The sequence below is a fragment of the Sinohyriopsis cumingii genome, chromosome 17 (genome assembly GCF_028554795.1).
Source record: "Sinohyriopsis cumingii isolate HCF-2022 chromosome 17, ASM2855479v2, whole genome shotgun sequence".
NCBI lineage: Eukaryota > Metazoa > Mollusca > Bivalvia > Unionida > Unionidae > Sinohyriopsis > Sinohyriopsis cumingii.
Window position 1 is genome coordinate 121,898,732 of NC_142977.1, and position 126,188 is coordinate 122,024,919.

Here is a 126,188-nt window from a genome sequence, read left to right on the forward strand (position 1 = left end):
TCAAGAAGTGCGCGGACCTCTGTTGTTTCGAGGCCAAGACTTTAAGGACGGAAAATACATTCATGTCTATTATCACGATGAACATTTCGATACCATTACCGCCATCCCCGGATTCCTGGGATACAGATATTACTGTGAGAAATGTGACCGTGGTTATAATAATCGAGAGCAACACAAACATTGTGGATCGAAATGCCCAGGATGTTTGGCCTCTCCACCCTGTCTGAGCGAAGGGCAAAAACCATTGCATTGTCCTGCTTGTCTGCGCACGTTTGTCAGCCCTGCCTGTTACCAACAACATCTGAAGACGCAAGGTTCACAGCAGAAATGTGCTTGTCAACACCTGAGATTGTGCCCTACGTGTAGACAAGGCATACGTACCAATAGTACCAAGGCACACGTATGTTCAGGGAAAAAAATGTCACATTTGTCATCACATCGTGGACTTGAAACACCAATGCTACATGCAAAAATACCAACCCCAACCAGAGAAAGAGGATGGACACAAGAAGAAAAGCAATTTCATCTTTTTCGATTTCGAATGCATGCAAGAGACTGGCATTCACATTCCTAATTTCTGCGTGGCTCATCGAGCGTGCGAGAAGTGCATTCAAGAACCTATCTTCAGTCATTGCCCTCACTGCAGCAAGATTCCTGGAGGACGTGAAAAAATCTTTCGGGGACCGAACACGCTAGCCGATTTCGCTCGATGGGTCTTAGACCCCATCGACAAGACGTGGAGCCAAGAGGACATCGAACGTTACGGAGATTGTCATCGTCATGCCACGGTGATGGCTCACAATTTCTCCGGATACGATGGACAGTTTCTTCTCAGATACTGTACGGAACATGGCACCGAACGTCCTAAAGTGACTTTGAACGGAGCCAAAATCATTTTCATGCAAGTGGGACAAGTACAGTTTAAAGATTCGATGTGCTATTTGGCCATGCCTTTGAGTCGAATGCCTAAAACGTTTGGAATGACAGAAATGGCTAAAGGGTACTTTCCACACTTTTTCAATACGGAAGCCAATCAACACGCCGTTCTACCCCATTTACCTGAGGCTCACTATTACGACCCCGACAACATGCGTACCGAACAACGAGAAGCTTTCTACGCTTGGTACCAGACTCACGCCTCGGACCCTTTCGACTTTCAGGAAGAAATGCTAAAGTATTGTCGTTCCGACGTGGACATTTTACGGCGTTGCTGTGGAAAATTTCGAGAACTGTTCATGGAACACGGAGGGGTCGATCCTTTGAAAGAAGCTTGCACCATTGCCAAAGCGTGTTCCTTAGTGTATCGACAACGATTCATGCCTGAAAACACCGTGGCTGTCATCAGCCCTCAAACGACCAACTTTGTCAAACGTCAATACTCGGTAAAAGCCCTACGTTGGTTACATTACTTGTGCGACAAGGAAAACAAATGGATTCAGCATGCCCGCAACGGAGGGGGTGAAAAGACCATCGGAACGTATTCGGTAGATGGCTGGGACTTAGAAAACCCAAAGATCGTGTACGAGTTTAACGGTTGCTTATTTCACGGATGTCCCGTCTGTTACCCTGATCGTAGCACTAAAAATCAGTTTTTACAACGAACCATGGAAGACTTTTACCAGGACACTTGTCAGCGGCGCCTAAAGTTGGAACAGGAAGGATACCAAGTGGTGGAAATGTGGGAACACGAGTACGATCACCGTATGAAAAACCGATCCCGAGTTTAAACGCCTCGTGGAAAGTTACCAGTTCATGGACCCGCTGAACCCGAGGGATAGTTTGTACGGAGGAAGGACCAACGCCACCTGTTTGCTGTACCAAGCCGACGAAGAGAAAGGAGAAGAAATCAAATACTTGGACGTGTTTTCGCTGTATCCCTACGTGTGCAAATATTGTCGCTTTCCTGTAGGGCACCCGCAATTGTTAACGGAACACATCGACCTGAAAAACATTCGACAATACGAAGGCTTGATCAAGTGTAAAGTTTTGCCTCCCACGAACCTATACCATCCCGTCTTACCTCACCATTGTCAAGGCAAACTGATGTTTCCATTGTGCCGTACTTGTGCCGAAACGTGCAACCAAGACCAACCTTGTCAGCACACCCAGGAAGAACGGGTCTTGACGGGAACCTGGGTCAGCGTAGAATTGTTCAAAGCTCTGGACATGGGATACCAACTGTTAGAAGTGTACGAAATTTGCCACTTTCCCAAGACACAACAATACCACAACGGTGATCCCAGTCAGAAAGGCATTTTCGCTGACTACGTGGATGCCTTTTTGAAACTGAAACAAGAAGCCAGCGGCTATCCTTCCTGGTGTCACACTCCCGAAGACCAAATACAATTCAAAGAAAAATACTATGAACAAGAAGGCATCTCTTTAGACCACATCGAGAAAAACGAAGGCAGGCGATCGTTTGCCAAAGTGATGTTAAATTGCTTGTGGGGTAAAATGGCACAACGACCGTGTTTACCCAAGACGGAATATTTGACAGAACCTTCCCGCTACTTCCAGATGATTCACGACAAAACCAAATACATGAAACACGTGGACGTCGTTCGAGAGAATTTGATCTTGATCAATTACGAAGAAGATCTGGACTTTGTACAAGACGACCCTTTTGGAAATGTCATCATTGCGGCTTACGTGACAGCTCATGCTCGCTTAAAATTGTACGAAGCTTTAGAACTGTTAGGGGAACGCGTCCTGTACTTTGAGACGGACAGTTGCATCTACATCGATCGACCGGGTCAGCAACACCCTAACATCGAAGAAAACCGTTTAGGAGCCTGGACAGACGAACACCCCGACGACAAGATTCTAAGTTTCGCGAGTGGCGGTCCTAAAAATTACGGCTACCAATACCGGGACAAACAAGGAGAAGTGCACACGGAGTGCAAAGTGAAAGGACTGACTCTGAATTATCGTACCAGTCGAGTGGTCAACTTTGGGGTATTGAAAGAAGCCTTGCAATCGGGAGAGGATGGAAACTTTAAAGTGACCACTCACCAACCGAACAAGATTGTACGTTTGCCCACTCACCACATCGTCAGTCGACCCCTGGAAAAAATCTATCAAATCGTGTACCAGAAGCGAGTGAGACTTCCCAATCACTTTACGTTGCCGTACGGTCACATCAATATTGGCCAGCATATAAAAAGGGACAACGTCCAAGACCAATAGTTCATTGTCACTACCAAGACCAATCGACAAAAATGAATCCTTTCAAACAGCAAGTATAGAGCGTAAGACTCAAGTCCAACGAAAAACTCGGGTGTGATTCTATGCCTCGCGATCACATCACCAATGCAATACCACATCTTAGTTGTTATGTACTAATGCCATGACAAACTACGTGCAACCAGTGAAACTTCCAGACCACAAAAGTTTACCTTATGGACATGCTGATATCACCCAGTATAAAAAGGGACGACTTCCAAGAACGACACTTCATTGCAAGGACAAGCGACGAGAAAGATGAATAACTCTACGCAGAAGAAAAAAGAGAAGGAACAAACATCACTGACCTCTTTCACCACCATACCGTCACAGCAAAGTGCGTTCAAGAAGGGAAAGGATTCAATAGACCTAAAGGAGTATTTTAGCATCCAAATGACCCAGACAGCGACCTCGAGAAAATTTAGAACGACAACTTACACCTACACGGTGAAATTTAAAGACTTCGCGTCTGACGTTCCAGCCGAGGAAGTATCAGGTTTCATTACGGATCTACTTGACTCACTGTTAGAGGAACTCAAATGTCATTGCCAAGTCAAAGATGAAGGTCGTTTGAGCCTATCTATGTATCACGACAGTTTGAACTCGCCTGTATGTCTCGGATTTAGCACACCTGCAGAAATAACTTCTTCCAAACTTTTGAGGGCTATTGAAGACGTGCGGTCGGTGAGAGAAAAATTTGACATCACCGATGGAAAAGTGACTATTCATATGGCATATGTTGTACCTCCATGGGAAGAAGACGATCACTGCTCTTGATCTGCTTGCCGATAAGTGTACCTAGCACGATGGACGTAACAGCAGATTTACGACTGACAGGGAATACGAGATCGGAAACATCTATGCTGGGACACAAGTGGTAGCTGACCAGATTTTAAACAACGTGTGTAACGGATAGAGAGACAAACACGAACTTTCTCTTATTTGATTGTTTGTTACTTGTTTTGTTTTAACTTTTTCTTATAAACAAACATTTAATGTAAATTCGTTGCATATGAAGTGATTTTAGAAAGGAGTGAACGTTAATTTTAAACATTAGTTTACTAGAGTCAATAACTAAACAACTCGTAAATATGTTTCTTTTATGTTCAAATGTTTATGTATCTAATGGATAGTGCTTAGACCAAAGCACAGGCCAGAGAGCCCATGTATATATGTACTTGAATAAATGTTTTGAACCCATACAACAGACTTTTCTTTATCGAGTCTCTATTCTATCTGTGAGCCTTTCTTTAGAATATTTCTGTCCTCTTTTCTGTGTGTTTGAATGTGTATTTGTTTGTTTCTGTATGTCTATGTTTGTCCCTATCAACCCTTTGTCCCTACAAATACATTTCACCCTATAAAAGGTTTTGACTCTATAAACCTATGACGTTACCAATGTTTAATTCCCACTGATCCCCAGGTGACATTCCCATGTTCAATTTCCATGTTCAATTCCCCTTGTCGCTAGAGTGACCCAGGGTTTTTCTCCATGTTAAATTTCCCTTGTCGCTAGAGTGGCCCAAGGGGTTCTGTAATGCTAATTCCCATTGTCGCTAGGGTGGCCCCATATACTACTGACAGATGCCGTCTATGTTAATATTAATATTAACATAAAACCAAAGGCCCTTTTCAGGGCCACCCACATTTCTCGAAAAGAGATAGCCTTTCGATTTCCTACCCCTTTTTTAATTTTTTATTTTTTAAAAAAAATCCCATGTTCAATTTCCCTTGTCCCTAAAGTAGTTTTTTTTTCTAACATGTTCAATTCCCCTTTGTCCCTAGACAAACTCAAACTCTATTCCCATGTTCAATTCCCCTTGTCCCTAGACAGACCCAAACTCTATTCCCCATGTTCAATTGCCTTTGTCCCTAGAATCGATTAATTTTTTCCATTGTTCGAATGCCTTTGTCGCTAAAATGGATATTTCCTTTTTTTTTCCTTTCTCCAATGTTAAATTCCATTGACGCTAATCTTACCCAGGGTTTTTTGCCCATGTTAAGCTTCCATTGTCGCTAATCTTACCCAGGGTGGTTAATGTTAAATTTCCATTGTCGCTAATCTTACCCAGGGGGTGTTTTTAATGCTAATTCCCATTGTCGCTAATCTCACCCCATTCACTACTTATATATAATTTAAAAGTCTAATTCTTATAAAGAACTTTCTAAGATATTTATGACACATGTATTTATCTAATAATTAATTAGTATCATTCAGTATAAATAGTTTAAAATTGCAACGAAAATAACATATAGTTCGCTATAAAAAAAATGATTATGAATGAGAGTTAAACATGTTCTCAGCAAATTAAATTTGAATCTATCGGGACCCAAATTAAACATTTTTCTTCTCGAATAAACTGGTAATTGTTTATTAATTAAATTATTATGAATTGAATTATTTTCAATGGGAAGGAAAGTTTTTTTGGGCATAGGAAATTGCCTTTAGGGCAGGAATACAATTTTTCAGACGCTAATCTAACTACCTTTGAGTTAATTTATCTAGTTTTAAGCGCGAAATAAATGATTTTCTCTGCAGAGAATTCTCATATTTCTTTGCAACTACATTTAATGGCACATAAAATAATCTCCATCTAGAATGAAGTCATTTTATTGGAACTTGCTTCATTGTTTTCTCCGCGAATAGAAGTAAAAGGTGCCGCCATGAAAATGATGCCTGCTATTTTCATTCGCAAATTAGTTAATGTAACCGCGAATGAAATGAATAATATGAAAGATAACTGTAAATATATCGACTATCAAGTACCATACATTACAAATTAGCTACTGGAATACCATATTCAGATAACTGTATGCATTTGCACGACAACTGATGATGTTCGGAAAAATTACGTAATTGATTACGTAAGGACGATTATATCATCACCTGATAAGAAAACTGAGACAGAGCTTGATTTGTGACTAGGAACCAGTCTATTGAAGCCATTCCACGACGAATGCTGAAGTTAGTTCGAAAGCTAAGGTATAACTAAAAGCCCGCCATTTTCATGCGCCGTTGTAGGAGTCGAAAGCGAAAGTGTGTACTGTATTTTGAACACATTTGATTGCCAAGATCACAAATAATTATATTAGGACGAAACGATTGGAAACAAGTTTATTAACTTAAAAGTTTCTCTAAATTATAAACGATTGCTGTGTACTGTATTTGTGTGCAAATACTCCACTTTTGTGAGCAAATAGCTTAATCTAATCAGTTGGCATATGATAGCGTACTGTATGCACGTTTGGGGTAGATTTGTCACACACTTTTGTTTATGTTAGTGAGAAGGGGGAAACTAATAATAACACCTTCCCCAACTCCAGATTGCGCCATTCCATGCCAAATCACATTCCCCGAGTGACCATTTCCGATTTCCGTTTTTTTTTCTTTCTTGCTTTCTAGGTGTGATTTTACATCTATGTAATTGATGGCAGCATACACATTTTTAGTAAAAAGTTTGAAATACTTGAAAGCCGATTGGAGTGGAGAGGAGTAGCATAGTTATTTCACTTGCAAATTCATTGTTCTTAGCCTACAACCACAGACACTTGATTGGGGTTGGGGGACTAATGAGTACACATTAGTTTCCCACCTAATCAAGTGCCGGTGCCTACAACGGAGGGTTTTGTAACTTTTTAAAAAATATTATCATTGTTATTATTATTATACAGATTTCAGGCTGAAATTTAATACACTACGTATTTGTGACATGAGAAATCAGAGTCTGAGCTCAGATTTTCAGTATATCTGATACCTGTGTATGTGCCCCTAAAGTTAGCCTTTTGTTTATTATGGAATGGAGGGGGGGGGGGGGTAGATTTTAAGGTAGCACTACTAGCTAGTCATCCATCACAAACACCAAGTATGATTTTACATGAAAACTATATTTGCATGGGATTGTACAGAATTAGGCCTGACCTCATCTGAATCCAGTTTATTGTTAAGCTGTACCTCTGGCTCAAACTTGAAAACTGTGCCTTTATAATAGAGGTGGCTTGATGATGTGAGCGATTGCCTAGCATAAAGAATTTTTATATGATGAAGATGCATATATATTAACTGTATTCATGCCAAATTTAAACTGTGTGTCTCTGAGCTTTCACCCAGGAGATGGTCACCTGGGAAGATGTTTGGATTTTGAGTGAGGTTTGGAATGACCAAATTGTTGTTTTAAATCACTATTAATCTTATTCTGTTCTAGATGAAGCTGTGAATGAAGCTGAAAGTGCTGAATCACAGAGATTTAGGAGTGGTTGATCATAATAGATTAGACCTGGAGTCAAGTATTCATATTTGGAATAGAATAAGAAATGCATCCTAGAAAATTGGAAATATTTGTGGATGTTTTAGAAATTTCACATGCAGATAGACATGTTCTTTGTAATTTTTGGGCACTTGGAGCCCATGACTGAAAGAATATATTTAAAGAAGACCTAAAAATGTCCAACAGAGTGTTTTTTTTCTCTATGTAAGCAAGAGAATGAACTCGGATTTAATTGAAATTTGATTTTCAAACAGCATTGTTGACAATTGAAACAGTTTTCCCAGTATTCAAATCCATTAGCCAGAAGTCTAACAGTTTTCAGAGATTAGGGCAGATCTTTAATGTAACTGCTAATAAACCAAGTACCCTATTTCTCCTGTCAGAAACAATACCCAGTAATTTATTTTGATCACTAATTACAAAAGGTTGAAACAGAATAATCAGTATTAAAGTTGGTTGAAGTGTATGATAAAACATCAGGGTCAGCAAAGAATGTAACTAAAGTAATGAAGTAAAACAACGTTTCTAGTCTAATCTTACACCAGTATGTTGTATTACCATGTTGCTGCTTAGAAAACATACCCAACAAAAGATACAGTATACGTAATGTTCATTTTTATCTAAGTACTGCATCAGTAATCAGTCTGTGAGGCATTGGTTACAGTGTGAGAGAATGATTTTCATTTCTGACCAAAGGGTCTGACAAAGTGTTTAAAGATAATGTCCTTTTTCTGTGGCAGTGGGAAAATGGTGACCATCGATAGTATTGTATATAATTATAAATAATATAAAAAGAATTGGGAAATGTTAAGTAAAAGCAATACATTTAATTAATACTTAGAAAATTAAATTTGTAAATTTAATTAGGCTCTATGCATGCCTGAGTTGTAGTAGATTCATGAAATGATTGATATATCCTATTCTTATATTACATGACACAGTTGTGGTAAACCCCACAACCATAAACTTATTTTGTGTGTTATATTACATGACACAGTTATAGTAAACCCCAGAACCATAAACTTATTTTGTGTGTTATATTACATGACACAGTTGTAGTAAACCCCACAACGATATACTTATTTTGTGTTATATTACATGACACAGATGTAGTAAACCCCACAACAATATACGTATTTTGTGTTATATTGCATGACACAGTTGTAGTAAACCCCACAACGATATACTTATTTTGTGTGTTATATTACATGACACAGTTGTAGTAAACCCCACAACGATATACTTATTTTGTGTTATATTACATGACACATTTTTAGTAAACCCCACAACAATATACTTATTTTGTGTGTTATATTACATGACACAGTTGTAGTAAATCCCACAATGATAAACTTATTTTGTGTTATATTACATGACACAGTTGTAGTAAACCCCAGAACCATAAATTTATTTTGTGTGTTACAAGTCTAGAAAGCGTCTTTTAGAAATTTGATGGCAGGGTTCATTAACTTGTTTTTATATTACTGATCTAAGATCCAAGATTATCAATTCACCTTTAATGTGCCTCCAAAAGTTAGCTAACATTGCTGTTGAAGAGCTTAAGCATGTGACCAATTCTGCTGGTACAGTTTAATTAATTTGTGAAGCAGACAATTTATCGACATTGTGCTCGGTACAGTTTTATGAATGAAAAGTACAAAGAGGACATTGGATCTGCGTAATGTATAAATGGGATTCGATCACTTCAATGCATACATGTAAGGTAAATATTATAGGGTTAAATTTAGGTATTTCAGTTGCTGTGTTATTTATATATTTTTTAGAAGAGAAGATATGTGTATAAATTTTATAAATTTTCTCCATAAATTTAATAACAGTATGTCTATCATAGAGGAGTAGATCTACAGTCACTGTTAATGTAGAGGCTGAGATTTGGGGGAATACGGTATTTATCAGCAGCTATTCAAATGCTATGGTGTCAGATTACAGTCTTGAGAAATTGAAACAAAGGAGTCAGTAGGACAGTTGGAAGGTGTGTTTGTAAAGCTAATTAAAATCAGTTATAGCAAGTTTGCCTTAATACTTAACCATTAAAATTAGTGACCAGTTGAAGGGAAATTTGAATCTCTTTTAGTAGGTATAAAGTGCTTAAAATAGAGTTGTGTAGTTATAGTTTAATTTTGAATTAATTTGCTCCAAAAGGATAAAGTTTACAAGTAATTTCCTATTCAAAATAATATTTTTGGAAGTTCTAAGATACAGTATTGGTGGGAATAGAGTGTGTATGGAGAGTACATATATGGCTTTATTTTGGATTACATAATTTAGATTCTGTGCATTTTGATATGTAGATTAGAGTTAGGTAACAGGTTTACACCCAAGACAATCAGACCAGAAGTTTAGTTTTAGAATAGGTCTTCAGGGAATGTTCTCTCTGAAGTCCGCTAGGATTGTTTAAAAAGCCAGGTCAAACATGACATAGTGCAGGGAGACTTTATCAAAAACTTTCTAACTATGCTCACTAGAAAACGGTACTCCGCAAGGGAGCGTACTCAGCCCTACACTCTTTAACATCATGATAAATGATCTGGATCTAAATCTAACTTCTAACCAAATTGAAATGTCACAATTGGCGGACGACTGTGTACTCTGGCGATCAGGAAACCCTGAAAATCACAGTTGTCAGAGAAATCCAAATGAGTCTAAACAAAATAGGGAAGTGGGCAGATAAATAATAATAATAATAATGAGGACTTTGTATTGCGCCTAATCTTTAGAAGCTCTAAGCGCTTTACGACATTAGACAACACCTATAACATAAAAAAACATATAATAATATGATTACAAAAACAAACACCATGAAATTAGAAAACATTAAAAAAAACATGCTGAAATATTTAAGGTAGGAAACATTATTAGGTCTTTAAGTTTGTTCTTGCAGTCGAAATAAGTGAGTTTTGAGAACACTCTTGAATGGGATCACTGTGTCTTCGAGTCTAAGTTCAGTGGGCTATTCATTCCACGTTGTTGGGCCTTGGTATGCAAATGTGGGTTCAGATTATCTCACGAAAAAATCATTTCAGTCCTGTTCTCCCACAAATGTCAAATCAAATTAAAATACCCTAAACTTACCATACAAAATAAAACCATTAAATTTGTTAAAGTTGCTAGATTTATGGGTATGTACTACGACGAACAACTGAACTGGGGACATAGAGACCAACTAGTTAACAGTTGTAATAAGGATCTAAACTTACTTAAAAACCTTAAAGGGACCACATGGGGATCCAACCAGGAAACTCTATTAACACTATACAGGGCGTTAATAAGATCTAAATTAGACAACATGTGTCAAAAATAGAAATCGGCACCACAAAAACAGCTTAAGAAATTAGACTCGATTCAAAGTAAAGCATTAATAATATGCACTGGCACTCTGCCGTCTGTATCCCTAGCTGAACTCCAAATTCTAACTGGAGAATTACCACTGTACTTAAGGCAGGAGTTATCCTTAAGATATGCAGCTAGATTATCAACCCACCCCAATTCACACCCCACCCGGGTAGACATCAATAAATGTAATAAACCATTCAGCAATAAATTAGTACACAACGTACCTGCAGGGAAACACGTACATCAACTAATTGGATGATTGCAAATAGCCAACTTCCAGGCTGAAATCACAAAAAACTATGACACAGTGCCATGGACTAACATCAAGCCATCAATCAACACACAATTAACAAAACTTGGAAACAAATATGAACAGGAGCTTAAGATAAAATTAATTTCCACAAAAGAAATAATGACTAAATACCCTAATTCAGTCAAAATTTACACTGATGGATCCAAAATAGCAGACCCCCCCCCCCGAACAGCAGCAGCAGTAGTAATCCCTGAATTGAACATTAAAATGGGAAATAGACTACTGGATCATTGCTCCATATACACAGCTGACATCTGGGCCATCATGGAAGCCCTAAGATGGATTAAAGAAAATAATATCAAACAAGCAGTAATATTAAGTGTCTCACTAAGCGTCATTTCGTCTATCCTCAACAATAACACTGACTCAAGGGAAAATTTCCGTAAACAAACTTACCTGTCAATTAAAGAGCTTAATAATAACCATCAAATAGTTGACTTCATGTGGATACCATCCCACATTGACATCAAAGGAAATGAATTAGCTGACCAAGTAGCGAAGCAAAAACTACATGACCCAACTTATACTAACCTCCACTACAGTGTCAGTGATTTAATAAGTATAACCAACACTTATATCAGTAGGATATGGCAAGAAAACTGGAACTGAAATACTACAGGCAGAAAACCATACTGCATCATGAAAAACATCACCAGATCTAGGAAACCACCAAAAGTGCACAATAACGATCAAAGGATCATAAACAGAATTTAGACAGGAAAAACCAAATTGGCCAGCAGCTTTGGGCAATACATAGGACACCAACCCAAACTGCTACTACTGCTGGGTTCAAGAAGACCTAACACATACTAAAGAAAGAAAGAACCAAACTAAAAATGGAGCAAAATAAGATTGGAACCCTGGAAACATACCCTGATTTGTAATAAATAAAACCCTAACCTCAATTTCAGGTATATAAACATAATTAACGTTATACATGAATCTGGGTTACAAAACAAAATATAAAACCAAAATTACATAATTCAATTATTATCAACTAGGAGACAGGCTAACAAACCAAATGCAAGGACTAATAAGATGCCTTTGACATGTCTTAGCGACCTGAGCATTCGGCAAAGAAATCTTTCTTATCCAAATAGTTTTAGCCAGAAAATAACATCACACAACTAGTACAGGCTGACAAACTTAAACATAGGGAACAAAAAAGATTAGATGTCTTGGACATGTCTTAGCGACCCGATTATTCGGCAAAGATATCTGTCTTATCCAAATAGATTTAGCCTGAAAATAAACATCACATAACTAGTATACAGGCTAAGAAACTCAATTTTAGGGGGAAGAAAAAAAAAAGATAGATATCTTTGACACGTCTTAGCAACCCGAGTACTCAGCAAAGATATCTGCCTTTATCAAATAGACTTAGCCTGAAAATAAAAAAAAACATGAAACAAATCTAACCACATAGAATAACACCCAATAAAAAATAAGGCAACTAGGGACAGAAATAGGAAGGGGAAATTCTTTTTTTTTTAAATGAATAAAAAGGGAATTTATTGTTTTCCACCCTTTATCTTCGGAGAAAGAGAGAAAAATAAAAAAAATTGTTTTATTTATTTTTAAAAAAAAATCTTATACATAATTCTCTTTTATATATATATATATATATATATATATATATATATATATATATATATATATATATATATATTCAATCTAACCACTCCTTTTCCCATTTCTCTAAACTATACCTGACAACCTAGCATGCACATAACACCACTAATACCTCTGAGTCTTTAACACTCTAGCCGAAGGTGACAGTACCATGAGAAATTCTAGGCTCCCAAAATTAGAGCATATAAGGCGGTCCAACATTCAAGACCATCAGGGCCCGCCATACAAAGTGGCAAAACTATAACTTTAGAAAAGAAAGACCTCAAATTAGCATCTATAAGGTGGTCTAAAACACCAACGACCATCAGGCCCAGCAGCACAAGGCTGCAAGTAAAACGATAATTTAGACACGTAAGACCCTAAAAACCAAATCCTACATATAAGGTGGTCTCAAAAATCCAAGACCATCAGGACCAGCCACACAAGGTGGCAAACTTTACTAAAAACTGTCACCTAAGATACCTCTCCTAAGCTAAATTCTAAACTCAAAATAGCAGTTTTTTTCAGAATTGTGTAGGACGACAATTTAGACCCGATACCATGAAGTCTAGAAGCACCAACCTGTGATCTTGGAACCGTCTACCACCGTCTCCTCCCTTGCCATGCCCAGACATCAAAATAAACAGCATGCAGTGCACGCCCGTAATACTACTGAAAATTCAGTACCAACAAATGAGTGTGTGATGGGTCCATTCCCACTCATACATATCTAAATGCAGCTAAGTAGTAGCAACTGAATAGGTTGAGTGTGTGTTGGGTCTATTCCCACTTGCCTTCAGACAGGGACTAATCTTAGTCCCACTGCCTGACGACTTAAACCAAACTGCTCTGTGAGCACATAAAAGCCTGGGGGAAGTGGCTCAAATTCCTTTCCCTAGGAGTAATTAAACAGCCTACAGTAGGCATAAAACAGTGGTACATGCATGACTGCAAAAACCACTTAAATCTAAATTAACTAACTAGTACAGGGAGTCAGCATGAAGAACTAGCACAAAGCACCGACCTAAAAGATATAAATAAAACACATTTCACTTGATAAAAAAACTTATTTAATTGGTATTTATTTATTATAGTGCTGCCTCAAGGAAGCATTAGTGACATTTTCATTTATTGAAATTTCATTGCATACTGCTATTTACGGTGTACCAAGAATGTTGTTTGCAAAGAAATTTTAACAAAATACTTGACTTTTACAAAAGTTGATAATTTGATAATGTTAATTCAAATTTCCAGGTGTGGAAGTGAAGCAAGAGGTGCACACACTTTTGCAGAAAGGGCAGGCGAGAGGTTCTTGAACAATCAGTCTTCCATCTACTCCCTGGTCACAGAGAAAGCAGGAAATTTTGAACCTTAATCTATCTCTCCCTGCTCATCCAGTTTCTGTCTGAGGAAACCTACATGGAGACAACCTCCTCAATCCAGAACACTCTTTGTTCATTCGATTGGGCCATCTCCATCAACTTTCAGGATGCCTGTTTGCCCTTCTTTCCTCCACACCACGAATATCTTGTTGATTGCTTATAGCAGGAAGGTTTTATTTTTCAATTCCAGGTTCAGCCTTTTAGAATCGCTTCTGCACCCAGTCTTTACCCAGATTATGGGATTGGTTGTTGTTACGGGGTTAGCGCCATTTTTCAGCACAAGATAGGCTATACATGGCGGCTAGTATAAATGGTGGAGGAAGAACCAGGGAAAAACCCGGAAAGAACCACCAACCCACGAGAAACTACTGGCAAAGTTTTTCACGTACCCACATTGGCCGAGCCCAAGACTCGAACCCACACAGACAGAGGTGAGATGGCAATGATCCGTAATGGTGACCACTTTAGGCCACTCAGCACAGGAGTGATAATAGCCTACCTCTGAATACAGGGAACATCAATTTGCCCTTATTTCGACTACTGGCTGATCAACAGTGTTCAAGTTCAGTAGTTCCTTCAGGATCTGTTCCACTCTTGGACCACCTTAACTCAATTGGGTATTACCCAATCTTGAAATCAGAACTTGTTCTATAAAAATTTTTTTATGTGGGGATGAATTTCCTCACAACTAAAACTTGGTCTGGGTTCCTCCGGATTGGGTAGATCAAATACCATGAGCAAACCGGTTTTCCACCATCATTTGCTTGGTAGATGAATCATAACAGATTCCTGATGGTGGTGGTGGGGGGGTTGCATGCTTGCACCCGATCCCCATTCTTATCTGGCGAATCTGTTCGCCAATGGGTCAGATATATTCCAGTGTGGGGGAGGGGGCTTGTTTAGAGCTTGAGTGCTAATTCTCCATGATTCTTGGACTATAGCAGAATTGTCCCTTCACATCAACAAGCTAAGAATGAAAGCAGTATTTCTAGCACTGCATGGGTACTCTGACATAATGAGGGACTGATGTGACATGGTCTCCTTAGAAAACAAGTATCGTGGTGTCAAGGAGGCCCACATGTCCTTTCTCTTTGCGTAGTGGTCTGAAACCTCTTCATCTTGTTAGCCTCAGAAAATGTCACAATCCAAGATCTCCACATTCTGGGCAAGATAAACATATTAGCGGACAGTCTGTCAAGAACAGACTAAGCATCCTCAGCTGAATGGTCTCTTCACCATTCAGTGACAGAGTCCCTGTTTTCCTTTTGGGCAAGACCACTAGTAGACCTGCTTGTGACCAAGCTCAACAAACTTTCCTTTTTCGTGTCTGTCCGAAATCAAAGAGTATGTGAAGTCAGTACATTCAACTTCCAGTGGGATCGCCTATTTGCCTTCCCACTCTTCCGACTGCTACAAGTTCTTCAATGAGTCCGAACTTCTCTGCTCAGATCATTCTTATTGCCCCTTTGTGGCCCCAGTGATCATGGTTCATCAGTCTCCTCAGCCTCTTGATTGATCAATCAAGGCTTCTTCCTCAATCAGTTGTGACCTTACATAACATTATTATCCTCTGCCTGATGATGTACATATTTATTAATGGACATGGGCATCAAAATTAGTGTGTGATCAGAGTTTTTAAAAATGCAGTATATACATGTACTATATTCTCTACCTGTAGAAAAGGTCATTTATCCTTGACCTAGTGACCCTAATAACCTCAGTTGACATGGAAAACAATGATAGACAACTGATCTTGTAAAGACATGAATAGTTTGGTGGTTAATCTTGACATATTGATACTACAGCTTTTGATATATTGGAGTCTTGCTCAATAATATGTGCAATTGTGGGATATATTGCTTTGGAAATTTTAGGGCCCGGGTCTTGTTTATATGAATCCTTGGTGCAGGGACATGTTTTACTGAGAGCACTGTGCTCAAAAAGCAACACCTAAAAGTAATCACCTTTACATGTACATTCTAGAACCAGTTTATTGATAATGGTGGAAATTTGTTGACGTTGATCTGTTTGGTCATAGGTCTCTAACCCCATGAGTGATAGCTATATCATAATGTACATGGACAAGACAAACAGGAAGCTCAGTCCTTTTGTATTCATCCAACCCATGATTGATATTTATATCATAATGTACTTGGACAATACAAACAGGAAGCTCAGTCCTTTTGTATTCATCTACCACTATCCTTCCTGACATTTCCTGAGGCAAGGTAAAAGTAGTTTCATATCTTGGCAAAATTCACAGCTATGTTTTGGAAAGGATGCCACAGTATCTTTATTAGCTTTGGTGGTTTTCTTTGGGCAGGTGTGTGTTTTTGGACTTTTTATTCTGTGTGTAGAATATTGGGCTGCCTCATATTTATTTAAAAAGATATAATCAAAAAATGCTGTGCCCATGACATGCCCAAAAAATGGAATCAGGTAGCCTACAGATATACAAAACTCATCTCCCAAGGTGTGAAACAACTGGATTTTCTGAAGTTTTCTTGCTGAATGCTAAATACTGAGCTTGTGTAGCACTGCATCTAGTGAATGAGGAAATTAATTCATAGTGAAATTAAAACTACCCACCAGTGGATGCGGTGTAAGAAGATACAAGTTTATAGTTATAGGTGGAACATATAAAAAGAAATTGAGACAATCAGTTTTATTTCTCATTAAATATGTTTAATTGATTAAATATTGTGAAAATATCAACAAAGAATATAAATAATGTATAATTAGAACTTTTAATTTGTGTATGTAAGTATCAAAATGGTGAATCATTAGATGTTTGATTTCTGAATTATATTGAATTATTTGTAAAAATATTGTTCAACCGTCAACGTTTTTAAGATTTTCAAGTTTTAAAATATGAGATTTTAAGATTAAGAACATTTAAAGTATTTTTTATATTAATTTTCATAAATAGTTCAAAAGAAGCACGATAAAGAAGATGGTACATTTTTTAAATTGCACATTACTTTTGTAATGATATTTTAGTTAGTTTTCTACAAATAATAAATAAAATAATAAAATAAGATTTCATTTTCACTGTTATTGGTTAGGCAATTTTCTTTGTACATATATAACAGTAGCAATCCAGTTAATATCAATATTTTGTTTATGAACATTGATTTTAAACATTTAACAACCGTTAACTGATTAAGTATGCTTAAATTTTAAAATCTATGTCAGAACATGCCCCCTTCATGCCCTAGTGTACAACTGTTTTATTTTTAATTCTTAGTAGACATGCTTGTATTTCGTCTTCACCTTCTCATTTTATTTATGCTTATGTACATACGTTCTTCCATTCAGCTGTGCTTCTAAACTTTCTCGTATATGCTACAAATATGACTTTTCTGTCGTATACCAGTGTCATTACTGCATATATAAAATAATGTGTTCAGAAATATCCTTCACAAATAAACCATGCAACAAAAAATTCTGTGCAGAAATAATTCCATCATTTTATCTTCAGATACAGCTCTATTATATGCCATTACTCTCGTGTCCTTGCGTGGTACTTTTCTATCGAAAGTACCAGTCTTACTCCAGTAGCTTATGTCACTGTAAGGCCAACAAAGCTTGTGGTGTGTGTGTTATTTTTGTTCTGCTTCTCTCATGTTTTATCCCTAGTCCATCAACATATGCTATTTTAAATATCCTCTTGAAAGCCACTGACTCATTCTAAAACAAATTTGGCAAAGAACTTTCAGTATGAAGGCCTTTTAGGTTGGTACCAGTCATGTCAAACTGCCTTCAGATATGTCCACGATGACAAAAAAATTGAAAACAACTTTTCAAACACTGCTTCATAAAAATTTTACCAAGTTTTAGAATAATAACGTTAAGACCTGAAGGCTTTTCAGTCAAGTAGAAATAATGTTGATCTGCTAAGAAATACAATTGCCGTTATATATTGAACCAATTTTCCACCAGTTATCCAGGATTGGTAGGGATATTGATGTATTATGGACACATTAGTGGGAGAGGGGGTTGTAGATGGTTGGTAATAATACTAATACCTGTCCAGAAATATTCTAATATTACTATAGAAAATAATTAGCATAACATTGCAATCTTATTGCCACTTCCAGAACTGAGAAGCCATGAGTGTCCCATTAAGGTTCAAAGACCAGGAGTACAAGAACTGGATCAAATGTAGCCTGGCATTGATCCTTATGAAGGAGGGGCTTCATGACTATGTAGATACTGAGGTGAAAAAACTTCATGCCCATATTGAACAAAAAGTCACATCAGTTATTGGTGGACCGTCTGTTGGGAAGATATGTGGTTTTTGTACATGGAAGGATGTCAGAAAAGCAAGGTCCAATCCCATTACATGGTACATCAACTGCAGGAGCAGTGTGTGTGACAGATGGCTCTCTCAGATCCTGGCTGTTCATAACGAACCAAATAATCATGGTATCAACTGGAAAAATGCAGACATACGTCGCTGGCCTACAGATCCATATGAAATCGCTAAGGTGTATATGCCAAAAGGTCAGGACAGAACTCTCAATCTCCCTCATCAACTTGATGCATCAGCAGTTTTATCTCTTTTGAAGTATTGTGCTTGGTTCAGGACCAGTATTCCAAATGTCCAACTTCTGTCTGATGTAAGTAATCATACAGGTGGTACTATATATATATACCATATTTGCTGGCCTATAAGTCAAATCAGCAAATTTGGCAAATTTTCCATCCTTCATCCTTATATAAGTCGATGATGAGTATAAGATGAGGCCAGATCAACACCTCGGATTGTGTTTTTCACTTCATTCTTCACAGCATTGCTAATTTTTTCTTACCAGTAACTCAGTGACCTTTCTATTCATGATCATGAAATGTAACTAAAAGTACCTAATTTGTTTTACAAGAAGTATTTTAAATGTATTATGAATTTTTAGCTGTATATTATGAAACGGACCTAGAAATTTATTGAGTTACAGATGAGACAAAACTTACAATGATCTGTGGACTTAAATTATAATTACTTTGCATTTCATAAATATTAAAGCTATCACTGTATGTTATTTCAGATTACCAGCAATAGGGAAATCACATCATTAATACTAAAATGCATTTACTGGGGTGGGGTGGGGGGAGGGTCCCTACCAATAGTGGAAACAAAAATTAGAAGGAATCGCTTAACTAGTGGTATTAATTTATAATGGAATATAGTACTGCACTTGTACACAAGTAAAATCAGTCATCAGGTAAGTGAACAATACAGATTTACAATTGTGGAGACATCTCTGTCTTCTCTCAATGGGGCATACAGATTATTTGATCATTAGGTGCAAGAATAAAATTGTGATGGAATATGTCTTTGTCATGGTTCTTCGTCTTCTAACTTGTAAGTTCTAATGCACATATATGTAATTAAATTTAAACAACGTATATTACAAACAATGTACATTACTGGTGCATGCTGCTTTACCGCAGTTACATCTGATCTGTGTTAATTTGTAATACTGACGATGTTGTAACTGTTTAAAATACTGTGTGATCCTATATTTGTTCATACATGATCTCTTCCCTGAAATGAAATATTTTTTGCATATTATTTTTAGTAATCTTGGAGAAGTATTTTCCATACAAGAGATATGATAAAGCGATTCGGATGACATACTCCATTATAAGTCGATTCAGAGTATAAGACGAAGCTAAGATTTTCTGGTCAAAAAATATCGTCTCATAGGTCAGCAGATACGGGTATGTATGTATGTATATTATTACCCATGATAAAATCCTTGTGGTGATTAGTTAACAACAATTTTCAGTGGAATGACATATTGAAGTCAGTTCATATCTGTGGTTATTAAGTCAGCTAAGGCCATATCTATCAACTAAATATAGGTTAGTATATTACAGAAAATATACACAACCAGACATAGATTATTGTAATGCTTTATGGAGAAACACTTCTGACAAGAATATTTGCAAATGATTCCACTTGCAAAAAAAGAGCTTGCAGACTCAAATAATGCTGAAAACATATAAAATTGTATTAAAATGTTAACAGTAAGTAAGCATTATTTTTGAAAAAGGCTCCCTTGATTACACCTAGTGGAATTCTTGTATCAGATACAAGAAGGGTGGCTATTGCTTTTTAGGTCAGAAATCAAGGTTACTTGACCTATTTTAAAGATTGATGCTTTCCAGACAAAGATTTGCAATTTGCATTAGTTTTACACCATCTGCCTTTTGCTGAACTTTGTGGATTATATGCACTTGGTGTGTAATGCACTGCTCAGTGTGCTTTTTGTTTGTTGAATATTTGATTTTTATTGCATTAATTTTTAAATGGTATTGCATAACTCTAGATCTTACCTGTAGAAAAGGCTGCAGAAATGTCGAAATTATTAAGCCCTCTTGTTAGTAAGAACACATCACTGAGTATTACAGAACATACATCTAAATTTCATAGGTTAGTCTGCTTGATGAGAATATTAGGGCTGAATATTTTGGATTCTGTAGGTCAGTCCCAAGGTCATAACATGGCAGGTGGTAGGTGTATTAATTACTGTATGTCTCAAAGGTGAATATTTGTACATAGATGCATTATCCATGATTTGAGTTTTCATTTTGTTTTCTTTTTCAGTTGATAGGATTTCGAAATGAAGTTTTGCACTCTGGTGAACTCAAGGTCCTAGACAGCAATAAAGATATTTGGATAGACAAGATGATTCAACTTCTGTCTGACCTCAACATAAATGGCAGTACTCAGTCTGAATTGAATAGGGTAACTTTAATTCTGTGGGTTTGTTTTCTTCAGGAATGGAACAGTTATTTAAGTATTTAAACTCAAGTTTGTATTTTTTTTATCATCAAAGGAAATTTCTGGAAATCTAGCAGTGATAGCTGCTAACATACTTGAGAAAGGGTTAATGGTCAGTCAGCTATCAAAACACATGCCTGTGAATGTGCAAGAGTTTGTTTGTCAGCGCAACTGATATCAACACCAGCTATTTGATGGCTTGATTTCTACATTTCACCTTGTGCTACAGAATAACACTTGAACTAACCTGGCTAAGAGGAATGAGCATCTCAAAAAGTATGATCACTCACTGTACCTCTAAAAAAAAGTCAACAAAAGAAACTGAAGTATTTATTTTTTTAGTTGCCCACTTCTCCAGGTAGCGTGACCCCTTTCATATACACACTAGCGATGATATCAACATTGAATAAATTTAAAATGCAATATGTTTAGCACCATTATTCATTAGTTTCCTGCTTGATGAATTACTTCTGTAAACTACCTCACAGAATCCTCTATAATAGAGAAAAATGAATGCTGTTTCTTGTTCTACAGATGACTATAACACAAAAATGATATTGATTTGCAGTACTGGTAATTCTCGATGAAATATTTGTTAAACAAAGGGATTATATTGTACAGTGATGAACTTTAATATATTTGCAATGCAAAGACATGAACACTATATTTTGTTTCCCTAAAGGGAGAACAGAATTGTACAGAACATAGTTGATATTACTCGATGGAACCTCACAGGCCTCAACATACTATATTGTACCAGTTTACCTGGTAGATGTGTTACAAGACTCTGGTGGCATCAAGAAAATGTACGTTTTAATAGCAGCAATACATTACCCATCGCTGTTGTGTTGCTTATCCTTGTTCATGCAGAAAACCACCATCTGCTTGATGTGAATACATTCTCCGACAGAGTCAAGAATTGTCATTACGACACAAGGCATTTTTGCACCTGGCTTGGGACGTGTACAAATGTCATCTTTTTTAAGGACACCATGCTGTATGTATGCTTTTCCTAGATCATCACCAGAGAAAATTGTTACACTATCTGTTCCATAATTTAAGAGGGGCGCAGAGTGGCCGAGTGGTCTAAAGCGCTCTCCGTTATGGATCACTGCTATCTCACCTCTGTCTGCGTGTGTTCGAGTCCAGGATTCAGCCAATGTGGGTATGTGAGAAGGCTTGCCAGTAGCTTCTCGTGGGTCGGTGGTTCTTCCCGGGGTTTTCCCGGGTTCTTCCTCCATCATTAATACTGGCCACCATGCATAGCCTAACTTGTGCTGAAAAATGGCGTTAAACCTGACAACAACAACAACAATTTAAAAGAAGAGCACTCCGGGGACCAACTACTTTGACAGCGTATGAGGTTCTGAATGTTTGAGGAGTTGATTGCCCCCTCCTGAAGGGAGCTATCAAACAGTCCTCATGTTCAGGGCAGCATGTTGCTCCCTCTCAAGAGGAAGCTCACCTCATGCCCTGTATTGCAGGTTGCTCCTCTCATTAGGGAGGTGCAGCACTGCACAGTAATGCTCTCTCCTGTTAGGGAGGTGAAGCACTGCACAAGTATGTTACTCCCTCATTAGGATGGTTCCATACCACACACATATCTACCACAGTGTGCTGCTTCCTCTTGTTAGGAAGGTTGTGTACTGCATATATACCCACCACGTGTTGTTCTCTCTAATTAGGGAGATGGTGCACACATCATACCCACCATATCATATTATTCCCCCCCTAAATTATGGCACCAATGATTGTAGTTTAGTGATCTCCTCAACCAGTTGGTAGATGCTCCCTGGGATTCAACCTTGAGGAGGGATCTGCTTTCACAGCACCCACCCACCCATACCTCCACCCCAGCCTTATGCAGTTGTAGTTTCTTCTTGTCCTTTTTGAAGAAAATGACTTCAGTTTCTGCCATCAAGGGCTATAGATTGGCTATCTCCAATAACTCTTTAGTTCTCCATGGGCTCCACTATTATTATAGTGCCCCCCCCCCCCAACTTTCAGATCTGATTAGAGACTTTGAACTTCCTGTCTGCCAATTTCTTTAATGGTCATAGATGGGGCCTTTCATGTTTATTTGCTCATTATCTAAACTTGCTTTAAATCATTAAGTTAATGATTAGCCTTTGAGTAAAGCTTCCTTTGAGAACCTTAAATTTAAAATAATCTTTTCTCCCTGTGATGTCAACAAGGAGGAGTGAACTTCATAACTTGTCAGTGGAAAAAGGTTTTGTATACAGTTTAACAGGTAACTATGACTTGGCTACTTGTCCTTGTGAACCTGGGTTTCAGTCACCCCTGTATTGAAAGCCTCAGTCTCAGTCTTAACTGTGCTGGGGATAATCAAGATAGATTTCTGTATGCTTTATGTTTCTATTTGGCTTAATAAATGGAGAAGAGAAATACAGGGCAATCTCCTTCACCTTATCAAAGGTACATCAGATATTTCAGGAGCCATCATCTTGAGGTGTATTGTCCTTTATTATATGCTCATTGTTTCCTCGTTAACTTCACATTGTCAGAATTGTTCAGTATTACCCGATACTGAACCCACAAGACAATACACATATAGCATTCACATGCATAAAGGAACTACTTCCTATTGTAAACAAACAATGGACACAGATGCCAGCACTTTTGATTTGTACACAAATCATGTACACTAGCGTAAGAGGCTCTTTACATTGTGGTTGTTTAAATTTGTTTCTGAATGAACTAAAACAGATGTTTCGTGGACTGCCACATACCAGCTGCTTTGGCACATTGATACAATGTTACAGATTTAGGCTAGCTACATTATATAACAGACACAAGATAAGGTCCTTCCAAATAACATACAAGTGACAAGTCATATACTCTCTTCTTTAGCTGGTGATAAGAATGGCAAAATAAAATATGCTTACAGTGTTACATACTGAATTTCCTCAAAATGTATTTTCTTAATTCTGCAAATCCGAATTACGTGAGCCATGTCATAGGTTTTCAATCTGGATTACACATTTCAGAATTGTACTGTAATTTCGATGATAAGTGCAATTGCATCCTCCTTACTGCACTCAAAATCAAATAAGCATTAAATTCCATAGCATCTTTTTGATAATTGCAATTGAAAGACTTCACATTTTTCCCACATTATGATTTCAAACATTCAGTGACAGAAACAGAAACACATTTGCAGATGTAAGCATGCTTCTCCCGCGCCGCTTCAATCCGATGTATTTCATGTATAATTTGCACAGATGAATCAGTCCAAAATCACAAACATTCATAAAATTAAGACAAATACCAAAATCTATTCATTCCAGATCAAATCGAAAAGTTGTTACAGTGCACATTAATTCACAATATGACTGCAAATTTCAGTTTTTTCTAGACACGCCATTTTTGTTCGAAAGTTAGGTCAAGCACATGACTAAGTTCAGATTTATCTGGGCAGAGTTATGTGTGCATTAATAATGATGTTATTGTATAATGACAAATCTGTGCTTGTGTATTTAGTTTTGGAATACGGCATTCATTCATTTACGTTGTTTCTTGTAGTGTATTTTGTTTATATAATTAAACCTTAGGTAGAATAAAAAAATGAGCATATAATAAAAAGGTTACTGCATTTTGTATGGGAAAAAATGAACTCATTTTGTCGGAAGGATATACTGCACTCCCAAGGACATGCAGTATTCCATCCCAAAACTCATTTATATTTTCCCATACAAATGCAGTAACCTATAAGTATAAAGAGCTTATCCATCTCTAGCCGAGAGATTTTTCTTTAGTGAGGATCAAAGCCCATGTGGTTAATGGATGATGCTGCGTCTTGATCCTTCTTAATCCTTCTTCTTTGGATGTAATGAAAGCTGCATTCTGTGTACATTATCTTCACTTTAGCTGCAATCAATGTAGGACTGGTGCAAAGGTTTTTTGTATTAAGGCCAATTGTGTCAGTTTAACTAGCCATCAAGCTTTCCTCCAGTATACATTAGATTATCCTACTAAGTTCACTTTGATAGCTCATCCTGGGCCATGAGCCTCACTCTGGACTGGAAATTTATCGATGCAGTATTAGGTATTACTGCTGTTGAAAAGTAGCTCGGGATAAGTGGGTGGGTAGATGGATCTTAAACTAATGATAATTATGTCCATTCTTAGTACCTAATTCCTTTCTTCTTGTTAATTCGGATATCATTTTAGTCTTGGGCCAAGTTAAAGAAGGATGATATTTTGAATGATGGAAGTTGTCTAATGTATCAGACTGGGATCATGTTTTTGTTCTAACCTTTCTAATTGAATGAGGGAATAATCTCCTTTGTCTAGGAGAAGATACAGTAACACAATAATAGTACGTAACTAAAATTGGTTTAAGATCCAAAAACATAGACATTACATAAATTGTGCCCAACAGACAGCTTAGCTCATGCCAATTTTCTCTGGGGGTATTTCAGCACCTTGTCTTTTGGAATGAAATAATTAAGGTTCCTAGTAATCTACTCAAAATATTTTGTTTTGTCAAATCAGCTTGCCTGATAAAGCAGTACATGTCATATGATTTTCATCTTAGCTTCAAATAGAAGAAATTGCTGAATACATAAAAGAGGGTCTTTGTGCAAAACGTATATCCCAGTTATGAATATGCTGGGGATATTTATATATGCATTTAAACCTAGAAGATCTTGAATTGATAAGAAGCAACATGTAGGTTATAAGAGGGGATAACTCAAAGCCATATTTCACTAAGGGTAATGTATCCCAATCTTTCTAGCCTGGACCCATGTAGAACTTTGGTAGATGTATCATAATGTATGTTTAGACATCTACCATACTGATGACATTTTACTCCATCTGTTAATGTAAATCACTTACCAGTGGAAATGCAGTGTGTTAAAACTGACATTTGTTTTCACTACAGCAGTCCAGAATAATATTTCAGAATATTTATTTTCATTTATAATCCAGATCAAGTGTGAGGACATTGATGTTAGCTTTAGAGAAAATGAAATTCAAGCCCTGCAAAACTTGGTGTCTGGCCTGGTCAGCAGATTGGCTGAAGTGAATGGAGAGATGGCCTCACAGTCTGAGGAAACAACTAAGCATGCTGAAGAAGTGAATAAATCACTACAAGAGGTTTGTTACTTGTAAAATTTTTTTACTGAATTGCAAAGCAAATATTTAAAAAATATTTTTGGCACATTTTTTGTGTGATATAAATTTTCAAGAAGTATGGATTTTGATATGTCTTAACAGATGAAACAAGATGAAGTTTGAGACTGAGAAGAGGCTTGTAACTAGATATTTTAGCCACTGTCATTGATAGTCTGTGAAGCATCTTGGAACCAGTATTTGACAATTGCGAGGTATCTTGGCACCAGTATTTGACAATTGCAGTCTATCTTGGCACCAGTATTTGACAATTGCAATGTATATTTATTCGGCAGGAGAGTAGGCAAGACATAAAATTCCTTTGAATTACTCTATATTGGAATTACAAAATTAAAGTATATTTAATTTATTTACAAGTGAAATAGCTAGCATTTCTTTTCTGTGTAACATATTGGGAAACATTATAATGATAATTGTCTTAGATTTTATCCTTGTAAAAAATATCAGCAATAAATGCTATAGGTACCTTGCCCCTAGTTAAAACCAAGATTTCTTAGAATTCTTAGGGACTTCATCTCATTGATGGAAATGTCACAGTTATGCTAGTGTGTGGGTATCTCACCTGACCACTACAGAAAAAAGCTAGGTTTGATGCTTGAAAATTACCTTTATGATTCATAATTAATTTAGTCTGATGAAGCCATTTCATGATTTTAAAAAGAAACAAAGTTATTGTTTTGCTCCTTCCACCTTGTTTGCCATATAATTTGATAACAACTTCTTTTCTTAAGCACCTTGGCAGCACCTTTCTGAGATCAATTCTGTATGCGTGTTCATGCATACTCAAGACTTTAAGAGTAACGTCGATGTTAAAAATCTTGATACATCTGTAATGTGTTAAAGTTTCGCAGTTACAGGTGACAAAAGAGTGGTGTTAGTTGATATGTGGATGGACACAAGTTTATCAAAAGCTCTGCCATGGCTAGCTGTTTAAGCTAACCATACTACTTGATTCAAATTCAGTATGTAAATCCAGGGCTTGAAATTGACATCAGCAAACTATCATTTTTGCCGGTTCAATTTAGTATATTGCAAACTAAAAAACATTAAAGAGACATGTCTTGTTAGTTATATAGTTAATTCATATATCACTTTTACTGAATATAATAGTGGATATTGAAAAATGGTCTGATTTTTACTACTTGAGAACATTGCTATCAAAATGCTGTTAGTACTGAAAAATTTCATTTTGAGCCCAGAAATTACTTCTCTTTATTTATTGAGTCCCATAAGTTTTCAGGAAATAACTCCTTTCCTATATGGCTTGTTTGGTACATATTTATTTATTTTTATATTTTTTTAAATAAAATCATTGAGCTACATTTTATACACCTGCCTACATCTGGGTACCACTAACAATTGTGTACCATGGTATTTCTGAACACACCGCGATATGTACCATGGTATACCACAATTTTATTAGGTATCAACAATTTAATTTTCTGGGGCAGGGGCCTGAAATATTTTGTTTTAATTTCCATGTCAGTTGTTGGAAAAATATCTTGCTGTGATATATAGCAATAAAACTATAAAACTATATTTTATCCATGATATTGTCTAAATAAAAGTAAATAATAATTATCTTGAGATGAAAGAAACCTCAGCTGAAACAAAATTCCAACTTCTGCCACCCCAAACCCAGTACCTGAATTTTTTATATACATGTTAATTGCTTAATAAGTTGTAATCTAAAAACTAACTAAATTGGTATTTTTATTCAAGCAGCAGAGAGGGTGAACAGACCACTTAAGGGAAGGGTCACCCTTGTGTTTAGACCAAAAAAAATAGTGACCCTTCATAGAGGTCAATACCACGTCTACGATTATTGTTTGTCCCAAACAGAATTGTAGACGAACCCTCTCTGCTGCTATCAATCTTGGGAATCATCATCTGAATCTTGGGAATCTTCATCTGAATCATGGGGATCTTTTGTTTTGTTCTTTAAGTAATATTCAAGTTCTGATGGTGGTTTTTCTATTTTTGGATTTATGTTCTTTCTTTTTCTGTAATAGTTCATCAAACTTCTGTATCGATCTCCACCGCAATTTTTACAAATCTGATATAATCCTCTAACGCCATTGTTACATCCAACACAACTTCGTGGACCAGCATGAGGATTTTTCTTTAAAATATGTTTTTTACAATATTCACCACGACACCTTTTGTTGCATTTATTTGTTGTTCCTTGAATTAACCACGCACAGTTGTTCATTATATTAATGATATCTGTTTAATTAAATTTACACCCCATCTGCTAATATCAATTAAAAAATTGTTATATTAAAAATAGTGGTATATCCAGAATCTCATACTGCAAGAATAGCACGAGAACGATTAGAAGCAATTAACAAATTTCTTCCTGTCAGAGATTCATTTAGAAAAAATCTACAAGCGCAGCAAGAAGCACGAGTTGAGTACGAAGAAGAAACTAAAAAACTGTTTAAACCCGTCACTGCAGCTACTGGAAAGGTTACAGCTGTCATCAAAGAAGATCTTCTTCCGGTATCAAAACAAACAGCAGAACAAACTGAAAAAATAGCAAGAAGAACTAAACAGACAAAGAAGATTTTACGAGATCTTCCACCTGGCATAGCCAGGGAAATAGCTGCGGCTCATCCTCCACCTGTTGGTGAGGAAATACTTGAAAGTATTGGAAAACTTCGTACTGAAGTCGCCGACGTGCAAAAAGAACATGCACCTGAACCCGAACTAGTAGAAAAAAACAGAATTGATTGCAAAATTTAGGAAAGGGGTTGTTGAAGAAATTAGAAATACTAAAGAAGAACAATTACCCGAAGCAATATTAAATGTACTATTTAATAAATCTAGTATTTTAAAACCCCATTATGAAAAAATAAATGATGATAATCTTATTAAATATATATATCGCGTATATTACAACAAAAAACAAGCTAGAGGTCAAGAATTTGAAATTATTAATGAAGAAGTAAAAAGACTTTATAGAGAGAGACTGAAACAACTAAAACAAAAACAACTCGCCCAGCAGAAACTTCCTCCACCTTTACAACAAATAGAACAACAGCAATTGATGTTGAAACAATCTAGAGAGAAAAGGAAGCAGATGGCAAAGGAAATGAAGCGAAAAGCAGAAGAAAAATGGAAACAAGAAGAAGAAATATTTAGAGATATAGAAACTAAACAACAGGAGAAATTACGTTCACTGGGTAAAGAAAGAGATCCTGACGATGATCCTCCAAGCGCTGTAGGAAGTGGGTTCCTGACTACATCAGAAGGAAATAATTTTATTTGTCCTGATAATATCCTCAATGACGTGTCACGGTTAGAAGTTCTCATAGGAGGAAAATGTGCCGGAAATAATTCACCAGAAATAATTAACGAAGCAGCTGATATTTGTTGGCGATTATTTCAAGGTGGTATCATGGATATCGGAGTTTACCGAGAACTTATCGATGAACTTGTTGATGACTAGTTGTTAAATAAATGGTAAATTAAAAAAGATGATCATACATAATAATCATCGTAAACCTGTACAAGTCAGAGCGGTGAACTCAAAGATTACCAATCTACAGAGCTACTTACGGAGATGGACTTGGTGATGTTGTACGGGGATTATTCACAAGGATAGCTCCAAAAGCAGCACCCGTTGCAAAGCAAATATCGATGAAAGCTATCAATATTGTTTGTGAAAAAGCTCCTGGAGCAATTGTCAATGTTGCTGGTAAGGTGTTCTCGGCAATCAAAGAAAGACTAGCACGATTATTGCGACGAAAACAACAACCACCAGTGAAACTGGCAAGTACTGAAATTATGCCCGCAGACATAAGTAAAATAATAAATCAGACTGCAAATCAAAAACTAGCGGAATTATCTAAAGAGGCAGAAAGAAATATAACATCAAATTTGATAGATCAAAGACTCAGTGAATCAGGAAATAATATTTCAAGCATGATATCAGGAAGTGGAGTTTCCAAACACGGTTTTCGTGTTAGACGAAAATAATTATAATAAAATGTTTAAGCGTGAATCCGATGAAGCCTTTGATATGGAGGCACCTGTCCTTAAAGATGAATCGGTACGTGATTATCAGTTTTATTCTTATGAGGCACGAATACTGGATCAACATGGAAGAATTGAACTGCAAGTTCATGATACAAGTAGATACTTTTTACCCACTGAGGCTTTTCTTGAGGTAGAAAGTACAGTTATAAAAACAGATGATACTAATTACGGAGGTGCAGTAAAAGTGGGTTTTGTCAACAATGGGATTATGGCATTGTTTGATAGCGCCACTTATATGATCGATGGAACAAATATTGAATCGATTCAGAAAGATGTAGACGTTGCTACAACAATGATAGGATTAGCAAGATATTCTGATGATTATACAAGATCAGCAGGTCCTACAATGATGTTTGTGAAAGATAACTCCAGTAACCCTGAAAGCGATCCGTATAATATAAGACGACCAAGAAATTTTGCCAATAACGCTGATGCTGATGTGGCCCCAGTGGTTCATGGTTCTAGCGAAAATTTCAACTTGGGATTTGCAGCACGTAAAAATGTGTTACTAGGAGACAATAGAAGATTTTCATGTGCAATTCCACTATCGCATATTTTTGGATTTTGTAGAAATTTTTGAAAGGTTATTTTTGGAGCTAGACACATGGTTGTTCTTGTGCGAAAAGGTGATGATAACGATGCTCTGTGGAGACCTGTTGGTGATGCTGGTAAAGTAATATTGTCTAAACTTTCACTGTGGATGCCGGTAATGACTCCAACGATCGCAGTAGAACAAAAATTAATTTCTTTCATCGACAGTGGTGGTAAATCCTTTTTGTCATGGTTAACAACAAGCACAGATAGTATGCAAAGTAACATTAACGGTCAGTTCACATGGCATATAGCATCACAACAGGGTGTTTCTGCACCGCGACATATTTTTGTTGCGTTTCAGGAAACTAATCGATTAGGCTCACAAGTTTACTCTCATATGATATTTGATAAACTAGGTATCACAGATATTTCTTTACGGATAAATGGACAACAAGAACCAACAGAAAATATACAACTAAATTATGAACAGAATCATATAGGACGTGTATATCATAGTTTGATGTCGTTCACGGGACGTGAGCAAAATATGGATACCGGTTTGCAAATATCACAGTCAGATTTTAGAACTTTGCGTCCGATTTATTATTTTTCACTGGAACATCTTCATTTATCCAGACAATCTGTTGCTGATATACATCTTAAAGCAACGTTAAATACAGGTGGTGGTGTTGATTATAGAGTAATCGCGGTCATACTCAGCGATAAAGCCATGTTACTTGAAGGTGGTAGCGGTCGAATGAGAGTCGTTGATGCACCAGTGGATAATCTTTAATCACCATTTGGAAAATGGCAAGTATTTATCATAAAATGTCACATCATCACGTTAGTGTCAGTCTGACTCCTGGTCAGATTAAAAGCCTTCAACCAAATTCAGCAAAAAAACTGCGGAATGAAAATATCACGTAAGCGAGATCAGATCACAGGTGGTCAAAATAAATTATCATTATCAGGAAACTAATCGATTAGGCTCACAAGTTTACTCTCATATGATATTTGATAAACTAGGTATCACAGATATTTCTTTACGGATAAATGGACAACAAGAACCAACAGAAAATATACAACTAAATTATGAACAGAATCATATAGGACGTGCATATCATCATTTAATGTCATTCATGGGACGTGATCAAAATGTTGATACTGGATTGCAAATATCACAATATGATTTCAGAACTTTGTATCTGATTTATTATTTTTCACTGGAACATCTTGATCTGTCAAAACAATCTGTCGTTGATGTACATCTTAAAGCAACATTGAATACAGGTGGTGCTAATTATAGAGCAATTGCGGTCATACTCAGCGATAAAGCCGTGTTACTTGAAGGTGGTAGTGGTCGAATGAGAGTCGTTGATGCACCAGTGGAAAATCTCTAATTATTCAGAAAAATATTATTTATATAAAAATGTCGTATAGTCATGTTAATGTTACTCTGACTCCCGGTCAGGTCAAAAACCTTCAATCAAAAACTACCAGCAAATGCGGAACTAAATATCACTAAAACGAGATCAGATGGGTGGTGGTCCAAACAAATTATCGTTGACAAATAATCAGATTAAACATTTCAATAAAGCCCTAGAATCAAAAACCGGAGTTCAAATACATCTTTCTCCGAGCGCTATAAAAGATATGATTAAAATAGGTGGATTTTCCCACTATTAGCTGCAATACCAGGATCTCGCTGGGGAAAAGGTCTAAGGCTTCCACGTTAGATGTTCCAGCATCAAATTTTGATTTACTTCATGCTGCTAAACGATTAAAAATAAAAGCCTTTAGAGGTGTTTTTATGCAAGATCAATTACCAAAACAACCAAACAAACTCGAAACAGGTATTATTAATCTTGATGAACGTTCCGGACCTGGTACTCGTTGGGTATCATACGCGGTTGATCCACGTGGAATCGTTTATTTTGATTCATACGGGTTAGCTCCACCTGCTGAATTCATCAAATATATCACACCACTTTATGCAAGAACCAGAGGTTCCAAAGTTTGGTATTCAACGCTACCCACACAAACAATGACAGATCCGCCAATATGCGGCCGTGAAGTAATTAATGTACTCGACGCTATATCAAAATCATCCAAACCGCCACATAAAGTTGTGCATGATTATACAAGCAACCGATTCATTGCGCATAAAGCATTTTAAATAGATCTTGGATCTTATATAATGGTTGATATTTACGGAAGAAGATCTTCCCGCGTTAAGAGAAAATCCGGCGATGTTGATCTGTCGAAGTATGCGACTAAAGATGAACTTGCTGATATCATGAATCTTGCTGGAGTTGATCCAGATGAGGTCGTTATTTTTCAAGATTGATATGGTAAACTAAAAACGAGCAATATCAGATGGAATGATATAGTTCGACGAGTACTTGGTGCAGTTACGGATAATATTCCCGTGTTTACTGACGGTGGTAGAATCAGAGAGTCAAGTGTATCATTTGTAACAATTAGAAAGGAAATTGCAAGAAGCATTGCTAATCGCGTGAAAAATACCGGTGACACAATGATGGGTGAACTCAGCATGAACGGAAATAAAATAGTGGTTTTAAGAGATCCAACATCCGACGAAGATGCAGCAACAAAAAAATATGTCGACACCGTAGATGGTAAATTATCCATGCTGCGGGCCGAGTATGACGTTCACGTGGGCGCTTTTGCAAGATTTCGCAGAAACCATCAAAGAACCGCAGAAGAATTCTTCGGCACTCCGTTGACATAAATCTCACTGATATCAATACGAACATCGACACGATCAAACGAACACAGCAAGACATCGTAGCGGGGATTCCTGAGATTGTTAATAAAACCAATTTGATTAAAATTCCAGCCGGAATAACTCCTGGGCATATCACAAAGATCGTATACACGGTATCATCGGGATTCGCAACATGGTCGCAGCAAAATAAAACCATCAAATATACCGCAAAAGTCACTGGCATGTACAGCTTGTCTGTGTTCAGTGGTGAAAAATTTAAAATATTTACAACGTATCTATGGCGTCATTCAACGGATAGGTTTTCCGGGGTTGTATCTGTTATATTAAATAACAGAACCGAAGAAATATTTATTCTGGAAGCAGATGATGAAACATTAGACTCAACATCTTACTGGTGGTGTTTGGAATTTGTAGCTGAAACACCTCAATTGTTTACTGCATAAAAATATATGGACGGTGCACAATACAGATACAATCAAGCGCGTGAATGGCAGGCGGTGCTAAAAGATCGAGTCGAACAATATACAGTAAAAGTACAAAAATATTGACGATGATTAGTTATCATTGATGTGATTGTTTATTCAGTATCCGCTGTTGTTGCTGGAACCGGTGTTATATTATCAGCGGTGACAATGATGGCACCAGCAACCGTAACTATTTGTATTTCAGCAGCAACAATGATTGCAGGTGTGCTTAATATCATCACAAAAAAATATGCACCTGCATGAATGAAAAATTATCCGATTACATGATAAGATTGCATACAGTGACGGTCGCATACTCGAAGTTATCTTTGTTGTTATCAGCGAATCTCAGTGATGGAATTATATCTGATGTCGAGTTTTCAATGATGACTAAAATATACGACGAAGGTATCGGTATTAAAGACATAAATACTAATAATGACAGAATTACTCCAGCAGATCGTGACTAACACAACTCCGCCAAAGATAACGATGATCTCGGTAAGTTCAACTAATCCTGAATTTAGTATTAACTTTCCTACTGCAATTCCAGTAAAGGAAATAGCACTGGTTCAATTACGGGTATATTACAGCTGGCCAAATATCAGATCAAAATCATTTAATGGTACACCAGCAAATAATTTGCTTGTATTTGCTAACAAGAACAAACCAGATGGTACTCCTGACTGGATAGATGTTGGAATACCCACTGGTAGTTATGAGATCGAACAAATCAATGAGGAATTTCAACATAGAATAAAATCAATAACCGGAAAAGAAGCAAAAATATCAATTAACGTTTATGAACCGACGCTGTCCTCGACGGTTGAGATACATTTTCCTGATTATGTCGTTGATATTTATCAATCCACGATAAGATCCATACTAGGTTGGCCTGAAATTCCCCCGGTGTATGAAGGACCACCAGAACCAAAACGAGCTGATTTTACGTCAACAAGTAGCTCTCGTCACGATATTGAAATGAATTCAAATTGGTTAGATTACATAGAATTAAAACCAGAGGTGATAGGTGGAGAACTTTATTATGGTCCTGTACTTATTTCTTATAATCTTAATAGACGTATTATTGCTTCGAATATTGATTCTATATTTTCTTCAATAAACTCAGACCATACAATACAGTTAAATAGTTTACGTGATAGTTTTCGGGAGTATTTATCTGATTTGACATCTGCACACGATAATATCATCAGGTACATAGAGGTTTTAAATTTTATAGTTGATTCTTCTGAAATTATCTATAATAGAATTATAGATGTAGTTCTTAAGTCATCAAGCGAAAAAAATCCTTCGCAACCAAGTACAAAATATCCGAAGCTGATATTGCAACATTTAAGTTCCCTGATTATAATCCAGATAGATTAAGAAAATCTGTCAATGATGTTATCGATGAACATTTTCCTAAAATACTCGATGCATGGAGAAAACTAGCCCCATCTCCAACTGTTCTCAGATATAATAATGATCCACATGGCGGCGGCAGACACGTTTCTTCGGGAATCGTTAATATAACCAGCACAATCGTGGTCAATCTGGTTTGTGACGTAGTCAATGGCAGCTATCAAATAGATCTTGGAAAATCAAATCAGGCTCAACAAGGATATATTTTATGTACATTTACACCACAAGTTCCCCCTGGAAGTTTAATCGTGCAAGAACCAACTAATCCTGTGTATCTGCGGTGTCACAGTAATATGGTAACACGAATAAATTTTAAGCTCACAGACCACCTTAATCGCTTAATTGACATGCGTGGAGAAGAGCTTGTGATAAATCTGTATGTGAAATCTTAATTAATCCAGTAAATGTTATATAATGTACCAGCACGTGATTGTTTTTCATACACTTAAAAAACGCCATCAGAACAGTGTTTTCAAAACACAGAGCAATTTAGTTATTGATGAATACGGAAGCGAGAAGAGTTAGATGAGCTCCGCCGAGAACATATTATTGAGATCAATTGGTACTTAAAATTATACAAATCAATCAGTTTGCTAATTCTGATTGGGTAATTGGTACTTAAAAGTATACAAATTAATCAGTTTTCAAAAAAATACTACAAAAAAAATATTTTTATTATTATTCTGAAATATTTTATTTTTTTGCGAATCAATCTGATGGGGTAATTGGTACTGAAAATTATACAAATCAATCAGTGTGCTAATTCTGATGGGGTAATTGCCACTTAAAAGTATACAAATCAATCAGTGTGCTAATTTTGATGGGGTGGTTGCTACTCAAAAGTATACAAATTAATCAGTTTTCCAAAAAATATTTTATTATTATTCTGAAATATTTTATTTCCTTATGTAAATTAATTCTGATATGATATACAGTGAGGGAAATTATATTACTACTCAGTCGTTACCCGCTGACATAATTTTTCTTAAGTATCTTATGCGGGTACTGATTGTTTTTTTTTGTTTCGTATTCGCTGGATAATTCCGACCTGATCTTTTCTATTGCAACAGAAAGACGAATAAATTCATTTACTTGATCATCGTTCACCATAGCCAGTGACTGAAACATAGCTGCCTGAATCCGCTTTATGAACTTATATTGAGATGATAGAACATACTTATTTTCATTTTTAAGTTCTTCTAACGTTTCAAAATCAGATATTATTTTTTCAGGATTTAGTTCATCAGATATATTAATTCCGTTTTCTTCTAGTTTTTTAATAGCAGAAATAATGTCTTTGATATTTTCATGGTTTATTATATAATATGTAAATCTTTAAAATAAAAAAAAATTATCCCTGAACTCCTATCGAGTCTTTAGCGAGTTCAAGGTACAGGTACACGAAACACTACCCCGCTATGAGAGCCCCTAACCCGTCAAACAACGGTCTGGAGGCCCAAGAGGGTGTGTTTGGTGAAGATATACAATGAAATGGATATATACAATGAAATGGGTATGTACAATGAAATGGATATATACAATGAAATGGGTATGTACAATGAAATGGATATGTACAATGAAATGGGTATATACAATGAAATGGGTATGTACAATGAAATGGGTATGTACAATGAAATGGATATGTACAATGAAATGGGTATGTACAATGAAATGGATATATACAATGAAATGGGTATGTACAATGAATGAATGACGGCACAAGCATATATTATGAAATGAACCTCTATTCGAGTTTTTTAGCAAGTTCATTAAGTATCATTGAAATGGGTATGTACAATGAAATGGGTATGTACAATGAATGAATGACGGCACATGAAGGACATTACAAACATATATTATGAAATGAACTTCTATTCGAGTTTTTTAGCAAGTTCATTAAGTATCAATGAAATGGGTATGTACAATGAATGAATGACGGCACAAACATATATTATGAAATGAACTTCTATTCAAGTTTTTTAGCAAGTTCATTAAGTATGAAATGAAATATATACAATGAATAATTGAATAAAGGATGGCACAAACATATATGCTCAGCAAAAACCCACCCACAATAATCAAGCCCGTGGGTGATACGAAAATATGTATCAACCACCGGTTGATACGTGATTGAGTTTTGCTGAGCGGAGGGGCTTTTTGCTGCTGCCCCCCAATTATTATAAAAATTGCAATTATGCGCAAACCACCGACATGTTGTCAGCCATGGGGATTCGATCCTGGACCGCGAGCGTCACAGTCCAATACGATACCAATTGAGCTATCAAATCTTGTTACAAACATATGGTTCGGAAGTTAATGTATAGCTAAGGAACTAATTTCGAATAATACAATTCTGAATTCAAGAAATGCATTTATATAATATATTCTCACCAAACAAAGCTAAATTAAGGAATTTCCTATTTACTATACCACGCCATGTATGATAGAACATCTGGTCTAGATCATCTAATTGCCAGATTTTTCCATCCTGTCTATTACTCGATAAATAAATAATCACACATACATACACAATCTTGCATTATATTTCTGCACTGAACAAGGAAAATGCAACTGATTTTTAATTCCAAACACTATCATGGACCTACGAGTCAGTACATTGTACATTGGATCTAAAACTAACCCGCCATGATTGATACAGACTAGACGCTGGATTCTGCACTCAGTAGGCTGGAATATACGTGTCGGTTTTCTGTAGGTTAGATGAAATATACATGTATTCTATATGTTGTGCTGTTCTAATAGGGCAGAAAAATACACAAACTGTATATTTTTGTAAGTTAGAAATCATAAATCCATTCTGTGATACATACTGTTCAACTTGCTCCACCAGGCATCACAGACCTTGTTATGGCCATAAATTACCTCCCTTTCATGAGTAAAAAAATAAGTAGTATAATAATGACAATTTCTGACCCCCCAAAAAATAAATATAATTCGAGGTGGTGATGATAGTTAACAGTACTGAAAGGTGATTTTCTGCTTATATTTTTTTGAGGAAGCAGATCTGGTTATATTTTCTACTACTCTTTTTACTGAAGACGGATTAATATCAAAGTATTTCGCAGCAGAACGTATCAAACGAAATATAATTACTTCGCCAGTTTCTGTGTTTGTGGAATTTACCGCCCTCTTTCTGATTGTTTTACATCTTCCAGTATTACCACGTGCAGAGTTCACGCTTTGTGTGACAACACGAAGGTTGGATAAGGAGTTGTTCTGAGGATCCCCGTCAACATGATCAGTAACAAGATCATCTTTGATCACTCCGAAGAAACACTCATACATGAATCGATGACACAGATATCTTTTCTTCCCAAATGTAAATCTAAGATAGCCAGTATTAGAAACAACGCCAACTGGTCTCTTCAACCTGCAGTGTCTGATCATGCCATTACGATCTGATTCATAGTTTGTTATTGTGGGATGTGGGACAAATATAGTTTGCTCCATATATGGAATAATATTATTTGTTTAAATCATTGTTTGTCTGAAATCTTGATATATAATCCTCCACGGATTTTATAGCGTTTTCACTTATATTAATTTTTTTGTCATAATATCTTTTAAGTTCTCTGAACCGTTTTCCACCACACTTTCCACATAATCCTGTTTTTCCTTGCACTCCAATACCACATCGCAGACACGGTATTGGTCCTAGACTTCCTCGTCGTATACTTTGTAAGTGCATCCAACAAAATTCCTTTCTGCAGGATTTGTTGCATCGATTTACTGAGCCGATCATTAACCATTTGCATTGAGACATTGTATATATATAATTTTCTTTATTTAAATATTTGTTTTAATTATATGAATGAGTTTGAGAGATTATCCCAAACTAGGCCTGTTAAATATAAATTCAATCTCGACAGATTATCTTCTGATTTACCAGTACGAGATTTGGTTGATCCGAAAAATAAAAGTTTGATCAATAAAATTCACGATGCCAAGAAAGAATTTTACACGGATGGTGCATCTCATACATAGTCAACGTTCAAGATTATACGCAATACTGTCAAGGACGCCACAATGAATGACAAGCGAGCGGCAACTATCATTAACTACATCGCTGAGTATGAGGGCAATCAAAAATATTTCTTCAGAGTAAAATTTATTGTATTAACAGAAACAGGTAGTTGGATTATCCATGACAAATATGATCCTGTCCTTGGCAATAATAAAATTGCCATATTAAGTAAAAATTCCAGACCAGGTCTATTGACGGGTATTGACAAACCGTATTATGAGTGAGCGTATCCTGTAACAGCGGTTATTTATGGAATCTATGAGATAAATTTTTTTGCTGTTGTTGTAGGGTTTAATGCCATTTTTCAGCACATGATAGGCTATACATGGTGGCCAGTATCAATGGTGGAGGAAGAAACCGGAGAAAAACCCCAGGAAGAACCACCGACCCACGAGAAGCTACTGGCAAGCTTTCTCACATACCCACATTGGCCGAATCCGAGACTCGAACCCACGCAGACAGAGGTGAGATGGCAGTGATCCGTAACGGAAAGCGCTTTAGACCACTCAGCCACTCGGGGCCCCTATGAGATAAATAGAAAACTCAACGTTGATAAACTGACACCCATGAAATTTTCAAAACTAAATTGTGTAGCCGAACGAGTAATAGAACACTTTACAAACGCGATGCGTGGAAATGGATTAACTGATTTAAGACATGAAAAATAAACTCGTGGGCTGATTCAGTTAAGGATACCGGTGCTACAATAAAAGATGTTGCTGTGTTAGGAAAAATATTAAAATTTTCTATAACCGTAGCGACAATAACATGAGAAGTACTGTACGAATCAAAATTTAAATCGAAAGGAGCTTCAATAAATATTTTTGATCATAATGCGCACGCATGGGCCAGCGCAGTAACAATATTTCCACGTGATCGAACTATTAGATTTTACCCCCCAGATATGGGGGCAGATATGTTTGATTTTATCAACGAAGTAAGTAAAAACGATCCTGTATCGGTATGGTTATTTAAAAGTAATGAGGAAGGTGAATTTGATCAGTTTGTTAGACCAAACGGTGAAATATATCGAACAGAATCTCTCCATGACGAGATGAAAAATCTCGCGGAGAAGTTTTTAGAGTGCAAGCACTCCACGGAAAATACTGACAAATTACTAACTAATTGCTTTACCGTTCCATCTGTTGTGGCTCATTTCGCTAGAGAAAGAAATTCATGGAAACCAACACGATTTGATTTACTTGAAGACGTACGCGCAAGTTGCGTCGAATGCGGACATGGCGGATTGTGGAATACCAAGTATAATTACAACGATGTTATTTCGGTTGATATGGTTGCATGTTATCCAGGAAGTTTTCTAGGAATTCGGAGATTGTTCTGTATACTTTAAAAGATTCGGTCACCCTACAAACGAGATGACGCGAGTGGCAATTAATGGACCATTACCTGATTTTGATCTGACTGGATTCGCTTGTGTTGAATCATTCGAGCTTAAGGAAAATCTTCACAAGATTTGTTATGTTTGGTTTGGCAGACATTTTTGTGAAAAACGTTGGTTGCCTATAGTTTTATTACAATATATGCTAGATTGTGCTGTACTGACATCGTTGGTTGTCAGTGAGGCGATTATATCATATCACGCGCAGACCGAAGTTTGGTTGCCCATGTCAGATTCTATCAGTTTTGATGAAGTTATTAAGGAATTTAAGGAAAAATGTCGTGGTGTTTCCGAAGATGATATTATCAGAGAAGCTCGTAAAATTCTCGAGATTAAACTCAAAACTGCAAAAGATCTCGGTAGAAAAATTATAGGTAAATTTACTCAAGGTGGAGCATATGATCATAAAAGACATCACACACAATTAATTTTAGATGATGCCGAGTACGATTTTATAATTGCTGATACAACAGCGAGAAATATATTTGTAAATCAAGAAAGTGTTTATTTATCCGACGGAACAAAATTAGGTACAATCGTTAGTTATATAAATGATATCTCCCCACAGTATACTCATCTAAGATCTTCCATGTTGGCTAATGTTTCTATAAATTTATTATTGATGATTAATAGATTTCCTGAAACCGCAGTCAGAGTCGCAACAGATTCGTTTTATATTTCGAGTAAATATTTAGAGTCTGTTATGAAATTTACAAGTAATGATGAACGATGGAGTTCGTGGAGAATAAAAAAGGAAATATTGCACAATTATACAGAATCAGCAGATGTTCCGATGAGACATTTTTATCGTAAGTGTAATAAAACATGAGAAATGTTGAAAGCGCCATCGTTGAGCGATCCAATAACTAGATATAAGACAGTATATCTCAATGGACCTGGTGGGTGCGGCAAAACGACTCGAGCGATTAATGTTTTTAGAAATTCAGATATGATCGTGCTGACACCCACACATAGACTTGCACGGGAGATGAAACAACGGCAAGTACAATTGTGCACGTATCATAGTTTCTTTCGGTGGCGCGGGGATACATGGACTCCTGAACGAATGGGAGAAAAATATATACCTAAAATAATTATTTGGGACGAAATATGTACGGTGTCATTGGATACATTAAAAATGTTTCTTGATTGGTTGCTGACGAAAAATACCGCTATGGTGGTGTGTGGCAATCATGGTCAAACGCTGCCTTTTGTTGGACCATCTCCACATGATTGGTTAAAAAATTTTGTCGATTATTACGAAGAAATAGATGATGATCATAGCGCTCTCGATGAAAATTTAAAGGAGTTTAAAAAATTAATCAGATTACAATCAAACAAAATTCAATGTGAAATAATACGTGGAGTGATCTCAGAGACCTCAATGAGTGATTTTTTAAATTTATGGAGACCCAACGATTTGATTGTGGGAAGCAGAAAAATAATCAGAGACGATTTACAACAGCAGTTATTTCAGCTGCATAAAGAAAAATATTCAGAATTACCCGTACCATTGTGTTATAGACCATCAGATACACGAAAACAAAATACTAATATTGATATTCCAGGGCAGACTGAGAAACAAAATCTCGTATTAAATGATATTGTCGCTGTTGATATCAGTGTAGTCGAAGATGCATTACGCGCTGACGAATCTCCATGGGTGTTGGGATACGCTATGACGATCCACTCGTCTCAGGGATTAACTATTTCTGACACACGAGTCTGGATTGTAGACGATCACATCGAGTGGTCAAATTTAGTCTATTTAGCGGTATCGAGGGTGAGAAAAATATGTCAAATACGTAGAATTATAATTCCTGAAATCGTTAATAAATTCAGCGTCATCGATGATGATATAATAAGAAAAAAACTAATTGGATACAAACAATCTGTTAAAAAAAAATAAACGCGACTTTGATCTTGATGTTGAATTTATTATTGAGTTAAAACAGCAGCAGAATAATCATTGCGCAAGTTGCAATTGTATAATGCTGTGGAGGTATTCGAGTAATGATTCAAGACAATCTACCGTAGACAGAAAAAATAATGGTCGCGGTCATACACGAGAAAATATCATGTTGACCTGTCTTGAGTGTAATCGACGTAGAGGCGCTAGTGCTAGTTAAGTGATCGCGGTGGTAGTTGTGTATCTGTGGGAATTATTTGTAGTTGCTCACGTACAAATCCACGTTGAGCAGCCGAATCTAATCTGTAGATTGCAGGTCTACCTGAGGATCTTGTCACGGTGGATATTTTGTGTGTGGTAACACTCCAAATAGGATCAGTCGCTCTCGCTTTACCACCTTCAAGTTCACCCAGTTCATATAAATATCTAACTGTAACATCACCCAGTATTTTTTGTTTTTCAGTATCTTTTCGCTGTGTTGGTATATTTTTTTTTGTGACTGCGCTAATGGGTTTCATGTTGGTTGTTCATGTGATCTCGCTATTTAATGCAGTTATCACGCTTGGTAATCTTGCAACCCATTCACGAGATCTCGTATCTTGAATAAATTCCCTCGCGTATTGATATCCAAATAACCGCTCAGCAAGTGTTCAATTAAATCGCTCAACAATTGCCTGATCACAGTGAATTGCAGTATGACCTCGTTGTATTTTGGTGTTATGTCATTTCATCAACGATGATACTGGACCAAGAAATTCCTTACCAGGCTCAACTTGTAATAACTGTGGCCATCGCAGACCACCTTGTGGTCCACCACCTCGTTGATAAATTTGTTCAAACGCATCGGCTACTTCAGATGATGTTTTAGTTGATAGCGGTTCTGCATCTTTATATCTACTTGCAACATCAACTACAGTTAACGTGTACTTGTACGTTTTTCTGCGCACAGTATCATGTGGCAAAAACAGAATATCTGCCTGATGAACTTCATTAGGAACACTAACCTCGAAATACGCATACTGAATTCGTTTCGGTGGTGGTAGATAAATTTGCCATATTGTCTGTTTGGATAACCACGCTTTAGCAGTAGAATGTTTAACCGCTGCTGCATCAGCGAGTTTACTAATTGCTGCTTTGCTTCTCCAATATCCTCTTGGTGAATAATAAATTAATTCCATTATTAATTACCAGCCCCAAACGCTAATTTACCTTTCATCGCAGATCTTACTAACCAATTAGATAATGATTCTCTAATATTTTTATTTTTTATAGAATTTAATGCATGAATTAATTTCAATTCTGCAATATGTCTGTCTTGTAGATTTTTACTCTTATAAGCTACATCATGAATATGACAAGCTTGATCAATAGCGTTTACTGGTTCCTCGCCTGGTTTTGGTTGATCCTGATTATCGAGCCTGATATCGAGTCGAGTACTAGGACCGCAACAATTATATCCTGGTAGATGTTTTTCTCCTGGGTATTTAGCCCATGGAGTACCTGGAAACTTTGACATCAAATTAGCAACATCACCACCGCGCTTATTAGGTAAAAATGAAAATTTCTTTCTACCGCATACAGCACATTTTCCACCATACGCTATTTTTTTATTTTTTGTTATAACTGTAGCTAAATCAGTAGTCGGAGTTTTAACTCTACAGCGTAAACAATATAAATTCATGTTATAATATATATGGATATAATTGATTTCTCAGCGACAAGAAAACGAGAACCTGTTAAGCATCATCCTGCGCTACCTAATTCCATCAGAATGATTATCATAGGACCATCTGGATCGGGTAAGACGCAATTATTACTTAATCTGATAATGAGATTGTTGAAATGGCATAAGTTGTATTTGGTAGCACCATCCGCTGATGATCAACGATGTTATGAAGTATTAAAAGATTTTAACGAAAACACGCGATTACTGGACAAAGATAATGATGTTATATAGTTTATAACAGATATTGATGAAGCACCATCCGTTGATGTTTTAGACGGATTTATTAATAATTTAGTTGTGTATGATGATGTGATGCTATATAAACAATCAAATCCAGCCAGAATATTTTCTCGCGGTAGACATAAGAATACAGATGTGATCTATGTTACTCAGCGATATACACAAATACCAAAAGTAATCAGGGACAATTGTAATATTTTAGTTGTGTTTAATGGCGTAGACACACACACGCTGCGAAATATTCATCAAACTTGGTGCAGCGGTGACATGGATATAATTAAATTCAGAAATTTCTTTTCACAAGCGCAAGCTACTCCGCATGGATTTATAGCAATAAATTTGCATGATCCTAGAACAAGATATCGTGTGGGTCTTGATAAAATATTTGGATGATAAAATTAAATTTAATTAAACAGATATCATTCATATAATGAACAACTGTGCGTGGTTAATTCAAGGAACCACTAACAAATGCAACAAAAGGTGCCGTGGAGAATTTTGCAAAAAACATAATTATATTTTAAAGAAAAATCCTCATGCTGGTTCATGAAGTTGTGTTGGATGTAACAACGGCGTTAGAGGATTATATCAGATTTGCAAAAATTGCGGTGGAGATCGATACAGAAGTTTGATGAACTATTACAGAAAAAGAAAGAACATAAATCCAAAAATAGAAAAACCACCATCAGAACTTGAATATTACTTGAAGAACAAAACAAAAGATTCCCATGATTCAGATGAAGATTCCCATGATTCAGATGATGATTCCCAAGATTGATAGCAGCAGAGAGGGTCCTGTCTACAATTCTGTTTGGGACAAACAATAATCGTAGACGTGGTATTGACCTCTTTGAAGGGTCACTATTTTTTTTTTGGTCTAAACACAAGGGTGACCCTTCCCTTAAGTGGTCTGTTCACCCTCTCTGCTGCTATTCACCTTGTGGGTGCTATGGAGAGAACATTTGTGTGCCCAAGGTGAAAATGAGTCGTTGGTGCAAGGGCATAGTCTAAAATGAACCCTGTAAGCTGATCAATTTGATTGGCAGATAGTAATGGCTGATTTTATTTAGCTGGGTCGCCAGTTAAGAATGCATGGTTGATGATTATTGATAGAAAGTGTAGAGAAGAAACAGTGACTCTTACACAAAATATTGCTGCATTTATTTCAAAAGTACTTTACAGGGAGGAAAAACTGTTGACTCAAATGATCAAACCATGAGGAATTGAAAAGCTCACAACAGGGAATGCTGATAATGATTACAAATATATTTATGTTCCTTTTTGAAATATTTTTGATTAATATTGAGGAATTTGTAGTCAGAGCAATCAATGAGGCATATGGCTCTGAATCTTTTGAACAGTTTTCAACATGTAATTATAACTTGTATACCTAAGGAAGATAAAGCAAAATGTTATCTACAAAAGAATTATTTACAATATAATGCGTATAATGGAATAATTACATCTGCCAGGTATCTTATTATTGATTGATTCTGAAAAAGCTTTTGATTCCATCTCATGGAAATTCATACGTAATGTCCTAGCCTTTTATAATTTTGGACATGATGACAAGTCTTCAAACAGGAGAAAATGTATGACAATGAACTTTGAATGAACACACTAATTAGACTAAACAGAAAGTACCCATCATGTACAAGAAATGCATTGAACATTATGTTATTTATGTTAGCGATGTGCTCACTTACCAGGGATGTTTTCTTGAATTTGAAAGCATTAAAGGAAAGTAAAGTGTGACCTTGCTATAACACGGTAGTTGGGAGCCATAAAACCCAACCACGTTATATACCGAACCGTGTTATATGCAACCAAGTCAGTTAGCTGAAGAAAATGTAACCCCACAAAAAAAAATAAACGGGGGTGGGGTGTGTGGGTAATAAATGTGGGTGGTAAAATACGTGCTTCGTTGGCACAGTTACCATCTTGAATTGATGCATATTAAATGAGAAATACACTTGTAGTGAAAACAGAAGACATAATATAATAGTTTACTTTATTTAGAGAACCATTAAAAATAAACGGGGGTGGGGTGTGTGGGTAATAAATGTGGGTGGTAAAATACGTGCTTCGTTGGCACAGTTACCATCTTGAATTGATGCATATTAAATGAGAAATACACTTGTAGTGAAAACAGAAGACATAATATAATAGTTTACTTTATTTAGAGAACCATGAATTGGTACATATACATGAATCCTGTTTACATGTATATATAAATGTCTAATGTATAGCATGAATAAGGTCTCAACACCATGTACTCATCTGCAAACCTCATCATATACATTGAATCCACAACACAAGTGATTCCATCAAATATATGCACACACAGCTTTAAAATATTCATTAATTTTGTAACAGGTCATATTGGTCTAAATTCAGTGGAAAAACATAGCACAATCACGTAACGAATGACGAAGCACATTTACTTTGAAGTACGTTCCAAGTCGGTAAAAGTTAGTTTGCGTTTTATGCTGCCGTTGGCATAAACTTTTTCCCTACAAAAAGGAAACTTTCACAGCACAGTTAACGTGTTCCAGTCACGTTGGAAAATGCAAAAATCCATCAGATTTAAGTTTGGTAGTGACTTGCTTTAAAGAAAAGTTCTTTGCGGTTATTGAAAGATTGTAGTCGGCTTTCTTTGATGACGGGTGCATGCGCTATTGAAGCCATCGCTAAAGGACAGCTTTGGAGAACCAAATGAATGCACATTTCTTATTGTGGCGGCAACATCAAATAATTGTATTGCATGATTGAGACTGGTATTTTTTCCATTTGCTGAGTACGTTTTCATAACAGTCAGTGCTTCAAAAGTAATCTGTTTCCTTTGAAATTTCAGCAAACTATTTCATCTGGGTACATTTGTAAAAAAGGAATTGGCCATCGTTTAAACTATTGTAGTTATTTGCCCTCCATGCCTACTGAATAAGCCAATAAGTAAGATGTATTATCTGTAGTATTTCTCCGTTTAAACAAATACATAATCATAAATGTTTCTTGAGAACCAACTTAGTGCCAATTTCTTCTCTATCTCTGACACCACAGTTTTCTTTACTTCACGAACTATGTAAGATTGCTCAAAACAAGGGTCAGAATTATTATGAAAATATGCAAATTTAGGACATCCAAAATTTAATGTTGCACCGTCCAAGAACACTATAATGAATATGCACTATTGGTTTTAAGTGTAACATACAATTTCAACTTGGTATGACTCATGATTATGCTATTTCATGCAAAAATGTTAGGGGGTGTGTGATAAAAAGGCAAGAAAGTCTTCAGAAGTACATGTAACATAAAAAAGTGAATTTATTCTTGAAGCTGAATGTTCATGACACATTTATATATAACGATATGTAAAAAATATGCAACTTTCAGCATGAAATAACATGAGGTCAAGAATTTTCATAAAGTGACCAAAGAGCAATATTAAAAATGGTGGACGGTACATGTGTTTGAATGCTTCCTGTGAATTTATTTGAAAAGCTCACTTTTTTCTATGTAAGCCGGAAATGGACTGGTTCCCAGCATGTTGTTCTTATCTTATTACTCACTGTGGGTTTGCCACTGGCTGGCGAAATACAGTTTGGTACTCTCCATAAATAATGCACTGTTACTTAAATCTGCTGTGAGTTGTAAGATAAAAGACCAATTCCAGCCAATTAATGTAAACATTCATAGAAAAGTCACGAGTTTTGAAATATTTCCTCTAAAACAATGATATCTCTGCATTCTCACTGATTTGAAGAGAGCAAAGTTTAGATATGAAATGACAAATTATTCACAAATCACTGAAAATAATGGTTTTTATGGTTCTACAAATATGTCGACCTTGTAAAAAGTTGCCATATTTCAAAATATTACTCTTTGTCATGGGAAAACTGTTTTGTGGAATTGTTTTTGGTTTCTGAACTACATGCATTTGCTGATCCAATGAGTTTTGTGTGGTCGAAAATTGCAGAATTTTACAGGTGTAATATTTGACTAATTAAGGCAAGATACAACAATAATGCCTGGGAAAGACAACAACCGTGTATATATATATATATATATATATATATATATATATATATATATATGGTATTGTTTTTGTTTTGTAATGTTTGTTTGAACATATAAACATTTAAAAATTTCAAATGGTTTGGCAGAGTATCCAATGATACTGTGTGTAAAAGGTGTGATATGAGACATGTGTCATCTTTATACAAGACAATTAAAGCTGCATGTTCACATTCTGTTGGGGAATATTTTCCATGTTTACAGAAAATAAAAGTAATTCAGGCATCTTGTGGTTTTAATATTTCTTTAATCCCTTCATATAAAATACATATTACCTTGTCTAACTTGAGAATAATTTTTAAAACTTACATGTATAGCCCTGCTATCAAATTTCATATATAATTTCTAGGTACTATTATTTAGGTGCTGTTAAACATATTGATCTTAAACTATGTAAATATTTAATCCAAAATAAACTGTCAAGGCAATGTTACGTCCTTAAACTTGAAAACCATAAATATCCAGTTGATCAAAAATGAACAACTCATTTTATTATTACTATTCACAAAATATTTTTTATTCATCATATTATCTTTAATTATAAATATTAATTAGATCCATTATATTTTATTTCTGACTATTAAGTTTAATACTTCTATTCAAGTTATAAATAATAAAAATTAACATATAATTCACTTTTATTAAAGTAATTTGTATGCACAGTAATGAATTTCCAAAATTTGCTTCTATACATGGGCATGGGTGTCCCAAATTCACTGCTATGACTGGTGGTGGTAGAAAAAATCACTTCTATGGGTGGTCACCCATTTTTGAATGTGCCTCCCCCCGCCGGGGTATGTTTAAATGGAATAGCCCTTATGTAGAAAATTCAACCTGAATACAGGTATGATTTCCAGACCTTTTCTCTCTTAACAATTAAAAATTATTCTTCAATGTGATAAAGTTTGCACATTTTTTATAAATTACATTTGAACTCAAATGTTTCACCACCTTGTAAAAAAAGATTATGAAAAGAGACATAATATATTAAATTGTCTTTGAAGCATTGTTTTTTAGTAGAAAAATACATTGGAGTCAGCTCAGAGAGTTTCATGAAAATTTGGGAACAGTGGGAATCATTACTCTTTTTCCGAGCTTAGTTTAATTTTTTTAATATACTGTGTACACGAACTTACAGATATGTATAAATTGGAATGCAACCATTGACTTAAATAACAACCACATACTCTCTCTCTCTCTCTTTCTTTCTGTTTTTCACATCCTTGTTTATTTTTTCACCATTGAATTAGATGCAACTAGATTTAATACTTAGAATCTATGTTGGTGGTGTGTATATATGTAACAATTGTAAGGAAGATGACTTTAATGTTGTGATAACATTGTCTAATCCCATTATAAACTTTCGTACAATAACTAATAAATATGTTTGGAGAAAACAAACAAATTTTTTTTATACCTGGGTGATAGATTATTAATTTCTAAAATGAAATGTCACTTGTCTCGCATTAAATACATTGAATCAGTCGTGGAGACATACTGTTGCATGGTTTGCAACAGTTTCCTAGTACACTAAAATAACCATGTTCTGAAGAGTGGACAGCTATTTTAGTAGACAAGGAAGTTGTGTAATATTAATAGTCCTGTTGTAAAAGAATCATAAACGTATATTGCTGGAAACTTTCTTAATTCTAGCAGAAAGTAATTTGTGCAAGTGCCTGTGCTAATGTATTGAAATTATTGACAAAACAAGGAACTAGTAATCATATGTGCAACTCCTAATGTTTTTTCTTTAAATTGTTCCACATTCCTATCTGGTAGGGGCCATTGGACCCCACTTTTATCATTTCTTGATTGAACACTGTAACCCATCTCATCTCGCCTGAGATTTTGGTTATAAAAGCCTTAATACATTTGTAAAAATCGTATCAGATACATGGGGTTTTGTAAGTTAGGCCAGTTACCTCATTAATTAGCATGGATATCGTTTGTCATCTAAGTAATTTAACATCTATATGATAATATTCTTTCTGCAAGTTTGATCATATTCACTTGGAGCCTTCAGCTTCGTAAGTGGTAACAAGCTCAGCCAATCAGATGAACTAAAGTAATATTGGCTGTGAATGTCATGCATCATCAAACTTATCTGAGCTATTGTTTAGATACCTAAAACCTGTCTTATGAGACCACCCCTTCTGCCAACAAAAAGCAGTCTCTCAAGATAGGTGGTCTCATAACAGGTTTGTGCAAGATTACCATTTTTCAAAGTCAAAATACAGCAGGTTTAAGATGGGAAAATATCCACAACTGCTGTACGTGCATTTGATATCCACAACTGCTGTACATGCATTTGATATCCACAACTGTTTGTACATGCATTTGATATCCACAACTGCTGTACATGTATTTGATTTGTTATTCATTGTGCTTGCCAAAGTATTGCCACAGTAATTTCATCTTAGTGCCAAAGTATTGCCAGGGTAATTTCATCTTAGTGCCAAAGTATTGCTACAGTAATTTCATCTTAGTGCCAAAGTATTGCCACAGTAATTTCATCTTAGTGCCAAAGTATTGCCAGGGTAATTTCATCTTAGTGCCAAAGTATTGCCACAGTAATTTCATCTTAGTGCCAAAGTATTGCCACAGTAATTTCATCTTAGTGCCAAAGTATTGCCACAGTAATTTCATCTTAGTGCCAAAGTATTGCCACAGTAATTTCATCTTAGTGCCAAAGTATTGCCAGGGTAATTTCATCTTAGTGCCAAAGTATTGCCACAGTAATTTCATCTTAGTGCCAAAGTATTGCCAGGGTAATTTCATCTTAGTGCCAAAGTATTGCTACAGTAATTTCATCTTAGTGCCAAAGTATTGCCACAGTAATTTCATCTTAGTGCCAAAGTATTGCCACAGTAATTTCATCTCAGAGTAATTTTGTATAAACATTTATCATATATTTACACCTATATTTGAAGATCATGTGTACATCTTTTTTAGCATATAAATTGCAAAATTAATAAGGTAATTTTGATTTATCCCGTCAGTAAACTAACCTGGCATTTCCATAAACTTCAGACCACTTCCAAGGTAACATAAGAACTGCACAGTTAGCTATGATAACACTCATCCAGTGTATAATTGAGTTTTGATTTGGGGTTTAGGTAATATGAAATATATATGTACTAATCAATTAAATCAAAAGACATATTTAACCCATTTAGAAATAAAATAAATTTATTTAAAAAATCAAAATGCTTAATTCGAAAATGACATACGGTGATCATAAACAAAGGGTGTAACAGGTCTGTTCTACAGTCAACATATGATGACTTGGTTTGGGTTTTAATAATAGTAACTTTAAGAAATCAGAAAACAAGATGAACCATTTGCAATGACAGTTGAATGAGGAAAACATTAATCACTTATTAAGGGTAAAGACCACATTCACCTAAGCATTACAGATTGACTCCAGAGATAAATGACATACTTGATCACTACAGTGAAACCCTTTAAAAAAAACGTCCTTTTTAGGGCATTATCAGGGTTTGGCAGTCTTTCACAAAGGATACATGGACCTTTGAATTGACTGTGTACATCTGTGACAGCTCCTTTTAAAGCAGCAATGATTAATCATAATTGGCATTTACAGGAATTTGGCATTACAGTGGCGGTTAGCGACATGTACATGTACTTTAGTCTGGTTTACTGTCTGTAGCATAAACCTGCATGACATACAGATTTTAGGAACTGGTGGCCAGTCTCAACCATTGTTTGGGGGTTTTTTTTCTTCATAGCACAACAATCTGATAAAAGAATAATATCTTAAATGGATTAAAGAATTTAGGTCAATTGCATTTATCTGTGTTTGCGATGCAGTCATGCATAGCATTGTTATTTTAGAACAATCCTCACTTTGTCTGCAGACACTCCTAAGCATTCATAGTTACAATGGATTAAATAAACATCAGAAGCATTCATTTATTTTTGAGAAATGGTTGTTCATAACAGAGTTGAAATGCATCTTTTGCCCAAAAATATTGGTCACTGGTTGCATTCTCCAGGTAGTTGCTAAGAGCATTTATATAATATAATCAATCTGTGCATGATGATTGTTGTCATATATGACATCTGATCACGTATAGCAGAGGTCACTCAAGATAGGTTTTACTGTGATAGTTCAGCCTATCAGATCACCTCATTTCCATATGTAGACCTGAATCATTATCAGACTTGTTCAAGACCTTTGTGATTGTAGGTTTTATACAAAGTTGTTAACAAAATCTGATCTGTCTATGGAAACATGATATAACAATCCACTGTTGTGATGGTTTCTCAATATGAACAAAAGTTTTATTTATGTAACAATATATACATTGCAGCGCATTTGATATCCAAGTCTCCAGCTTCCTTTCATGGTGAATTTGAATTTCTCCACTCCAAACCCAAGATTGTATATACAAGTTTAACAGCCTACAATGATGTAACAAAATACAAAAAAAAATTTGCTAGATGATATATTTTGTTGCCAATAAGGGAGAAAAAAAAATCACATTTGTGACATTGGCGAAGACCAGCACAATCCCTAAATAAACTTTTTACATGTTACTTTTTTATACTTTTAAGAAGAAAAAATATTTTTCCATGTAAAAGAAAAATACATGTATACGAAATTTCAGGAGCCACGATACAATCATCTTATATTAGAGTTTATACACATTCTCTTCCTTGAAACAACAGTACATTTTTTACATGTTAATTTTCATACATTTAAGAAAAAAAAATAGTTGTGTACATGAAAAATACATGCATGTGAAATTTTGGTAGCCATGCCACGATCGTGTTTTTATCCAAATTCATGTTATAATGGAGTGTGCTACAGTGGGATCACACTATATAAGAAACAATGCATTAATGCTTATACCACTTGAAGTGGCATCTTTTAAAGATTTTCATTTCAAATAGAGCTATAACATACGGGAGCAAGAAAATAGAGAGATGGATGTTGAAGTTTAGGTAACTATTGAACTATCCCTTTTTCTACTCCCTTTATTTTGGTGAAAGGGATAGCTTCCCCTTTAGATAAAATCCTGACAGCATCTCTGCTTAAATCGTAAATGGGGAACAAATTTGGATTGTCTATCTTTATCCTGAAATATTGCATCACTGACTGAACATTCAGACAGGATAAATAAAATTATCCCAGAATGAGCAAGGGAACAGATTTTAAACTGCATGAGTATGTCACCTTGCGTGAATTAAAAAAAAAGAGAGAATGGAAGGGGTGTAGTCCAGTACTGTAGTGTTTCTTTTTCACTAACAAAACCAAGTACCTGTGGGTACTGCAGTTTTTTGCAATTGCAGGAAGTACAATATGATGGTTTTGTTGGTATTCAGTCCCCATTCATACACTTGAGATTTTCTTTGAATGCAGAAGTTTTATTATTTCTTCTTATTTTGAAGATAACATTAATGTAATGCCATCCAAGTTGATATGTGATATCAAATTGGTAATAATGCAAAACAAAGGGCATTATGGCTGAAGTGAGTCCTGCATTTGATGAAACTGAGCAGCCTTAAATGGCCTAAATATAAATCACTTATGACTAACAGATAGTATGTTGAAAGTATTTTCGTTTTCTTGCCATCAATGAGAATGACATATAAATAGATGCTAAGTATATGTCATTCTCTTCATACTGGACATACAATCATTGAACATAAAAAAGGCACAACCACAACTGGCAGACCTTCTAAAGATGGAAAGACCATCAAGTTCATATGTGTATCAATAATGCATCATAATGTGGACTGTGTATCATGAATTGTATCAATGCTTGACACAGGTGTATCTTGTCACCCTTATTGTACAAGATCTGATTATAAGCTTAACAAGTTTGATCAAAATCTGCTCAAAAATATTGCCTTTAAAATGATATCAAGCACAGTCAATTATTGTCAAGATGCCCATTTAATATGCATAGATCTCACTCATTATGAAAACTCCAGAGATTTTATTGATACAAGCCTATATACCTGGTATGATAAAAAGTGTTCAGAAGTGAAGCCTTGAAAGTGCTATTAGGCATTGTTGACAAATGACACAGAACCATACTCATATGAGATAAAGATCTCATTAGGGCTTTTATTTTAACTTTTCCAGGTAGCTATCTACATACCTAGACATGATAACTTGTGCTCCAGGAAACAGTGTGTAAATCTCCTTAATAACAACTCTGGTTTTAAATTAATTTCTTTAATAATCACAGCACTGAAAAGCAGGCATGCATATATTTTCTTCAGATGTAATTATTTTTATCTGCAATTTAGCCAGTGAGATTACTTATTATAGAAATTTATGATCTGTAAATAAAGGTTTAATAGGTGGCAAAATCTGATTGTCTTCTTAAACAACCAACTTCGGATCTTCTTTATTTCTTTTTCAGCTCCAAAAAATTTATGACAAAATGGAATCATTCCTAAATAAAAACCCAGACATTGATGACATAAAAATCACCAGCAAAATGACAGATTTTAAGAAAGATATCCACAGCCTACAAGAAGAACTATCACAGGTCAAAGTAAAAGTATCCTCACTCGAAGACCAGCTGGACAAACACAAAGAAGAAACTCAATTGCAGTTTAAGGGAGTGGAAAGGGAGCTTGCTGCCCTTAAAGAGAATAGTGGGAATAATATACAACTTATTCCACAGAATGGTATTATGCTGTATTTGCATATGAGGTTTTAATGAAAGTTTAGCAAATTTGGTCCATTTAGGTACTGGTTGTTGAATGGACTTTTTGTTAGCTCTACTGGTCACACCATCTTTTTGATCACACTCATTGTATACTTTTGGGAATATTCTAAGAAAGAAGGCAGCTGTGTAAAAATACCATAAAGGTATGCTTGTGCATCTTAGACTTGCTTGTACTTTCCTAACACTATCATTATATTCTATAGCAGCAGTAACACATGGTCTTAAACTAACTTACAGAAAGAAGCAAAACCAACAAGTTTTTAAAAAAATCAACAAACAGTTATATTTCCCTAGAATAAAAAAGTGAAAATTTAAAAGAAACTTTCAGTATTGGGAATTTAATCCCAAATAATCTTAAATGTTCTATCACAAGTCGAAAAGTATAGAATGTTTTGAATGAATTCCAATAATCTTGATTGTGCTGATGTGCCAGTATCTTGCTCTATCATTGATATAATCCAGAATATCTTTGAATGAGTCCTCAGTAATCCCAAAGCAGTGTTTTAGTCCAAAACGTCAGTCAGAACTTTGTAATTCCTCTGAAAACTTTAAATGATTCCTCTCCAATTACATCTGAGCACAACTAAAAGTGATTCCGCAGACTAATATTGAAATAGGAATGAAGACTTTGTTTATAGAAGCCTCTTTATATACATCCCACTTTACCTATGTCACAATACCATTTTCCGAAAACACTCAATCATCTTAATGGAAAATTACACCAAATTGTAAACAGGTTCACTCCCAGAACCTACTAAGGTCATAATCAAGGATTAGTCTTAAACTCAAATTCAAGTAAACATCTTTAAAAAAAATGAAAATAGTTGGGTAGGCCAGAACTCTACAGTGTTATGACATGTAATGTATATATTACATTTTTCATGCTCAAATTTTACTTTTTTTGCGACTTAGACTATGCTTATACCTCACTAGGGGTTGATGATGGTCATATCAAAAAGGGTTTTCTTTATAAAAAACTTGTGCTGTCTAGTTGATTGAAAATGAAAATGATACTGATCTTACATCCAATATGACAATCACAGCAGCCATCTTGACAATCATATCACTACTTGTCATGAACAGAAAATTATATGGGCATGGGGTTTTCTTCAAAGGACTTTCTGTGATATGGTTTGAACGTAAGTGAAAATGCTGCTGTTCTGGTATCCAATACAGCCATGATGGCTTCTATTTTGAAAATATTTTATGTGACATTGATCCATTGTAGACCTCTGTCTACTGATCTTATATTGGCAACGTGTACGACCATTTGGCAATGTATGTCAAACAGTTGCATTATTTTCTATTTATAGTAACTGTACATGAAACATTTTGAGGAAAACAGACAGGTTTCTTGAAATTTAAACTATGTGTCACAGATTCATAATAGTTTGGTACACAGTTATGTAGCAGACCCGTCTGCATTGAGAAAACATGACACAAATATTATCAGGTGAAATGGGGTTTTATATGTGTAACATGTGGATGTTATATGACTGAAAAATATTAGAGGAGAGGGATTTTGTTAAACTGAAGAACATGTTGCATCAGGAAAAGGACAAATCTGTAATGCTTTAAAAATTTTGACATAGGAATTCTACAGCGATGTAATACAGCATCAAGAATTTGTGGATTTTGACTTTACAACATTTTAGCAAAAGTTAAACATATGATGTAGACTAAAGTGAATGTTGCATATATATATCATTTTTTTGTGTGTCTGTATTCTCGTACTAATCCACATGGATTTAGTCGATTTGTGACAAGAATGTTTACTAACTGCAGATCCAGGTAAGTAGTAGAGATAAATGTAAATTTTTCATACAGATTTCTGTAATAATAGGATGTAATGTATGGATCAATCTTTTTATGCTCAGATTGCACTTTTTTGCCACTCATATTAGTAATAATTATGCTGATGCCTCTCAGGTGGTTGGCATGTATGAACTAAAAACAAAGCTGTTCAAGTTTACAAACATTTGTAATTTTGACTCAGTTTGTAATTTAATTATAAAAGAGGTCAAACATTTTTTTAAATTATGGAAATTCATAAGGTTTGACATTTCTGCTTACTCTGTCTGAATTAGTACCAGTGATACAAATTTTTTGAAAACGGGCAGTTGGCAAAGAGACCGACATCGGAGTGTCCTGGTTTTGTTTCAACTCTTACATCAATAAATAAAGATTGTTTCTGTATCAAAATGGTCACCAGAATACAAAGCACATTCATAATGTGTCCATTAAAACAGGAGACAAAAATAAAATTGCATTGCGTGTGCTATTAATGAAATAAAAAAGGATAAAGGACAAATTATTATATCTTTATATGTAACGAACAAAAACCAGACATTACTTGTTTAGATCATATGGATTTAATGTTCCATCTCCCATTAAATGGCAAAGTTAGTAATCTCTCACTACTTCTGTCATTTGTTGAATTCAGCGCTACTACTCTTAGGGGGCCCCGAGTGGTCTAAAGCGCTCTCCATTACAGATCACTGCCATCTCACCTCTTTCTGCGTGGGTTTGAGTCTCGGATTCAGCTATTGTGGGTATGTGAGAAAGCTTGCCAGTAGCTTCTTGTGGGTCGGTGGTTCTTTCCAGGGTTTTCCAGGGTTCTTCCTCCACCATTAATACTGGCCGCCATGTATACCCTATTGTGTGCTGAAAATGGCTTTAAACCCTACAACAACTACTACTCTTTAAAACACTGTTATTTCATATATTACTGACCTGTAACTTACCACACAGGTTCACTACTAATCTCTGTATGTAATCATCATTAAAGTCTTGTGCATATATTATTGCAACAATTGATTAATTATCAAGTTTTTTAAATAGCATTTTGTTGTCTAAAGATAAAAGTGTGTATTATATATATGTGTGTGTACAAATGTGATCGTAGAAGGCCTAATGGAAGACAGGTCAGTTGACTAAATAAGCTTATTTACCAAATGAGCTTCTTATTTTAAAAAAAAGTCTATTATTATTATTATTAGATGACATTATTAGAACTTAGTAATATCCCACTACCCCCTAACATACACATATTAGAACTGTGATGTTAATATCTCCCATACTACTTATCATGCATGTATTAGAAGTGTGATGTTAATATCTCCCATACTACTCATCATGCATTTATTAGAAGTGCCATGTTAACAGTCTACCACTACCCACTCGTAGAGATCATGAAAATCTACAAACAAATGAACTCAAATTTAATTTTATACAAACCAAAATGAAATAGCATCTTAGTTCTCGCTGTCACAGATGACCTTAAAAAAAATATGTCAGGGGTTTTACATAAATTTTCCCACACATTTTGTCATCATGCTTATAAAAAGAATGCCAAAGAAATTAAAAAGCTGGCATAGGTGAGTGAATATGTTCATTTTATGTGTTTATTTCTGAAAAATATTTTGTGAAAAATCGGTGATACATATATGCCAAATGGACATTTAACCTTTCAACTATGAATACATTTGGATGTAATAATGTTGGCATTTTACATGTTGAAAGCAGAAAAAGTATCAGGTGTAATGAGGCTGACATTTTAAGATGATGCTAATCTTGATGACCGGCACCTGTTGCCATTTCAAGAAGACAGCATGTTGCTGTTACAAGTATTCATTTGCATTACACAGGTTATTTATACAATCCATAAGCAACCACGTTTGCATCACATGACTCTTGTGATGTCGCTTAAACAAAGAGGGCAAAACTAGCCATGCTAAATGAAATGATTGCTCTGTAGCCCAGTGACAAGAATTCCAATAACATGCCCAAACTCTGGGTCATGAACCTTATAGACACACATACAGCTGCAAAGTAGAGGGCAAAACTAGTCCTGCACGCAACACATCATCTGCCATTGGGTAACAACATATAGGAAACAAAACAAAGATGGTAGTATATCAACTGAAATCTTCCTGACATCGAACTTTATTCACAATCACACTGATGGCTCTCACATTAAAGCAGAAACAGGTCTTCTGGTGGCTGGCAGTCAGAACAAAAAGACAATGTAGATAATCTATCAAGACAAGTGTACACAAAGGATTTTTACAAACAATTCTCAGTAACCTCATGATTGCATTAAATATTTCTTATATCCTTCCCACAACAACTTGTGCGCAGATATCTGGCAAACCTGCTTATAATGCAGGGTCAGTCATAGATCCCATTTTATTTTCTTGAAAGTATCAAAAGATATGGCTCCTATTCGTTGAATGGGTAGAAAATCATAGTATGTATGTGTTTTGGATTTTTAATATAGCTTTAACAATTTTTCAGTTATATATCTAATGATGTCTGCAGTGTGACAGTTTATAATCAATTTTGCAAAATAATTAATTAATGCTGTGTAAATTTTAGACGATGTTCTAAAATAATTTCTTTCCTAAACTTGTTTTTGCACAAAATGTAAGACCTTGAGCCTTGTTTTCAAGCAACAGTGTCAGTTTTAACTTCAGCTGGTCATGAATAGGCACAAAATTATCTCAGATAATACTTGTACACCACTTCCTCAATAACTTCCACACAACAGGGTCAAAAAGGAAATGACACAGCATAAGTGATGGTATGAGTTACACTTCTGAAAATTAAGAATGGATTAGGCACTGATACTGAACAGTGGGGAGATGGGTGAGGCAGGTAAAATGTTTAAATATGGGTGAGGCAGGTAAAATGTTTAAATATGGGCGAGGCAGGTAAAATGTTTAAATATGGGCGAGGCAGGTAAAATGTTTAAATATGGGCGAGGCAGGTAAAATGTTGAAATATGGGCGAGGCAGGTAAAATGTTTAAATACGCTTTTAATTGGGTATAATTGTCAATAAAAAGCTTTTTCAAAGTTCTTCACTTTTCTGTATAAATTAGTTTTATTTTTCAATATATCCAATTTCAAATCATTTAAAAACTTACTCCAGGTGGTTTCAACATGCATCATGTGTGTCAACAAAAACATCATCGATGTACTTGATCGTTGATGTGCTTTTTGCATGTCAGTGTGGCTACATTGTAGTGTTACTGTTGATTCAGAATAAAACAAGATTCTTTAAGAAAGAAGTGACAATTAGAGTAACAGCAACGAAACTGGGTTTTTTATATAAAAAATATATTAGTACAAGACTGATACTGTGATTTCTTTGAAAGTTATAGTGAAATTTATGTTCATCATCAAGCAAACCTCAGAGTGCCAATTTTTTTAAATGTAAGTTCACTATACATTCTTGAAACTTTCTACTCCATAATGAAGCCTATCTATGAAACCAAGCTTTTCTAGCACCTAATATGCTTTTTGCTTGGTTCCTTTGCTATCATTTGCAAATGAGCATGATAAACCACTGATTAATGTCAGATACTTTAATTATGTTACATGCAGTGTTCTCACTGTTCAATTAGGCAATTAAAACAAGTTGACCTAACAAGTATAATACAGTGACTGCTCTTATGCAGGCAGGATTTGCATGCCCTGTTCTTGATTTTATACAATAGACTAAGTAACATTATAATACAGTGCATGTAAACTTTTAATTGATTGTAACAGTGCAAACATCATTTCGGTGAGTCAGAGAACAAAATAATATTTGATTAGATTCTCATGAAAATGCTAACAAGCATTGCTGTGACAAGTCAATTGACTCTATTTTTATTGACACGTATGCAATGATTACACTGGAACCAAATTAAAAGATAGAACTGGAACATGAATTTCTCAAGATAAGACTTATTTGATGTTTGACCTCTTTTATAATTAAATTACAAATTGAGTCAAAATTAATTTTGTGAAATGATAGAGTAAGTTTGGGGTTGATGATATCCAGACCTTTGGTTAAGCAGTATATCTGGGAATTTTACACAGCTAATTAGACTAAACTGTCAAGGTTTTGCTCTGGACATGAACACATCCCATGTTGTATGATGGCATGTTCAGTCAATTTAAATTTTGCCAACATTCAATGTTCCAAATGTTCAGTGCCATTAAGATTATATCAGTCGCTTTGAGAACACACTCTCCTACCAAGCCACATACTGAAATGGACCCTGAACTAGTCTTGGTTACTAAGTTTTTTGTCACATTCTAAAAGGTATGATTAACATTTTGATGAGAAGATACAGTTTCATAACACATGTTTTTTTTGCTGTGTTTAATATAAACCATCAAATTTTAAAATTGAAAATTAAAAAATTAATTAGTTCCAGAAAGTAAATACTCCATTTATTTAGTTCTTTTCTAGAACTCTGTTAGTAATCTCTCACTATTCCTGTCATTTGGACAATTCAGTACTGATTACCGCCCTCTTTTTAAGAATAAGCGATGTTCTTGGACACCATATAGAACCAGGGTCCCAAACTAACCACATTAATGATAATAAAAATAATTAAAGAGGATTACACAATTAGTTTACATGGAACTAATCCTCCTTGTGGCCTTCTATTATTTATATGCATTTCATATTAAAAGTAAATGTACATAGTTTCGCCCTCTTTGTTTTAAGCGACACACACACGCGCACACACACACACATACAAAAGCATTGATAATGAGCTATATTTGTATCTAGACGTAATGAACAGAAAATTTAAATGATCATGCACCATCTATGTACATTATGTATATACAGTACAACTAGGATGATTCTGTATATACAGTACAACTAGGTTGATTGTGTACATACAGTACAACTAGGTACATTGTGTATATACAGTACAACTAGGTACATTGTGTATATACAGTACAACTAGGTTGATTGTGTATATACAGTACAACTAGGTACATTGTGTATATACAGTACAACTAGGTTGATTGTGTATATACAGTCCAACTAGGTACATTGTTTATATACAGTCCAACTAGGTACATTGTGTATATACAGTACAACTAGGTACATTGTGTGTATACAGTACAACTAGGTACATTGTGTATATACAGTACAAAAGTAGTATGACAACAGAATGGAAGGCTAGTGAATTTATACTTTGAGTTATATTGTATTTGTCAAATCGAACAGGTTCCACTTTTCATCCACTGAATTAGATTATAATTAAATGCATATGTATTTGTACTTTCTCTAATTTCCTTTGGAACTTTGTTCCAAATTAGTGATCCTGAATATTTGAAATTTTTCTTAAAGAGTTCTTTATTTGTTTTTGGATGGAAGGGTGGTTGGCTGAAATAGATCTTAAATTGGGAGTGTTGCCTTGTTTTCTAGCATGAAATAGTTCACTGAAATATGATGGGATCATATTGTTTGAAACTTTCTGCATAAGCCTAATCTTTATCAAAAATATTTATTCACTTACTGTTAATACTTTAATATTGTTCATTGCCTCTAGGGTATTTTCAGCATTATCTAAGATGAGAGTGCAAGCATCCGATTTGGTTTTTCAACATGGCTCGAAGTCAGCAGTATTAGGCCAGCCCAAGACTAGTAAATTTCCCTCCTATCAGACTAAATTCAGTACTCTGATGGTTGCTATAGTTACAGATGTCACCAGTCAGCGTTTGTGGGAATTAGGACTAGTGAAGATTTAGCAAGATTAGGAAAATTGTTCTCTTTATTGTTCCTTCTAAATTCTAGGCCTACTGAGTGTGTACTAGCAAATCATTGTATGAGTATCTTCCTCCTTCTCACGCTGCAGCAGTAATGGCAGGTACATGCATGAAGGACCTGTTTGGTCAGACTAAAAAAAAACTTAAGAACTTTAAACCAGATACACCCAGTTAATTCCATGTATTATAATACTGCTTTGGAAAGAAATGCAAAACTATACAGTATCCTGGTAAGATGAATGGATAGAACTGGGAATTTATTCTTAAACAATAATTTCTTCTTAAACTGACCATCATTTCAAATTGAATTTCCTGTGTTCTTACTAAGGTTTAGTGATTGCACCAAAGTATATATAAAACTTTATTTTTGAATGGGATAATTGTTGATTTTCATCTTAAAAATGACAGATTTTGGTCACAAAGTACAGATTTTTGGGCTGGTGATTACATAATTTCATAATGGAGGATTGGCATCTCTAGAGAAATGTCAGGTTAAAGTACTCTGATTTTGTATGCAGTGCATTGCTAATGAGTTTTCATGGTTATCTCAAGTCTAGTTCAACTAGGAAATGACAAGAATAAAACTTACAAATTTTGAAAGTAAGAAGTTTCAGCTGAACCTGCCTTAAAGGTCGTCTATATTAAGCAACCGTGTTTTAAATAGCAACCATGTTTTAAATAGCAGCCATGTTTTAAATAAGCCACATTTTGAAAATCCCTACATTTTAGAAGAAATGAACCTGTATTAAGCAGCCATCTGACTTAGGAGGCAGAGTTTCTAATTTTCTTTAGTGCCTGCTTAATACAGGTTAGACTATATTCATGAAAAAAAATTTGAAAAAAGGAAATTATTGGCATTAATTTATTACCTTCATTTATCACAGGTTCTTGTGGAGCCACAGCTTGTGGTGGAGCCACAGCTTCTTGTGGAGCCACAGCTTCTGGTGGAGCCACAGCTCCTTGTGGATCCACAGCTTCTGGTGGAGCCACAGCAAGCAGCAGTTCTGACAGATTTTGTATAGAAAGTGATGGGCCTGTAGATGACATCTCCAGTCTAAGACCATATCAGAAGAGGTAATAATACTGTAATGTTATCATGTTGTACAACGTATTGATAAAAGTAAGAATTTTCAAGACTGTTCATAGTTTCCTACTTGTATTTTATTCCTATGTTGTTTCTCTGCAATGTAAATAATTTGAAGAAGAAAAAATATAATTAGCCCAAAAATCATTCCTTTCTTGTTGTTGCAAATGTGAAATTTTCTGGTCCAAATTATTCATAATTTCTGAATTCAGAAAATTTGTCACTCCATAATCAGTATAATCTGATGGTATTCCTTCACTTAAATCTTCACTGAGTGGGACTGGTACAACTAAATTAATTGCATGTTTAACAAACAAACCATTAAATTAAATATAAATTAAATCAAATATACACAACAACATCAACAATTATGAAAACTAGACATTTTGTAATGATTTATCAGGGTTCACATGGTACCTTGAAAAGTACTTGAATTTTTATTCATCCTTGAAAAGTACTTCAAAATCATTTTTACCTTGAAAATAAGCCTCGGTCCTTGAAAAATATAAAATTGATTGACCGACGAATGTACGAAAGTTTCTTCTCATACCAGTATGTCAGGTAATCGAAATAAAACTGTTTGCTATTGGGTGGTTTACAACATGTGACCAATCAGATATTTATAATTGCATGCAAACCTGATTATAGAGAGCATCAAAAAGAGCGCAAATCTTTTCTAACAATCATTCTTCTTAGTTGATTTTTTTTTCCTGTGGCAGCGGTACATTGTTGTACTTGAAATCCTGGTGAACCAGCTGTTCAACTCTCGAAACAAAAGATAGTGAAAAATATACACAAAATGGTCACAATTTGTTCTTATTGTATGTCCAAGTTTCTGTTTTTTTGGCGTATGATCTAAAATTCAGAAGACTGCTGGAAGTCTATTATTGACTCTTTCAGTGTCACGACCAAACTTTGGTCGTAAATTATGGCCATATGCTTGTTAACAGAAAAACCGCTTTCTACACAATGTATTTGCATCTATATGTAAATATACCTTAAAATTTCTATGAGCGATCACACGACAGCAGATATAAAAAAAATCAGATGTGTCGACACACGGCATACATTTGCAGCGGATGATTTTAAGATGACGCATGAATCCATCATATTATACGTCAAAGTTATTCCAGAAATTGATTTTGTCTGCTGTGGCAACTTCAGGTAAGCATAAATTATGCAAATCAGATGTCATCCTGTCTCAGGACTTCATATATGTGGGAATAAATTTTCTCACCAGGCTGGGGAGGGTTCATTTTTTTCCTTGGCACACTCTAGTCCCTTGTAATGATTCCGCTGGCCAAGTCAGCTCACCTTTATCTCTCTCTGCTGGGGACTCTAAATTTGGCTCCAAACTTGGTTCCCTTAAGAAACTTTATTTTCAAATTTTTCAGTTCCTGTTTGAGAGCATCTAATGATCCTCTATCAGCTTGAATCAAATTTTCAACGCCACATGCATTGATGGCTAAAGTGAGACTGGTTTCTGACTGACGTTCCAATTCATTCCCCCAAATCCCATTCCTTTCTTCAAGGTTAGGAGGCAATCTGCTTCCAGGGTTTATGATGCAGAGTGGAAATTCTGTGATTGGTGCAGTTGGAATATTCAGATGATGCTGGATAATCACTGTGGAAAATTATTTATAAAAAAGTTACTATTTGAAGACTGGTTTTTTGTTGTTGTTTGGAGTTCATTTTGCATCTGTCTTTTTATGAATAAAGATGTTAAACATTTCTTTTTGCAAATTTTTGATTGTGTCAAAAGTCAGTCACTGCACATTGATCTTAGTTTAGTTATTATTGACCTATAAACAGTAAAGCCATAAGGTCTGCTTTGTGTTTACCCTCAATACATTCTGTGTACAGTTGCTGCTCAAACAATTGCCTTCAGACATTTGTTCATTCAGCTCACATACACAAGCAAGAAAAAAACAATGTCATTTATTAAAGATTATCAGTTGAATTTAAGTCATTGTTAATCATCAAAGTCAGTTTAAGGTTGTTGAAATTATGTGGCTAAGCATTAATTATTGGATATTTACAATGGATAATAGTACATGCAAATGTTAAGCTTTTACTGTTGAAGTGTGAATTGCTAGACAGGACTAAACCCAGTGTTGAGTGCAATTAGCTCCAGATATAGGTTTTGATAAGTTAGCGACCATGGCAAATGTGATAAATTGACGATCATAGCAAATGTGTCAGTAGCAGAGAACAGCTGAAAATCAATCATTAAAAAAAATATTGTTTAATTACCTTGTGATGTACATGTGCAGACATATTGAACCATGGATATGCTTCATCTTTCCTTACATGATTTTTCAATTATTTTTGTGCATTGAATTCACACATAATGTTCTGTAACAAAATGACTGAATATTAAACTTCTGTGTGCATATTTATTATGGAATCATTATGGTTTTATTACGAATTATTATGGCATTATTATGGAATTATTATGAATTATTATGGATTTATTAAGGAATCATTATGGATTTATTATGGCATTATTATGATTCACTCTCTTGTGGATGCAGTGGGATTATTCGGTGAGTACATATAAAAATTAGTTTTGATGGCCATATAAACATATGCTTCTACTTTGCCTCTCTGTTTCCTGTTAGTAGTGGTTGCAGAAAAGGAAAGATTTGCATTCCATTTCCACCAAGATTCCTGTTTTCAAATCTCATCTGACCACCATTTCCATGTGATGTGATGATAACAGTTCGGGAGGGAGATGAGCTGAACTTATTAAGGATTTCTGAATTTCCCAATGAACTGTATTATGCATCCCAAAAGTGCAACGTCCGTACTAAAATATTAATGCTTTAAAATCAGCTGCAAGAAGTGCAGTTTTGCAACATTGAATATTGATTCTTTACTACCAGTATTAATTGTTGCTAATTTTAATAGATTTACAACTGTTTCTGTATAGCATACAAAACAGTCCTATTACTGGATTGTGTATAAAAACGTAAATTTATCATACAAAACAGTCCTATTACTGGATTGTGTATAAAAAACAGGTAGATTTATCATACAAATCAGTCCTATTACTGGATTTGTATAAAAACAGGTAAATTTATGATCTTTCTGTTTCAAAATAAATCAGATCCAGTAGTTGGTTGTTTTGTAATGAGAAATGATTTTGAGAAAATTTAAGTTTGATATGTCTTTAGATGTAAATCCAGGGGACAAGTTGTAAAGCAGATAAGTAGAGGTTAGAAATTTATGAAGTGATTTGATTTCTTGGAACAGAAAATGCCACATGGAAGAACAAAGTTTAATGCCAATCGGCTTGAAAAAGATTGAGATTCATCAAATTTTCTGTACTATCAGGAGAAGAAAATAGCAGTTCTAGTTGAGATTCTGAACCAGCATCTGAGTCACAGACAGTAGCTCTGCAATCCGAAACCCATCAGGAACAAGTTAACATGGCAGAAGCTTTTTGAGCCAAGAAAAGTAGCTGCAGCTAAACATTTTTACTGTTCCTGTAATGGAGCCCCATAACTTTTTCAAGCAATGTTTATACACTCAGTTTTATACGATTTTACAATGAGCAAAAGTAAAATTTCTTACATGATTTCTGATGGACATCAGGAAAGAAATTTCACAGAAAATCAATAACAGACAAATGCCATTTACCTTTCTTTTTGATGACGCAACAAATTTTCAAGGAAAAAAGCAGTTTGATATTCTGATTTGATTCTGCTCAAATGGGGCTTGGGAAGTTGTGACTCGCTTCTTTAAAGCTGTTAATGTTTGTTCATTTAAAAGGAAGTCATGCAGGAAAGGCATTGGTTAACATCCTGGCAGGGAAGGGTTACCAGTTGCCTCACACCATCTTGTTAATTTCGTTAGGAAGTGATAGTCCTATTGTTAATAAGATAATGTGGCCCATTTGAAAGTCATTGGTTTTCCAGGAAAGGCACAGTTTGTTTCACATCCACTGCATGTTCACAAAAGGCTTCAGAAAATGTTTTGGTAAAACTTTTGGAGAATGGGCAGAGCAGTAATTAGATCTATTTCACTGGTCAAGTTTCACATTCACCTGAGGAAAGATTTCATGAATAATCTTTTTAACTCTTTTGTGATGAAGGTTGAAAAGAATTGGAATGCTGTGTACTTTCTGAAAGATTTACCGGCATAAGCAAGGGAAGACAAATCTGAGAAGCTTAAGATGAAGAATGAAATGTACAAAGAATCTGAGAGTTTGAATAATGGAAAACCATTATTCAGATGTACTTCCTGACCTGAGTGTGGCTGCCATTTGAGAGATTTTTTACCTTGTTTCAACATCGAGAGCTTTTGATTAGCGTGCTGTATGTGGAAGCGTACAAGATGCTGATGAAATTAATGCGTAAGCTCATCACAGTTGGTAATTTGAGAGGTGAAAAAACTTTGGATGTCATGAAATCAGTAAATGTTTGGATCAGATGTCTAGGATGGTGTAGAATGTCACTGATAAATGTTAAAACTGGAATCTTCACATCTGAAAGTATTACTAATAGAATTGAAGACGTTTATACAGGAGGTATCACATGGTTCTTGGGCCCTCGTGATTTTTAAGGAGGTACTGGAAACATCTTTGAAAATTACTTTTTATCCTAAAATGTGCTGGAAACAATAGGAACCCAAGAAAAAGAATTAAGAAAGACAAAAAAGACTGTCAGAAAGAGATTTGGAACTGGAATAAAGTGAAGAGACCTTGAAGAAGAGTACTTGAAGGCTGTTGTTTGCAGTTGAAAGACTGACTTCTGCAGTAAAGAACAAGAACTCAAAGGAAATCACTGTAGCAGGTAGTCTTTAGGAGGTAGCAAAATCAGCTCAGCAGAAATCAACAAAAGCATTCAAACAGTGCAAAATGAGAAGAAGACTGATGGATGATTATGCAAGTAGAATTCATTGTTCCATTAGTACTCCCATGAAAAAGTTGATTCATTCTTCAAAGTGAAGGATACATGCCTGAAGTTTTAAGGCTGTTAGTATCTTTTATCAAGACGATATGGGGTCCTAGTAAATAATGTACTGACTTTTCAGTCTTTAGTTTTTGATTGCTTTTGTGGGTATTTTGTCAATTCTTTACACCACAGTAGCTATATCAGTATATACATCATGCCTGCAGAAGTAGTAGTCAGTCATTATTTTAATAGTTTTTTGTTTAACAAATGCATTTGATGTCAAGCATGACCTAAAATCATGATGGTCATAGTTGAAAATTTTCATGTGGGAATGCCGCTATAAACAAGTATATTGTAGTGGAAGAATTTTTGCAATTATTCAAGGCATGATGTGCCTAGTGACGTAGAATTAGTTTACAATGTAGTACCTAGCTGACCCTTGGTGAAAACTTGCCTCTATTTGCAAGCCAACACTGCTGTTGTATTTGTGTTGTCATAATTCAGCTTCAATATATTTAAGGCTGTTGATTACTGTTAGTTTTCTTAGATAACAGATCTACCTTGTTTGCATATGGTATCTGCAAGAACTGTAGAAAAAGCAGCAGAATCTGTCTGCTTTCTGTGATCTATACTGAATTTTTTGTATTCCTCAGAGGTCTCGCTAGGACTGTAAAACTAGGAGTCCAGGACTCCAATTTTGGTAAAAATAGGAGTCCCACCAGCAAAAGTTGCAGTCCCCATAAGCATATTGAGTGTATTGTGGGTAAATATCCAGATGAGATACACCAGTGGTTGTCATTCAGTTTAGTTTTCCAAATTCTGACATATAGCTCCTTTTTGTCCATAAGAGTGAGACTGAATTTTGTCAATTCAAAGAAAGGCCTTATTCCAAGCACTAAGCCAGGCCATGCACACTTTCTAACACTTAGCTACTGTTCCAACAAAACTATCAGTTCTATCAACTTCAGCACTCTTCCGAATCTCATTACAATCTTCATCAATTTGCTGTTTTACCCCAAAATACTTATCCAGATTTTGCAAATGACATTTTGTCTAAGTGTCAATGCATCTTGATTTCGAGGTCACACGCACTGCTTATTCTGCTACACTAGGAAAGAAATACAATAATGAAAACTAGATTGGTTTATTTCATCTACTTTTATAATGATCACATGTACATCTCTGGGTCTTTCTGTCACTGAATTCGGTCATTGTAAATATCAGCACATTTTTCCACCAGTCAGCAGCTAGTTGAAGTCTTTGAACTTGACGCCCAGCTATTGCATCATGTTCTTTTAATGTACTCTTATAATGACAACATGTACATATGGGAGCCTTTCATCCACTGAATTCTGTCATTGTAAATATCAGCATAACTAAAACGATCAATTGATGGCACAGTTTCACACTCAGCAGATGGTTGAAGCAGGACTGGCAAGTCTTTGAATTTGCTGCCTGGCTATTGTGTGTGTAACAAGGACTCCTGTGTAAGTGATTTTCTGCGTTCCAGATAAAATAATTTTCAACCAAATATGTCCGAGTAAATGTTTTCCGAGACCTCTGTTCCAGTGAGCAATTATAATGATGATTTCCCAGTGCACTTTTTATTACCATTTTAATACTAAATAGCTTACCACTAATACATTGTACAATATCCAGAGACATCTGCCAAACCTTTGACAATTTTTATTCTTGATCTAAGAAATGCAACAGTGTTAACTTGCCTCAGGTGCATTACTGTACTTGTTTGCTTCACAAATATTGATATAGATAATATAGATAGATATACCGGTAGATAAAAGGCTTTGATAATCCATTATACAGTAACAAAATCATTGTGCCTTTTTTATTTAAAAGTATTTCATGTCCCCAAAATTGCAAATCATTAAGATCATAATAGAAAATATCCTATTTTTGGCTCTGTGCTCCCAGGGCTGCTTAGAAAGGATGTTATATTTACAATTTCATGTTAATGCACTAAATAGAATTTGTAAAAGCATAGCATTTTGTAGTGGTTGTGATTTTGTTACGGTGTATAAAATGCTGATATTTGACTGGGAATAGTTCGAATTTGGTCTTAATGGTGTGGAGCTGGGTGGTAAAGAAAATATCCCTGTTCACCTTGACTACTTTTTCCCTGATATTTTTTTTTTATAAGTTGCCTTATCATATTTCTTTTTTTTCTTGAAAGGTTGCTGGAAAGACTGTACATGTGTATTTCTCATTGCTGGAAAGACTGTACATGTGTATTTCTCATTGCTGGGAAGACTGTACATGTGTATTTCTCATTGCTGGAAAGACTGTGTATTTCTCATTGCTGGAAAGACTGTACATGTGTATTCTCATTGCTGGAAAGACTGTACAACTGTACATGTGTATTTCTCATTTAATAGGCATTGATTTAAGATGATAACTGTGCCTGTGAAGCACATGGTTTGCAACTTCTATCTCCCTACCCCACCTTTTTTTCTTCTTTTTTGCCTTTTGCATGTTCATTTTCTTCAGCTGATAGATTTTGACTGTCATTCTAAAAAGTCTTCCATAGTCAAGAATTAGGATAGGTTTTTTGTTCTCTCCATAATCTCATATGAGGTGAATACATGTAGTAGAGTGGTTAGAATGTTGGACTTATGACCAAGGAAGGGTATAGGTTTGAATCCTTCCATTAGATCAGCTACTATTATGGTGTGTCTTTGGGCAAGGCACTTTGTTAAATATCTTCTTGTAGAAAGTCCAAATAAGATCAGCTCTCAGATTGGTCAAAATGCATCATCTGTAGTGTCACCCTCTATAGTGCCACCAACTCCTGAGAGTTGCATGAGCCCCCAAATGTAACAGGAAGAGTTAAAAAGAGTCATGCTGGAACTGTTGGTAATCAAATCCTCTTTATAGGACAAATTGTAACTTAAATAGCTTTATTATAAGTTGATTTTACTGTCCAATATTAATATTATTTCTGACTTCAGATCGAAAATTCGAGCTCGAGTCACCAGTAAGAGCAGGATTACTCCTTATAAAAAATACGGCAAGTGGAATTGGCGTTTGAATGTCAGTTTTGCTGATGTCAGTGGCTCAATTAATGCTGTAGCATTTGGTGAAATAGTTTACAAATTTGATGATTTATTAGAAGAACAAAAAGTAAGTATTAAAGTTATTTTATTTGGGTTTTTAATATGCTGTACTTGAAATTATTATATGCTCATTTTGTTCTCCATTAACTTTACATTGTCAGAATCGTTCAGGATTTTACGATATTGAACTCATGTACACTTCATATTGCACTCGTAAAGGAACTACTTTCTATTGTAAACAAACAGTGGATGCAGACACCAGCACTTTTGATTTGTAAACCAATCATGTACACTCACTTAGTAGGTGCTTTACGTTTAGGCTGATTAAATTTGTTTCTGAATGAACTAAAGCAGATGTTTCATGGACTGCCACATACCAGCTGCTTTGCTACATTCCACGTTAACTTTTTTGATACAGTGTTTTGGATTTAGGTGGGCAATAGATGCCAGATTTCATAAAATTTCTGGGTACCTACAAATAACATGCAAGCAACAAGGCATACACTGTCTCCTTAAGCTGGTGATAAGAATGGCCAGAAATATACTTAAAGTTTTACATCCTGAATTTCCTCAAAATGTACTTCCTTAGTTCTGCAAATCTGAATTACACGAGCCATGTCATGGGTTCTCAAGCTTGATCACGCAATTCGAAATTGTACTGTAATTCCAACTATATTCTAAGTGCAATTACATCCTCCTTACTGCACTAAAATGAAATAAACATTATATTCCATAGCGTCTTTTTAATAATTGCAATTGAAAGACTTCATATTTTTCCCACATTATGATTTAAAACATTTATTGACAGAAGAACAGAAATACGCTTGCAGATGTCAACACACTGCTCCATCGCAGCTGAAATCCGATGTACTTCATGTCGAATTGGCACAGATAAATCCAGTCCATGATCACAAAATTTAAACGACAAAAATACCAAAATGTATTCAATCCAGATCAAATGGAAAAGTTGTTGCAGTGCGCATTTATTCACAATATGACTCCAGATTGCAATTTTAAGTAGACCAAAATGACATTTTCTTTCAAAAGTTATTTCCAGCATACGACTAAGTTCAAATTTATCTGGGCGGAGTTATGTGCGCTTTAACAATGTTGTTGTATAATAATGAATCTGCGCTTGTGTATTTAGTTTGGAATATGGCATACATTCAGTTACTTTGTTTCATGTAGTGTATTTTTGTTTGCATAATTAAGCCTTAGGTAGAATAAGAAAATGAGCATATAATAAAAAGATTACTGCATTTGTATGGGAAAATATGAACTCATTTTGTCGGATGGAGATACTGTACTTCCAAGGTCATGCAGTATTTCCATCTGAAAAACTCACTCATATCTTCCGATACAAATGCAGTAACCTATAAACATTGGATAAAATATTTGTGCATGCATCTGTTAACTTCTCTTGTCCATCCATGGAGTTGGTAAAGAGATATTTGAATGAAACCCTACCAAGGCATAACTTGACTGGCTTGAAAGTCAAGATCATAGTATAGTCAGAAGTGATTTGTATCCACTGTATGTTTGATTTTGAAGCTAATTTTTAAAATTTTTGGTTCACTGTTCCTCTGACACGGACTTTGCAGGAGTGGGTTGACAGACAGGTTTTTTCTTGCCTCTGAATGTTGAGAAATAGGTATTACACATTTAAGCAATAAGATTTTGGTTAAAGTGTCCCATATATCTTTTATATTGATTGCTGTATTCAACCAAAACGTTGGAATAATGTTACATTAGTTTTATAGTTTTCATGCAGGTATTTTAATTAGTCATTACTAAAAACAGTGTGTCGAAATCCATACCCAGACTATCTGGATAAAAGATCAAGGTGACAGCAAATTGAAATTTGATATTTAGACCACTGGTCATAAACCAGAAGAGCTTCTGGGATTGTCTATGACCTGTCACCTGTATTTCTGAATGAATGATCATATTAACATGGAGGTTTCACTGAAAGGCTTTGGGTTTTCACCAGAAGATTTCTTATTGAGTCTAGTTGGTCTGAAATGAAAATGTTTCTGCTCAGACTTTAAGTATGGCCACTACAGCATCCAGCTAAAAAATAATGTTGTAATTTCTACTAATCTTGAATGGGTGGTCATATCAACTTGGGGTTTTCACTAAAAGACTTTATGATATCTACACAGTGTTCAGTAAAAATGATGCTAATCTGATGTCTAATATGGCTGTCAGAGAAGCCATCTTTTAAATTTTGTTATTGTTATTCCAGAACAGAAAGTCATACTGGCATCAGGTTTTAACCAGGAGACACAAGTTGTTTAGTTAGTACTAGATGATTTTACATCCAGAATGGCCATTTATGGCAGCCATCTTGAAAATCATGAAATTACTGTTCTGAAATGGAAAGTCATGTAGACTTGGGGTTCTCACTTGAAGGCTAATTATCAGTCCTCTGACCTCAAATATGGCTGTTACAATGAATATTTTGAAAATCTTGTCACTAATTCTCCAGAAATGTTGGTCATATGAACATAGGGCTTTCACCCAAAAAGCCTATTTTGTCCCAAATGAAAATGATGCCAATCTATGATCCATTGTGGCTGATGCAGTGGCTGATTTGAAACTCTAATCACATATGATTATCACATGACGTCAGCACTTGGCATTTAAAAAGAAGAAATGGTCTTATCCAGAATTCCTGGGAATTCTTTTCAGACAGAGTCCCTTCAAGGAACTCTTGATTGACTATTTCTGTAATTATTTTTGTGATCATAATAATAATAATAATAAATAATAATGACCTTATTTAAAGAGGGTAACACAATTAGCTAAAAACTAATCTACCTTGAGGCCCTCATACAAAGGAATTCATTTATTTAAGCTGCATCTCAGAAGCCACTGGATATATTGGGTTTGGAAGAAGGAAATAGAGTGGGCATTTCTAATCTCAACTGGAATACTATTCCAGAGCAGAGTTCCAGAGTACTGGAAACTTTTTTTTAAATAACTCCTTATTTGGTTTGGGAATTTTATACTGTTTGGTAGACATGGATCGCAGGTGGGGAGTATTACCAGGTAGCCTATACTGGAATAGTGATTGTAAATATTCAGGAGCACTATTCTGAGATATCCTGTACATTAATTTGGCTTTTCTCAAACAGATTCGGTCTTTAATAGGTAATATTTTTAACCTACCAGCCAAACTTTCCTTGCTTTCTTTCTGGATTGATATTAGCCCAAATGCTCTTTTTTGAAGATGTGCCAGCTTTGCTATGTTTTTATAATTTGAATTACCCCATACTGTACTACAGTAGTCCAAATAGGGTTGTATGTAACTGTTATAAAATAGTTTCCTGTGCCTTTCAGGGAGAAAATGTCTTATCCTACTGAGAAGCCATAAACTTGAATTGACTTTTTTACTGGTATGTTTGATATGTTCAGTCCATGATAGGTTATTATCTACCAGAACACCAAGTTGCCTATCATGACAGACTATTTGCAGATTTGTATCCTTCCATGTCAGACATAGTTCGTCACTATCAAGATTTGTCCTTCTTTGCCGTGTTGAGATAAGTAATATTTTAGTTTTACCAGTATTTACCACCATGCCATTACATGTGCACCAGTTTTCCAGTTTGTTTAGTGCATTCTGTAAAGAAATTTCGAGCTCATGCTTTGTGTTTTGGATGTCTGACAATGTTGTGTCATCTGCATAGAGATCTGTAGATGATATTGAGTCTCTTAGTAAAAGTGGTTGGTTATTAATAAATAAAATGAATAGTAGTGGACCTAGAATTGAGCCTTATGGTACTCCATATCTAATTGTTTCAGGTTCAGACAGAACATTATTTATGTAAACATGTTGTGTTCTCTCATTTAAGTACGAAGTAAACCATCTAATTGTTCTTTCATCACACTGGTAGATTTTCAGTTTCTTCAAAAGGATTTCATGATCCACCATGTCAAAAGCTTTCCTGAAATCTACAAATACAGTTCCTATTATTCTACCTTGGTCAAGTGCTTGAAGCCATTTATCAGTTAGGGAGATCAAGGCAGTCTCACAGGAATGGTTCTGTCTAAAGCCTGATTGATTAGGGTGTAACAGCAAGTGTTTGGTTAAATATGACATGAATGAGTCATGGACATGTTTTTCAATCAATTTTGACAAGTTTGGTAGTATTGAAATTGGTCGGTAGTTATCAGCATCATCCTAATAGAACCAGATTTGTGAATAGGAGTTACTTTTGCAGTTTTCCATATTTTGGGGACAGATGAGGTTGCAGTACTTAAATTAATTATGAATGTTATGCTATCTACAGTAGCAAAGGCAGAAGATTTAATGAGTCATGGACCAATCTGATCAAGTCCTGTAGCTTTCTTGGTATCAAGTTCACTGAGACATTTTTTAACAAAGTTTTTTGACACTGGCGGGATAGAGAAACATACCTCCTTTGAGATTTTACTGCTGCAGAACTTTTTCAGTTCATTAAAGTTGTTTTCTATCACTGGCTCTTTTATCTTTGTGGTAATGTTGATGAAAAAATAATTGAAAACATTTGCAATGTCAGTTTCATCAGTGACTATGGTGTCATTTACCAGACGTGAGTGAATTTTATTTGTTTGTTTTTTGTGCGTTCCTCCAGTGAGTTCATTGAAGACTTTCCAAATGGAGTTTGTGTTGCTCTTTTTGTTTTTAGGCAATGATTGATAATAAGTTTTTTTAGCTTTTTTGATCATACTTGTTATTTTATTTCTCCATACTTTATATTGTGCATGGTTTTCCATAGCCTTGAATTTGTCTCGTGTTTTCATAGCATCTAGGATTTCAGTAGTAAGCCAATTAGGTTGAATATCAGTCTTTACTCGACGTACTTTCAGTGGTGCATGCTTAGATACTACATCCATATATAAGTCAGTCCACACCCTCATGGCTTCATCTATGTCATCCAAATTTTGGATCATACTCCATGGAACTTTATATAGGTCATTGAGAAATTTTTCTTCATTAAAAGTTTTGAACGATCTGTAAGTGATCGTTTTATGTGTATTTTTCTTATTTTTCTTGCATTTAACCTTTCTTGTCAAAAAAGTAGGATAGTGGTCACTAAGACCAACATTCGGTACATTAACACAAGCCACATTGTCTGGTAGGTTAGTATAAATGTGATCAGTAAGAGTGCTTGATTTTTCTGTTACCCTTGTAGGCTCATTTACCAGCTGGTCTAGGCCTAATGATTCAATAAATTCCATCCAGTTGTTCTTTATTTGAGTATTGAGAAGGTCCTTATTTATATCTCCGAGTATATATGTTTCTTTCTCCTGTGCTAGAACATTTTCTATTTGTTTCGAAAAGTTATCATTCCAAAATGCTTTGGAGGAAGGTGGTCTATAAATGAAACCAACTAGGAAAGATTTTGCATTATTTTGAAAAATTTCCACCCAGATAATCTCAATTTCATGTGACTCCAAGTCAAGTCGCCTTTTTACATTTACATCTTCCCTTATGTATACAACAAGACACACACACACACACACACACACACACCCCCGCTGTCTCTCTGTCCCTACGAAATGGTTTATTGTAGCCTTGACAGTGAAATAGATCATCATTGTGGTTAGCATTTAATTTGGTTTCAGTGAGTCCTAAAACATGTATGTTATTTTCTTTGGAAGACAACATTAGCTTAATTTGGTCTATCTTTCCCACTATACCTTGTACATTTAAGTGACCTATGTTAAAACCTTCTGTATTTAGTTTCATATCAATTACATGTATGTCATCATGCAATGGGGTACTCACTGAGATTGTCTCCATACTACTTTTATCATTCTGACATCCTATTTCTATATTTAAATGTTCATATATATTAGCATCTTCAAAGTCACATACAAACCCTGAAAATCCATTTACATTTGCATCTACAATAGTGTCCATTGAATAGTTACTAGTCAAGAGTCCCACTGGGTACATTTAGTTTTTTTGTAAATGAAGCGTTGGCATTCTCCTCTTTGCCAGCTTCCTAATATGTATACGTTGATGGACAAAGTCTTTGTTCGTGTCCATATTTATGGCACCTAAAACACTCGATCTGTTTGCCATGATGGCATACCTGTGTCATGTGCCCAGTTTCTCCACAGTTGAGACAACACTCTTCATTAAAGTGCTTGAAAATAGGGGCATACATGTTAATATTTCTCAGTAGCTGAGAGGTTCCTTTTCTGCTTAGATGAATTTTGTCTCTGTGGTAGAGACTAAGGTTGACATCCTGATTCTGAATGAAGAAAGATTTGTATTGTGGAATGTACTGTAGGTTGAAATCTTCACATAAGTCAATTATCAGATCATTTATTTCTTTGGCCTTGGTGTCCACATGAGGAGGTAGTCCCGATATCATTAATTTACATGTATTTGGGCTGCAATACCTAGCAGCATACAATAAACTTTCAAAATCTGTTTTGAGTTGATTTAGTGACCTTCCCTCACAGGCATCATTTCCACCTACTTAAATAATAATTTGTTTGTATTTGGTTAGGTCACTGTTCATTATTCTGTCAGTGATGTTGTTGATTTTTGCACCTCTTAAAGTCTGTACATCTGTTTTAAAAAGTCTCCTTGGTATTATACTTTTCAAAATTGAGGAGCCAATTATTAGAGTCCTATCTTTTCTGGCTTGTGATGTCGTGTGTTGGGCTCTGGATTGTATTTCAGACACATATCTTGGAGGAAGGGGTGCTGAAATTGGTGTTTCAGTTGTATGAACTACTTGTGTTGATTCTGACACATTTGTCTGAGCACTGGGAAATGCAGTTGTTGGTGAAGGTAACAGACTTGTTTGAACTGCGGGCCATGGATGTACACTTATTGCTGTTGCAGGTGTGTCACATGACTGAGAGGGGGATACTGTTGTCTGCAATGCAGGATTACTTTGGGCATCAGTTTTTATTTGCATGGTCATTTTACATTTTCTTTTGGCTGGTACTGGGATTGTCTGTGTCTGAGCATCTGATACTGTTGATATTTGGGAGTCTGTCTGAATTGCTGTTTCACATGAGGTTACTTGCTCATTAACCTTTCCCTGTGCTGATTTAATATCATGTAACTGTAGTTTTAATTCTTCGATTTGGGTCTCCAATTTCCTAATTGTTTTTTGATGTACACACATGAAGAAATCATTAAGGCTTAAGCCATTACTGCTGTGGTCATGATTTATGGAGCGTGTAATTGCCTGACACTCTGGAGGGGTGTTAATTTTATTGCCGGAGTCATTTAGGTCAAAGACTTTAGGAACTGTTTCATGTTTGGTACTACATCTAGTTAGTGGTGTAGATGTCAGCATATAAATGCCTTTAGCATCGGTATTCTCATCCTGTCTACATTTACAGATAATATGATCTAACCATGTGAGACTGTTCAACCCCTGTATATAAGACACATGTTGTTTTATACAATGTAGCTGTCACAGTGTTTTTCTCTTGTGTTCTGTAGATAATACCATTTTGTACACTTGAACTGCATGAAGTCATGCAAGGTTCTGAATCCAATATCTGTTTTACAAACTCAAACTTTTGTGGATCTATATTCACAGTGATACTGTATTTATTATGTTTGACCCTCAAGAATTCTGGAGTGTCAGCCATAATGGATAACTCCAAATCATCATCTGAACATGACTTTCCTGCATGGGATTATTTGTGTGGCTCTGATCTTCAGGTATATCAGACAATCTAAAGCCAGAGAATGATGCAGAAAAGGCTGAGCTGAGTGTGTTGAGTAAGGAACCTACAAGGCTGGTATTTAAATATATTTCCATGATTCTGATATTTTCAGCTTGTTCATAGCAGTGATAGCAAAAATATATCAGATCCTTATTTATGACTAGCACATATCCATAAACTTTTGAATGAAACTTGTGTTTGAGTTGGTATCAACTGAAGTTCAGATATGGTAGGTGTAGTTCAGTTTCAAGTATATCCACTTCGGTAGCCATCATGGATAGCCAAAAATCCTTTGTTCTGAACAGGTTTCCAAATTCACTTGAATACATGAACATGTGCACGTAACATTTCACTTACACTAACTTAATATTGTCATAAATCCACAGTATAAATGATGGCTACAGGTATTAGCATATTTAACACCAGTTTTTACACCAAGTTCATGGTGTGGAGTGGAGCTGTGTTAAGACCATATATACATGGCAGCCATCTTGTTTTTTCATATACATGGCAGCCATCTTGTTTTTGATAACTGTATAGTTTCCAAATACTGAGAAATGTCTTCTTTTTCAGGGAACCTTGCATGTTAATAGTATTCTGCCATTTATTATTGATATATTATTTGCTTATTACATCATCACAATTATAAATATTTACATTAAATTTCTTTAAATTACAACTTTGATTTCTTACTATTATTTCCAGTTTAAAGTTAAAATATTTTTGCAAGTTCCTATCCAGTGTAAGTATTTATATAGGTAAGAGTGGATGGAAATGCATATTGCCTACACAAAACTCCCTCTTGGGTGGTTTGAAAGTAGGGTGGGGTGATTCGAATTGCTGCATGGCAATAATAAAATATTTTTCAAGTCCGACAGCCTTTTTTATAATAATTATTAATAGGATCATTATTTCATTTTCTTGTGATTATTTATGTTTGTTAAGCCAATGTGACACTCAGAACTAATATCAATGCTGAGAAAATGCTCCCTTTGTCATCTTGTTTAGTTTAATTTATTGATTTCCTCTAACATTGAGAAAAATAGTAATTGCATTTATATCAAAGCATCAGTCCTTGTCAATTTCATTGACTTGATTGATATGAATCACTTTAAATCTGCAGGATATCAAATTTCATGGTATGCTTAGAAAATACATATTTGTTTGTACCTAATTTTGTGGCGGTCTAGTTAAAATCAAGATCTCTGATATAATGAAGATCTGACAAACTCTGATATGAGATCATGTTGGCCCTGGGATTCAGCAGTAAAGTGATAGTTTTCATTGATATTTATTTATTTGAAGATAGTGTTTCTCTTCAGATACAGTACCTGATCATATTAACATTAGAATTACTCTCTTTTATCTCTGAATCCAGCCCATATCATATAAACAATAGGAAGCAACCCTTGCAGGTTAACTCCCCTTTCTACCTGCTAGGTGACTTCCATTATGTCCATATGTGACCGGTTTTCAACTTTCACATCAAGCAGGTACATGGACAGCCAGGAATCCATCCACTTCATTTCAGCAGTAAATGAAATGTTGCTTATATGGTGCATGTGATATTTTCATGAAATTCTGTTGAATTTATTGGCATTGCATTGGTTGTACCGTTTTTTCTTGTCCCATGTGATTTCAATTGGTCACATAAATTTTCACCATTGAACTTAAAACATTTTTGTTGCTGTACTTTTCAACAATTATACTTCAAAGTTTTTGTTAATTGCAAGTTGACATATATTTCAATAATTTATGTGTATTTGTTGCATGCACTTGTTTTTTGTTTTTTAAATCTTCATTAAAGAGATAAGAAAGGGTAAGAAGTTTAAGTGCTTCAGAGTCCTGTGTACTAAGTTTTCATCAGCACACACATGGCAGCGTGCATTCTCTTTGGTAGGAAACTGTTTTGTCTGATATTTTGAAGAAACAAGTTTAAGGGATTCATAAAACAAGCCTCTCCATTTCATCACAGCAATAAATTCTTAGCCAATAACCCATATCTGAATTGCTGATGAATCTCATGAGAGATGTCAAGATGCCCCCCCCCCCCACCAGCTTTGATGAAGATACAGAAAGCAGCACCAGTACATACTTTATCAGAATTACAGTAGAAATATTAAATATGATTTCACCAATTAATAAGGATTTGTCGTTGGGACGAGTGGAAATGACAATGTGTATTTGAATGCCATGCGGTGGGGGGCTTGTGATTTTGCCCAAGAGGTGTGAGGGTTTGCATTCATATATCATCCCGCTTATGAGGCGTGAGGTTTTAGAGCCAGCCTGTCTTACCCATAAGGCATGAGTTTTAGAGCCAGCCTGTCTTACCCATAAGGCATGAGTTTTAGAGCCAGCCTGTCTCCACCCATAAGGCATGAGCATTTACAAGTATCCTGTACCCTGTCCATGTATGAAAATGTTCTTGTTGGATGTGAAGGTTTAAATGTTGACTTGTATGGATGGTCATTTGACGGACTGAACTGCAGTTGGACTTGCTGAACCACAAGCCATACTGGAAAGCTTTCATTTGGACCTATACAGCTGGCCAGCAAGGCAGATATTGTCTTTAATATGCTGTCCCGATGCTGACCAACAGGTTCAGTAATATCAGCAATCCATGTATGATTACATTGATCAAAAATATGTTTCTCTGATTGAAAAGATAGCCATCCATCCACATTATCTGAGAGCAACACTGTCTTACGCCATACAGACCACACAACTAGCCTGATGCCCAGACTAACCATTTCTGTGAAAATACACAGTTACTTACAGGGCCATCCAGCCAAATAAAATTAACCAGACCAGTCTGGTGTTCTATAATGCAATCACTGACAGCATATGTAAGCCCCTACTAATACTTGTTTCTTATTGCACTGGTTTTAAAATTAGGTTAGTCAGGTTAAAAAAATGTAACATTATATATATATATTAAATGTGATTTTTGTTGTTGTTGTTGTTTTTTATGACTTTTTTTTTTTTTACCATGGAGGAAAAAAGTGCTAGGGTTGGCAATGAGAAACAGGGACAATTGGCCATCCCAGAAACACGTTTTTTTACCTAATGGGCAATATGCCGATAATACTTCATAATCATTCCCTGGACTCATATATACAGGAGGAGGATAGCACCCAAGTTGATGAACATGAAATGAAACAGAAATACCTGAACATTCAGATCCTACAATGGATGCGACGGAATTTAGCTTCAAGGCAGCAATAGAGGAAATCTACAAGATTTTGCCAGTTCATTGAAATGCCCCCCCCCCCCCCACCTGCAATCATTTCTACCCAGAAGGTAGATGTAGATAATGGCAGTGGTTCATCCTTCAGAACAGAGCATCTGCAACAGTCAAGTAAAAGACTATTCCTACTGCTGAAGACAGAAGACAGAAAACAACTATTAACCCGGCAAGTGCTTGCTGCCTGGTTAAAGGGGGTTATCAAATCAGCATTCTCTGAACTCTCTTAGAATCAAGTATGTCTAATGAAAATGTCGGCTTATCAAATACAAGCCATTTCTAGGAGCCTTGCCTATGAATGTTACGTCTTTTGGATAACATGCAGAGACTACTTTTGCCATCTTCTGTCTTTGTGACATGGCCTTGCAGTTGAGGGAACTGAATCTCATTAGTATCTGCCCAGACAGTGAGTACCACATACCCTAAACCCAGGCAGGAATATGCCACTTTCACTAGATTTACCTGGAAAACTTTTGACCATATGACAACCAGAGCTCACACACGTATTAACAAATTGTCTAACACTAGAAGTTCACACCTTTTTTAGTAGAGCAATCATGTTCATAATGGGTGATGCAGGTAGAGGTAGGATGCTCAGCGTTTCCAATCCTACCTGTGCTCATAATATTAATGTGATGATGAGATAATTTATTTGATGGAGAATGCAATTTGGAGGGGAGGATTATGTTTCTCTGATAATATTTATATTATCAAATTAATGAAAATCCCTTGCACCCTTCCACTCAGTGCAAGCATTGTTACAGCTTTCACTCCAGTGAAAATTGGTTACATTCATGTATAAATATAGCCACCTAGTGGATAGAAAGGGAATTCGCCTGTAAGAGTAATGCTTCCCTTTGTCTATTTTGCAGACATTTTTACATTTGTTTCATCTTTCAGTTAGGGCTGGATTTGGAGGTACAGTAGTAGTGAGCAATCCTAATGTTAATATAATTGTGTTATTGTTGAAGAAATATAATTTATTTTAATATAATTGTATGACAAGGTTTCGTATATAAAATTAGAAGAGATTTTGATGTGCTACTATGAGCTTTTTGTTTTCAATTCTGATAGTGATAACCTTTGGTCTAAAACATGTTTAATTTACATCTCTTATTGTGGCCCAGAAGAACTGACTGCACACATCTTATTTTCATTTGTATGAATGATTTAACATAAACATTCTTCATTTTTTACATTCCGAAGATTTTCAAAAGGTTAAATTTGACCGTCAATAGTATAATAATAATAATAATAATAATAATAATAATAATGACCTTATTTAAAGAGGGTAACACAATTAGCTAAAAACTAATCTACCTTGAGGCCCTCATACAAAGGAATTCATTTATTTAAGCTGCATCTCTGAAGCCACTGGATATATTGGGTTTGGAAGAAGGAAATAGAGTGGGCATTTCCAATCTCAGCTGGAATACTATTCCAGAGCAGAGTTCCAGAGTATTGGAAACTTTTTTTAAATAACTCCTTATTTGGTTTGGGAATTTTATACTGTTTGGTTGACATGGATCGCAGGTAGCCTATACTGGAATAGTGATTGTAAATATTCAGGAGCACTATTCTGAGATATCCTGTACATTAATTTGGCTTTTCTCAAACAGATTTGGTCTTTAATAGGTAATATTTTTAACCTACCAGCTAAACTTTCCTTGCTTTCTTTCTGGATTGATATTAGCCCAAATGCTCTTTTTTGAAGATGTGCCAGCTTTGCTATGTTTTTATCATTTGAATTAGTAAGAATGTATTACTCCTGCTTGAAAGTTCAAGTATTTCATATCTCACTAAATGAACAGTGGTGATGGACACATTAGAAAAACTACTATTTATAGATGCAGACTTTTTAATAAAAATTCTTTATTTACTGAACACTTTGTATTATTTTTGTAGGTATATTATGTGAGCAATGCTACAATTCAGCCAGCCAAAAGGAAGTTTTCTGGAGGAAATGCCTATGATATGATATTGAACGATGACACAAACATACAACTGTGTGAAGTCAGAGAAGACAGCCTGGCCCTTCCCTCACAGATTCCATTTAATTTTGTAATGATAGATAAACTTAAAACTGGAAGATCATATGGTAAGTTTAGGTGAAAAAATAATTATTAGAGTCTGAAATGTTTGGAGAAGTGACTTTCTGATACAGTTTGATGCCGTATAGGCTGCCATCTGTTCCGTCTGGTTCTAGATCCATACTATTCAGTGACCATATGACTTCCATAGCATCCTGTTCCTCAAGCAGAGTCATGGAATGCTAACATTGTAAGGGATCTTAGTGATAGATAAAACTGCCCACCTAATGTTACCAATTCTTTGGTAGTAGAGCCGCCTTTCGTACACCCAACACCTATACTGGCTGATTTTGATTATGACAAGTTGTCCCTAATGGCTTACCTCTTGGATGGTACAGTGACAGTCTTTGAGACGACAATCATGCCTCGTCTATGCCTCGGACAATGCATGATCCAGATGTTGATATTGATTCAGATCAAGACAACCCACACACTGAGTGTAGGGATAAAACTGATGATGTTTCCTATTCAGACTCAGCTAGGTTCAGGCTACAATAGAGAAAATATATCGGGTGCTGTTGAACTTGGAATGTCTGCCACAACCTTCTTCTATGCTAGCTTCCAGTTTCAATGCCTCAATTGATCTTGATGATGAGGAAGTCTGCCCAAATCCTTCCGTCTTCTCCCATTCTAGGAAAATCAAAGAAATGGCTTAGTGTTTATCTGCCAAAAATCAGTAATCCATGTAACTTTGAAGCCATTTTTCCTGAAAGCCAACTTTGTGACTATCATCCTTTGCATCTTGCTGGTATAAGACCCATTCTGGCAATTTCTTTACAGATCTCCTGGTGATAGACAAGAACTATGCTGTGATCAATGTAACTTGGCCCATTTACTACAGGGTGGATTAAAGTGTTTGAAGCTCATGCACAATATAGTAACCATGTCTACACTGTTGGATTTGGAGTCTCTTCAGCTTCCAATGATATCTGCAAATGAGCATACCTGGGAGTCAGTGGTTAGGATAGCAGAGGTGATTAACAGGGTGCCGACCATTCATTGGTGAATACTTTGACTGCTTCTGCCAACATGACCTTTTGCGACAGGATGTATGCTTACTCATGACATCACTCCAGCCACACAGTGCTTTGATCCTGTGGAACCTCCCTTCAGTTTATCTTTGTTATTTGGTGGCAAGATAGAGGATATGTGGAAGCAAAAACAACCCAAGAAATGGATACAGGATCATTCATGGCACACTTCCAAAAGTCTCGGTCCCAACCCTATGTACGCAGATGACTTGCTAATCAGTCTCAGAGTCAGTCTTATAGATGGGGTAGGAGGCAAAGTTTCTCTACCACCAACCTTCACGCACTCACAATTGATTTATGTCCCTGACCTCCCACTGATATCATAATGGCAGACACTGGACACGGTTTAAAGAGTGTTGGAATGGTCTTTTGCAAAGCAAGTGGGCGATCCAAATCATCTATGTTGTGCTTCTGATTTTGTTTTACCAACCCCTTCTGCTTTCATCCTCTCCATTTCTGATGGAAGTACCATCAGACTCCATAAAGGACACTTGCAACAAAAGATCGAGAAGTGAATTGTGGTGATTGTTTGGAGTCCACGATGACCAGGGTTTTACTCTGGTCTTTTCCTGATAATTGAGTGAAGTTGACTAAATCAATTCATACTCCCACAGAAATTCAAAAGGGAGACTGCAAGATCAGTCTCCCCTCCATCCATATGAAGAAATTTGCCACCAGTCTCAATCGGATAGATGCATATTTGCACATTCCCATTCATTTCTTTTCATAGAAATTCCTTCGGATTGCATACCAAGAGAATTGTTATCAGTTTTGCTCTTTCACTTTCAGCTGGTATACAAGTCCTTGGACCATTACAGATCTAATCAACAGTGTTGTCTCTCTGCTTCATAGAACTTCATCTGCTTCCATGGTGGCATGCTTGAATGATATCCTTCTGAAGTGTATGGTAGGTTTGATTCTAGTCAGGGGAAGGAACAATATCAAATTCCTTTTAAATCAAGATGGCCTGGTGATCAATTTGGAAAAGTCTGATCCCTGTTCATCTGAGCAAGTAATTTCCCACCAACCTCAGCCTTGTTCGTCTTCCTCACCTTCCAGATCTTGTAGCTCATAGAGAGCATTTCCAACAAGAAATGGGTTACAGCCATGGAGATTCTGGAACTCTTTGGTTTGTTAAATGCAGCAGTGGATCTCATTCCACTGGGTCATTCTTCATGCATCCTGTGCAGATTGCCTAGTTGTTTTAGTGGCATCCCTTTTCAGTGCCCCTTAATTACAGGATCAGCATTAAGTGCGAGATAGTTTCATTCCTGGATAGTGGCAAAGCCAGAGTAAGCTCACAACAGGAATACTCCTGGAACAACCCCAACTGGAAGTGACCATTTGTATGGATGCAAGTACCCATGGTCGGGGAGTCCATCTGTTACCAAGCTTTGGCACTCTTGGCAGTCAGAGGGATCTAGAAGACACAACAGTCTTTTGGAGATGAAAATATTATCAAGGCCTTTCATTTTTCTAGAGACTCTCTTTGGGGCAAGGTCGTGATCATCATGTCCAACAAATCAGTACAAGTGATGTAAGTCCTTAAACAAGGTGGTATGAATCACACCAACTCTTTATTCTGGTCTGTGAGTTCCATAATTGATGTGCACATCACAACATCAACATACAGACCAGACATATTCCCAGGAATCTCTATGTCTGTCCAGGAAGGGCCAGATTCTCCAGAAAGATATGTCCCTCCATCCATCAATCTCTCAGATTTGCCTGCTGTGGAGACATCTGTTAGTTGATTTGTTTATGACAAGGTGGCATCACAAACTGTCTACCTTCATCACTCCAGTACATGATCCTGAGGCTTGGGCCATTGTTGCCCTTTTTATCAGTTGGGATGGTTTGAGGGCCTTTGCTACTTAGTTTTACAAAAATTACACAGGAATTGAAGGGCCAGAAGTGCAAGTTATTCTGATTTCCTCTCTCTGCTATGGCAAGTCATGAATCAACGATCTTTTCAGTCTAGCAATAGATCTACCCAGGAAGATCCATGCCAAGCCAAATTTCTCTCAAATAGCTTAGGCCCAAATGTTCCATCTTTGCCCAGACTAACCTTTTCCTTCACACCTGGCTCTTGTCAAGAGAGTCCTTCAGCATAAACAATTTAACCCTGTGGTTGTGGAAATGAGCAAATAGACCCTCCATTCTAAAGCCTTAGGGAAAGTTGCATGTCATCAGCAACAGGTGCAAAGTCAGTAACATCTTTCCTTTGAGTGCCTTGATCCCTCAGGTAGCTAATTTTTTTCTCTGGATGTTCCAGGAGAAAAAGGGGGCCCCAGTTAAGGGCTACTGCTCTAGAACATCAGACGCTTTCCGTTCGGTGTGAAACAATACAACTGTGCCACGTATGATTCACGATATACACAGCCTGCAATACGATACACATATGAACTTGATGGTCTTTCCATCTTTGGAAGGTAGATGGTGCCCTTTTATGCATGTTAACATACTGGATGTATTTGCAGTATGCAGATTATAGATAGGGATATTGTTGTCATATATTTATATGCAATTCTCATTGATGACAAGAAAACAAAAATACTTTCAAACAGACTACCTTTCTGATTGTCAGTGAGTTTTATTAATCTTTTTAGGCCATTTAATAGTGGCTCCATTTAACTCACTTTAGCCACCAGGCCCTTAGTTTTGCACAGCATGAATGCTTTGAAAACATCTTAGTACCAATTTCATGTCTCACTTAAACTTGGAAGACATTACGATGTTACCTTCAAAACAGAAGAAAAAAGCAATTTCCTCGTGGAAAGAAAATCTCATTTAGAACAAATCTGGGCATGGGGAGTACCAAGAAATTCTATGACATAGTACTTCCTGTAAAGACTGCCGTGGCCAGAGGTACTTGTATTTATTAGTTAAAAAGGAAAATTATGATTTTTGCCACATATATTAGTGATTACTATGCCTATACCTCTCTGTGTAGGCTTGTATGCTTACCCAATAATAATACACATACATACTCCCATATTCCTCCTCAGTTACATCCATATGTGCCTTATGCCACTTTTAGGGATGGACTTGTGAGATAGTAGTAGTTCTCCTAAGGTATTATGATTAGATAAGTATTATTTTTTTTAAAAATTCTTTACGTGAAAAAATTGGTTTTCAGAGTCAGAGTCAAAGGTACATAATTCTTTGTTGCTTTTGTTTCTGCTTTATATCCTTAAAGGTGTTTGAGGTTCTGAGATGAACTACTGTATATTATGTTTCTTTATTTGATGGTACCTTGGGTATCAAAGTCAAGGTTTCATCTTCAGGGTAATGTCACTGATTAATTTCTCACCCTTTTCTACACCATTAGTCTAGCTCATTTTGAGGACAGTTTCTTTAGATACCTGCCTACGGCTCTGTCATATGGATCACAGCAGCTGGTGGGGGCCATATATTCCATGAATTTCCTTGATGATGATGAAACTTGCAATGCAGCCTAATAACCAATAACATCAATTTAGCTAAGGCTATCTGTTGCTTTGATTTACTCTCTGAATAGGTAAGAGACTTTATTTATGATCCGATTTTGACTGAACATGCCAGGCATGTCTATATCAAGATCACTTATGAGTTTTTTAAATAGTGAAGTCCACATATTTTAATAAGATTATCTGGGATCAGATTGAATACCATTTTGAGACTTGTTAAATTTTTTTTTATGAAACTTGCCATGTAACTTTATGACCATGAGATCTCAGACATGTTAAATAACCAACAAAATCCTGCATATAAATGCTGTGAACTGGGCTCTGATTGGCTGACCTTTTCTATGCTCAAGAGGCTTTATATATTATTAGATTTTGATTGAACTTGCTAAATAGCTTATTATAAACCAGATTTTAGATGAGTTTCATAATTGATGAAAGGTGTGAGTGTTAGGTGATTTGTACTTCAGTGACTGACCTTATGGATTCAAAAAAGATATTGTTATACCCTCTGGAGGTGAAATAATATAGTATTACTCATGACCTTGTGAATGCAGCTAGTCCTGCAGTTATTGATGGATTGCCACGAAACTGTCAAATTTAAAGTCATCATCTGAAGCTATCAGCTAATCACCTTGCTCCTGCAGTTTTTGTTTACCTTGTAACAGTGTATGACACAATCTAGTCATCCAGTTCTAGTTTTAGATGTATAGCTATGACAAACAACTTAGTGTTGTGAATTAAATTCCAAATAATCCTAAATGTCTTATCACAAATTTAAAAGTCTTGACTGTTTTGATGTGCCAGTAGTTTTGAATGTGCTGATGTACCAATAGTCATGAAAATTATAGCAATGATATCAAGAATGTCTTTGAATAAATGAACACAACAGTAAATGATTCCACAGACAGAACTTTTAAAAAAATGAATATTTGTATACCTTGTCCTTGATATATATTCCCACTTGACTTATGTCCACAAACTAATGGAAATTTCAGAATATTGTCAACAAGTTTGCATTTTAGAACATACCATATTCATAAACAAGATTAGGCTTGAACTAAATTTTTAATAAATATCTATAAAAAAATTGGACAAAAGTCAGGTAGGTCAAAACTATACCCTCTATCACAGAAAAAGGTCAAGCACACAATACAAATTAAATATACATGTACATAAAAAAAAAATATTATGGTCACCTCCTGAAGTTGTTCATATCAACAAATCTTTATGCTTCCTTGATTTGTGTATGAGCTATTGCCCTTTTTGGCTTTAAAGCTGATTGGAGAGGCCGAGATATATTTATGTGAGCAGATTGCTGACCATTCCTCTAGTTTATGAATAGATTTTGATGAAGCATGCAAGTATCAACAAGACCTGGAATGAATAATAACCAGCAAATCTGTGCTTTGATTGGCTTACGATTTCAATCCATTACAGGCTTTATAAACAGATTTATTTAATTGTATTTCTGTATCCTGCTTAATATAAATGGGATCTCAGACAAGCTCACTAGCAACAAAACTCACACATATTAATAAAGTGATCTGGTTTTTAATTGGCTGTTATTGTAGGAACACTTTATCATGAGGCTATATTTGTGATTAAATTTTTCATGAGGCCTTGTATAAACATGATCTGATACAAGTCAAGTAAATTATGTGCATATAAATGAGATAATCTGAGCTGATCATATAGATACGGTATTTACTAACAGATTTTTTGATGACTTGAGCATCAGTCCCCTTCACCAGTCTATATTGTCGATTACAGTTGCACTCTTCATGGCAAAGGGATTTTTTCAGAAGTAATGACCAGGTTTGTATTTGCCAGTGGATCCTTGCTCATTGGTTTTTAATTTTTTTCATTGTAGCAACTTGAAAATCCCAGCAATTTGGTACCTCACAAACACTCACACACACACCCAATACAAATGGTGAATTCACAATATATTTATAATGGATAGTATTTATTATTGATTTATTGATTGAATTATGACTTGATTCTTGTAGATTTAAAAAACAATTAAGAAAGCTATTAGACAACTGTCACATTTTGCTACAAATCATGTAGTTACCTTCATGCGCTATCCTCTGCTGATCTGGACTTGTTTACAATCGTAGAATATTATGATTTGATGGGAAGAGTGGGAGGAAAGGAATCTAAGCAGGAAACTATAAGTCAGCTTCAACAAGTTGGCTCATAGATATGCAAATTTTAAATCCTGTGCAGCTGTGAGCCTTAATACATTAACCTGTGGAGGTTTTGGTCATTTTTGCCTGAAAATCGAGTAGGAAACACATTTTGAAAGCTATTTCTGAACAGATCCAAAAACACCAAATCCCCGGTGATCTTTCAATAACATACTGCCTAGTTGTATTAGGAACATCGTTTTTCATTGGCTATTTGACTTGCGCATGAGCAGAAGGGTACAAGTTCATTATTTTTTTATAGAAACCACTCTTTATTCCAAACGCCCATCTTATCCTACTTTTTGCAAAGGCTCATCTGTCTGTTTGCAGTTCATACTGGTTTGCCTTAGATCTGAGACCAAAAAGTCTAAAGTCCGGAAACAAAATCGGATTTCGACCACGGGTGAATTTTGGATAGAAAAAGTCTGGTCCAAAAAATGAGTTTTTTCATCTGTATTTTGTAGTGCAACTGGATATTCCAGATTATTTGGTATCATTGTAGAGCTACATCTGACTACCTTTCTATAATACCACCCACTTTAGTGTATCATGCATGACCATGACGCTACAGAGCTCGGCAGTAGGCTACTACCTCCTGCCCAGTTAAGTCATCGCTAGGGGTTAATATGTTAAATATGACCTCTCAACATAGAATTCTTGGTGTATTCGTAAATAACAATCTTACTCGGTCTATTCACATTAAACATGTTTCAAAAAAGGTTAATTCTCATATTTGGCTACTGAGGAAAATCAAAACATACATTCCTCTTCAGTATAAAGTCATCTTTTATAAAAGTTATATTCAGCCATATCTGGACTACTGTAATGTAATTTGGATTATAAATATAATTCAAACATAACAACACTTTTAAGACTCCAAAAGAGGGCTTGCCATTTAATTCTAGATCAATGTATAGACAATTTCCAGGATGCAATGAATAATATAAAGGTTTTAACAATACATGAAAGAATATTTCTAAGAAAGGCCAAATTGATGTATAAAGTATCCAGAAAAGCCATTCCTGTCTATCTAAGCAATATCTTTCACCAAAGAGATGCTGATGGTACTCCAAATTTAAGGTCCATAAAAAGTATAAAAAATTACATTTTACCAAGGCCAAAGAAGGAATTTTATAAAAAAAAGTTTTCAATATACTGGTCCACAGGTATGGAACAACATTCCCAGTGACATAAGGTAGGCTCCTAGCATTTCTTCTTTTCATAATGACTTAAATGGATGAAATCTTTAGAAAATTGAACAGTTCTAGTACAGAAAATACTGCCTGCTTTTCTGTAATTTTGCATCATTTTCATACTTGAATTTTTCAATGCAGGATAGTATTTTATGTTTTATGTATGTTTATGTTTTCACAGATGCCTGTGCATGTGTTCCAGGCTCGATAATTTGAATTTTAAAATTAATTATTTAGTGTCAATCCAGATTCCTCACATCATGTTGTATATACTGTATATATTGTACATAACAGATAGAAGGCCTCAAGGTAGATTAGTTCTGTAACTAATTGAGTTACCTTCTCTAAATAAAGTCTTTATTGTTATTATTAATATTATTTTTATTATTATTATTAGCTATTAGCCAGAATTAACTTCAGAAATATGGCTTCTGCAAGGTCATCGATTTTATATGCTAACTTGGCACATTGCCTATGGTAACTAATAATAAAATTATGCTTCCATTTTAGATGTTATTGGTGTTGTCAAGGACCACCGAGAAAAGACAGTTAAAAGATGGAATGGAATAGAACTTCAGATTGTTGATCAATCCAAAAAGATGGTTCCACTGAATTTAAGTAAGAAAGATGTAAGTAATTTTTGTCATATCCCCACTGGTAGCAGCAAAGACATTTTTTTAATTCTGTTTTTCCATCTGTCAAACTTGATAGCACAATTATACAAAAACACTTAAACAACTGAAATTTTATAGGCATCATTGTATTGCTTATGACTTTAGTAATTAGATTTTCTTGAAGTTAGAAAATATTATTGCATGTTTTTGATACTGTATATACTCACAAGTCAACTACCAATTTTTTTACTCTTCTGTACGTTGGTATGTATTTTGCAAGTCAGATTTGCCTGAAGGGGTGACAACATCAGTGAGTCAGAGTTGCACTTTGAAAAAATAAATAAGCCCAACTGGATGGTTAGAAAGGTCGATAAGAAAAATATTGACAGACTCGGTGCAAAATCCAGTTATATTATTGAGTGGAATATGTAACAGTTAAATTGACAACTTGCAATTTGTCATGATTAAATGCATGAAAACCCATAATACTCAACATCTTAAATCCATGAATTCATTTATAGCAGTATAAAAATAGTTCAAAATGTTCCGATTCACATTTTCCCTTAATATGTTAATTCTATGAGTGAAAGTTAAGTCTACATTTTTGTGATTCATAGTATCCTATAAATGTCACTATCTAATGTCATCTGATCAAAGTCCAAGAATTCATCTTCATTGTCTTGTAAAGTTCTGAAATCTTCCTTCATTCTCTAGTAATTGTAAATTGTCCTCCAGTCATCATAAATATCATCTGACTCCATTTCCTTCGCTTCATTCTCATATGCAGTTATTTATACAGATACTTGTGGTTGATATAAGTTGCTGTGAAATGACTGATTTGATATGGTATGCATAAAATATGTATTTTAAAAAATTGTTCAGTAGTTGTAATTTTTTTGTCCATCTGCATGCCTAAAATCAAGTCGATGAGAATCATCCTTCTTTTGAAGCCAAAACTCCTGACAAGTTTTGAGAAATCAGTCCCGATTTATCCTGTCCTGATCTAACCTGTCTTTTCTGTCACATATATGCTGGGTCATTAATGCAAATTATGTTGTTCGGACATCCAGTATGGCCACCAGAGTGACCAACTTGAAATATTGTTTTTCACAACTCCTGAATGAATGGTCATATTATCATAGGTTTTTTTTCTCTAAGTGAAATATGATGTTTTCTATATATTAAAAATTCTTTATATCAGCTTGTTTAGTTAAGCAGAAAAAGTTGCTATTTTATTCTGTATATTGAAATGTGTTGTATGCAGATTTATATGAAGTTTGATTCTTTAGTAACTTGTTTCTAGTGATATGTCATGTGGTTTTGTATAAGGTTATGTGTCTGATTCAGTTGGTATGGGAAAGTAAGCAAATACAAACAGTTTCTGATAAAAAAAATGTGTTTATTCTAAGGCACAAGGCACAATGTTTTTTATAATTCTGTTCATTAAGGGTCATAACTGAACCTTTGAAAAACATCAGTTTCATCAAGAAGAAAAAAAATGGAAAAGATCTGAAAATTTTTGTTTATAAAAAGATTAGGAACCTCAGTGTCAAGTTGGTGTCCTACATGAAAATGGTGACAATCTGACTTTAAATATAGCTGCCATTGATGCCATCTGGATTGTCTCATAATGGCTACTTCTAAATGGAAAGTCATGTCAACATAGGGTTCTCATCCGAAGACTTCTTATGGTATCTAACTGGTCCTGAATGAAAATGACTCTGATCTGACATCCTGTGTCAGGCCACCATGAAAATCTTTGCATCACTACTCCAGAATTGATGGTCATATCAACATCGGGTTTGACTTTAGTTGGTTAGATATTTAGATTAGATATTTAGTTGGTTCTAAATGCAAATGGTGCCAATTTTATAATAGATATGGCCATACTGGCATTGGGGTTAACACCAAAAATCTTAAAATGATGTCTTGTTTGTCTTACATGTAAATGGTGCCATTCATTCATCCAGTTAGACCGCTACAGTGACTACTTTCAAAATCACTTGGGGATACTAGAGATGGTTTGTGGTCTTGTCTTGAATTCTTGCAAATTCTTTGTGGTTTGTAGAACTTCAAGCCTTTAAAGGAAAATTGCATCTGTCACACTTGTTATCATACAGTGACTCATCTTTACAAGTCCTATACAAAGCCAAGAGCAGAAATGAGAGATGAGGTCCTTAGTAAGTTTGAATATTAGCATTCTAAGCCATCATTTGCATACATGCCAACCATTACACTTTTGATGTAATCAGTAAGCTTTTTTCACCAAATTACGCTTTGTTTGGTACCATATTTGCCGGCCTATAAGACGATACTTTTTTACCAGAAAATCATAGCTTCGTCTTATACTCCAAATCGACTTATATATGGATTATGTCATCCAGATTGCTTTATCATATTTTTTTGTATGGAAAATAATTCTCCAAGAGTACGACAAATAATGTGTAAAAATATTTCAATTTCGGGAAGAGCTTGTGTATGAAAAAATATAGGATCCCACATTGAGTATTTTAAACAATTACAGTAATACCTCGTGCATTCGGGGGCCCCAAGTGGCCGAGTGGTCTAAAGCGCTTTCCGTTACGGATCACTGCCATCTCACCTCTGTCCGCGCAGGTTCGAGTCTCAGATTCAGCCAATGTGGGTATGTGAGAGAGCTTGCCAGTAGCTTCTCATGGGTCAGTGGTTCTTTCCGAGGTTTTCCCGGGTTCTTCCTCCACCATTAATACTGGCTGCCATGTATGGCCTATCGTGTGCTGAAAAATGGCGTTAAACCCCACAACAACAACAACAACAACAACCTCGTGCATTCGCGTTTCTGGATTCGCGAATTCACGGATTCGCGAAATTTTCATTGGTACCCTCTACGTACATGCTTTCTTTATTTTATTGAATTGTACCTTCGTTATATGACTTCTGTGACATATGTAGTTTACCTAGTTTACCTTCCTGACAATGACAAAGAAAACATCAGTCATTAAGTTTACAGTCCCATTCGTTACTTGGTTTTACCTTACTGTGAGTGCAAAAGAAAAAGGCAGCCAATGAATTAGTATAGGGGTAATATTAGTACACATGTACCTTATTGTAAATGCGCTAGTGTGGCAAATACCCATTAAGCGATACTGTACTCTATTTTTACGTCAACCATTTATTTATCATTTTAAGGGTAATGTATTAAGCTAACTTTTAAATGAAATTAAAGTGCTTTGGGAGCATGATTTGGGTCATATTTAAGGTTTAAACCCTAGAAATAAGCATTTATTATCATTTTTAGTGACTCGTACCAGACATTCGCGATTCCTTCTGATCCGCGACTGGTTCTGGAACCTAACCTCGCAAATGTTCGAGGTATTACTGTACATGATCGTCAGTATTAACAAATTAACATAGATCAGATGTAATTGCATCAAAGCAGCACGTATAGTGTTTGTGATCTACATTGTTTAAATTTAATTACATATATGTGCGTTAGAACTTACAAGTTAAAAGATGAAGAACCATGACAAAGACATATTCCATCACAATTTTCTTCTTGCACCTAAAGATCAAATAAAATGTATGCCCCATTGAGAGAGACAGACAGATTGTAAATCTGTATTGTTCACTTACCTGATTCATCTTACTCATGTACAAGTGCAGTACCATATTCCATTATCAATTAATACCACTAGGTAAGCGATTCCTTCTAGTTTCCATTATTAAAAGAATCACAGGGCTTTGTAGTGTTATTTACATGCTAATTAAATATGCTACGGCTGTATTCAGTCATTCCAAGCTAACACCTGTTTGAGGTCAAGATTCTGCAGACCAGATCAGATTAGCGAGGCTGCCAATACGAAATGAGGTTTCCCATGGGTATTATGAATACTGTACCATATAATGAAAGGACATGCCAGGTGGTTACAGTAAATTTCTCAGCCATTGACATTTTTGAACTTGCCATTGGAACTGACAACAATTTAAAGTACATCTAGCCTGAGCAAAGATCAAAAACAAATTGCTGTACAGGAAGAGTACATGCACTTTAGACAAAATCTTATTTGTTGGGAATGGAGATGTTGTTATACTTGCAAAGAAAATTATACATCATGCAAAATGGTCAGTCTTGGGATTTAACCGAATGGAGACTAAATGGATATAGCTATTGTGAATATTTAAACCATGAAGGAGTATGGTATGTATTTTAGAGTTTACATTTACTGTTTCATTTATTATTGTTTTATCTCTTTGACAAAAGCTTCAGCAACACGGGCAATACGGTTTTAAAAAAAAACAAACAATGAAGAGCTGAACTCTCTCTCTCTCTCTCCCTCTCTCTCTCACATAACCAACCTTATTTTATTTTGATCACAAGGTGCAAGAATAAATATGCGATGGAATACATATGCATCCTTCTCTCTGTATCTCTCTTCAACACCACCCCAATAAACAACGGAAAAAGTATTTTAATATTAATGATGCAATTTCCCTATTGCTGGTATTCTGAAATAGCATACAGTGATACTTTTAATATTTATGAAACCAAAGTTATTGTAATATAATTCCACACAGCATTGCGAGTTTTATCCAATCTGTAACTCAATAAATGTTGGGTCAGCATTACTATATGTAGCAAAAAGCACATAATACATTTAAAATACTTCATGTGAAACAAATTAGTTACATTTAATGATCCTGACTGGAAAGGTTACTGAGTTACAGATAGGATAAAATTCGTCATGCTGTGTGGAACGAAGTGCAAAACACAATATAAGGTATTGATCTGGCCTCGTCTTATACTCAGTAACGACTTATATATGGATGAGGGAAGCTAAAGTAGATTAATACAACTATTCCAAATGGAACATAGGATAAAATTCAAGACTTAATATAAAACCAAAAAGCAGGGAAAAAAGTGAAGTTAGAACCCTTTGATTGAACAGGGCTGGCAAATTTACACACCTGTGACTATGATGGGGGAGATATATGTACTTACATGTACGTTTCGACCATTCTGGGGCAGATTTTCAGTTTTCATTTTTTTTCTTCTTTTGATTAACAGGTTGAAAATCTTGATTTACGTGGAAATCCAGTTGTAACAGTCAAAGGAGCTTGGTTACAACATTCTCATGGTAGGTATCATTATCTCTATGCTTTTTGGCTCTTATAGTCCAGAAGATAAGAAGAACTTATGGAATATGGCTGTTGTCCCATTTGCCGTCTGTTATACTTCTGTCTTTTAGCATAAATTTGTTATCACTACTCCTCCTAAACTAATTGGAGTATTACTATGAAACTTTGCAAACACATTCTTCCAAGGTATAACTCATCCTAGTGGAAAATGTTGCTACTCAGACATCCAGTATGGCCACCATGGCAGCCATCTTGAAAATGTTATTGCTACTCCTACTGAATGGGTGGTCATATTAACATAGGGTTTTCACAAAAAGCCTACTTGTGCTGTCTGGTTAGTCCTAAATCATAATAATACCGATCTAACATCCAGTATAACCACTACAACAGTCATCTTAAAAATCTTGTTTCACTACTACTGAACAGAAAGCCATATCAACTAGGGGTTTTCACTACAAGACTTCTTATGATGTATATTTGGTCAGATATGGCTAGCATAGTGGCCATCTTGAAAATCTTGTTGCTGCTAATGCTGAATGGATTGTGATGTCTAGTTGGTCTGCTCTAATATCCAACAAGGCCACCACAGCAGCCATCTGGAGACTCATATCACTACTCTTTCTGAATGGAAAGTCACATTAATACTGGGTTTTCCCCAAAGACCTCTTATAATGTCTTGTTGCTCCTAAATAAAACTAGTGCTGCTTGGACAGCCTGAAAGACTGACACGTCAGATGTCTTGAAAACCTTGTTATTGCAACATTTTGTAGAGGGAAAGTCATGAGAACATCAGGTTTTGAAAAGAAAATGTTTTATATTGTCAAGTTCCTATTAAATGAAAATAGTGCCAATCATACCCTAGCCACTTGAAAATCTTTATGTTGCTACTCAGTCTAAATGAAAAATTAGAAAATATACAACAGCAACAAAGCAAATCTTTTCACCATTCTGGAGACCTTATTTTCTAATCAGATTTTTATTACATTTGTTATGTAAATCACCTCAGAGGTGTTCAGTTATAAGGAATAACCCTGCTTATTAATGAATTGGTCTTGCATCTGGTTGGCTGGGAATTACACCACGCCTGAGTCATAAGGCACATCCATGTATATTAATGAGGTAATCTTGCATCTGGCTGGCTGGGAATTGCACCACTCTGAAAGTGATCATATTTTGATTAAATCTGGTATTTATCCTAATATTATAATGTTAGATAATTTGAATACAATGCATATTATTGAAGTCATCTGGCATCTGGTTGGCTGAGCTTGTTGCTAGTACAGGTTCCCTTATTTCAGATTAGATTTGATGACACTTTATCCCTCAAGATCTCTGATGAATTTGATGATCAACATCATTATCAACATAACGTTAATTTATTTAAACGGTGCCTTTCTCATGAAGCAAAAATTTAGTTTGCAGGATGGAGTGCCATTGACCACTTAAAGCAGTGAAAAACAATTTTTTGGTTAGTAAACACCTGGTTGCCGATTGTATGAAGCAGATGACTGTTCCATACATAGCATTTATATATATATAAAAAAATTGCAGTGGGGGGGGGTCATAGCTGTTGTGAATAGATGACAGCTGGATAAAGGTGACCATTTTTAGGGTTGCATCTAGGATGCGCGGACATGCAAATCCCCCCAAATTTAAGATTTCCCACAAGATTTTTAATCCTATGCAGGAAAAATTGCACAAAAAAATAAGAACTGTGCACATTTTTTTGTGAAGAATGCATTATTTTATTATGTTTTTTTTTTTGCAGTAAAATTACTGGTTGTCACTCTCGCCGAAAATGTTGTACTGGTATACTTGTAAATACATCACATATTTCTGTGTGTCATGTGCGCAATTCTGATTGGTTAATAAGAAAGGTCAGAAGAGAATTCTGATTGGTTAATAAGAAAGGTCAGAAGAGCACATTTGATACAGAGGCTGGCTTGGCAGGACAACATGTTAAATGGCAAAATCAGTTAAAACTCTGACCCTTTTTTCACTGTTTTAGCAGTAACACTTAAAATAGCAGTCAGGGTGCAGAAGTTTCTGTCCATAGGTGCAATAACAGCTAACATACACGTCCTCAGGCTAATCCCATATTGGATGATGCTAGTGATGATATGCTTAAAGATGTCGGTAATGAAACTAAGGGTCTATCTAAGGCCAAGAAAAAAAGTACTCTTTCAGTTCAGACTGGAAACAAAACTAACCATGGCTGGAAATGAATGGAAAAAAATTAGATGCTTTGCAGATAGTGTCTAAACACTGGCAAAAAAAATTCTTTCACACTTGGAAATGCTAATTTCAGGACATCAACCCTTGATACACATTTTGAATTAACTGCTCACAAACAGGCGATTCAGGATTTGAAATTAAGTGAAAATCTTAAAACTACATGCATGGCAGCTATCAGCAAGAAATCTGAATCAATTATTCATGCTATGTCAGTTGCCTATTACTTTTTGAAGGAGACTATTTCTTCTCTAAAATAAAAAAGGAGTTTTTCAAAGGTAAATACGAAATATAGACAAGACAAACAAATAAAACAGAAAAACGGTTATGTTTTTCAGAGGCAAATACAAAACAGACAAGACAAACAAATAAAACAGAAAAACGGTTATGTTTGTGAAACTTTACATGGCTGTTTCTACAGGAATTCAACCTTTTAACTCTGTTATGTGTCTAAAGGTTAAGAGGTTGAAAAAGACTCATTAAAGAATTGAAAGCGTTCATACTAGCTAGATACTAGTTTCACACTGTTTGTTATCAGTTTATTGCATTTATATATATATATATATATATATATATATATATATAGAGAGAGAGAGAGAGAGAGAGAGAGATGTTCGTGATGTTGTATACTGAGGCCAAAGTCTTATCAGTTTAATTGATATAAGTTGGGATGTGTTTATTCCTGTTGTTGCTATATTATATTGCTGTATGTCAGACTTGCCGTATTTGTATTATAATTTTTAAACATTTATGTGTTATATGAAACAAAAAAAAAATTTTGAAATATGTTCCAGAAATTGTCTTTGTATATTAAACCCATTTCTGCCACTATCCAGTATCCCATGCTCATCTTCCAATAGCAGAATAGGTTTAAAAAACGGTCAACAAAAGACCGAAATGATTTACACGCTTTTCTTGCATGTTTCTTTGCATGTAGACCATTATCATGCATAATTCATGATAGTTACACTTAAACTATACAGCTATTTCACCTGCTGTTTTGCGCAACCCTCACACTTCCCGAAACTTAAGATAATAAAAAAAATGTAAATTATTAATAACCACAATATAATAATCAACTTAATAAATAAATATTAATATGTGTTTATTATTAATAGCTGAAGCATTAAACTCATGTATAAATTGCAATACACGCTGTTAATATTAAATTTTTTAACTTTCCAAACTGTTGTCAAAATGAGCACTTTCCATTTTTTTTTATTTGATATTGCATCACTTACAGAAAAGAAAGTACATATTAATTTATTATACAACACAACCAATATACACTAAGGTATATACAGTATAATTGGTTTTTGCGTTCCGGAGTTCTGCACCCAATATGTTGTCTTTCTGGGTGTTGGTGTTGGCAGTATGAGAGTAGAAAGAAATACAACATATTCATCAAGGGGTTCTGTAGAGGAATTTCAGGTAAGTTCTTTTATTTCATTTACATTTTTTCTATTGAAATTTAGATGGAAAAATGGTATATACTAACAAGCATCCAAAACATGATCAGTTAAGTTCCAATCAGTGCTTATCTTGAGGAATCCCTGTGTTACTAAAAATAGCACCAAGCATCATGATCAACCAATGAAATTGCATTCGTAGCTCGTCTTCATAACTTCCTGTCAACATTTAATGGTGGATAACGTTTTTCTTTTTTAATCAATCTGGATTATTGGCACCTGTATCTTTCGTCGTGAAATTCTTTCCTGTCTAGACAGGTCACATTTCATTATCATGTAACAGGTTTTCATGTGTTTGAAATGATGATACGGTGTCTGTTGTTTGAATAATTTCCTGAGCATGTAAGGAGTTGCTGTCCACATCATGATACCGTACAGTAGTCAGACAAATCCCACTGCTTGAAACTTATCAAATACTTTAGCAAATACGTTATTATTATTATTTACTCTAATGATCGTTGCAGCAAAGGACATTGACCCTGATCTGCTTATATCACAACTGTGCATATGTAGGGACCTATCAATGATGTCTATAATACCTATGTTTTTTTTTGTTTTTAAAATTGTTGTATACAGACAGGCATAATCACTTCCTGCATTACTATAATTGAATGACTTCAATTAACAGAGAGAGAGAGAGACTGTAGTGCCATATTATTTTAGCATTTAAACACCTTGATGGGATATCTTAAAACAAAGGCCAACTTATAACTAGGCAACATCCTTACACACTCCATGGTCTTAGGTTAAGGATCTTGCAGAATATGCATATGATTTTGGTCATTTTACTTTGGGTATTTTAAAAATATATTTGTTTTATATTTCTCAAATACTTTAATAATAATAATAATAATAATAATAATAATAATACAGTAATAATAATAATGATAATAAAATACTTTTATACTTTGATTTATCATTGAGCTTTATTTTTTTCCAGGATTGCATAGCAGCAGTGATAGAATCTTGAGTTAATGCAGAAAGTATGATGTAGTCCATTCATTAGCATCTTAACTGATGAGAGTACAGACATTTCAAATACCAAGAAGCTGGTCATTTATGCCAGAATCATTGAACCAACCGTGTTTGTTTCTACAACTCATTTTCTAGGTAATGTGTCAGTGGAAGGCCAATCGCACACTGCTGAAGTTCTTTTCAAAGAAGTTGTCCAGTTCTTGGAAAAGAAGGAGATTCCTCTTGAAAAAGTTGTTGGTTTTGGCAGTAATGGGGTGTCAGTGATGAAAGGTCACAAAAGTGGTGTAGCAATATGGTTCAAGGAAAAAAGCCCTCACTTGATCAGCATTCATTGTATGGCTCATAGATTTAATTTGTGTACGTCTCATGCATCGAAAAACATTCCATACCTCAAGGAAACTTTTGAAGGCACAGTTAAAGACCTGTACTATTTTTTTTTTTAATAAATCTGCCAACAGGACAGCTGAATTAAGGAAATCCAGAACATTCTGGACAGTCCTCAACTGAAAGTCAGAGAGGTGCATGAAATAAGAAGGCTGGCATTTTATGATGCACTATATGCAGTTTTTCACAGCTGGGGGGCTCTCATGAATTATTTCAAAAAGAATAACAAGACAAAAGAGTGTCAAGACTTGTTGAATAAATTGAAAGACTACAGATTTGTGGCATGCATGATTATTATGATGGATATCATACCTCACTTAGCACAGCTAAATATGCTTTTACAGAAATCTGACTTGGATATAGCAGCTGTGTCACCAGCACTTGATATTTCGAATTCTACCTTACAGAAAGCAGACACGGGAAAATCCTATCACCAGTGACCTGTATGTCTGAAAAATTGAAATCTTCTAAGGATGGAGACAAAATTAAAATCACTTACAATTGGGTTAATCTTAAGTTACACAGGAGCACATTGAAAAAAGTTTCAGATGATGTGTCTAATATTTGCCATAAGTTTATTAAAAATTTGCAGGTGGATATGGCTGCAGGATTTCAAAACAAAGAGCAGCACACAGGTGGAAACAGCATTTGAGGTTCTTGGTCTACGTAATCTAACATTTCTATCTTCTGAAGAACAAGAAATATATGGTTATGACAAGAAGAAATTAAAAGTAGATATCAGTCCCCCTTTGTGTGACCCAAAACATGTTTTGACAGAGTGGTCTCTTGCTAAGACTGTCATTAAGAGAAAAATGTACCCTAGAGACAAAATATGCAAACTCTGGCAGATTGTACCTCAAGATCATGCAGACACATTCTTCTTCAATTGGCATGATTATGCCATACCAAACCGCTGACTGTGAGAGAGGATTCAGCAATCAAAATCAACCCAAAACTGCAAGAAGAAGCCATCCAAAAGAAAGGATTCTCAACACTCATGATAATTTCAATTGAAGGACCTCCTCTGAGAGGCTTCAACTTTAACAAGGCATTGGTAAAGGGAGGATAAGGAAGGACAGGAGGCTATTTAGGAAACAGTGATCATTTTTGCAAAATAATGCAGTCACAGTTACAGTCAGTCAGGATGCAGATGTATAATGTTTCAGTTAACCCATTTTATCCTGAATACGACTGCGGTCGTAATACCTCATTCTATCCTGAATACGCCAGCAGTCGTAGTATCCCATTTTATCCTGAATACGACTACGGTCGTACTCTACTACGTATGTGTGTAGCGTCTCTAGAAACATGTGTTATACATCACATATATATGTGTACTTCTTCACCTACACAGGAAATGGTTAAAGCACGCATGCGCAGTGAAATTTTTAAAAAAACGCGGTTGGAAAAGAAATTGTTGACTTGAAAATCAATCGATAAAATGATGGACGACAACTCTGATGTAAACATGGATGTTGATAGCGAGGGTAGCGACATTGAAGTTGACGATTTGGATGATTCTGATGATAATATTTACTTAAATGATGGGTTAGAATTTAATAAAGTTGATGAAAGAGATGATGCATGGCTTCATGCACTTTTTGACAGCGATTCGGAGAATGAAGCTGACTTCGAAAGCTTTCAAGAAAAATGGGTCCGGGATGATTTTTCACTTTGGTTGCAGCCAAGATTTAAATTGATAGAAGGAGCAACACCCAGGAGAAGGTGATGCAGAACATTATTTTGAGTTACTTTGGGATGATTTAACCTGGAAAAAACTTGTTGATGAAACAAATCATTACGTTGAAAGATTTCTAGGATTTATTTGTGACAAGTTTTCAGGAGAAACTGCACGCTGAAGTACATGTTCCAGAATGTGAAGTAAACAAGTTGTTCCTTGTGTCATGTTGTCCAATTTTTGTAAAATTATTATAACTTTTGAACTAACAGTGCTAAAAACTTCAAATTTGGACCAAAATACTAGAAATTGAATTATCTTTATTTTATTTGCATAATATTAGGAGCATTCATTAATTTTGATGGACAAAAGATTCACTGAACATCTTGGTAAGTTTTTTAATTTGTTTTTTTTTTCTTTCAAGTCTTATTTCAAAATACAGTTGTGAACATGTACACTGGTAAATGATAACAAAACATATAACACTGTGTTGCAAATTTTATTACCTTTTCAGAGATATATAGTTTAATATACTTTATAAAAGAAATAACATTGTTACAACATTTTTAGTAAAAATGGTGAAGGTAGTCACAATTTCAGCAGCTGCTGCTGTATGATGCTCCGTTTTACTACAATGTATTTAGAATTGCTTCTCAGGAATCAGGCACTGCAGTTAAAATTGGTAAACAGGATAAAAAGGGTTAAGAGTTAACTGTTATAGAAACTGTATATATACTTTCCCTAATTCATTTTGAGCTTTGGACTTAAAATTTAAAAAAAAAAAATTTCATCCGTGAAAGGAAAATATGTATTCTTCTGATCTTTCTTAGTATGGATTTGTAACCAATCATAATTGAGCATGTGACACACAGGAAGTACATGACACTGTTTTTTGAGATTTGCCAGAGGATTGACACTATTTGCAGTCTGTGGTTTGATTCTTTAATGGTTAGTGTGTAGATAGAATATTGTTATTGGAAAACATAAGACTTTGATTTCAGTTTTAAGTGTTATACTATAATATACAGAAGACATGAGATGCATTTAATGCATTTATTATACTTGCTGTTGCTCTTTTACACCATGCTGGAAGGCCCCCATTATGGCTACATTGCACCCTCCTCCCCTTTTTTCAGATTCAGTGGAGGCAAGTACCCACATTTATCAAATCCTAGATATGCAACCCTGTCATTAGGAGATACTTGATTGTATTTTAATTAAAGTTTGATTCCAAGAACTGTGATTTGTATATAATTTTCATTATTAGTTGTAGGGTTTAATGCCATTTTTCAGCACAAAATAGGTTATACATGGCGGCCAGTATAAATGGTGGAGGAAGAACCCGGGAAAACTCGGAAAGAACCACCGACCCACGAGAAGCTACTGGCAAGCTTTTTCACATACCCACATTGGCCAAACCTGAGACATGAACACAGCTGTTAATAATAAATAAGTTAGTATTCTGAAGAATTCAGTGCCTTTGGTCAAAAGAAGTGGGTTTTACTTGCCACCTGCATAGTGAGGTCAGTTGGAATAAATTTATTATTTACTAGTTAATAGTCCAAACTGATAGGAGAATGAAAGCTTCATCCAGGATTGTGCCCGTTACAGTTTGTCTCTGCTAACAGGAATGTCAGATGGAAAAAAAGGAAAAAATCGGAAATCTACTTGTTGGTCTACCCTGAGCTGTGACGGCAGATGGCAAGAGCTGTGTGGACAGCTCAGGTGCAGTAAGAACTGATGGCCATGCATACTCTGTAAGAACTGATGGCCATGCATACACTGTAAGAACTGATAGCCATGCATACACTGTAAGAACTGATGGCCATGCATACACTGTAAGAACTGATGTCCATGCATACACTGTAAGAACTGATAGCCATGCATACACTGTAAGAACTGATAGCCATTCATACACTAAGAACTGATAGCCATGCATACACTGTAAGAACTGATAGCCATGCATACACTGTAAGAACTGATGGCCGTGCATACACTGTAAGAACTGATAGCCATGCATACACTGTAAGAACTGATGGCCGTGCATACACTGTAAGAACTGATGGCCGTGCATACACTGTAAGAACTGATAGCCATGCATACACTGTAAGAACTGATGGCCGTGCATACACTGTAAGAACTGATAGCCATGCATACACTGTTAAGAACTGATGGCCGTGCATACACTGTAAGAACTGATGGCCATGCATGCACTGTAAGAACTGATGTCCATGCATACACTGTAAGAACTGATAGTACAATCATATGACTGAACCTGCTTAAGCAGGGCAAGATAATTTAGTTACTGATTTCAAGTTACTAGAACTAATCTACTTTGATTTCAAGCCGTATAAAACAGTTAACATCTCATTGATTGTTTTGGCACGGTCTTTTGGTTTCACAGTTTGAAGCTGGTTGACAAGGATTATAGATTAGTTGATTAGCCCAATCAGAATAAAACTGCGTAGGTTAGGCTTGTTTGTTTAAAGTTTGCCAAGATGTCTAAGCATGCATTTTCTCTGAACACTAAGCAACCAAAATCTAACACAAAATTTAATGCTGATGGAAATGGGAATTTCATTGGATGGAATCAAGTTAAAAGGACATGAAGTTGCATTGTAACCCTCCGGCAAAGCTGATTTTAACATCTGCTAGAATGACATTACTTGTCATGCAGCATATTAAACCATGTTAAACATGGCAACTCTATGTTCATATAATCTGCTTCAAAAGTGGATAATGATATACATACCAAGACACTGTTTGCCAAAATTTAAGTAAAAAATAATGTTACCATACTCGGAAATTGAAGAAGAGTTCTCATACAAATGGACAAAAACCACTCACATACCCAAGCTTTGGGTCCTGATTGGAATAATAATAATAATAATAATAACGACTTTATTTAGGGAAGGTAACTCAATTTGTTACAGAACTAATCTATCTTGAGGCCTTTTATCTGTTATGTACAATATATACAGTATATACAACATGATGTGAAGAGTCTGGCTTGAAACTAAATAATTAAGTAATTTTAAAATTCAAAGTATCAAGCCTGGAACACATGCACAGGCATCACTGAAAACATAAACATATATAAAATATAAAATATAATCCTGCATTGACAAATTCAACTATGAAAATGATGTAAAATTACAGAAAAGCAGGCGGTATTTTTCATCCATTTAAGACATTGATTGTGAAAAGATGAAATGCTAGGAGCCTGCCTTGTGTCACTGGGAATGGTGTTCCATACCAGTGGACCAGTATACTGAAAACTTCCTTTAAACAATTCCTTCTTTGGCCTTGGTGTCTTTTGTCACTCACTGGAATCTGCTGCTGACTAAAAATTGAGAAAAATCTAAAACAAAAATCTTTCTATGTTTTTTGTGCATTGTGTGGGGTGGGTGTCTTCATATTTTGTTTCTGATGTAGTATATTTACTGTTAGGACTTCCAGTGATCACATGATTGTGAACCCTCTTTACTTAAGCATGACACTTTAAATGCTAATTCCACAGATAATAACCTGGATAAAATTGAATTGTGCATGCTCAGCAGTAAGAATTCAGAAAGGATTATATATGTTAATGGATTAAGGTTGGATTAGTCATTACTAAAGAGCTCAGGTGTTCAAAGATCAAGGTAACTGGCTGAAGAAAAAAAAAATCTTCTCCATTACAGACCGGGACAAAACTTTTTGGAAAACTTGCACTTCAGGTAAGGTAGTCATTGTTACTGTGGCTGAAAAATGAAAAAAAAAGATGGTTTGTGACAAAAATTGAAGTTTTCGTCTATGCATCTTCATATGTTTTTGGATGTCTTATACTTGAGGTAAGAAAGAAGAAGTCTGTTGATTTGGGGTACATAATATGATCACTGAAAGAAGAAAAATACTTTTGTATAAGAACTTCAGTTCTTGATGGCATACCTTGACCAGTGTTCTGGAGGGCTTGCACTTCAGGTATGCTAGTGGTCTTTTGATTTAGGGGTGAAAGGTCAGTGTCATCATTACTTGAAGTTTTGCTGTAGAGTAATTATCTTGATGAAATTTACTGAATGGTTTACACTTAAGGTAATAACCAAACCTATAAATTTTAGGGTCTAAATATGATAAGTCAAATACTCTCTAACTTGTGCATTATGGATACAGTTTAATATGGAATCATTTAACAGATCTTTTCATTATTGTTATAATATTAATTTCATTTTTTTTGTCAAGCAGGTCATGTGTACTTAAAGATGATGCCCAACAGCAAACTACTGGTTAACCCAGCTGACAGTCGTGAAAAAGCTGATCTTTTACGCGGTTGGTTTGAAAGAGAAGGACGTCAAATTGAATTTGAGAAAATATAATTCAAGAATAGTAAATATACTTTTTATATAACTAGAAATAGTTGTACAAGTTGTTTTTCATATCTAATATTAGTTAGAAGATGATTGTATTTTATTAAGTTGTCATTGGCAATGTGTAGAATGTACTATTTCAATCAAAGTCATCTGATTTTTATGGAGCTTTACTGTCAGAACACTTGCTAAATTCTTAGAAAACTTTTTGCTATGGTGGTTACATGGATGGAATAGATTGAAAGAATATCTGGCTTATCTTGCAAGATTTGACATCTGACCAAATTTGTTGTTAATTTTTGTTTAATCAAAGCTTAGGGACCCTGCCAGGTGTGGGGAGAGGTGAATTTGTTCCCAGATTATCTTGTCACATATCATGTTTTAAAAATCAAATAATGTGATTAAACTTATCAATTTTTAGCCAGACTGCAAAACAATTCTGGTATATGGATTGATGATGTCCATGCTTCTGTCCATCTGTTGTCAAGGCTGAGGTTACGGTTTGCCTTCTTGTCATTTTCCAAGATGGTATTTCATGCAGAATCACATGATGCTTTATCAGGAATATTATTACAGCCATCTATGCAAAAGACTAGGTCACTATTCACTACGAAATCAGATCACATGTGATACCAATATGCATGCAACTGAAAAATGCATATTCAGCAAAATATGACTTTACATCATGAGAAATTGTGACATCAAGTCATTCTATTTAACAGATTTTTTTCTCCAGTTGTAACAAAAGAAAAATGATTTATTGGTCAAATCATTCTTATAATTTGGTAATTAAATACAGTTACAATAAAAAGATATCTATATTCACTGAGCAATTTTTAAGTTAGTGTGTTGTGATCCCTCTGGAAAGGTACCTCGACAAGTTTATTTACATAGCATCTGATGAAATGTAAGAGAAAATGTAGCAATGATTCTGTAAGACTTTACTTCCTAATCATTATGAAAATCACTTTCTTTAGCAATTGCAAAACAGTAATTTAACTGTCATGAATTATTGGGTCTTTAAATTCATTGGTTTGTAGCAACCATGAAATCCAAATATTGGTACTCCATGACATAATAAATTAGCAGCAATTCTTGAGTATAAATTTTTCGATAACATCAAACATTTGATAACTCAGAAATAAGTTGCAACATCAATATATGGAGCAACCAAAACTGGAATAAAACTATAAAATACATTGGAACCTGCAGCGCTTTGAAAGCCCAAGTAAATTTTCTAATGACAAAATATTTTTAAAATTTGAGCTGCAATCTCCATATATAAAAGTTGCATGTAAAAGGCATAACTTTTCCTTTTTATTTGAATTATTTTTTTCCATTCACAGGATAAAAGACTTTGTACATCAGTCACTTATGGTGACATGAAGTGGACTTGTGTTCTTGATATCCAAATACAGTTGAAGAGAAAATGATGGTAGACATGAATCCGTAAATTGTTGACATGGAAATGAAATTGGAATGTATCTTCAGAAAATATAGTGGATGAATTTGTACAACTTACAAGCTCTTGGTGAAAAATTTATACTAATTAAAACTGTATATAAGTATTATACATCAGAGGAGAAGACCTGTCACACCTGATGATTTGCTCTCAAGTTTTAGAGAAATGAACATTAAAATACAGACTTAGGGAATAATAGTAAAAATTAGAGAAATGTTTGTTACAGTAAAATCTGGATTTGGCCAGGGAACCAGACTAACTTTAAGGAGTACGTCAGATGCTTTAAGCTGCACATATTTTCTAATGCAAAACATCTGCATGATCAAGCTGTTACTTAAGGTGGCGTGCAATAGTTTCCTTTTTGGCAAAGGGTTAGATTTTTAAAGAAAAAGAATTTCTTAGGTTTTCCTCACTGGTTATACTGGCTATTTAAATAAGACCTGTATGTCTTAGTTATTAGTAAAAGAACTTTTAATTCCTTTATTTTGGTGTATGATTAACGGGTGTAATTTGGGTTATAGATTATACAGTTTGGCCTTACTCCAGATGTGCACCTGTAAAAAAACTGCTAGCTCTGCATGGGCGATTTCACTTCCTGGACTTCAGAGGTAATTGCATGAAAAAAAGAGTGGATGATTTTGTTTACATGTTATATATTTTGTAAATCATTCATTGCACTTTCAGAAGCTGGTACCGTTTAGTCTGGTAACATTATGCTACCAACATGCCTCTGAAATTCTGAAATGAGTATTTTCAATCTCTCATCCAGTTCCAATCAACTTTTGTGCAATACATGCTGTTGTAATATACTTATAAAGCAGATAATTTGGAGATAGCAGCTAATTTGTAGAAATCTAGTTGAGGTAATATAAGAAATGTTAAAATTCTTTAGGACAATCAGAATTCTTCTTTTTCATGGCATCCATGTGTGTTTACAAAGACTTTAAAAAAATGGTACTAACAGCTGCCTTGCTTGTCACTCAGCATTAAGAGGATAGTGTTGGGAATGCTCAACCTGGTGTCAGGATAATGTGACTGGGTGGGACATCATGCTGCATGTCTGCGGCATGATGCCCCAGTGATAGACATCACTATAAACTGCCACACTGCAGACATCATAGCAATATGACTGAAAAATTGTTAAAGCTACATTAAAAATCCAAATCACATACACATACAAGCATCCATGTGTAGAACTTTAAAATGGAGGTTTGACCAAAAAGGATCATTTAGTATGAAAGTTGGTAGAAACTGAGACAGTGAAATTCTTCCAAATGCAAATTACTGACAATCATTTTTGTGAAAAGTAATTACAAAGGGCTGTTCCGTTTAAACATACATGGTACCCAGGGAAGGCAGTTTGTTTTAAAAATGTATGCCAGTGTACTTTGATTTCAAAGAGTTCATATTAAAATAATAAGAAATTTCTAAATTGCATTTGTGGGTGAGTACCCCATTTTAAATGTGCCTTACCCGAGTCCCTCGTATATTTAAAGGGGACAAAAACCCTGACCTGCACAGTTTTATTGTAAATAGAAGGATATTTAGTAGTTTGTGTATATAATCTATCCTGACTATTTTTTCTTTGCATCTTTTGTATTTGCACAAACATTTCATGCAAAATATTGTCCTGTATTCAGAGATCAAACGGAAAGAACCTGCCCCGAATTTGTTAGCTCCCTTCCATACAAACAGGATGTGACATCATTTGAGACAATTAACGTATAAGAGTTGTATTCAATTTGTGCAGCGAAGTGTCAAGTAGAAACAAGATGGTTCAATGCACAGCTCTAAATTGTGTGAAAAATAGCAGTTCTGGAACAATCCTCAATTATTTTACTCTTTTCTTTTTTCTCCATCTTTCAAAAGTAAGAAATTATCTACCAAATGAAATAACATTAAAGAAATGTTTGTGCTTTTTCATTCAATGTTTCCAACATCAATTTATTATGCACGTTTGATTTTGTATGCAACTGCATCGGATGAATATGCATTTTTCTTCCACACTTATATTCAAGACTGTTTTTCACTCGCATAATAAACCCCTCCTAGTCCAGGATGTAAATGTGACATTTAAATTTGTTTTTAAAGATGATCTTCTCATTATGTCCCAAGTACGATGAGCAGTTCAAATATGCATTTAAAGTAACAAAATCCTGTTAGTACGTGTGATCATGGTATTATATATAATAAAATAACACAATCATGTTTATTGTACATCAGCAATTTAGTAGAGAAATAATTTTTCAAATTCTTTTTTAAACTTTAAATAGTTTGTTTTATTGAGAAATAATAAAATTACGAACACTGACAGAAAAGAAGAAATAAACTAAATGATGGGCGTAGTACATGTGAGCTTTCAGAAATCGTCTGAATTCTGTGCATTAGTCATGTCTAAATCAATAGCGACCAGATTTCCTGAGTAGGTGTCAATGATGCTTTTTATCGAGTTCAAGTATCATTTGTCAGTGGTTAGCAAATCTCAATGAAAAATCAGATTAAATTGTTCAATTAGAGAGATGATACTATAACCCTTTGGATTATTGACGGTCAGCAAGAACTCAGTCGATTTCGGGTTATAGAGGTCCATGCCATAAAGTTGTCTCAGGATGACTTTAGTTATTAGGTTGGAGCCCTTTCATGTATAAAACTGCAGATGTCACATCATGCTTATACCTGCTCTATTTTTCCAATTAAAATGCATTTAATGATTTGAAGAGCAGAGCAAAAGGGATAGATACCACTTCTTTTTCGTTAAGTACAGAAATGGAAAAGTTGACAAGTTGCAAATTTTGTAGATTTAATAAGTTATTAAGTTGAAGAAAAACAACAATAAATAAAGCCGTAAAACAATCCTTGGTGCGACTTCTCCAGGTACAGTGGGGTAACTTCTCCGACCACTATATGGTGACTTTTCCTAACACCTGGGATGAGTTCTCCCAGGGCGAGTTCTCCATAATTCATTATCAACAATGCCAGTGTGTACAGTGTCTCAAATGACGTCGCACCCGCTTTTTTTACAGTGAGAGGGAAGCGCATTGTTCTATTCAGGACGGATCGGGAGAGACGATCGGTTTTTCATAAATTTCTTTGTAACAAGTAAGAATAAAAGGTACAAATTGTCAGAAAATGAATGAACCTTATACATATAGCAAATTATATATGAAGTTTGTGCGAATTTCAGTTTTGCATGTTTGTCCCCTTTTAATAGAATAACCCTTATCGAAATATCTGCTGATGCCTTTACTTTGCCTTCACAGTGTATTAATAAAGTTACACAGACTTGAAAATACAGGTGATCTGGGGTTAGCATAGCAATGTCTGACCATATGAAAATCATATTATTTTGAAATTCTGTTTTCTTAACTAATCCAATGTCCAACTCATCAAGATGCATCATAGCTCACTGAAAAGGAAAGTTGTTATGCCTTGATTACTGAATGTGATTACCACTATAAAATCAAAAGCTATGTGTGCAACTGCGGATTCTTGATTTACAAACTTTGTTTCTTATTGTATGTTAAATGGAGTCCTGCATTAAAGCATATTTTCATGGTTTTGACCCATTTTAGTATCAAGTTTGCATCAGGTACCCATGTTTCTTTACCAAAAGTTTAAGTATGGTGAAGAAGTGACCTGGGTATAAAAAGGACATGAATGAGTGCTTAGGAAAGTTCTTCCATAGCCCTGATATCGTCATCATTCATCACACTGATAGTGATAGTGTTATGTCATCATAAAAGTTGTTGCCTTACATTACATATGCTAGCACCAGTCTACGTGCATTCTCATTTCATGCAAAGTTGGTAAACAGTTATGAGAATGAAACATTAGTTTCAAAATATTTTAGTACACTTTTGAAATATAAACTATGCATGACTGCATGTGTCAGTTATGACAGTCCATATTATTTTTCACACCTTTCGACAATTCAGCCATAAAATGTTAACTAATTATGTTTAAGTGTGGTTCCAGTAAAACATACCTGGGACCCAGGAAAATCCTTTTCAATATGGAGTAATCATCAGTAATGCAATTTTGAATTTTGAATTATTTTGCTCTAATTCTGGGTAACAAAAGCAGTTTTATTTAGATGCAAATTAACTTTGACTAATCTTACCAATCTAACTGAAAACTTTAAGCAAGTGGTACAGTCTGGGCTATATAACATATACATTCTTAAATAACACAAGATGCTTTTGAATTAAACTAAGGGATCTGTTTGAGACAGTGTGTCCCTTGTAAACCAATCCTATAATATATCCCATCGGACTTGCTAAAACTTCAGACCAAACTTAGCTCAGAATCTCAACAACACCATTGACATAAGCTGAAAAATTAAATGTTTTAGTATTAATTCAGTTCTGGATGTTTCCAATATCACATAAAGTTTAAAATAGGATATACCACAAAGTAACTTCAAAGTTCTGTTCTCCAACCATATTTTATTTTTTTTTTTATATTAAGATGTCAAGATTTTGTATTTATTTATTGCCTTTTAGCAACTGAATAAACTAACAAGTCAAGCTATGTAATTAAACTAACTTAATTTTGCTGTTATGTAGCCTGGATAACTTTGACATTGTCACATGCACAGTCAGCTCCACCTGACCGTCTTTGCTTCCTGTAGATGATTAATATTGACTGGGCCTTTGATTTTAACACTTGAAAAATACTGATGAAAACACATTAACCCCTAGCGACGAGTTAACATGGCAAGAGGTAGTAGCCTACTGCCGAGCTCTGTAGTGTCATGGTCATGCATGATACACTAAAGTGGGTGGTATTATAGAAATGTAGACAGAAGTAGCTCTACAATGATACCAAATAATCTGGAATTTCTAGTTGCACTACAAAATACAGAGGGAAAAACATCATATTTTGGACCCGATTTTTTAACCCAAAATTTGCCCATGGTCAGAATCACTCTATATGTCCGAATTTTAGACTTTTTGGTCTCACATCTAAGGCAAACCGGTATGAACTGCAAACAGATAGATGAACCTTTGCAAAAAATAGGATAAGGTGGCCATTTGGAATAAAGAATGGTCTCAATACAAAAACAATGACTCCATTTAGCAACAACAAAAAAAAGAACTCCAAATTTTACCTTTCTGCTCATGCGCAAGCCAAATAGCCAATGAAAAATGATGTTTCTAACACAACTAGGCAGTATGTTATTGAAAGATCACCTGGGATTTGGTGTTTTCAGATCTATTCAGAAATAGCTTTCAAAATGTGTTTCCTACTTGAATTTCAGGCGAAATTACAAAAACCTCCAGGGGTTAATGTGTTAAAACAGCAGCAAGTCTTGGAACACTGGGTATGGGGACACTATTAATTATTTTCAAAAATAATTTTTAAAGACTGATAATAGTTGGGACACAATTATAGCAATGTTTTAATGTGCTATAAACCTTCAGACATTTTAACCAGGCATGGGCCAGGTATGTCATTTTTAAAGCATACCCTATGGTGTAAATTAAAGGATAAAACCAGGTCATGGGATGGATCGAGCCTGTGGGCCATATCATACATGCCAACCATTACGCTTTTGGCATAATCATTATGTTTTCAACAAATTACATTTTCCGCTAGACTGTATATGGATTATGCTTTTTTGCTACATTTAAAAATAAAACTTAAAAAAGCAATAAAAGGTTCTTTTTGTCATTTTTATTGTCTCTTTAATTCACTCATAAATTTGAGAATATTCTTAAAATGACAACTGCTGTGTAATAATAGCGCAATAGTCATTTCCTTATTTGCTATTTATAGCAACTTTATATGAGGGCTGTTCCATATAAACATACATGGGACCCAGGGAAGGCACTTTTAAAGTGGGGAACTCACCCATAGCATATTTCTGATCATTTTAATATGAACTCTGTGAAATCAAAGTACTCTGGCATATATTTTTTTTAAAACTGTCTTCCCTGGGTACCATGTATGTTTAAACGGAACAGCCCTGACCCATTTCCAAGAACAAGATGAGCTTTGCCTAAGAGATTCATTTTATTAATGAGCTAGTTAGGTAATGAACCAGTCTATTTTTTTAAAAGAAAATGGTGCCGGATGCTAAGTAAAACGCTTTATGGTGTGAGTTGTGGATGTTATATGACGGAAAATGTTAGAGCAGATGGATCTTTTCAAACTTCAAAATGTGTCAGATCAGAAAAAGGGACAAATACCACTTTACAACTTTAAAAGAATATTGGACTGTAATACAGCACTCTGAGCACCTGGCATGATCATTGCAGAATTCCGGTTCACGATCATTCAACAAGAGTTAAACATGTAGGCTAGTTGAAGTGAGTGCTGAATTTCAATAATTTTTCAGTACAGTTTGTGTTTGTATTCTGGTTCTAATCCATATGGATTTTTCCCTTTGTGAGAAGAATTTTGACAAGCTGCAGAACCAGATTAGTAGTAAATATGTATCTTTTTCATATGTGCTGTAATTCTGGAATGTAATTTATAGATTACAGTTTTTATGCTTTTTTTGCCACTTACAATAGAAATAATTATGCATATTCTTCGGGGGGAGGTGTATGCCATATTTTGCCCACCACTGCCTTAGACACTTTTTCCCTACTGATCTCTCAGCATAATTATGAATTTTAATTATTTTTTTAATGAAAAGACTGTTGTTGTTAAGCGACTATCATTATGAATTATTAGATGGTAAAATACAAACTAATAAAATTTACTTGAAAAATCAATAAATATATTTAATTTTCCTGTTGTCTTATCATTTCTATATGTTTAAATATGTGTGATTCCTTCAGATGATACAAGCTTTGTGCATTAGCACAATGTTGTAACCATAGCTCCCACTTTTGCTCTAGTTTATTGTTAGTTTATGCATTTGCATTAAAATTTTCAAAAGTTACCAGTAATTACATTTTATGCCTTGAAAAATTTAAATATCTAATTTATTAAAATGTGGCACCAGTATTAAAACAAAATAGTGTTTGGTCCATCACTCACATTTAGTGACATTGTTTACCACATGGCATCACCACATGTCCATTGAAGATTTTAACTTGCGATGAATGGAATACCGGTACATCTGTTTTGAATCATAGGCACCACTACACTAAACTTCTAAAATGTCTCTAAAATTCAGAAAAAAAATCTTAGAAATAATTCTTTGAAAATAATTGCAATAATAATGCAGTGGTAGTTGTTGTAAGTACATGTTTAATTAATTGTTTAATTAAGTACTTGTTTACTCGGCTAATATCATGTTGATATTATGTAGTAAAAGGCCATACAAAAATTAATATTGTGAAACAAAGCGGTATTTGCATTGCCTTCGGACAAAAATGATCTCTTTACACAAGCTAATTTCAGAGATTAAACAATTAGCTGGCCTATGTATCTGTCGGCAAACAAAAGACAAATCCACCAATTATAATCAGAAGGAGCCGCTGAAACACCAGGTTGCCAAAATCAAAATTGGAATGAATAATGTGGGTGTGGAATATTGTTACTTTATGTTCACTTGTAACATTAAACTAAAATGGATTATGATGATCTATTCAATCTATATTCAGAATTTTAACCTATATTATGATCATTCTTAAGGAAATATATGATAGTTATGTGGATGTATGCTATTATTTATGTCACTGAAAAATGGAAAATGTGCATGTGAAATAAAGTATATGAAACAGCAATGAACATATAGTTAAAATGTGATCTTGAAGAATGAGATCTGGTAAATTTAATAAAAGCAAAATATGCATCTAATAGTTTTAGGAATAAACAAGGATATATTAAGTGATGCTCAGCATAATTTCCACTGTTTATAGTACATGTCTTGGTAAACGCCATATTCCTTGGAACTTATAATAATAATAATAAGAAAGACTTTATTTAGAGAAGGTAACTCAATTAGTTACAGATCGAATCTACCTTGAGGCCTTCTATCTGTTATGTACAATATATACAGTATATACAACATGATGTGAAGAATCTGGCTTGACCCTAAATAATTAAGTAATTTTAAAATTCAAAGTATCAAGCCAGGAACACATGCACAGGCATCTGTGAACACATTAACATATAAAAAACATAAAATATCATCCTGCATTAAAAAATTCAACAATGGAAATGATTCAAAATTTCAGAAAAGCAGATGGTATTTTTTGAAACTAGAACTGTTCAAATTTCTAAAGATTTTATCCATTTAAGACATTGATTATGAATAGAAGAAAAGCTAGGAGCCTGCCTTATGTCACTGGGAATGTTGGTCCATACCAGTGGACCAGTACATGTATATTGAAAACTTTTTTAAAAACAATTCCTTATTTGGCCTTGGTATAATGTAATTTTTACTTCTTATGGACCTTAAATTTGGAGTACCATCAGCATCTCTTTGGTGAAAGATATTGCTTAGATAGACAGGAATGGCTTTTCTGGGTGCTTTATACATCAATTTGGCCTTTCTAAGAAATATTCTTTCATGTATTGTTAAAATCTTTATATTTTTCATTGCATCCTGGAAACTATCAACACACTGATCTAAAATTATATGAGTATGCCCTCTTTTGGAGTCTTAAAAGGTTTGCTATGTTTGAATTAGAGGGTATTACCCCAAATTACATTACAGTAGTCTAGATATGTCTGAATATAACTTTAATAAAAGATAGCCCTATACTGAAAACGAATGTATAATTTGATTTTCCTCAGTAGCCAAAGATAAGAATTAACCTTTTTTTTTGAACATGTTTAATGTGAATAGACCAAGTAAGATTGTTATCTACAAATACACCAATAATGATATCTTGAGAGGTCATGTTAAGGCGAAAAATTGTCGAATAAAACCTGGAGTTTGTCGCTATCTAGCCTTGCTCGTTTTTGTTGTGTTGTAACTAGTAAGGCTTTCATTTCTTCTGTATTTAAGAACATACTGTTTTCCTTGCACCATACTTTAAGTATGTTGAGAGCATCTTATTTTCAAGTAATGTTTTGGTTTTACTCATCTCAGACAGTGTAGTATCATCAAATTGAAGTTTCAGTCTTAAGAGGCAAATCGTTGATAAATAGAATGAATAACAGCAGTCCAAGGATAGAGCCCTGTGGTACTCCACAGTTAATATTTTTAATTTCAGAAAGTTGACCATTTAAAGATACTTTTTGCACTCTATCGGTTAAGATAGAAGTAAACCAGTTTAGAGAGTTTTCACTGCATTGATAGATTTTTAGTTTTTCAAGCAAAATTTCATGGTCTACAAGATCAAAAGCTTTACAAAAATCAACCATAATAGTGCCTACCATTTCTCCTTGATCTATTGCTTTCAGCCATTTATCAAAGATACAGGTACATTTTCACAGGAGTGATTCTGTCAAAAGCCAGACTGATTATCATGAATAAGATCATAAGTGTTAAAATAGTTGAGGAAAGAATCATGTACATGTTTTCCTAGTAATTTGGAGAGACAAGGAAGGATAGAGAATGGTCTGTAGTTATTAACGTCATCTTTTGTTCCTGCTTTATGCAATGGTATAACCTTGGCAGTTTTCCATGTTTATGGAAATTTATTTGACCTAATACTTTCATTGCAAATGAAAGCTATGCTCTTTACAATTGCAGGTGCAGCTACCTTTAGTAGCCTTGGTCCAGGCATATCAAGTCCTATAGCTTTACAGTCATCCATTTTTTTAATATATTTCAACATAAATTCTGGACTCATATCAGGAATTTCTAACTATATTGTTTGATACTTGGTAGTTTTTTTAGCACAAATATGTTTGAGTTCCAGATGATCAGATGAAGTTCTGGGTTCTTCAAGTTTTTCAGCAATTTGAACAAAAAAGTTGTTAAAAATATTTGAGATGTCAGTTGGATTATCAGTATAAATGCTTTCATTGAGGGATAAAATTTCAGTTTTACTCTTACATTTGCCTGCACCAAACCCTGTAAACACTTTCCAGATAGCTTTCGGGTTATTTTGGTTTTCATCCAGCACTTTTTTGTAGTGCACTTGTTTGGCTTGACATATCATTTTATTAACTTTATTTCTCCAAACTCTATATTCAGTTTGATTTCCTACTGATTTTAGTTGGTCTCTTTGCTTTATTGCTTCTAAAATTTCTGAGGAGATCCAGCCTGGCTGGTGATCTTTCTTTATCCTGTGTATTTTTAAAGAGGCATGTTTGTTTACCATACTGATGAACAGATCTGTCCAAGTATCGAAAACATCATCAATATCTTCAAAGCTTTGGACTGTATTCCATGAAATCTGTTTCAGATCTTCCAGGAATTTAACAGTATCAAAGTTTTGAAAAGATCTATAAGTAATGGATTTATGGATATTATTTTTCATTGATTTGCCATTGACTTTATGTGTTAGAAATATTGCAAAGTGGTTACTTATACCAATCTTTGGAACCATTACTTCCAAAACATTTTCTTTTGTATTGGTATAAATATGATCTAAATAGAGGTAGATGTTACTCTGGTGGGTTCATTTACTAGCTGCTACATACCTAATAAAGCAATAAAATTCATCCAATTCCCTTTTATTTGATAATTGAGAAGGTCTCTGTTTATATCGCTTAGAATGTAAAATTATCTTCAGTTGAAATTTTATCTACTTGAAGTTCAGAATATTCACACCAATCAGTATGTGATGATGGGTGTCTTTATACAAAACCTACTAAATAGGGCTTAGCTTTTTCTGGAGTGATCTGTAGTGAAATGGATTCTATTTCCTGTATTTCTAGGTATTCCCGTCTTTTACAAGTAGTACCAGTTCTAACATAAACAAGCCCACCACCACCTCCTTTCCTATCCTTTCGATAAGGTTTGTCATCGCCATTGATATACAAGAAATTTTCACCCCAATTTTCTGTTAACATTGTTTCTGAGCGTCCAAATAAATGGCTATTATTATGAAGTCTTTATTTACCTTTATTTTATGTCAAGTTTGAGAAAATAGAAAATATGCACATACCCAAAAAAATAACTTAAAAACAATCAGTTTATTGAGATTGTAACTGAGCCAGAACTGGTCACTGCTGTGTGATGTATGGTCATCTTAATTTTGTCTTGACATTTTTGTATCTAGAATTGTTGGGACACAGACAATGTTACCGTTGTTATGGTAAATCATCAAGATCTCAGCTGAGTATAGTTGTATGGCTGCCGCTGTGCCAAATTCTAAACACATGGTATATGGTAACTGCCACTGTGCTTTTCATCAAACCAATTCAAATGTAACCTTTCCCCTGATTGGCAATGTGCTACTTTATCAAACCAATTCAAATGTAACCTTTCTCCTGATTGGCAATGTGCTACTTTATCAAACCAATTCAAATGTAACCTTTCTCTTGATTGGCAATGTGCTACTTTATCAAACCAATTCAAATGTAACCTTTCCCCTGATTGGCAATGTGCTACTTAATCAAACCAATTCAAATGTCAATGTGCTACTTAAACCAATTCAAATGTAACCTTTCCCCTGATTGGCAATGTGCTACTTTATCAAACCAATTCAAATGTAACCTTTCTCCTGATTGGCAATGTGCTACTTAATCAAACCAATTCAAATGTAACCTTTCCTCTGATTGGCAATGTGCTACTTTATCAAACCAATTCAAATGTAACCTTTCCCCTGATTGGCAATGTGCTACTTTATCAAACCAATTCAAATGTAACCTTTCTCTTGATTGGCAATGTGCTACTTTATCAAACCAATTCAAATGTAACCTTTCCCCTGATTGGCAATGTGCTACTTAATCAAACCAATTCAAATGTAACCTTTCCCCTGATTGGCAATGTGCTACTTTATCAAACCAATTCAAATGTAACCTTTCCCCTGATTGTCAATGTGCTACTTTATCAAACCAATTCAAATGTAACCTTTCTCTTGATTGGCAATGTGCTACTTTATCAAACCAATTCAAATGTAACCTTTCCCCTGATTGGCAATGTGCTACTTTATCAAACCAATTCAAATGTAACCTTTCCCTTGATTGGCAATGTGCTACTTAATCAAACCAATTCAAATGTAACCTTTCCCTTGATTGGCAATGTGCTACTTAATCAAACCAATTCAGATGTAACCTTTCCCTTGATTGGCAATGTGCTACTTAATCAAACCAATTCAAATGTAAACTCACTCTGCTTCTGTTGTATTTAATTTTCCTGTATTGCCTTTGCCCCTTATTGTCACAGGATTCAGATTGTATTTGTTGAGGGGGTTCCCAGAGTGGCTTAAGGAATTCAACTTTACGACTCACTTGCATCCTTTACGTGTCAAATCAAGTTCAATCTTTGGCTTGGCAGTATGGATGTGGAGAGAGCTTGCCAGTAGTGTCTGGGGGTTGGTGTTTCTTCCCAGATTTTTTGTCCAAAATATATAATGGCTATCATGTATAACCTGGACATGTGTTTAGGATCTACTGTGCAGTAGGCGACAAATTTCAAGTGGGGTTTTTTTCGGGGTGGGTGGGTGGGGTTTTTTATATAAAGAAATGTTACTCATCAAACCTTCCATTAATAAACATGGAAACCTATGGCCCCCAACCACATATCCCTCAGCTTTGGTTTCTGATGCTTAACTTTACAAAGGAATGTAAGATTTACACCAAATATAACATGCAACTTTATACTGATAAATGAGCTGGATTTCCTTCATTTCAGTATTTAGAGGAGTTATGGTTCCTGCCATTAGTTTGATTAAGTAGCACATTACTTGCTCTGCTTCTGTTGTATTTAATTTTCCTTTATTGCCTTTGCCCTTTATTGTCACATTATTTACTCAAATTGGTTTCCCAATGTAAATTCCTCCATACATTCCAATTCCTGCACTTCACATTAGTATTTAGAGAGGTTATGGATCCAGACAAAGTCCTATTTACTAACATTTGTTTACCAGTACAAGTTCCTCCATACAAGGCCCTGTTGTGCAAATTACTGAGTTTTGTGGTGCACTCATTATTCACAAGTTTTTATAGTGTTCTCTGGCTTCCAATACCCACCACATATAAAATAAAAGTGTAAACTTTAAGGACACATAGAACTTGTGAAATAAAGTATATACCACACATTTCCATGAAAAGAAAATTCAGTGAAGAGGATATCTGGTTTCCATTCATCTATATCATCTATATCCATGTAACACCTCCAGCTTCATAGTCACTATACTTCCACTGTCATTAACAAATGTACGCTGTGTGAACTGAATGGAAGAAAGTTATGCATTCAGTCTGCTATAAAGATTTGTTGTCAAATAATATCAACACATATTCCACAGTTGTACTTGTAAAGTTGTGATACTTCATGGTAGTATGTAATAACATCTTAAAATATTTCCCCATAATACCCCAAAAAAGGTCACTGACGTACTCATTTACTCTTGGGCATGTGTCAATATCAACTTTTGTCCATTGTACTGACAGACATGATTTAGTGTTGTCTGCTAGCTTATTGCATGACTATACATGAAACTTGATATAGCTGTACTATATCAGAAAAACTAATGTACTATAAGTAGGTTAATAAGACCTATTTTTTAAATGTCAGTATGTCAACCTTTCATGCTTAGGTTAGTTTCAGTGACACTGAGTGTACAATTATGAGACTGATATCAACGGACTGAAAATTATCATCCATAAATCTCCCAGTTGCTTCAGTGTCATTACTTACTACTTCCAATTTTATGAAATTCCCTGGAAATATGCATGCATCCTGAGAAGTATTAAACATCTTGTCCAAGAAAGACCACTGTGACCTACATTTACCACCCAGTGTCTTTATCATCAGTCACCATTGATCATCCCAGTTACTGATATATAGAGCAATCTCACTTAATAAAAAAATCTCTTATAAAGAAATATCACTTGTCACATAGTGTATCCCAATAGTCTCTGTACTGAATTTAACTATTTCAAACGTTGAACTTGTAATGAAATGGCATGTTTTGAATTATCACCAGTATTGTTGAGGTCCCCAAGGTAGTTATTCCACTTTTATAGCAAAGTTACAGGGAGCACAAACCAATTGACTGCAATTCTGAACATTCTTTTGTTAAGGAATATTATTTATGGCAAACAATGTGAGGGACTTAACTGTCATAACCCTTGCTTGTCAGACCCACGCACTTTGATTTTCTCAATAACTCCTTAATTAAATTTGACAATTCAAACAAATTCAGATTGCAGCTTGATTTGCATAACACACTGGCTGTAGTTGCTTCCACACAATAGCTTCCTTAATTAGATTTCAACGAAATTTGGATTGCAGCTTGATTTTCATGCGACCATGACTGAGCTTGGTTATCTGCATTCTGCAAAGTTTAGCAGAGTTATTCCCCTTGATTATCAGACCCACCCACCTTAAATCTGAAAAATAATTCAGAATTATTATTAAACAAAAAATAGTTGTGCTAACTGACATGTTAAATCTGAACAATGGATAACAGACCATCACATTAGTTACTGTGGCTATAACCAGTTTAGCTTTAAAAAAAACACATGGACCTTCTCTATCAGAATAAATTATCACCCATGATATACTAACTTTTGGGATAAAATGTTTCAAACAGTGTACATGCTAGATCCAACCATACTGCAGTATAATGTACTTTCAGTTTCAGAAGTTTGTCAGTCCACTGGAATTTACTCATTTTGCTATACTTTCCTCTTATGTCTGTACATGTTATAGGTAGCTTTATGGTTTTTGGACAGCTGTTTACAGTCCATTATATTTCTGACTGACAAAAAAACTTTAACATTATATTTTATTTTTCATTCAGTCATCTCTGGTGGTAGCAAGGAGGGAGTTTCCTGTTTTTCATTGTAGCTTTGTTCTGTTTCAGTGTTTTTTACTTTGAGGGTGATGTTCAATCTCCATCATAAGGCAGAGTGCTGCTGCTTGATTTGTCAAGGCAGGATACATCTGTTGTTGATTTCATTTATTCCGAAAATAAATTTTAGCTCTGTATCTACCAATACATCTAAAGCCTTTCAAATGAGATATGTCAGATCAACATCATTT

At 35.1% G+C, this 126,188-nt stretch overlaps 1 protein-coding gene across 1 annotated transcript; it reads left to right on the plus strand.

Annotated features, from left to right (window-relative positions):
- The first annotated feature begins 18,259 nt into the window (after nt 1–18,259).
- On the plus strand, nt 18,260–116,851 carry LOC149779784 (uncharacterized). Its single transcript, XM_089938464.1, has 11 exons — nt 18,260–18,769; nt 20,758–20,898; nt 25,888–26,055; nt 55,093–55,363; nt 63,847–64,036; nt 71,911–72,082; nt 84,857–85,049; nt 93,414–93,532; nt 98,562–98,631; nt 109,595–109,735; nt 111,063–116,851. Exons 1-10 carry the CDS (start codon nt 18,260–18,262, stop codon nt 109,723–109,725), a joined length of 1,965 nt encoding a protein of 654 aa, XP_089794590.1. The 3' UTR covers nt 109,726–109,735; nt 111,063–116,851.
- The last annotated feature ends 9,337 nt before the right edge of the window (nt 116,852–126,188 follow it).

Bases quoted from the DNA above. Each gene is read 5' to 3' on its own strand.
- LOC149779784 (XM_089938464.1), top strand. From the start codon at position 18,260: ATGAGTGTCCCATTAAGGTTCAAAGACCAGGAGTACAAGAACTGGATC. The intron at 55,364-63,846 runs GTATTATGCTGT...CATTTATCACAG, and splicing joins ACAACTTATTCCACAGAATG to GTTCTTGTGGAGCCACAGCT. The intron at 93,533-98,561 runs GTAAGTAATTTT...TTTGATTAACAG, and splicing joins TGAATTTAAGTAAGAAAGAT to GTTGAAAATCTTGATTTACG.